At 33.5% G+C, this 139,443-nt stretch overlaps 15 protein-coding genes and 2 pseudogenes across 18 annotated transcripts; 9 read left to right on the top strand and 8 right to left on the bottom strand.

Moving 5' to 3' along the window:
* Positions 1-17,124: 17,124 nt before the first annotated feature.
* Positions 17,125-19,647, top strand: LOC110656251 (serine/threonine-protein kinase Aurora-3). The gene is made up of 6 exons (XM_021812893.2): positions 17,125-17,532; positions 17,677-17,919; positions 18,035-18,130; positions 18,866-19,080; positions 19,169-19,241; positions 19,332-19,647. Exons 1-6 carry the CDS (start codon positions 17,362-17,364, stop codon positions 19,428-19,430), a joined length of 897 nt encoding a protein of 298 aa, XP_021668585.1. The 5' UTR covers positions 17,125-17,361; the 3' UTR covers positions 19,431-19,647.
* Positions 19,648-20,197: 550 nt separating this feature from the next.
* On the bottom strand, positions 20,198-22,675 carry LOC131183456 (growth-regulating factor 9-like; annotated as a pseudogene).
* LOC131168823 (serine/threonine-protein kinase Aurora-3-like) lies at positions 22,587-24,953 on the top strand. The gene is made up of 6 exons (XM_058154131.1): positions 22,587-22,882; positions 23,027-23,269; positions 23,385-23,480; positions 24,183-24,397; positions 24,486-24,558; positions 24,649-24,953. Exons 1-6 carry the CDS (start codon positions 22,706-22,708, stop codon positions 24,745-24,747), a joined length of 903 nt encoding a protein of 300 aa, XP_058010114.1. The 5' UTR covers positions 22,587-22,705; the 3' UTR covers positions 24,748-24,953.
* Positions 24,954-25,776: 823 nt separating this feature from the next.
* On the bottom strand, positions 25,777-29,048 carry LOC110656170 (growth-regulating factor 9). The gene is given in 7 exon segments (XM_058154222.1): positions 25,777-26,192; positions 26,690-26,895; positions 26,897-27,378; positions 27,503-27,845; positions 28,122-28,228; positions 28,321-28,433; positions 28,952-29,048. Coding segments are annotated over 7 exon segments (1,764 nt in total).
* A 5,620-nt stretch (positions 29,049-34,668) lies between these two features.
* On the top strand, positions 34,669-35,792 carry LOC110656250 (protein LITTLE ZIPPER 4). 2 transcript variants are annotated; one of them, XM_021812892.2, is made up of 2 exons: positions 34,669-35,212; positions 35,313-35,792. In XM_021812892.2, the coding sequence occupies exons 1-2, from the start codon at positions 35,103-35,105 to the stop codon at positions 35,554-35,556; spliced, it is 354 nt and encodes a 117-aa protein (XP_021668584.2). In that variant the 5' UTR covers positions 34,669-35,102; the 3' UTR covers positions 35,557-35,792. The 2 variants fall into 2 exon arrangements, with proteins under 2 accessions (XP_021668584.2, XP_021668583.2); XM_021812891.2 differs by having other exon boundaries at positions 35,310-35,792.
* Positions 35,793-36,839: 1,047 nt separating this feature from the next.
* On the top strand, positions 36,840-44,436 carry LOC110656249 (kinesin-like protein KIN-UB). 2 transcript variants are annotated; one of them, XM_021812890.2, is made up of 19 exons: positions 36,840-37,223; positions 37,523-37,623; positions 37,777-37,899; positions 38,134-38,319; positions 38,500-38,721; positions 38,810-38,963; positions 39,398-39,547; positions 39,834-39,922; positions 40,054-40,257; positions 40,630-40,752; positions 41,006-41,137; positions 41,337-41,468; positions 41,704-41,842; positions 41,925-42,017; positions 42,211-42,336; positions 42,467-42,592; positions 43,072-43,215; positions 43,658-43,786; positions 43,869-44,436. In XM_021812890.2, exons 1-19 carry the CDS (start codon positions 37,052-37,054, stop codon positions 44,027-44,029), a joined length of 2,706 nt encoding a protein of 901 aa, XP_021668582.2. In that variant the 5' UTR covers positions 36,840-37,051; the 3' UTR covers positions 44,030-44,436. The 2 variants fall into 2 exon arrangements, with proteins under 2 accessions (XP_021668582.2, XP_058008333.1); XM_058152350.1 differs by lacking the exon at positions 36,840-37,223 and adding an exon at positions 37,240-37,258.
* A 19,509-nt stretch (positions 44,437-63,945) lies between these two features.
* LOC110656248 (AT-hook motif nuclear-localized protein 22-like) lies at positions 63,946-65,648 on the bottom strand. Its single transcript, XM_021812889.2, has one exon. The coding sequence runs from the start codon at positions 65,056-65,058 to the stop codon at positions 64,174-64,176; it is 885 nt and encodes a 294-aa protein (XP_021668581.2). The 5' UTR covers positions 65,059-65,648; the 3' UTR covers positions 63,946-64,173.
* Positions 65,649-76,599: 10,951 nt separating this feature from the next.
* On the bottom strand, positions 76,600-85,894 carry LOC110656247 (brefeldin A-inhibited guanine nucleotide-exchange protein 2). The gene is made up of 11 exons (XM_021812888.2): positions 84,490-85,894; positions 83,016-83,333; positions 82,549-82,894; positions 82,030-82,452; positions 81,643-81,932; positions 81,024-81,297; positions 79,719-80,224; positions 79,285-79,606; positions 78,761-79,142; positions 77,922-78,604; positions 76,600-77,556 (listed from the first exon to the last, which is right to left on the bottom strand). Exons 1-11 carry the CDS (start codon positions 85,665-85,667, stop codon positions 76,945-76,947), a joined length of 5,334 nt encoding a protein of 1,777 aa, XP_021668580.2. The 5' UTR covers positions 85,668-85,894; the 3' UTR covers positions 76,600-76,944.
* Positions 85,895-87,043: 1,149 nt separating this feature from the next.
* LOC110656246 (pentatricopeptide repeat-containing protein At1g01970) lies at positions 87,044-89,400 on the top strand. The gene is made up of 2 exons (XM_021812887.2): positions 87,044-87,679; positions 88,292-89,400. The coding sequence occupies exons 1-2, from the start codon at positions 87,215-87,217 to the stop codon at positions 89,087-89,089; spliced, it is 1,263 nt and encodes a 420-aa protein (XP_021668579.2). The 5' UTR covers positions 87,044-87,214; the 3' UTR covers positions 89,090-89,400.
* Positions 89,401-92,442: 3,042 nt separating this feature from the next.
* On the bottom strand, positions 92,443-95,353 carry LOC110656245 (LOB domain-containing protein 18). Its single transcript, XM_021812886.2, has 2 exons — positions 94,580-95,353; positions 92,443-93,019 (listed from the first exon to the last, which is right to left on the bottom strand). The coding sequence occupies exons 1-2, from the start codon at positions 94,931-94,933 to the stop codon at positions 92,627-92,629; spliced, it is 747 nt and encodes a 248-aa protein (XP_021668578.2). The 5' UTR covers positions 94,934-95,353; the 3' UTR covers positions 92,443-92,626.
* A 7,651-nt stretch (positions 95,354-103,004) lies between these two features.
* LOC110656244 (LOB domain-containing protein 19) lies at positions 103,005-106,127 on the top strand. Its single transcript, XM_021812885.2, has 2 exons — positions 103,005-103,607; positions 105,522-106,127. The coding sequence occupies exons 1-2, from the start codon at positions 103,320-103,322 to the stop codon at positions 105,852-105,854; spliced, it is 621 nt and encodes a 206-aa protein (XP_021668577.2). The 5' UTR covers positions 103,005-103,319; the 3' UTR covers positions 105,855-106,127.
* A 1,598-nt stretch (positions 106,128-107,725) lies between these two features.
* LOC110656243 (uncharacterized) lies at positions 107,726-110,084 on the bottom strand. The gene has a single exon (XM_021812883.2). It carries the CDS (start codon positions 109,894-109,896, stop codon positions 108,004-108,006), a length of 1,893 nt encoding a protein of 630 aa, XP_021668575.2. The 5' UTR covers positions 109,897-110,084; the 3' UTR covers positions 107,726-108,003.
* A 3,033-nt stretch (positions 110,085-113,117) lies between these two features.
* LOC110656242 (65-kDa microtubule-associated protein 3) lies at positions 113,118-117,815 on the top strand. Of its 2 annotated transcripts, none has more exons than XM_021812882.2 (12): positions 113,118-113,479; positions 113,564-113,761; positions 113,840-114,097; positions 114,300-114,509; positions 114,601-114,756; positions 114,877-115,036; positions 115,357-115,505; positions 115,597-115,684; positions 115,846-115,919; positions 116,063-116,137; positions 116,257-116,527; positions 116,756-117,815. In XM_021812882.2, exons 1-12 carry the CDS (start codon positions 113,408-113,410, stop codon positions 117,181-117,183), a joined length of 2,139 nt encoding a protein of 712 aa, XP_021668574.2. In that variant the 5' UTR covers positions 113,118-113,407; the 3' UTR covers positions 117,184-117,815. The 2 variants fall into 2 exon arrangements, with proteins under 2 accessions (XP_021668574.2, XP_058008331.1); XM_058152348.1 differs by having other exon boundaries at positions 113,278-113,479; positions 116,257-116,458.
* A 2,739-nt stretch (positions 117,816-120,554) lies between these two features.
* On the top strand, positions 120,555-126,182 carry LOC110656239 (AT-hook motif nuclear-localized protein 7). The gene is made up of 6 exons (XM_021812878.2): positions 120,555-120,808; positions 121,243-121,649; positions 123,498-123,565; positions 124,121-124,252; positions 125,029-125,190; positions 125,646-126,182. Exons 2-6 carry the CDS (start codon positions 121,301-121,303, stop codon positions 125,916-125,918), a joined length of 984 nt encoding a protein of 327 aa, XP_021668570.2. The 5' UTR covers positions 120,555-120,808; positions 121,243-121,300; the 3' UTR covers positions 125,919-126,182.
* Positions 126,183-128,409: 2,227 nt separating this feature from the next.
* LOC110656169 (protein cornichon homolog 4-like) lies at positions 128,410-129,224 on the bottom strand (annotated as a pseudogene).
* Positions 129,225-129,595: 371 nt separating this feature from the next.
* Positions 129,596-132,614, top strand: LOC110656240 (proteasome subunit beta type-1). Its single transcript, XM_021812879.2, has 7 exons — positions 129,596-129,769; positions 129,863-129,970; positions 130,438-130,519; positions 131,369-131,498; positions 131,576-131,718; positions 131,807-131,893; positions 132,157-132,614. Exons 1-7 carry the CDS (start codon positions 129,723-129,725, stop codon positions 132,229-132,231), a joined length of 672 nt encoding a protein of 223 aa, XP_021668571.1. The 5' UTR covers positions 129,596-129,722; the 3' UTR covers positions 132,232-132,614.
* Positions 132,615-132,812: 198 nt separating this feature from the next.
* On the bottom strand, positions 132,813-134,651 carry LOC110656199 (uncharacterized). The gene is made up of 7 exons (XM_021812814.2): positions 134,398-134,651; positions 134,251-134,307; positions 133,991-134,116; positions 133,747-133,813; positions 133,286-133,378; positions 133,088-133,201; positions 132,813-132,994 (listed from the first exon to the last, which is right to left on the bottom strand). The coding sequence occupies exons 1-7, from the start codon at positions 134,553-134,555 to the stop codon at positions 132,941-132,943; spliced, it is 669 nt and encodes a 222-aa protein (XP_021668506.2). The 5' UTR covers positions 134,556-134,651; the 3' UTR covers positions 132,813-132,940.
* Between the last annotated feature and the right edge of the window lie 4,792 nt (positions 134,652-139,443).

Raw genomic sequence — 139,443 nt, 5'->3', positions numbered from 1 at the left:
TTTATCATAATGAGTTTACTATTTAATAAATTATCTAATAAAAAATGGTATTTTTGTAATAATTATTTATCATTCTTTTACCTCTTTCCAAACATGAAGAATATACATTACATTTCATTACCTTTCCATTAATTCACCTCTTTTCAAACATCAAATTTTTTTTTATTGTAACCCTCTTCACCCTTGCCCTTCTTTACCCTCCCTTATCCTTCCATTAATTACCCTTCCCTCACCCCATCCAAATAGATCCTAAATTGTTTCTGATCTTGCTATTTAAGCTAATAAAATATGAGATATGCAATTAAGTCATGAGAAATAATTCTTTGTTAGCCATGGCTATTGAGTTCAGATCAATCACAAATCTGATTGACATTTTACATGACATTACTTGACAAAATACATGGGACGTCCCACCTAATAATAAAAGGTAAAAGTTGATACCTTACAATGTGATATTAGAGTTAAGGTTGTCATGCTGTCAAGTTAAATTGAGTTCAGATCAATCACAAATCTGATTGACATTTTACGACATTACTTGACAAAATACATGGGACGTCCCACCTAATGGCAAAAGTTGATGCCTTAACATGTGGTATTAGAGTTAAGGCTCTCATGCTGCTAAGTTAAAAGGGCCATACACCATATTAAGCAATATCATGTTCATACCTAATGAATGTGGGATTCCTGGTCCTCGGAGAGATCAATTAGTTTATCAATGAATGTAGCAAGGAATGTTGAGAAATTTAGTGAGACCATGACTCCTTTTCCCTTCATAGCTTCGCCATTGCATTTGCATCTTCAGAACTCACCAGATTGCTTAAGCTGAATACAATAGCTTGTGGAAATTAACCCATAGTTAAAATTAAAATCATTCTAAATGAGGAATGTATCAACTCTTTATTAAGGTGCCGATTAACATTATTGTTTGCTCAGACTGAAAGAGGAAATGGGGTTTGAGAAAATGCGTACCGTATGTAACTGACAGAGGATGAACATTCCAGCTAGCCACTTGCTTCATCTATGGCTATGGGAATTGATGTAGACAGAGAAAGCAAAATTTGATTTAATTTGCATGGATTTTTCAACTAACAGTCTATTCTTTACGCGCAAATAAACCTGACATTCAAAGAACATGTAGTTGAGCATCTCTTTCATAGCCACGGATAAGCCCTTCTTTCTTTCTACAACCTGCCCAGCATCTGCTACAAATCATAATAAATTGCCCGAATAACTAGGACCACATCCAAGCTAACTTTTCTCTCTGTATTCTTCGAATCAATCCAATCACCCTGAGGAATACAACAAAAATAATTCAACAAGAACCCTACTGTAACCGAAGCTTTAAAGTGACTGTAAATCTTCTTAGTCTTGCGATTATTATGAAATCAAGTGAAATCCCTCTTCATTTTATATAAAAAAAAATTATAAATAAATATTTAAATTGAGCATTTATCTAAACTAGATATTCGTGGATATATATTATTTTTTAAAATTATTAATAAATAAATAATAAAAATATAATTTTTAAATTTAAAAAATATTCATCATTGGCTGGGAGTTCCTAAACCTGAGTTAAGCATAATAATACTCATGTGGTGCCGAGATAACATAAGTCACCATGGCCAAATAAATCTCAAAACTTTACCCTTTTGTATTATTATACAGAACTAGATTTAGAGGATCATAGCAAAAGATCAATGAACTAGCATTTTCTAATACACAGGATCCACTAAGAGTAGCAAGCGTAGAGTATACTCATGCCTTAGTAGAGGATGATATGAATAAGATAGAATTCTTAACTTTCAGGAGAGGGAGAGAAACTTACAAAGCTATAAGATAAGATAAGGAAGCTGGAACGTTATTGCTTGGTAACTCTTACTACAAATAAAACCAAAGCTTCCTTTTTATAGGAGGAAAGCTGGAACTATTTCAACTACTTTTTATACAAATACATGTCTACCTAATAGTTAAGTGGAGACATCTAACAAGATAAGAACTAGTTAGATAGGCACATGACTCATACCTAACTCATACATAAAGACAAATGACTCATTTGACTAAGATTAATTATACAGAGGACTTACTTAACTAAAATTAATTATACAGATATATTTTTTTCCAGCTTCAGAGAGACAGTCTACTGATGGCATCTATCATGGATTACATGCTGTGATACTTGTGCCAGAATAGTCTACAGGCTACATTTTGGATTTTCTAGGTGTCTTTTGGTTTTTCCTGGAAGAGTTCTTCTTTAGAAGGAGTTCTGATTGGGACTCAAATTATTATTGTAATAAGTTGAGTCATCAGAATCAATGTCCTTGCCATAAAAATCTTTTTTCCATGAGCTACCAGGTTCACCAAAAAGCTTGGTGTCAATGTCCATATTTGTTGGATCTTGTGAATCTTGCCAAATCTTTGAACTATAGTCTGAGAATGCTTTAGGTTTTGCTTTTAGACCTATAGAGGTTGATTCCAAAATTTGAGCTTTAGGCCTACAATGGTTGAGTTCATGAAGATAGGTTGTAATTTTCTTCCTGAGGATAGTGGAGGTGTCTCTTGTGGTGATAGACTTGAAATAAGTTAGGTATTCATAGACTGAATTTTGAGTCCACAGTATCCCTTCAGGATTTCTAAAGAAAGGTCGATGCATGATGAATAGTGAACAAAATTTCTTACCATCGTCAGATGATCTACACCATAGACCATAGTGATTGATGATCTTTTTTAGGTCATTGCACCATTGAGGAATTGGCTTGAACCATTCAAGAAAGTTTCATATGATTTTTTTCTAATTGCTATTGTCATTTAGGAAATAGTACATGGGTATGGTAGAAACTTCAAAACCAACAGCATAGAGAATAATCATGCACCATAAGAACCATTCTTCTTTAAGCAGCAGGTCATCTGAGGGACTAAAATAGAATACTGTGAGGAATGGAGCATCTGGATGAAACTGAGTCTGATTGTCTTTATGTTGTCTGAGGACATTGGATAGGTTTTGAAAATGGAACAGATGGTTTTTTCCAAATTCAACAATTTGGGACAGGGTCATTGTTGGAGTGCATCAGGGTAGAAATATTTTTATTGCTGGAATGAGAAACTGTGATATCTGAGTTTTAGAGGAGCTGGAGGAGTCTGCCATGAAGATGAGAGGAGTTGTTTGAAAAAAAGTGAGTAAAGATATGTTTAGTGGTCTGGTGAGGAGGTCTAAAATGAGATTGAGATGCCCCTTTATATGTTGGATAGTGTAGTCATATTTATCAAACCAGCTTTTGAGCCTCAATAATTGTGGTTTTGAAATAGTCTTATTTTTTAAAATGAAGAACCTTTGAAAAAGATGAATTGTCCATTACTATCAGATAACGATGGCCGATAAGATGAAACTCAAAATTCTTGATTCCATTCTTAATGGCCAAGATCTCCTTGTAAATCGTGTGATAGTATTTTTCAGACTCTTTGAATTATCCACTTGCATGACCACAAATTTATTGCTTTCCATCAAGTTCTTCAAGTAAAATAGCACCCCAATATTCGTCACTGGTGTCAGTCTAGAGAATTCTTTTCCCTGTGCTTAGAATTTTTAGAGGAGGGAGGTTTTGAGCTATTTTCTTCAAAACTTTTACAGTTATGGTCTGTTCATTACCCCAAGTGGGGGCCTTCTTTTTTAGCATCTTGAAAAGCTGACTAGTGTATTTAGACACATGAGGGATAAATTCTCTGAGATAGTTGATAATTCTAATAAATTGCCGAATTTATTTGATAGTGAGATTTGTATCTAAGAATTTGAGCAATTCTTGGGCAATGTATGGTCCAGGTTTGTCACAACCCAACCTATCGGCCAGACCGGCACTAAGACCTGGGCCAGCCTAAATCCCCCGAGGCCCGTAGTAAGCCTAATTATTCCTTAACCCAATCCTAAGGCCCATTTTAAGCCCAATTTCAAGAATTCAATGGGACAGAGTCTGACCATAACATGGACTATACAACAGAGAGTTTTTTACTCGCCCGACCTGTAAGCACAATATATTATAATTTGGAGAGCTCAACTCACCCTCCACATACTCATAATGACATAAAATCAAATGGGAGCTCAGCTCTCTCATCCAGTCCAATACATGTATTTAAAATGCTTACAAATTCAATATAATATTATATTACGGTCCCAAATTGATTAAAATACTCCTAACATATGCGGAGTTCTAGAATTTAGCTAAATTATATAAAATACATTAAATATTACTAATTGACCTACGAATAAGAGGAGCAGGTTAGTCACAACAAAGAATCCTCCTGTAGCCTGAAAAAATAAGGTAAACAGGAGTGAGCGTTAGACTCAGAGAGTAAAATACTGATTTTAACCATAATTTCTATAGCTATCTAAAGCTAATGCATCCTGAAGATTGGAATGCAATACCATCAAAATTTTTATACAAATCACATCATAACAGTAAAAAGACAATTTGAAGCACTCACACACCCAATAATATTCAAATAGTAAATATATGGGAGCTGATCTCCTATACAGCTCTCTTAATCCAACCTCTACCAGCGAGTGTCTCTCAAGTCGGACTTTTGTTTGATAAACCAAATGCGGGGGCCAGCGAGATCATCTTGAGTCGTGCCTACCCCGACTTATCCATAAAGGATCGAGTCCCAATGAGTGTCTCTGAAGCCGCGTCTATCCGTCCTATCCATATCTAATACCACACACCACACACAAGCCAACGCACGCACACTGCTCCAAATTACCATATATTCATGGCACTTTATCAATTAAGAATTCAGTATAAAATATGCCTAGTATTTAAGTACATAGATACATATTTATAAGTGATGCATGGGCATGCCTGAATATATAATAATATTGAAATTATAATTAAAATTAATATTTTACTCACAGACTTAAACCGAGGTCACTGCGGTGGTTGGGCAGAGGAGGAAGGCTGTTCCGGCTCACCTGACAATTTCATTACAATTATTTAATATATTTGATGCAATACAAGTTTAGAAATGATCAAAGACACCCTAAGTCGTGCCGAAAATCCGACAGAGTCTCCCCTATACCTAAGACCTATCCAACCTGCAAAAGGGCTCAAAATACACTTCTATATCCACAAGTCACACATCCACAACTCAATCACATCACATGGCCCCACTTGGGCCCATCCAAACAGTCAACAACCACAATTTGAAAAATTATAATTTAGTCCCTATAATTAACCCTTTTGCAAAAACTGTCCAAATGAGCTTTAAAAATTCTAAAATTTTGTCCCGCGGTTCTTAGCAATATTATTAAGCTAATGCAAAAGGAATTATAATTTTTTAACCTGCCACAAATATTTTATAGATTTTTAATCGTAATCAAGCACTAGATAATTAAGAAAAAGTAAGGTTCGGGTTTACCTATGCCAATCCTGACCTTGGAGACGTGTCCGGAATGTTTGAAAATGGTGGGGTAGCCTATAATTTCAATCCCATTCTGAAACTTTTTCGATAGCCTGCTTGCCCGGTTTGAAATTGTAGACCCAAGCAACTGTTGAATTTCTGTGAATTAAAGGTACCTACGCGAAGCCCACAATACTAGGGGTTAGACTAAAATATTTATATTTACATATAAAATAATTATTTAAAAATTAGGGGTATTACAAGGCTGTTACATCCCATTTTCAAATTTCATTCCAAGGAATTCAATATCAGTTTGGGCCAGGTAGCTCTTTTTTTCAGATAGTATAATCCCATATTGTTGGACTAAAGAGTGAAATTGGGCCAAGAGTTGTTTATGGGCTAAACTATCTTTTGAAAATAGCAGAATATCATTAATGTAGATTAGGGCACTATGAAGAATAGGCTCAAAGATTCGAACCATAGGCTTTTGGAATAGTGAGGGAGCAACTTTGAGCCCAAAAGGCATTACGGTCTACTGATATTGAGCATTAGGAATGCAGAATACTGTTTTGTATCTTTCTGCTGGATCAATTCCTAACTGCCAAAATCCTACTTTAAGATTGAACTTTGAGAAGATATATGCTTCTTGTAAATGAGTGAACAGAGAACTGATCCTGAGAAGTGGAAATTTATCATCCATTAAGAAATGATTTAAGGGCTTATAATCAATGACCAGCCTTTTTTTCCTCGAATTATTTCCAATCTTTTTTCAACATAAAAAGCTTGACAGGCCCATCTTGAATTGGTAGGTTTAATAAGACCTTGCTGAAGCAGCTGTTGGCATTCTTATTGAGCTAACAAGAGGTCTGTTGGAGTCATTCCTAGATGAGTTGTTTTTATAGAGTTGGCATCTTCATTAAGCTTAAAGGGGAGCTTAATAAGAAATTTTTATTTTTCCATAGAGGTGCTGGATGAGAGAAGTCAGCATGAGATTCTGCACAAGATGCATGAGCAGCTCCTTGTATTTGATAAACTCTTCTGAAACTTCAGACAAGGAGAACAATTTTAGAACAGTGGTGAAGGTTTTAAAAGACCTTTTGTGTTTCAAACCAGAAGGAAGGATTTGAATATGTTGAGCTTGCTGATAGACATCAAATCCTATCAATAAATCTTTATCAGACAAAGTTGATCCAATTGCTTTTATCCATATGGTACAGTCTGGAAAGAAATGTATTTTAATGAGCCTTTTAGTAATGAGATTGGTGCAAAATACTTTCCCATATGTGATTTTGAAATATTCTGAATGAGGCATCCAGGCTTCATCAGGCAACACTACAAGATTCATCATACTTTTATGGGCACCAATATCAAGAAAACCAATGATAGAAATTGATCTTTCATATTTGAAAGGTAGGACATGAATATGCACCAATGGAATTGACATCAGGGGCTGTACTAGATGGCATGACTGAAGAGTATTAATACTGAGGTATTCGAAATCATCTTCTAATGAAGATTTTTCTTCATCTGAAAAGATCTCTTCCAGGGCGAAGACAGTTTTTTCATCGGCTTCTTCTTGTTCTGAAAACAGGGACTCAATGTCAACATTATCTAGGCCGAGATGCATACTCTGGTGAATTTATTGGATCAATTTTATTGCTTGTTTGGGCTTTTAAGGGTATTCTTTGGAGAAATGTCCCTTTTTTTCACAGATAGAGAATCTGTCTATTTTGAACTTTTTCCCCCTAGCTGATTTTTTCTTGAAAAATTGAACAGATCTTCCTTTATTCTTGTTCTTACCGTTATTGATTCTGTAATGCTTCAGATGCTTCTTCTTTTTGGATTTGTAGGTGCAATTCTTTTCTTTGCATATGATTGTGATATAAGATTTTTTGCATATTTTTCATAGAGACTTGTTATTGTCTAGCATGTCACTCAGAAAGTGCTGCTGATCACACATTTTTTCAAGAGTGGCTAGTATCATTTGATGAATTTCTCTTAGGGTTATCTGGGTCATGTCTTTGCGGTTGCCAAAATTGCTCGTTGTAATTTAGGTTGTAATTGTTTTGGCAAAGAAGCAATATAAGTATGTCTCGGGTTGACATTATTGTATCCGTTCAACAGGTAGTATCTCTGAGACATCCTTTGGTAATGAAACTCAATATCTTTCTTTTCTAAAGACCAGCATTTCATCTCGAAGTATTCTTGTTGCACCTGTCTGTTGTAAAGTGTGTAGTCTCCAATGAATTCCTCATAGAGAGCATTCATAACTCCTATGATCGATGCTTGATAAAACAAGAGACGCTTGTAATCTCCAAGACTCTAAAACCATTCTCTTAATGATCCAATGAATCTATAGGAGAATTCTTTCAAAACACTCGATAATATTGTATCCGGTTTAGACATTTGGAGACCAAGCCAAGTATGAAATTCTGTCATTCTATTTCTCCATTTGGCTGAAGGAATATCATCAAGAGTGAACCAAGGACTAGAAGTTGGCTTAGGGAAAACTTTGACTGGATTTTCTCCATCAAGAGTATCAGTTGGTTGCTCTACATGAGGTTCTATAATCCCATCATGAGAGCCTATTGAAGTTGGCATCAGTAAGTTTGTGATATCTGCCAAATCCTCTTCAGAATTAATTCCTGATGAGGAATCTGTCTCATTCGTTAAGGGACCAGCTGAAATTGCCATTTGTTGGAAAGGAGGATCACTAGCTACTTGCTGTTCTTTCTGGGTTTAACTTTACTTTCTCCATAGATTTTGAAGATGAAATACTTTTAGAGGGTTGAGCAGTAGATGAGGAAGGCTAAGCTTTTGGTTTAGGTTTTTCTTAAAAAGGATTATGGAATGGTGATTAAGGATAAGGGCTTGTCTAGTAGAATAGCTTATAGGTAGAGGGTGGATAAAATGAAGAAAAAGGATTATAATTAGAAGGGGAAAGAAACAGATTGTAATGATCATGGTTAAATGGTGTTTGTTTCCTTTTGCCCAAGTCAACTTCTATCTGAGTAATTTAAGCTTTTAACTTTTTAATTTTTGACTCCTTTTGCTCAAATTCATAGCCAAACCTTTTCTGCTGAAGTAAGGCTCTGAGGCCTTTATCAAGTTAATTGACCCTGGACTGAAGATCAACATAAAGCTTATTGACTTGGGCTGATAAATTATCAACCTTTGTTTCAGTCAATTGGGCTTGTTCGACTATTAGGTCTATTTTTGAGTCAATTTTTTCCAGGTAAGCATTTTGAGCCTTGGCATATAGAGTCTGCCAGTTGAGGATTTCTTTAGCATGAGTTAATAGCTTAGGTTATCCATCTGGGCTAACAACAAATGTTTGAATAAATGGCCTGGATGTACGCTATTGTGCTTGATCAATCCAGTGTCTGAGTGACAGAATATTCTTGTAAGAATATCATACAGGACTGTACAAGAGGAAGTATCGGAAGTAGTGGAGCGAGAATCCTTTTCTCTTTCTACCTTTCTTTTCTCAAGATTTCTAGGGCAAGTTCATAGATTGGTAAAAGATTTTTCCTTTGAACATCTTTATGAACACCAATCTAGGGTCCTGAATCTGGAGAGGAATTCCTTCTAGCTTTCAGGGTCTTGCAGGGAGAATCTTACTTCTTTTTCCCTTTCTTGCGACTACGATAACTGTTATCATCATCATCCCAGTGTTCTAGGTGACAGTCACATCCTTCATCGCACATTTTTGAACCTAGAGCATCCCAAATGAAATGTTCATGGATTTTATCTATATAGACTAGCCGTCCATCTGCCTGAAAGGAGTGAACAATAATCTTTTCTCTTTTTCCTTGTGTTGGAGAGATCATCATGGTTTGGAAGATTGCAGGAGCTTGTGAAGTGCTTCCTGGTTCCTTGAAAACTATCTTGACAGTGCCATCTGCTTGTCTGTGAAATGTGGGCTCTGTCACTTAGATAGATCGGGAATTATCATGCAACTTTTCATAGTTGGTAAACCATTCTCGTGGAATGATCTTTACCAAATGTTCTTTAGATAGTTATCGAGGAATCTAAATGATAGTGGGTGTGGTTTTTGTGTCTATAAGAATGAATAGAGCATCAGAAGATACTCTTGGCTGAGATAAATCTATGGCATAGTCTTGAAGCCTATAGATTATCTGGTGGTGTAAGGTAGCTACCATAGAGGAGATAGTCTGTTCTGCCTCAATAAGCTGGACTTGAACTTTCAGTGCCGTGGGAAGATTAAGGTCTTGAAGAGACATATTGTAGTTGGGGAAGAAAGTAAGAACCACACTTCTAGCGTGGAGAGTGGTTATACAGGTACCAATCACAAGATGTTTATAATTGAGGAACTGGTATCCAATAAGGATAATCTCGCTGTTACTGGGAGAACTCGTCTACTATGGAGGGTGAGCACAAAGCGAACAGCTCCATAATGGAGATGAGAATATCCCTGTCTTCCCCATGAAGGGATAAGGGCTGGAAAAATTTCAAGAGTCACATACTGTTCTGCAATTGTGGATTTAAGAGCACACTGATCCAGATATGAAGTCTAAACATACTCCTTGGTAGCCATTCTTCTGGAGGAAATGAGATTTCTAATGCCTCTAGTAAAAGATCCAGAGTGCCTGTAAATGTTATATGAACTTATCAGAGGAATAAGAGATTCTTCAACCTGTATGCCCATTAGGGATGTGTAAAATTTCAACCAGGTTGTCTATTTTAGTGGCTAAAGTTCATCTACAGGAAGGTGATAGGGATAGGAAAGAGATGAGGTTAAATGGATCAGAGGAAGAGGATGAAGAAGATGAAGCTAGCTCAATAATAATGTTTGATGATGATATTGGTGTTATGCAACTCATGGTTAACTTATTCTCCTTACCCATCTCAAATAAAACCTTATTCATATCAGAAAGAACTAAATTTAATAAAATTATATTTTTAATAGTAATTTCACATGGTATTCATTATGAATATATATTTATGACTATAATTTTTTATATGCTATGGTTACGTTCATTACTTCATTTTCATTTTACTTATCATTAATCTATTTATTTTTTAACATAACTCAGTTTTATATTGTAACCTTATTTCATAATTTAATTTTGTAACATTTATATATATGTCCTGTTAAAAATTAGGAAGAAATCGAAATATTATGTTAACAAGTGATTATTGATAATAAGATGACCACAAATTTGGTGAAATCAATAAATTTTATTTAACATGTGCATATTAATTATTAACAATTAATGATAAAATATAGTTAAAGCAGATATAAATAAGATGTATTAAAATTAAATATAGATATGTATTAATTTTATTTAATTTTTTATATTAAATATTAATAAATTAAAAAGTCACATATTTATTAATAGTATTAATAGGATTAATGAATTTTATTTAATATACGCATTAATTATTAGTAATGATAAAAAAATTTTTTATCTTTACTATTATAATTCCTCTTTCTATTTTTATTTGTCACAAGTTTTTCTTTTATTTAAAAATATTTGTCGCATTTAAAAAATTAAAAAGTATTAGCAATTTTTTTTTTAATTTTACCTTTTATCTCTACTAAATATAATAAATATTTACACAAGAAGTAATTAGTTGAAATAAAGAATATTTACTAAATTATTAGTATTTTTTTTATAAAAATGAGGTTATTCGATCATTATCACCGTACAAAACGTAAATGCGACAAATAAAAATAGAAAAAGGTAGATGTGTATTAATTTTATTTAAATTTTTATGCTAAGTATTAAGAAATTAATAAGTCATATTAATTAGTAATAATATGATTAATGAATTTTATTTAATGTACATATTAATAGTTATTATATTTAATTTAATATATACATATTAAAAATTAATTATAATTAGTGTAAAGTATATTTTATTTTTATCATTATAATTCATAAATATAGATGTATATTAATTTTATTTAAACTTTTTATGTTAAGTATTAAAAAATTAAAAAGTCATATGTTAATTAATGATAATAATAAAATTAATGAATTATATATATATATATATATATCCATTAAAATAGAATAAAAAACTTATTTTTCCTTAAAAAAGTCACATGTTAATACTAGTAATAACAAGAGTAATAAATTTTATTTAGTATATGCATATCAATATTAATTAATATAAAAAGATTCATATTTATATTTATTGTTATTATTATCATTTATAAAAATGTATTTTTTTCTAATTACGATTTATAAGTAGCCAATTAGATAAAAAAAAAGCCAAATGTTTATGTCAATTTGCATTTATATCCATAACTTTTAATTTTGTCGGAAATTGTCACACCTTTAAAATTTGTCACAATTATATCTAATGGAGTGAAATTGAATTTAAAAAGTTAATGATAAATTATAATATAGCACTGAAAAGTTTTATGTGATTAACAAATAAAAGTTTTAGATATAATTGTGTTTAATATAAACGTTTGACATTTTTAGTCTACTGATTAAGCTTTATATTTAAAAATAGATTTTATTTTTATATTTATTTTTAATGAGAACTTTATACTAAAAAATATTTTTATTAATTTCAATTTACATAATTATCTTTTTTATCACCGCAGACTAATCTATATTTCTAATTATAAAATGTAAAAATAAATTCAAATATTTTTACAAAATAAGTTTGAAAATAATATATAATTAAAAATAATATATCCTACATGAATTATAGCATCCTTTAAGTAAAATGTATATTTTATATATAATTTACTCTAATTAATATATGTATTTTATTTAATATATATTACATTTCATGATAAATTGGGCTTATATATATTTTTTTTCATTAATTTTTTACTAAATTTTTGAAAAACCCATTAATGATAATAAATTTTAATTGAAGAGAAATAAAAAAATCAATGCAAAAATATATATATATGATTCTACAATTTTATTCTTCTCTTCACAAAAAAAGAATGAAAAAAATGAAAAAAAAAAAAACAAATTCTATGAAAATTTGTGAAGAACTCTTATATTTTACTTTTTCATTTAAAAAAAATTTGTAATGTGAAAAACTTATATAAATTATATGATTTATATGTCTAAATATTATATCATATATTTTGATCACATGATAAATTTGGTCTACATATAAATTTTTCTTTTTCAATTATTACTCATTAATTCTTTGAAAAACTCACCAATGATTTCAAATTCTAATTCAAAAAAAAAAAAAAAAAACATACACACACGCGCGCGATGTAATAATATTCATGAAACTGAATTATCATGAATTGTAGCATCCATTTTATGAAATACTCATGTTAGCTAAAGTAAACTATATATAAAATACATATTTTATGTAATGGATCTTGCAATTCACATGGGATATATTCTTGTCAATTATATATTCTTTTCAAAATTACTTTTGTAAAAATGTATAAATTTATTTTTACATTTTATATTCAGATGTATAGATTTATTTAATTTGATTTAAAAGATAATTATGTTAATTGAAATTAATAAAAATATTTTTAGTATAAAGTTTTAATTTAAAATAAATATAAAACAAAATTTATTTTTAAATATAAATTTTAATCAATGGATTAAAAATACCAAACATTTATATTAGGTCACTATTATATGCAAAGCTTTTATTTGTTAATTAAATAAAATTTTAGGTACTATATTGTAATTTATCATTAATTTTTTCAAATTCAATTTCACTTCATTAGATAAAATGGTATAAAATGGTGATAAATTTTAAAGGTGCGGCTATTTCAGATAAAATTAAAAGTTATATATATAAATGTGAATTGATATAAATATTTAGCATTTTTTGTCTGATTGGCTTTTATAAATATAGATATATATATTAATTTTATTAAAATATTTATTTTAAGTATTAAGAAGTTAAAATATTAAATAATGGTAATAATAAGATAAGATTAAAATTGGCTACTGAAAAAAAAAATCTAATAAAGTGTCACTTCTCACTTTCTTTCAGATGAATTTATTTTAATGATCAATTTTATTATTTGCTTGTTTGATATTGTATTTAAAGGTTCAAAATTATTTTTCTAAATAAAAACATCATTTTAAATACCGTTACAAAAAGTAGTTTGAAAAAGTTATTTTATTAATTTAATATTTTTATGATTAAAAATTATCAAATTTAATTTTTAATTATTTTTTAATATTCTCTAACTAATATATTTAAAAAATAATTTTCTTAACAATAATACTAATAGATTCTATATTTATTATATAGATATAAACATAGATATGGATATCCAAATTTTGTTAGAAGCGAAATTAAAATGTCATTATTATTTTTATTTTACGGTCGGCGATGAATGGGCATCCAAATCCAGCCCAAGAAGAAGAAGAGCCCCCACTCTTACTCCCACTGCGATGCCAAGAACAAGAAGAAGAGACTTCAGTTGCGGCATCGATCTATTCTATTCATCTCTTGTTAAAATCTTTCAATTTGGAGATAAATTTCTCTGCCCTCAAAAGTTATCTCTGCAATGGCTACCTTCTCTCACTAATCTTAACAATGCTTTCCACTTCTGTTAAACACGAGTTCATTGAAGGGCATAATCCATATCCACCCGAAGAAGAAGACTCCGGACTTGTACTACTTGTATTCCAATTAAACTGAAAATAACATAATTTTCATCCAAAGCATACGATCTTGATACATCCACCAAGAACCCAACAGCTGATAACATGGACTCTTACACTTCATTCGGGGGAGAAGTTTTATGGCTATGGGAATTGATGTAGACAGAGAAAGCAAACTGTGATTTAATTTGCATGGATTTTTCAACTAACAGTCTATTCTTTACACGCAAATAAACCTGACATTCAAAGAAAATGTAGTTGAGCATATCTTACATAGCCACGGATAAGCCCTTCTTTCTTTCCACAACCTGCCCAGCATCTAGTACCAATCATAATAAATTGCCCGAATAACTAACCCTACATCCAAGACGCGCGCGCACACACACACACATCGCACAATCATATAATATTAAAATAATAATAATAATAATATAGATTTTAACCACACAATATAGAAAAAAAAAAGAAGAATAACACAGATTTTTAACGTAGTTCATCCGTAAGATTTACAATCACGGGCAATACATGAAAAAAAAATTTGGCTATAATAAAAAACAAGATACAATCACTCAGAATTCTCAAACCCTAACCCCATTATGTTTTCTGAATTTCTCACAACTCTCCCGCAAATGGCAAATTCGGGCCTGAAACCTACCACTAATCTCATTTTTTATTCCAATCATATCGCAGTGAGAAACTTTTGAAAGTCGGGTCACGATTTAAATATAAGACATTTAAAATTCAAGCCACATAAAAAGAAAATAACATCCAAGCTGACTTTCCTCTCAGTATTCTTCAAATCAATTCAATCACCCTGAGGAATACAACAAAAATGATTCAACAAGAACCCTACTGCAACCGAAGCTTTCAAGTGGCAGTGAATCTTCTTAGCCTTGCGATTATTATGAAATCCAGTGAGATCCCTCTTCATTTTTTATAAAAAAAATTATAAATAAATATTTAAATTGAGCATTTATCTAAACTAGGTATATATCTTATTTTTTAAAATTATTAATAAATAAATAATAAAAATATAATATTTAAATTTTAAAAATATTAAAATGTACAAAAATTATACATTTTAGAAACATACATATAAAAACTCTTATTTACCATATTATAATAATTTTAAATTTATATTAATTTTTTATTAAAATTTAATAAAATTATATTTTTAATAGTAATTTCACATGGTATTCATTGTGAGAATATATTTATGACTATAATTTTTTATATGCTATAGTTACGTTCATTAATTCATTTTCATTTTACTTATCATTAATCTATTTATTTTTTTATCATAACTCGGTTTTATATTGTAACCTTATTTCATAATTTAATTTTGTAACATTTATATATATATCCTATTAAAAATTAGGAAGAAATCGAAATGTTATGTTAACAAGTGATTATTGATAACAATATGGCCACAAATTTGGTGAAATCAACAAATTTTATTTAACATATGCATATTAATTATTAACAATTAATGATGAAATATAGTTAAAACAGATATAAATAAGATGTATTAAAATTAAATATAGATATGTATTAATTTTATTTAATTTTTTATATTAAATATTAATAAATTAAAATGTCACATATTAATTAATGGTATTAATAAGATTAATGAATTTTATTTAATATATACATTAATTATTAGTAATGATAAACAATTTTTTTATCTTTACGATTATAATTCCTCTTTCTATTTTTATTTGTCACAAGTTTTTTTTTTATTTAAAATTATTTGCCGCATTTAAAAAATTATGAAGTATTAATAATTTTTTTTTTCATTTTACCCTTTATCCCTATTAAATGTAATAAATATTTATATAAGAAGTAATTAGTTGAGATAAAGAGTATTTAGTAAATTATTAGTATGTTTTTTTTTATATATATAAATGAGGTTATCCAATCATTATTACCATACAAAATGCAAATGTGACAAATAAAAATAGACAAAGGTAGATATGTATTAATTTTATTTAAATTTTTATGCTAAGTATTAAGAAATTAATAAGTCACATTAATTAGTAATGATAATATGATTAATAAATTTTTTTTAATATATATATTAATAATTATTATATTTAATTCAATATATACATATTAAAAATTAATTATTATTTGTGTAAAATATATTTTATTCTTATCATTATAATTCATAAATATAGATGTATATTAATTTTATTTAAATTTTTTATGTTAAGTATTAAAAAAATTAAAAAGTCACATATTAATTAATTAATAATAATAATATTAATGAATTATATATATATATGTATATATATATATATATATATATATTTATCCATTAAAATAGAATTAAAAAACTTATTTTTCCTAAAATAGTCACATGTTAATAGTAGTAATAACAAGAGTAATAAATTTTATTTAGTATATACATATCAATATTAATTAGTATAAAAAGATTCATCTTTATTACTATTATTATTATTATTTATAAAAATGTATTTTTTTTTCTAATTATGATTTATAAATATAGATATATATTAATTTTATCAAAATTTTTATATTAAGTATTAAGAAATTAAAATATTAAATATTGGTAATAATAAAATAAGAGTGAAATTGGCTACTAAAAAAAATTATAATAAAGTGTCACTTATTACTCTTAGATGAATTTATTTTGATGATTAATTTTATTATATGCCTGTTTGGCATTGTATTTGAAAGTTCAAAATCACTTTTCTAAATTAAAGTATTATTTTAAATATTATTAAAAAAATAATTTTATTAATTTTATATTTTTATGATTAAAATTTATTAAATTTAATTTTAAATTATTTTTAAATATTTTTTAAATAATATATTTAAAAAAAAATAATTTTCTCAAAAGTAATTCTAACAATAATACTAAACAAATCTTATATTTATTATATAGATATAAACATATATATGAATACTAACAGGACATAATTTTAACTGTTGGGCTTATACCAAAGAAGCCCAATAAACCTACTCTTATGGCAAACCCGTAATTGGTAAACATGGAAGGCAACCTAAAGAGTCCAGGTCCAACACAAGAATGGCGCTGCCAATGCCCAAGGGTCACTGCCACTGGTATTTTCATGCCGGTGGGAACTGGTTACAGAGAGGATCAGCAAACTCTTAATGATTCTGGTTGGTGTAGGCTTTCTCCGAAGTGCTAGCGCATCAGTGCCCGTGGAAGCGCGTTTGGCTGTATATGGAATTGAGCCGCTTAAACGGTGCGTTTTAACTTTTAACGCGGGCGGGTGGGTCAAACTTAAAATTTCAAATTGCTCCTTATCAGAGCATTTTTCCTAAGCTTATCAGACCCAAATCCCCTCTTCAGATTCTCCTTTCCTTGCATTTGAGTTTCCACCTCTAAAAATATCAGGAAATGAATTCTGGATCACAAGAAGCTGAGAATCGAAAGAGAAAAACTAATTCTGGATCTCAAGAACAGGAAGCAAATAAACGGAAGAGGCAATGGTCCTTGCAAGACTTCGAGATTGGAAAACCATTAGGAAAAGGAAAATTTGGGAGAGTCTATCTCGCCAGAGAAGTAAAGGTATTTTCTTAATTCATTTCTGTTTGTTTACCAAGAAAATGATTAAAAACTGCCGATATACAAGCCATTGCTTCTCTCTGACCTCCATTTTGTGTTTTTCCTCATCGAATTTATTGATTTCTTATCTTTATTTGCTACTGTCAGAGCAAATACATTGTGGCATTGAAGGTAATATTCAAGGAACAGATAGAGAAGTACAGGATTCATCACCAATTAAAGAGAGAGATGGAGATTCAGACCAGTCTTCGCCACCCGAATATTCTGCGTCTCTACGGTTGGTTTCACGACGATGAGCGCATTTTCTTGATCCTCGAGTATGCTCACGGTGGTGAGCTTTATAGAGAGCTTCGGAAGAAAGGTTATCTCAGTGAGAAACAAGCTGCCACGGTGAAAATCCCTATCTCCAGTATAGACAGCTTTATGATGCTTTGATTCTAGTGCCTTTATTCCGTGTAAGCAAGGACTGACAATATGCCATTTTGTTTGTTTCTTATCAATTCAGTATATTGGAAGTCTCACAAACGCCTTGGCATACTGTCATAAGAAGGATGTGATTCACAGGGATATTAAGCCAGAAAATTTGCTGCTTGATCATGAGGTATGCCGTGGTAATGTTGCGATTTTAACTTCGAAGGGTATCGGTCTTTATCAACTTGGTTTTTTACCAGTATACACTTCTTGCCCTTTGTGCATAAATTAAGAAACTGAAGAGGAAAACGAACAAACTATTAGTCAAATTCATTGTACTTGCCTTTCTCTGGGATCAGCACTCTTAATTTTCTGATTAATCATCAACTAGAAGTTAGTGAGCTACTGAATTTAAGAGCGTGAATGTTGTTCTATTAAACATAATGACTATAAAAGGTGTAATGAGCACATATCCAACAAATTCGGTTACCGTACCTTAGCATTTGTGCTTAACATGGATTATCCTTTGCTTTAAGATCGTATGTTTTGACATCATGTTTATATCCTTTGCTTTAAGATCGTATGTTTTGACATCATGTTTATGTCTGTAGATAAGAGATGTTTTTCCAAGTTTTTGGAAGAGAAATTATGATTGAAGTTGGATAGACAAGTATTTATCTCTAGAATACTGAATTTGAAGAGGAAAAGGACCCAATGTTGGCTGGAAATATAATTTGGCTGGAAATAGGAGTTGGAGATGCATCCCATAATCTAGTCCTTAAATAGGGTTTCATTTGTAAATTTCACTATTAAACTAATTCTGCAATCTTCTTATTATGCTCGTCTGCAATTGAATTGATTTGCTGAACCTCCACTTGCATGATATCTTTTTCAATAAATTCAGGGTGTTTCATAATACCTGCAGGGTCGATTGAAAATTGCTGATTTTGGGTGGTCTGTGCAATCAAGGAGCAAGAGGCACACAATGTGCGGGACTCTTGATTATCTAGCACCAGAAATGGTGGAAAATAAAGCTCATGATTATGCAGTTGATAACTGGACTTTGGGCATACTTTGTTACGAGTTCATTTATGGTGCCCCTCCTTTTGAAGCTGAGAATCAAACGGATACATTCAGAAGGCAAGGAGTGTTGTTTGCTAAGCATTAGTGCAGATTAATTTATACTGTGAACTAGCTTGTAAGCATGGATTTGATTATGTGATTGCAGGATCATGAAAGTTGATCTGACTTTCCCTTCTGATCCTCCAGTTTCTGCAGAAGCCAAAAACCTCATTAGCCGAGTAAGTAACCATGTCATATTCTTGTGGGGTGACAAACAACCCTGGAATTTTTTAATGGCGTTCCTGAACATGAAATCTTACGCTTTGCAGCTTCTGGTAAAGGACTCTTCAAAGAGGCTCCCCCTTCAGAAGATCATGGATCATCCATGGATACTCAAGAATGCAGATCCTATGGGAATCTGCAAGTAGCATTATCTAACTTCGTATGTAATTAGATTTTGTATCTAATGTTATTTGGGGAAATTGAAGTAGCTTCTCAAGTTGATAAGCTCAAAGGTGGTCGATTCCCCCACGTGAAAACTTAACCTTCAGACTCATATCTAGCTAACTTTATTTCGTGTGCAACTGTGGATTAGGATGCAGATATTCAGAATTGTCCAAATATATGACCAATTATTTTTGTGCATTCATTTGAATTATCCAAATATCATCATCAGTGGTTAACAATTGACTTTGGACCTAACCGATCTCAGTTGATTAAATTTGCTAGTAAATGAAGACAACAAGCAATTGCAGAGTTTTAACTCATAATTCGTCCAAACTCTATTGCAATGTAAAGGCAGTTTCGACTTCCAAAAATCTGATAGCCTGTTAACGCTGGGTATATTTAGGAACAATAAGGTGCATGTACTATGAAGAAAGTATGCTAAGTATCCAGAATGATTTATCTGGATTAGAAGCTTGGCTAAGAGGAAATTGTTTTACAATGTGATAAAGATCATATTATATATATATATATATATATATATATATATATATATATATATATATATATATATATATATATATATATATATTTTTAATATATTTATACATATTTAATTATTTTTATATTAATATTTTTAATTTAAAAAATATTTTATTTATATTGATAAATTGGAAAATTCTTTACTTGAAATATTAAACCAAATCATTAAATAACTCTCACATAAAAATGTGAATAAAACAATCATTCATTGAGGAAGCGAATAGCAACGTGATTTCCATATATATTTTCTTGATTTCCAAATTTGTTCCTTGTTGATCACAAAAGCCAAAGTGTTAAAAAAATGCAAGTGTAGTCTTTGCTTAACTATTTCAGCAAACTTTCATCAACTATTTAGCCTCTTAATAGTTGCAAAAGTTAAATTCCCCACCAGCTAGACAAAGGTTCTTTAGTCACCGGTTAAATGTTTTCATATTAGATAAGAAACACAAGACTGAACATATATTAAGGTCGTACAGAAGTTGTAAGCTAAGAAGAAGAGTCTCCAACTTCGCAGGGAGCGATTATGGCGTTGCTGATGGTGGTGTCACTGCTACCGCTAATAGTAGTATCACTAGTATTATCATTAGTCACGAGTTGATTATTTGCAGAAATGGAGATAACATTAGTGGTTAAGTTTATACCATTCCCCTTCTCGGGCAAGACTGCAGTATGGTGCAGACAACCCGTAGTGGTGGAGGTATCAAGGGCGGCACTGAGAAGAGCGGGTGATTAGGGAGCTTCCACACGCTTCTTTGCACCCCTGTGCATGTGCGTCTTGCAATAATTCTCGCTAGGAACAATATCTCTGCTGCATCGCCGCTTCTTTCTATCTGTTCTTCTACACCTCCCTGGTTCAACATCTACATAACTTCGGTTCAAGCATGAGGTGCCACATCCTTGAACTGAAAACAAAGACAACAAAAAAGAAATCCAATTCTACACTAATCCAAGAATGAATTTGCAGAGGATTCCTGGAAGAAGTTGTGCAAAGTCTTCATGATTAAATTGTTCATAGAAATAATAGGGCATATAAATTAGGCATTAAGAGACCTGCTGGCGGCCTTACTAACTAGTCAAAGCATCCATAAAGTAATTGCAACTAGGGAATAATTACTAAAATGTAACCCACCCCACATCCAGGAGCACTTCCATTCCAATTGTACAGCACTCTGTTCTGGAATGGAACTAGCTAGAAATTGAAGGCATATGGGAGGTGTATTGAAATGAAAATAACAATAGCATCGTGGAGGTCTTAAGTCCTACCACCAGACAACCAAAATGTGGTTATTTGAAAAATCCTACAAAGTTATAAAACTTATTTTCATGATTCATTTAGACTATATGTCAATATAAAAATAACTTCCCAAAGCAATTTCCATCTTTGTTATACTCACACTACCTTGAAGAACACTCTTTGGTGAGAAGTTCAATCCTTGAGATGTGACACCTTTGGCATTTTTTATGTTTCTGTTGTTGCCTCCATCGATCAGATTCTTCAGACCAACATTGTTGCTACAATTGACATTCCTATCAGCAATACTGTTAGTCTTGTGACTGTTGCTACTTCCACCCTTGTTAGTTCCCACAGTTGCTGTGGTAATGGTCGTCCGTGGGAACACAGCTGTTGATCATGATTGCATTGGCATTTATACAGCCAGCAATGCCCCTAAGGTTCAAGCTCGTACTAATGCCTTTCTAGCAACTAACCACAATAACAGCTTTGGTTGTACAACCAATGATTTTGGCATCAACACTATTGCAGGCGTTGCCATAGTTTTTATGGCTTTTATGAGTGCCATTTGAGAGAACTGCAGTGGTTGAAGTGCAATCACTGGCGTTTGGATTCTGCGAAGTCTTGCTTGAATTTTTCAGTGGTGTTGCATTAGAAGCAGTGATCGTTTGGGAAGCTTCCACAGGCTTTCTTGAACACTGACGGCCACCGTGCTTATGCTGCTCACAATACTTCTGACCAGAAACCACATTTTTCTTACACCTCCATTTCTTCCCATCAGTTCTTCTACACCTCCCTGGTTCTGGGTCCATCTTATTTATATCAAATTCCTGAGGACTGAACCAAACCAAGAAAGACTATAAATAAATTTTCTTAAATCCTCTTTTCAAATTTATATGGACAAACAATTTCAATAAACATATACCTATCTGAAATTTGATAAGACGATGGATTATAAAACCAAGTAGAAGCGTAAAGAAGAGATACAGCTTGGATATAATCTACAGATTCCACCATTAACGAAGCCAAAAGATGAAGACACGCTCTTCCAAAAGGGAAGTACTTGTACAGGAAGTCCAGCTGCTGAGTACTTGTATATAATCACTTGTCGCTGAAGCTCACACAGCTGTGCCTCTGTTAGCAGAGCCTTCCCATGTCTGATCACGGGGCCACGATCATCATCGCAATACAAACCTTCATCGATGATGATGCTGCTCCTTCCCTTATCTGATGATCATCACCCTTCTTTACTTCCGTCACTAGCGTCCGTACTTTATCATCACTATTAAACGGTGCGTTTGGCTGTATATGGAATTGAGCCACTTAAACGGTGCGTTTTAACTTTTAACGCAGGCGGGTGGGTCAAACTTAAAATTTCAAATTGCTCCTTATCGGAGCATTTTTCCTAAGCTTATCAGACCCAAATCCCCTCTTCAGATTCTCCTTTCCTTGCATTTGAGTTTCCACCTCTAAAAATATCAGGAAATGAATTCTGGATCACAAGAACAAGAAGCTGAGAACCGAAAGAGAAAAACTAATTCTGGATCTCAAGAACAGGAAGCAGATAAACGGAAGAGGCAATGGTCCTTGCAAGACTTCGAGATTGGAAAACCACTAGGAAAAGGAAAATTTGGGAGAGTCTATCTCACCAGAGAATTAAAGGTATTTTCTTAATTCAATTCTGTTTGGTTACAAATAAAATGATTAAGAACTGCCGATATTCACGCCATTGCTTCTCTCTGACCTCCATTTTGTGTTTTTCCTCATCGAATTTGTTGATTTCTTATCTTTATTTGCTACTTTCAGAGCAAATACATAGTGGCATTGAAGGTAATATTCAAGGAACAGATAGAGAAATACAGGATTCATCACCAATTAAAGAGAGAGATGGAGATTCAGACCAGTCTTCGCCACCCGAATATCCTGCGTCTCTACGGTTGGTTTCACGACGATGAGCGCATTTTCTTGATCCTCGAGTATGCTCACGGTGGTGAGCTTTATATAGAGCTTAAGAAGAAAGGTTATCTCAGTGAGAAACAAGCTGCCACGGTGAAAACCCTTATCTCCAGTATAGACAGCTTTATGATGCTTTGATTCTAGTGCCTTTATCCCGTGTGAGCAAGGACTGACAATATGCCATTTTGTTTGTTTCTTATCAATTCAGTATATTGCAAGTCTCACAAACGCCTTGGCATACTGTCATAAGAAGGATGTGATTCACAGGGATATTAAGCCAGAAAATTTGCTGCTTGATCATGAGGTATGCCGTGGTAATGTTGCGACTCTAACTTTGAAGGGTACTGGTCTTTATCAACTTGGTTTTTTACCGGTATACACTTCTTACCCTTCGTGCATAAATTAAGAAACTGAAGAGGAAAACGAACAAATTATTAGCCAAATGCATTGTACTTGCCTTTCTCTGGGATCAGCACTCTTAATTTTCTGATTAATCATCAACTAGAAGTTAGTGAGCTACTGAGTTTAAGAGCGTGAATGTTGTTCTATTATACATAATGACTATAAAGGTGTAATGAGCACGTATCCAACAAATTCGGTTACTGTTCCTTACCATTTGTGCTTAACATGGATTATCCTTTGCTTTAAGATTGTATGTTTTGACATCATCATTATGTCTGTAGATAAGAGATGTTTTTCCAAGTTTTTGGAAGAGAAATTATGATTGAAGTTGGATAGACAAGTATTTACCTCTAGAATACTGAATTTGAAGAGGAAAAGGACCCAATTTTGGCTCTTGGCTGCAAATAAAATTTGGCTGGAAATAGGAGTTGGAGATGCATCCTATAATCTTGTCCTTAAATAGGGTTTCATTTGTAAAATTTCACTATTAAACTAATTTTGCAATCTTCTTATTATGCTTGTCTGCAATTGAATTGATTTGCTGAACCTCCACTTGCATGATATCTTTTTCAATAAATTCAGGGGTGTTTCATAATACCTGCAGGGCCGATTGAAAATTGCTGATTTTGGGTGGTCTGTGCAATCAAGGAGCAAGAGGCACACAATGTGCGGGACTCTTGATTATCTAGCACCAGAAATGGTGGAAAATAAAGCTCATGATTATGCAGTTGATAACTGGACTTTGGGCATACTTTGTTATGAGTTCCTTTATGGTGCCCCTCCTTTTGAAGCTGAGAGTCAAAGGGGTACATTCAGAAGGCAAGGAGTGTTGTTTGCTAAGCATTAGTGCAGATTAATTTATACTGTGAACCAGCTTGTAAGCATGGATTTGATTATGTGATTGCAGGATCATGAAAGTTGATCTGACTTTCCCTTCTGATCCTCCAGTTTCTGCAGAAGCCAAAAACCTCATTAGCCGAGTAAGTAACCATGTCATATTCTTGTGGGGTCACAAACAACCCTGGAATTTTTTAATGGCCTTCCTGAACATGAAATCTTACACTTTGCAGCTTCTGGTAAAGGACTCTTCAAAGAGGCTCCCCCTTCAGAAGATCATGGATCATCCATGGATAATCAAGAATGCAGATCCTATGGGAATCTCCAAGTAGCATTATCTAACTTCGTATGTAATTAGGTTTTGTATCTGATGTTATTTGGGGAAATAGAAGTAGCTTCTCAAGTTGATAAGCTCACAGGTGGTTGATTCCCCAGTTGAAAACTTAACCTTCAGGCTCGCATCCAGCTAACTTTATTTCGTGGGCAACTGTGGATTAGGATGCTGATATTCAGAATAGTCCAAATATATGACCAATTATTTTTGTGCATTCATTTGAATTATCCAAATATCGTCATCAGTGGTTAACAATTGACTTTGGACCTAACCGATCTCAGTTGATTAAATTTGTTAGTAAATGAAGACAACAAGCAATTGCAGAGTTTTAACTCATAATTCGTCCAAACTCTATTGCAATGTAAAGGCAGTTTCGACTTCCAAAAATCTGATAGCCTGTTAACGCTGGGTATATTTAGGAACAATAAGGTGCATGTACTATGAAGAAAGTATGCTAAGTATCCAGAATGATTTATCTGGATTAGAAGCTTGGCTAAGAGGAAATTGTTTTACAATGTGATAAAGATCATATTATAAATATATATATATATTAAGAATATAAATATAAATATACTTTTAATAGATTTTTATTTTTAATATATTTATACATATTTAATTATTTTATATTAATATTTTGAATTTAAAAAATATTTTATTTATATTGATAAATTGGAAAATTCTTTACTTGAAATATTAAACCAAATCATTAAATAACTCTCACATAAAAATGCGAATAAAACAATCATTCATTGAGGAATCGAATAGCAACGTGATTTCCATATATATTTTCTTGATTTCCAAATTTGTTCCTTGTTGATCACAAAAGCCAAAGTGTTAAAAAAATGCAAGTGTAGTCTTTGCTTAACTATTTCAGCAAACTTTCATCAACTATTTAGCCTCTTAATAGTTGCAAAAGTTAAATTCCCCACCAGCTAGACAAAGGTTCATTATTCACCGGTTAAATGTTTTCATATTTGATTAGAAACACAAGACTGAACATATACTAAGATCGTACAGAAGTTGTAAGCTAAGAAGAAGAGTCTCCATCTTCGCAGGGAGCGATTATGGCGTTGCTGATGGTGGTGTCACTGCTACTGCTAATAGTAGTATCACTAGTATTATCATTAGTCACGAGTTGATTATTTGCAGAAATGGAGATAACATTAGTGGTTAAGTTTATACCATTCCCCTTCTCGGGCAAGATTGCAGTAAGGTGCAGACAACCCGTAGTGGTGGAGGTATCAAGGCTGGTACTGAGAAGAGCGGGTGATTAGGGAGCTTCCACACGCTTCTTTGCACCTCTGTGCATGTGCGTCTTGCAATAATTCTCGCTACGAACAATATCTCTGCTGCATCGCCGCTTCTTTCTATCTGTTCTTCTACACCTCCCTGGTTCAACATCTACATAACTTCGGTTCAAGCATGAGGTGCCACATCCTTGAACTGAAAACAAAGACAACAAAAAAGAAATCCAATTCTACACTAATCCAAGAACGAATTTGCAGAGGATTCCTGGAAGAAGTTGTGCAAAGTCTACATGATTAAATTGTTCATAGAAATAATAGGGCATATAAATTAGGCATTAAGAGACCTGCTGGCGGCCTTACTAACTAGTCAAAGCATCCATAAAGCAATTGCAACTCGGGAATAATTACTAAAATGTAACCCAACCCACATCCAGGAGCACTTCCATTCCAATTGTACAGCACTCTGTTCTGGAATGGAACTAGCTAGAAATTTAAGGCATATGGGAGGTGTATTGAAATGAAAATAACAATGGCATTGTGGAGGTTTTAAGTCCTACCACCAGACAACCAAAATGTGGTTATTTGAAAAATCCTACAAAGTTATAAAACTTATTTTCATGATTCATTTAGACTATATGTCAATATAAAAATTACTTCCCAAAGCAATTTTCATCTTTATTATACTCACACTACCTTGAAGAACACTCTTTGGTGAGAAGTTCAATCCTTGAGATGTGACACCTTTGGCATTTTTTATGTTTTTGTTGTTGCCTCCATCGATCAGATTCCTCAGACCAATATTGTTGCTACAATTGACATTCCTATCAGCAATACTGTTAGTCTTGTGACTGTTGCTACTTCCACCCTTGTTAGTTCCCATAGTTGCTGTGGTAATGGTCGTCCGTGGGAACACCGCTGTTGATCATGATTGCATTGGCATTTATACAGCCAGCAATGCCCCTAAGGTTCAAGCTCGTACTAATGCCTTTCTAGCAACTAACCACAATAACAGCTTTGGTTGTACAACCAATGATTTTGGCATCAACACTACAGCAGGTGGTGCCATAGTTTTTATGGCTTTTACGAGTGCCATTTGAGAGAACTGCAGTGGTTGAAGTGCAATCACTGGTGTTTGGATTCTGCGAAGTCTTGCTTGAATTTTTCAGTGGTGTTGCATTAGAAGCAGTGATCGTTTGGGAAGCTTCCACAGGCTTTCTTGAACACTGACGGCCTCCGTGCTTATGCTGCTCACAATACTTCTGACCAGAAACCACATTTTTCTTACACCTCCATTTCTTCCCAACAGATCTTCTACACCTCCCTGGTTCTGGGTCCATCTTATTTATATCAAATTCCTGAGGACTGAACCAAACCAAGAAAGACTATAAATAAATTTTCTTACTTTTACAGCTATGAATCTAAATCCTCTTTTCAAATTTATATGGACAAACAATTTCAATAAACATATACCTATCTGAAATTTGATAAGACGATGGATTATAAAACCAAGTAGAAGCGTAAAGAAGACATACAGCTTGGATATAATCTACAGATTCCACCATTAACGAAGCCAAAAGATGAAGACACGCTCTTCCAAAAGGGAAGTACTTGTACAGGAAGTCCAGCTGCTGAGTACTTGTATATAATCAGTTGTCGCTGAAGCTCACACAGCTGTGCCTCTGTTAGCAGAGCCTTCCCATGTCTGATCACGGGGCCACGATCATCATCGCCAATCCCAATACAAACCTTCATCGATGATGATGCTGCTCCTTCCCTTACCTGATGATCATCACCCTTCTTTACTTCAGTCACCAGCGTCCGTACTTTATCATCACTATTACGGGGCCACCTCCGTCAAAAAAAAAAAAAAAGAAAAAAAAATACAAGGCAAATCATGCTCTGAAAAAACTGCCGGATAGATATATAATAGAAGCTTCAAGTCAGGTCATCAAGCCAGAAAAAGCTCAGGAAAAAAATTATTAACTGGAGGCAGAGCTCTAGAGAGGTTTAGCCTCCATGGCCTTGTCGATTGAAGATGAAAGAACTCAAGAAGAAGAAACAAGGGACGAATGTGTGATATTTATTCTTCAAAAAATGGAACACAAAAGCGAAGCAACGCCTATACTTGAACAAGGGGTCATGAAAGCAATGGCAGGGTTCTGACATTGTCAGCCTTTTCTGGCTTGCCCGCCCGCCGCAGGCCAACTTCAGAGAAAATGCGCGCATTTTTACCTGTATGGAAGATGAACGTCCCATTCGAAACTATAGAACGTTAACTCCACAATTTTGTTCGCCTGCTCCAATTGCCCAATTGCTCTGCTGACCTGAGCGCTGAAAATGGACTCCACGCTCCTCACCTCAGTGATGGATTTGGGGGGTAAACAGTGTGGAGAGGATGACACGACAAAGGCTTTTTCTTCTAGGTGGGCCTCGTTATCTGGCTTTAATAAGAGGGGCCATTTATGGACAGGTGGATCTGGGAACTGGCTGGGGACTTGGGATTGTCTTGAAGTGTTGACTTTCGAATGGATTGACTAAATGAAAAGGCCCAATTTATAATCCAAGGATCCATTTGATTCTAAATCTGAACCCAGTTCATGATTTCATCCCTTTTCCTGGTTTTGGGCCTTCCAATTAGAAAAGGAAAATTATTGAAATTATTGTTTCAATTATGGAATCATGATTTCAACCATGGAAGCTCACCTAGAGCGAGAGTGAGGAGTTTCGGATTTGAGTTCCCCTATCACCACACCACGCATTGGTTATTAAATTAGCATGATATGTTTAGGGAAGGTGATGGGCACCTTTTTTTTTAGTTCATATGTTATTGAGCCTTTGAACAAGAATAATAAAAGAACTACTAGTTTTGAACTTGAGACCACCTTCTCCACTCTTGTTGGCCCAAAACATTTGCAGTCTCGGCCCACTAAGTAGATCGACATTACAAGGATTAACGCAGCACCAATCTTCCCCTGGAAGCCTCCCTCCAACCGCAACAAGTCACACGCAAAATAAGTGGTTCTTCACACTGGGGATTCGAAATTCCCGCCATTTTCTTAGGCATTCTCTCTTTGTGTGTGAGAAGGAAAACTTTCTTTTATTCTTCTTCCGCAGAAACACTCTAAAAATACAGTAGTTGAATTATCCTATGAAACAAGATAAAAGTGTGTTGGGATTGGAATCCTGGTCTTCCTTGATCACACTCTCAATTCTACATTTGGTGGAGCAACCAATTTCTGCTTAAGAAGGTACATTTGGACTGTGAATCATTGATATAAATGTAATTATATAATGGACTAGTGAAACAAATGATGTTTGTTAGAATTTATTCATGTCATGATTTAGAACCCATGCATATTTAGCATTAAAGTTCCCTTTTAGTTCACCTAAAAGACTTTTGAAATGGACCCTCTTTTTCTTTTACTCCTTGCTCCACTTTGCCTTACATGTTCAAATCTTTCCATATTGTCAACAACCAATATGAACTGAGAAGCTCAAATATAAATCTGCTTTCCCACCTTGTTTTGGAATGTAAATTTTCTTACTGTTTTGAAATTTGTACAACTTTTTATTAGCATAAAACATTGCTAATTATGCTATCCAGTCCCAGCATTACAATTGGGTACCATATTGGTCAACAGGTTCTTATTAGTAGTCACCTCTAAGAGTCAAGAAGGGAACTCAAGGTGGGACAGATTTGAGTATGTTGTAATGTGATGGGAGTAATGGCAATTTAGTCGTTGCATTTAGCTGCAAAGCAGGGAGACAGCTGCGGGAATTTTATTCCAAAACTGAGGAAATATTAGTACCTTTTGCCAAGCAGCAAGAACAACTAAAGGCAATGCAAAAGACTTTGGAAGATGAGGAAAATTTTGAGAACACATCTGTAGATATTGACCCGAATGCACCTTTTATGAGAACATAAATTTCTCCTTGATCAGAGAAAAAGAAATGAAGGGGTATCCAAGCAACAGTGGTGCAAAGGCTGGCTCTGCTACTTCAGCTCGGAGATTTGGTAGAAATCCTGCTGTTTCAGGTGAAGCCTCAATGAGAAGCACGAGTGTGATATTAAAGAAGTCAAGGAGAAGGAGAAAATATTCAAGAGGAAGAATTCACAAGTGTGCCAACCGTCATGCTAATGGTGGCTTTGGTTCTGACATTGATGGGGTTGGCATAACAACCGTCTTGGAAGGAGATGCCATTGGAGCAGAGCCAGTTCTGGAAACAAAAAGCCCTGGAATTGGTGGTGATCGATATGAACAAGTGATGCTCATTAGCTGGGGACACTATGCAACTTGATGATGAAGCCCATGAAAGTGATGGGCGTGTTCAGACAACTTCTCGGGTTGGTTTACATCACTCCCAACCAGATAATCCCCTTTCCATGGAAGATACAGAACCGGAAGGCAGAATATCAGAACAGCTGACCTTTTACCTTCTGAGGTTGTTGAGAGCTGGGCTTGCAGCACTTGCCCCTTCTGTCCATGGTGAGAATGAATCTCCTAAAAGCAGAGACAATGATGAGAGATGCGGCGCAAGGATTCATGATTCTAATGCTCAGGTGGCTGAGAACACCAGCTTCTGAGTTTGTAGCTGGCAGACAGAAAAATGAACGTTGGACATGAAGATGAGTGGAATTGTTACTCCTGATTCCAAGGAGCAGTTTGGTTTCATGATAATGGTTGTGATGGAGGGAGGGAAAAACAGGGAGGGGGAGTAATTTTCTTTTCTTTTCTCCTCCCTGTACCATTTCTTTTTCCTTTTTAGTGTATATAAAACGGCCTTTCTTTTCTGGGAAACAGTTGCAGCAAAATTTGGAAGCCAGCAAAAGCATGTAAGCTGTAAGCATGCATATGTTAGGGAAGTGATAGATCCATATGCCTGCTGTAGTGGAAGATTATTTAGGCATTTAGGATATTATTCTTAATAATTAGAGACTTTTTGCCCTGAAAGAGTGCAGTAATTGAAGCTAGTTTTTCATTTGATTTTGCCTCGTTTCGAGCCTGCAATTTTCAGAGGCGTTGTGACTCTGTATAATTTGATGGGCGGGTGGGCTCCTAAAGGGACCTAACGCATGCTCAACCTCACATGTTTCTCCCTCCTGAAATTATGATTAAATAATTTAAAATTTTCTATAGCTGATAACAAATGTTTGAACCGACATCGTATCATTAGCTACGCTATTTTTTGACAACTCAAGCATTTTCGACTCATTCATTTCCTCTCTACCACAGTTTATTACACGTATTGTTGTCGTACAAGCCCACGAATCTCTCTTTTCTTAAAAACTGAACAACAATGCTCCAAATGGCTAACGATCCCTTTTTACTACCAGTAGGAAAAACTAAAAAAGACGTTCTTCCACGATGGTGTCGGTGTCTAACACTGTGGTTGAGCCACTCTGCTTTTACAAGTGACCTGTAGACACTTGTCTTTGATGTCATAGAAAAAAAACAAAATATGTATGCAAACTAGCATTATTATGCCCTCCAATCCCAATTTCAGTACCCACAGAACCGTTGAAGTACAAAACAAATCCAAAGTTGTGCAAGTATCTAAATTCCAAATTAAAAATTACATCAATTTTGAAAATAGAAAGACTTTCATTTCTTTGTTGACTATCTACTTTCGCAGTAGGGCTAGTACCTAAAGAGCATATGGGTGAAGGCTAGTAGTCCAACTCCTCATCAAATAACTCAAAACCATTTCCTCTTTGCATTCAAAGGGGGCATCATGAGATTAAGCCTCAACATTCATAATGTATGCGTTGTTCACATTTGGAAAAAAAAAAAAAATCATAATACAATCAGATAATGTATAAAATGATGGAATTCAAAAGGCCCAATAAAAATCACTTCGTTGATCAAAATATATTCATAATTTTCTCTATTTATGAATAAAAAATCTCCATTGCAAAATGGGCATTAGGCTGTGGGCTGGCAGGGAAGGCTTAAGTAGCCCAGTATCCAACTGGCAATTAAGGGACCATGTGAAGTGGGTCAGATGGGATTGGACCAAAACCCACTAGACCGTCATCATGGTGATAAATACTTATATCTATCTTGTGGGAGAGAGAGTGATGATGGCAGTGAAGAAGATGAGGCCAAAATGCGGTTCACTTTCCAAATAAATGAGCATGGCATTGGTACTCAATTACATGAAGAAAAGGGACAAAAGATGAACCTAACCACATTGACTCCTCTTTCTCCTTTTGAGTTTTTAATCCATCTTCGTCCCCCCTATCCATTTGTCCCTTCAATTTCTCCTTCTCTTCTTCCCTTCTCCTATCCTATCGCCCCACATTGTCCTCCTACACGTGATTTTCACGTGATATGCTTTTCTAGGATTAGGACATTTCCTGGTTTCACTTAAAAGCAAAAAAAAAAAAAAAAAAAAAAAAAAGAAAAAACTTTTCATCCAATTTAATTAAAAGTTAACTTTGTTAGAAATTAATCTATTATTACAAAACTTAACTTAATTCAATAAACGAAAGTATATTATTCACTTGATAAATTCAAATTCTTATTCCTTATCTCTCAATTCCCCAACTAATAGTAATAAGGAAAATTCGCACGTGGTAGAACTACTCAAGCAAGTATAGCATTAACAAGATTAATTAATATATATATATATAAGTATTCAGTTCAAACAGAACCGAATTAAATCATGAAAATTAAATTATATATTTTAGAAATTGAATCAAATTGAATCGTTTTATTTTGGTTTGATTCGATTTAATCCAATCGGTTTTGATTTTTTATTATTTTTTAATTTAGATTTAATTTTTAAGTTGTTTGGTCTAATTTTGATATTGGTTTGAATTTAATAATCATTAATCAATAAAATTAAACAATTTATATATATACATATAATTAAATATAATTAATAAATTTTTCATAAAAATAAATCAATTCAAAAATCAATAAAATTATTTAGTTCAATTCGATTTAATCGATTTTTTTCTTTTCAAAATTAAATCAAATCAGAATAACTAAAATTTTTATAATATAAAATTAAATTGAACTGAATTATTTTAAAAATCAAATTGAATTACTAAATTAAAACGATTCGGTTCAGTTAATTCAATTTGAACTTAATAATGCGCACCCTGTTTATATACATAGTCAGCAACATAATAACAAAACAATTCACTTTCTTTGTATTTTTCATGCTAATGCAAATGATTACGCATAATTAGCAGTAGAAAAATAGAACAATTTGTAACCAAAAAAAAAAAATTCAAATTGGAGAGATTTAGACGCAACAACTTTCTCGTCAATAAGAGATTAAAAAAAAAAAATGGAAAGATTGTGCTTACTTTTCAAACACGGGCTTTTTTCTTGTACACGACATGTGTAGGGGTTAATATATTAGATTTTTTTTTCTCCCTTAAAATTGACATCATAAATTTAAATTATAAATATATAAATTTTTCTATTTTATAAATAAATTTTATTATATATTTATAATAAATTAAATCACCCAATTAATAATTAAAGCTCTTAATTACTTAGTTAATATATAACTAAGTTGAATAAATCCCATATTAAGTTATAAGATTTGGATTTATTGAAGCATATATATTATCATGGTAGTTCTAGCTCTAGGCATTGACTTGCTAGGGCCACTAAATCTAAGCAACTATGATGAATGATCCATGAACTTAAACCTAATGTGTTGACTTCTTTTAGTGCCTTTCTTGTCAAATATGGTGAGCTTGCCAAATTTTGTTACAAAACTAATTATTACCCCATAGCTATAGGGAATATGCGTGTTTCCAAGCTAAGACAAACCACAACTTAATTTAAATAAGTAAATTTGAAGAAGAATATAATTATAAATAATTTAATTTATATGTAAATAAACTATTAAATTAAATATTTATATATTATATATTATATATATATTTTTAATTAATTTTATATATATTTCAATATAAATATTTAATTTAATAACTATTAAGTTCATTCTTAAATGTATTCGAATTTATATTAAATGCACTCTTATTATTTTTAAAAAAAATAATTCCTTTTATACGGTGAAATATTGCCAATAATTGGAAATTTTTTGGATATATCATAAAGGATTTATTTTGTTTTAATTTTAATGCAAATAATTTATTTTTTAAAATTTTAAATTTATTATAACATGCGAAATTTGATTCGTGATGTCAACTTATTATAATTTTTTACAACTAAACTTAATTTTTAAATCAAATTATATTGAAATCCCAAAAATTAATGAAATTGGATTTGAATTGTTTCTTGAATATTTTTTATTTAGTTTCCATTAAGGTTTAAATTTCTCATCTTAACCAAAACTTCAAAAACTAATCGATATTGTCTCCTAAAAGTTGATCAAGCATATATATATATATACACATGTATCTCAAAATTCTTACCCCTAATGGGAACCCCAGAGTGAATGCAGGAATGGTAGTTTGAAATCACACTGATCGATATCAAATATACATGATTATAGCACATGTGGGAGACGACTAACGTTTTCTTTGTCTTGGCAAATTAGGATCTTTAAGGTAACTAGCTTGTATAGAAGACACTGACGGCTTAGGAAACTGAAAGAGAAAGTTCTACAATTCAAAAAGTGACTTGACAAGTTGTAGGGTTATGGTCCTATTCTGTGTGCCAAATACCAATAAGCCCCCACCTCCAGCCAGCTGCTATTAGTCTTTTATTAGACTTTCTGAAACAGTAATCAAAAAGCCCAAAGAAAAAGAAGTGAGAAGCCATTTTCTTCCTTCATCTTCCTGCATTCTTTAATCTATCGCTGGCCATTGTAATAATGAGTCCTTTTGCCATCATTACCATGAAAAGCCCCTCTCTCTCCATCTTTTTAATTTTCTTTTCATATTTACAGATACAAACACATTTTCTCATCTATATATAACTCGCACCTTTTTTTTTTCTCTCATGGCTTCTATTCAAATCGCTTCAACTTTCCCTTCTTTCTTTATAGGTTCTTTTCTTGTTAATTACCACTAAAGATCAGCCCCCCTTCTCTCTCTCTCTCTCTCTCTCTCTCTCTCTCTTTCTTTCTCTCTCTCTCTCTCAGAGACAACAAGCGTTAAGTTCAGAGGGAAGCAAAAATGTATACGAACTCTTCAAAACTGAGCCCATGCAGTCACTTGTATATTGCTTTTAACAATCGTAAGTCATCAAGAGGAAGCAACCTCCCATATCGCCGGTTAATAAGCAGGTTAATTAGTTTCTGCAGCACTACACATCTCATCTCCCTATATCTCCCTCTCTCTTTAATTATCTCAAAGTTATTATTGTTTCATACTGTGATTTAGCAGGAGGAGAAGATCGTTAAAACAAGCAAAGGAGAAGAAGATGGCTTTCGTAAAGAAAAAGATGGAAATCAAGAACTTGAAACTGTACATGAAGAACAAAAGCATCATAGAAGAGAATGAGAAGCTAAGAAAGAAAGCTCTTCTTCTCCACCAAGAGAACCAAGCCTTACTATTTCAGCTCCAAAAAAGGTTCTCTGAATCCCATGACCATCTGCTGGCTGCTCTCAACAACAACCACGTACTATAATATATCCATTTTTACCTTATATATAGGTTAGTTATTCTATGTATGCAGAGAAGATGATGAGGAATAGAAAGAAAAGACAGACTATAGGTTCTTTGATCTTTATGAGGAAGGCTTATATTTATTGCTCTTTTAATCTTTTTCTACCCTATATAACTTTCTTTGTTTAACCTAGAATCTACAAGATTCACTTGCTTGTCTATAAGTTGAGAGGATATATTATTCTATTTCTTTTAATATTTTTTTTGGGTCTTTCATTTCTGCTTTCTTTTGAATATATATATATATATATATATATATATATATATATATATATATATATATATTTAATTCCGAACACAGCTTATCCCATTTAATTATTAATTGATAGTGTAAGTGAAAGTTAGTATAGTATGTCTTGTGTTTCAATGTGTGAGTGTGTCTTCAAAAGAAAAAATTAATCACAAGAGTAATTACTCCTTAATTCTTAATTCTTGCATGAAATCGTTAAGTAAAATCAAGAAAATTCTTGTCTCGATCAGTCTACATAGATCCAAAATATGTAATAGACTTACCTATACATCGAATCTAAGCAAGAAGAATACCAATTCATCTAATGGCTAGTTTTTATCCACATCAATCGTTGATGGCGGTCATTAATTTATTTTAGTGGACTGAATCTACATAGCAAGATGAACCCAGAGATATAAATGAAGCAGTTGGAGTGGGAGTTGAGGCCCAACAACAATATTGGTTTGTGATGGGTGAAAATGTCCGTTGTTCTGTGGGGACAATTCTAACGTACGAGAATTTTGGGCCTCACTCATCACCACAATATAGAGAGTCTCTGAGTGAAGATTTGGGCTTGTATGAGCTGGTCCATGTCGACATCAGGGTTTGTAGAAAAGCCTAAAACTACAGAAGCAAAGCTCCTTGGCAATGTTTGGCTTTGTCCAAAGTTTTTCTGAGACTGCAGCGAAAAATGCGGGAACACGTGGGGTCAACTGAACCATGAGCATTAAGCTGAATGTAGACCCACCTGGCTGAATGTACCCCATATTTAGATGGGATGGGCAAAACAGCAATGTTTCTTGTGCCTTCGATGAATTACTTTGCCTGGGCTCCCCAAAATTGGAAATCACTTTTTTCAGACAGCTTTCATATATCAGTCCATCATAAATTTGATTTATATATTTAATTAATATAATAAAAAAATTAATAAATTATAATTTTAAATAAATTTTAATATAATTTTAATAATATACAATTGGGTGAATAGTTTACTTGAGGAGTCAAAGATACAAAGTGAAAAAAAAAAAAAATTTTTTTTTAAAAAAAAAATCGTAAATTTCGAAGCCTGCCGCGACCGTCTCTGTCTCTTGCAATCATGACTTTTGTTTTGAGCTTGGAATCCATCGAACCGCAGACGCACTTCAAATCTGGGCAGCACTCTCCTCAATCATTCTCTCTGTAATATTAGTTTTTACCATTTCAGCAAGGAAGAAGAAGCGAGAAAGAAATGGCTTCGAGTACTTATAGAAATGGCACTCCAAAGGGAGCATCAAAACCAATTGCTTCAAATCTCAAATCATCCTCTTTTAAATCCAGAATCCATCCGTCACACTCATCGGGAGCCGTCCTTCGACGCAATTCCTTCAGTCCGAACGCCAACGCTGTGGGAGATGATGGAGGTTTACTTCCTTTCTAACATTTGTCGCATTAACATGTATAGTGTGCTGTTCTTGCATCGCGAATCAGTTCATGTTCAATTTGATACAGTGAACTATGCGATCTACAAGCTTCTTCATTACTTGTATTATTATTCGTGTTTATTTCGATAATGTGATTACTTTGGGCTTTCATTTATTTTAATTTTAGTTTAAAGTAGCCATTCTCTCATGTGAGAAAGGTCAGCATCAAGTGGTTCGTCAATACTTGCAAGTGATAGTGATTAATTCTATTTCTTATGCTGATTTATGGTTTGGGATAGTACCTGGAAGAGTACGAGTGGCAGTAAGATTGCGGCCGCGAAATGCGGAAGAATTGGTGGCAGATGCTGATTTTGCTGATTGTGTGGAATTGCAGCCAGAGGTGGCTTCGATCCCAATAATTTCCATTTTGTAGTCCGTACATGCTACTTATGATAGTTCTATTTTACATTTTCTTTTGAGCTCTGTGCTAGGGTATATAGCTTGGTTCTAGATGGGGTGCCCTTAATCATTTTATGTTTTTCCTTTGTCTCAGCTTAAGAGGTTGAAACTAAGAAAAAACAATTGGGACTCAGACACTTATGAGTTTGACGAGGTGCTTACTGAATTTGCATCGCAGAAGCGTGTTTATGAAGTTGTTGCTAAGCCTGTTGTAGAGGTTCGTTATTATTGGTATAGTTCTTATTAATAAGGGGCCAAGGGCATCCTTTTCTTCTAGCAATTTATATATTAGCTACATTGTAGTATCCTTTGTTGCTTTTTGCTAACTAATGTTAATGTTCATTCCACATATTATTGTTAGTACGCCTTATGAAGTCGCTTATGCCCCATGTTGTTCTTCTAAAGGATTATGTGCAACAATTTACTCTCTTTTTTTAAATAAATTTTTTAGAGTGTTCTGGATGGTTACAACGGCACTGTGATGGCATATGGTCAGACTGGTACTGGCAAAACTTTTACTGTGGGGCACCTTGGAGATGATGATACATCAGCTCGCGGGATCATGGTTCGTGCAATGGAGGACATTTTAGCTGATGTTTCTCTGGAGTCTGATTCTATCTCAGTCTCATATTTGCAGGTTGTTACCCTGTAGTATGGAAAAGATGATTGTGTTGCTATATGTACCCTTTTGTTTCCTCTACATACTTGTTTGGTTTAACCTGGCTAACACCCCTCCTCTTTCCCTTCCAAAACAGAAAGAGAAAGAAACTTATAATCTCCAGAATAGCCTAATGCTGTTCTTAACATATATGTGTAGCTTTATATGGAGAGCATCCAGGACCTTCTTGATCCAGCTAATGATAATATTGCCATTGTGGAGGATCCAAAAACTGGTGATGTTTCCCTACCTGGAGCAACTCTTGTAGAAATCAGGGACCGGCATAGTTTTGTGGAGCTGCTGAGATTAGGAGAAGCTCATAGAATTGCTGCTAATACAAAATTGAATACTGAATCTTCTCGTAGCCATGCAATTCTAATGGTGAGGAATTCACTCTCTTTTCTTAAATGCTTATTTGTCAACTTTCTGTGGTAGCCTGTTCGATGTATGTTTAAATCTGTTAGTGCAGGTTCACGTTAGAAGGTCGGTTGGAGGAGGAGAAGATACTTTCTCAAGTGAAATTGATAGTTCCTCTCACTTGGTCAAACCTGTGAAGCCACTTGTTCGGAAGAGCAAGCTGGTTCTCGTAGATCTGGCAGGTTCAGAACGTGTTCACAAGTCAGGTGAATATCATAATTTATGAAGTTTTAAAATTACCTTTAATGTTCGTAAGTCTTAAGTTATTGAAAACTGCCTTAACACATTAAACTTGTTTCTTCCATCTGCATGCCTGTGTGAGAGGTAAGAAAAGAAGATGAGGATAGTTATGTACGTGAGTCTTTGGTCCTTTTAAAACCTTGTGTTGTAGGTATCATCCTGAATTTGCCTGTTTCTTCAATGTTTCAATGTTGATTGGATATTTTCCTCTATTATGATCATAAGAAATGGGTGTCTTATGGGGTTGAAATATGCATTATTGTAGAATATCAATATTCCATTTTTTATACATTTCATTCTACAAGCTTCTGTTTATGATTGCATGATGTGGTTTTGTTGATCAATTTTCCTATTTACAAGTTATGTGAACTTCAATTCATTCCTTTAATTTTTTTGGCAGGAAGTGAGGGGCATATGCTAGAAGAAGCTAAGTCTATCAATCTCTCACTTAGTGCATTAGGGAAGTGCATAAATGCACTGGCAGAGAATAGTGCTCATGTGCCGGTTCGTGATTCAAAGCTTACTAGGTTGCTCAAAGATTCATTTGGAGGTGAGATGCCTTTCATGTTCATGCAAGTCAATATGTGCTTAGGCTTCAACATGATCTGACTGAATCAGTTTGTCAAATCAATTATCGAAATATGTGTTATTATATCATTAATCTATTAAAACTAATTTGCCAATGCAGAACACAATTTCTGCTAGTAATTTCTTATTCCAGGTCTTCATAATATTTTGTTTTATCACTTATGATTTGACCTTTTTCCCCTCTTCTGTCACTGGAGACAAGACCTATTTTGTAGAAGTATTATGCTTCTTATTTCATCATATTGCAGGCACAGCAAGAACTTCATTAATTATAACTATTGGCCCGTCACCTCGCCACCGAGGAGAGACTACAAGCACTATATTGTTTGGGCAAAGGGTGAGACCAGTTCTTTATAGTCTTTTAATGTTTGCCTTTGAGTGCTTATAATGAATGTATGTGGAAATTTTTGTTAGGCGTTACAGTTTGTGTCGAAGCCAGTTTGTATTTATGACTTCCATCTGTTTTAGGCTATGAAGGTCGAGAACATGTTGAAAATAAAGGAAGAGTTTGATTACAAAAGTTTATCTAGAAAGCTTGAAATACAAGTGGACAAGCTCATTGCAGAGAATGAAAGGCAGCAAAAAGCTTTTGATGACGAAGTTGAAAGAATAAATCAAGAAGCAGAAAATCATATTGCTGAGGTTGAAAGGAGCTTTGCAGAAGCCTTGGAGGTTAGTTATACTATTTCCATATTTCCTGTAACCAAGAGCAAAGTTTGTTTTGTGAAAATTCTAGTGACTTATCTGCATTCATGTTTTTATTCATTTGTAATCAAGATGTTAATAGCTGACTGTAATTCTTGTAGCTGGTTCTCTTTTGTTTATGTTGTCCTAAAATGATCTTATTTATTTGCTTTGGGGTTTATTTTAAATTCGGATCTTTAGAGAACATAAGAAATGAAAGGGATAGCTGTAAAAATGCATTAGCAAGGAGGCTATTTAGATCATTGGCCACTACCTTTCCTGAGATTCAATTGGAGCATCGGTGTTTCCACTAATTTTTTTTTTTTTCACACTTCCATGTTTTGGTATAACTATTTGCAGAAGGAAAGGCTGAAGTGCCAGATGGAATATGTGGAATCGGTGAAGAAGCTGGAGGAAAAGATGGTGACCAATCAGAAAAAGCATGATCATTATGACTTCATCAAGGATAAATGTAATGGAGAGGTACCGTTTTGTAGCTTATTTATTGTGTTATATATACCTGATGTGTGGGAAGCAATTTTTTTTTTTTTTTTGGTGGTTGATGACTATCAGGATTCAGATTTTTGCCAGAAAAGATGTTAATGTGGATCTCATAGCATCTCTCCATAATGTTTATGTGCTTATTGATGCATTTTTTTTTGGTGTTCTAATCATTGACAGGTTAAATTTTCCAATGTGACCACAACTTTTTCTCCATTTCCTTCCTATTTTCCAGGTGCCAGGTACTACTTCTGAGGAAGTTGATGAGATAAAAAAGTTGCTTCAAAATGAAACCCAGCTAAGAAAAACAGCTGAAGAGGAGGTCAACAAGCTTAAGAGTCAGTTAGAGAATTTTATGCTGTCTATGGTATGAATTTATGTAGATTATGGAGGGTCTTATATTATTATTATTGTTGTTATCATCTTGCTTCTGCCAATTTCTAAGTGTTGTATTCTTTTTTCTTATGACACTACCTCTCTCTGCCCATTTCTCAAACCTACAAAAATTAAAAGAAAAGTTCATGTTTTGGATTTGTGACATACAGTGGGTTCTTTTCATGCATCAGGCTGGTGGAGATACTGAGATTGTAAAGCTTCACAGAATTCTGGAGGATGAGGCTCATAATAAAAAGAAATTGGAAGAAGAAATTTTGATTCTACAAAGTCAGTTATTGCAATTGACTCTGGAAGCTGAACAGGTATTGGTTTAGGAAATGTTGAGCAGTTTTTGGCTTACAGTTGATTTTATGATAATTATTTATTTTTACTTCAAAACTGAGTGGTTTGAGCTTTTGAATGTGCATTTAGTTTTGAAGTTTTGGTATTTGTGATTGATTATGAGATTTAGAATATTTTCCTCTCCTGAGCCCCAGAACACAAGCAAAAATATCAAATTTTAAATATTAATTGTGTCCTTTGGTTGTTTGTTTGTAGACAAGACGACATCTTGTCAGAGGTGGATATGGAAATGGTTTTGCTGGTTCAGATTCTTTTGTATCTCAAATTAGGCACTCTCAGTTTAAAGACGCCGGGAATGGACAAAAGGCACCAATGGCCACACTTTTTGAACAAGGTAATAAAAATGTTTGCCCCAAATAATATCAAAATTTTAGTCCCCATGTTTCTTATAGGTTTTATGATCAACAAATTGACAGTTGGATTGCAAAAGATTTTGACATTGCTTGAGTCAGAAGATGCCAATACACGAATCCATGCGGTAAAAGTGGTGGCTAACCTTGCTGCTGAAGGTCAGTAATCCCCTTTCCCCATTAATAAAATTGTTTTGTGATTTCTGTTCCAATTTACTTTTATTTCGTCTCATGCATGCAAATTTTGGATCATATTATCATGCTTCTAACAATACACACGCGCACGCGTGTTTGGGCAATAGCTCAACTGTGATGAAATTTATTATTTATATGTGTTCTGTGAATGAAGCAGAAGCAAACCAGGAAAAGATTGTTGAAGCTGGTGGTCTTACTTCCTTACTGATGCTGCTTGGAAGATTTGAGGATGAAACTGTTCGCCGTGTTGCAGCAGGTGCAATTGCCAATCTTGCAATGAATGGTAATTATTATTGGTATTTTCTCGTCTTCAAGAGTGCAGCAGGCGTGTTCTATAGTTCATGGATTTGTCGCTTGAATTGTAATATTACTCCTTTTCTAACTATGTTGTGTTTTCTGTAATGTTTTTACAGAAGCTAATCAAGAGCTTATTATGACTCAAGGGGGGATCAGTTTATTATCTATGACAGCAGGTGATGCTGAGGATCCTCAAACTCTTCGCATGGTGGCTGGAGCTATTGCAAATCTGTGTGGAAATGGTACCCTGCAACCTTTTCTTCATCTTCTTTATTTTCCCTTATTTTATTATTTTTGATAATTTAATTCCTGTTAGTGTTCCTAACCATATAAGAAGGTTCACTTGGGGTGTGACATATTGGAACTGAAAAGAATTATGGAGACTTCATCAAATGGGAATATTAAAATGAAAATGAAAACTTTCAAGAATACTGTGTGATAAAAGTTGTATTTCTGAACCATTATCCAACTAGTGGTGCTTAATTAATATTTACAGTGCCATATGCTAATTTCTGAAGGGCATACATATGCATTAGAGTTGTTGTCAAGAGGGGGAAAAACATGTTTGCTGCATTTATTAATTTATCATTTTTTTGTGGTTGACGCCTCTACTGAAGACTATGTATTGAAGGTCTTAAACTGGATCCACACAACGTTTGCATTGATTTTCAAGTTGCTTTTTTTTTTTTTTGATATTGCATGGATCTTCTGTGCCTTGCAGATAAGCTACAAATGAAGCTGAGATCTGATGGTGGAATAAAGGCCTTGCTGGGAATGGTGAGATGCGGACATCCTGATGTTCTCTCTCAAGTGGCACGTGGGTTTGCAAACTTTGCAAAATGTGAGTCACGAACATCCATGCAAGGTTAGTCCTCTGTCTGATTCCTTCAATCAGTATGTTTTGATTCTTTGCTGAATCAACTTTAGTCCTGCTTGCCCACATAGTAGAAAAGCACTACAGTGGAAATTAATATGCCAATGATGCTGTGTGGCGGTATTCCATCTGAAAAATGGAAATTCATTTTATATGATTATGAGAATGGAGTAGACCTTTACTGTTATTTCCTTTCTGTTAGTTCTTTGCACGCTCTCTCTCTCTCTGTTGCTTTTTTTTCGGGTTTGAAAAAAATCATTGTATTTCTGAGAAATTGATCCTGGCCTTCAATATAGTCCACGGTCCATATCTTGCAGTTGGGTATAGTTGGCACGCAGCTAAAGGCTTAGTTGATTTCAGAGTGTTGAATTTAGTTTGCAGTTCCCCTTCGCAAATCATTGGAATAAATTGACTTCAAATTTACCCACTACAGGAATGAAAGGTGGCAGATCCCTCCTCATAGAAGATGGTGCACTTCCATGGATTGTACAGAATGCTAATAACGAAGCTGCACCAATCAGACGCCACAGTGAGCTTGCCCTGTGCCACTTGGCACAGCATGGTAAGTGCAGCATCCTCCTGTTCTGTTGAGAAAAATTCTTTTGGACGCGTCCCTTGAAACACCAGGTTTTCATAAATTTCAGAAGTAAATGCAAAGGACATGGTTAGCGGAGGTGCACTGTGGGAGCTAGTTCGCATCTCACGGGACTGTTCTCGAGATGACATAAGAAGTCTTGCTCGCCGAACATTGAATTCAAGCCCCACCTTCAGATCTGAAATGCGACGATTACGGATAGAGTGTTGACTATAGGATTAATTTCTGGCATCGAGATGCTAAGGAATCTTGCTTCACGATTCTGCAAAGCTTCATAAAAAAAACCATACTAACATCATGCTGAATGAAAAGCACATTGTTTAAGATGTAATCCTGTCAGCAATTTTTGTGCGAAGAGGCAAGGTGTGATTTTCTAATCTGTTATATCCGGTTTCTATGTCGAGCTATCAAATTAATATTCATTTCTGGACGACAAAAGAAAAGGCAGATGGTTTTGTAACTGGAGGAGCTAGGCGGAATTCTTTGCACGTCTTAGCTTAGATGGGAATCAGCTGAATTTCAGGCTTCAGTCAGCAGCTTTGTATATTGATCCGTAATAGTAACATCTTAATTTTATTCATCAAATTTAATAAAACCAACCCAGACATTGAATGGAAGTTCGCAGATCATTAGTCCGATGTGCTAATAGTAATGTTATTATTAGCAAAGAAGGAATTTCATTGGAGATGAAACTCGCATTTGTACAGATTTTGGGATCCAAAAACATTCAGAGCCAATTTTTTTAATCTCTGAAACTATAAACTCAAGTCCAATTTGGAGACCCATTACTCTAACCCAAAATGCTTTACTGTGTTATGCTTATTCGCGTCAACTCTCGGCCATTTTTACTCCCAAACCAACGGCTTCCAAGAATGTGAAGAGGCGTTACATCCCAAACTAATGCCAGCGTATAATTTCGATTTATTATAATAAATAAATTAAAATATAAGATCTATGATACCTAAATTTTATATATTTATATTTTAAATTTTATATATTTATATTTTAAATTTATAGTAGAAAAAAACTTTCATTTTACAAGTAATTAAGAATTTTAATTTTTTGTACTTTTTAAAAGAAAAAAATCTGGAGCTAACAATAATAATAAAAGTATATGATAGAAAGTAAACTTAATATTTCGTTTTTTTTTTTTTAGATGGAAGACATTGAGTCACTAATACATAAAAAAATAAAATCTTATTTTATAATTTCATTTTAATTTACGTCAGAAATATTGACGAATAGCTCAACACGAAATCATGGAAGTGATACTTGTTTGTACGAGAAATTATTCAATACAATCATTTTATATATATAATGAATAGATTTTAATCATCAATTATAATAAAATATATGTGAAATTCATTATAATTAATAATTATAATAAAATAATTATAATAAAATTGTTATGTACATATAAAGATAGCATGTTATGATTAGGACTGTGTACGATTTTTATATATCCTGAACTAAATCAAAGAACCTTATTGAACTGACAGAAATCGTACAGAACCGAAATTATTTTGATATTTTTTATTCGATTCTAATTTTTTACTAATAATCAAATCAAAACTGTACTGAAACTAAATTAGAATCTAATGGAAAATCAAATTTTTATATATATTTTTCTATAATTTTTAAGATGTATTAAATGCTGTTAATATAATTATATATATTTATATATGAATATATAATTGTAAATTAAATATAACTTAATATTATATTTATTTTTTTATATTTCTTTAATAATTTGTTATAAATATATTAAATTACTTTATAATTCTTAATCATAAATGTATTATATATATATATTAATGATTATATTTATATTTTATAGTTAAATATTACATAATTAATAAATAATTAAAATATATTTTATATGATATACTTATACTACTATATATACTTATTCATATATACTTACTTAAATTATATATGTACTTTATATATATTTTATAATTAAAATTAAGAATTATCTAATTTAAAAATAGTTAAAATATATATTATATGATATATTATATTTTAATAACTCAATTCAAAACTTAAATATTAATTAAGATGTGATTTTTTAAGAAAATAATTATATAAAATTATTTTAAGAACCGAGAACTGAATCATAATTATACTAAAATTTTGATTCGGTTCCAATTTTTAGATAAATCTAAAACTAAACCAAGACCACACATCTCTTATTGTAATAGCTCCACCCATCTAACTTGCAACATTAATATTCATTACAGTTTTTTTTTATTTCTTTTTTTTTTCTTTTTTAAAACATAATTACCAATTCTATATGGCAAAAATTAGTATGTGAAATTTTTGGTCAGATTCGCATCCCCCCCAAAGAAAAAGTTAACCTTTCTTCTGGCAAGGTGTGAGAGGTGGAAGAAATTAATTAGTATGTAAACCTCGTATGAATAATCAAAAAAATATGTTAAAATGGGAGTATTTCCATTGTGGAGCACTTATCATCTCATTTGGATTGAGATAATTCATTAACGAGATAGCTTGAATAATTGGCAATTTATACAGTATTTTTTTTTTAATATGAACATTAATTAGTTGCAAATATAAGAATGCACAAATCTTCACATCCACATCAAAACATGCATTTCTGTCCTCCCCATAAACGAAATTAAACCAACAACTGGTGCAAAATAAGACATAAATTGCAAAATTGAGATGGGCAAAAACGAATAATTTAAAAGCTGATGAATTACACAACGTGACATTAATTAATTCATGGGTTTTTCCATTGAAGTCATAAGAAAAGGTCCCCTATTAAAGGGACCTAAGAATTCAACAATGTAACACCCCCATTTGCATAGCCTGGTAGATTTCACTGTTCCGGTGACCGGTGTCGGTCCGGACAATTAATGGGATTAGGGCCACATTTAAGACAACTTGAGAAACCATAAACACAAATAATTAGTAATGATTAATTAGTTAACTATAAATAAGAAAAACAGAACATAAGAGGTTAAGCAGTAGAGTCACAATGATGAGTGACCTCCTGAACGCATCTGAAGTCATTTTAAACTCAAATTTCAACCGTAAAGTGACGCCGGTCCTTAGGACCCTTATGAACACAGATGGAAAAAGAAAATCGCGAAAAGAATCGTTAAGTCGGTCAAATAATTAGGTCGAAAAGTGGAAGAAATATGGAATTATTTGCAAACGGGATGAACCGTGAGGGCAATTTGGTCAATTGACCAGGAGTGACTCGACATAATCACAAATAAAATCAGAGAAAAGAAAATTTTGGAATCGGGAATTAAATTAAAAAATTAATAGAAAAATAAAAAAAGAAGAAGAAAAAGAAAAGTAGAAAAAGGTAGTGACATCATCAAGGTGACATCACCTATGAGGTCATAAATAATTTTTTTTATTTACTTAATAATTTGACCAAGTCAATGGAAGGATAAATATCCAAAATAAAGAGACAAAAATTATTTTGCTTCTTCTTCTTCTTGCTAGCCGAAATTCCTCTCTCCCTCCTCCATGGTTGTCCACCATTGATAAGTTATTCAAGCTTGAATAACTTGAATCCTTCCCATAAATTTAAACCTTGAACCCTAGAAAACTTCTAAATTACCATAAAAAGGAAGAATAGAGGAAAGAAAAAGGGAGAAATTGGAACAAAGATTGAAGATCAAAGACTTCACCTAAGGTAAGTATGCTAACTTTCAATTTTAATTCTTTAAATACATAATTAGTTGTGAAAGTGAGCTTAGAACTTGATTAATGTCACGACCCAACCTATGGGCCGGACCGGCACTAGGACCTGGGCCAGCCTAAAGCCCCCGAGGCCCGTAGTAAGCCTTAACTGTTCATTTACCCAATTCTAAGGCCCATTTGGGCCCAATATCAAGAAAACAAACGGACAGAGTCCGGCCATAAAATGGACTTACCAACAGGGAGTTTTCGACTCACCCGACCTGTAAACACAATATATAGTCAATTTGGGAGCTCAGCTCACCCTCCACATACTCATCAACATAATAATAAATGGGAGCTCAGTTCCCTCATCCAATCCATCAAACATGCATAGCATATTAAGTTTACAGGTCCCAAAATAATAATTTAGTTTACAGACCCAAATCAAATAACATTTCTAATACATGCGAAAATTCTAAGATTTAACAAGTTTATACAAACAGTAATAATTGACCTGCGAGGGAGAAAAGCAGGTTAACCAAAATAAAATCCTCCTGTAGCCTGAAAAAAATATTGAATAGGAGTGAGCGTTCGACTCAGAGAGTAAAATATCAATTTTAACCATAATCTCTATAACTATCTAAATCTAATGCACCCTGTAGAGTGAAATGCAACATCCACATCATTTTCACACCATAACATCAAAAAGGTAATTTGGAGCACTCACGCACCCTGTAACATCAATCATAATATATGGGAGCTGATCCCTATCTGACTCTCTTAAATCCAACTCAGTGCCGATGAAGAACTCATTTCGGACTTCCACTTAAATACCAAATCGGGGTCCCAGAAAAACTCAAGCCGTGTCTACCCGAAGGCGATGGTCCCAGCGAAGAACTCAAGCCGTGTCTACCCGTCCTATCCATAGTCCACACCACATCACACGCACGCCAACGCACGCACACTGCTCCAAATTACCACAACAACATACATGGCACTTTCACAGCTATGAATGCAACATAATTCGTGCCTAAGGTTTAACTACATAAATATATGCATATAAGTGATGCATGGGCATGCTTAAACATATAATAATAGTGAAATTACAATTAAAATTAATATTTTACTCACAGACTTGACGGTGGTCACTGAGGCGGCTGGGCGGAGGAAGAAGGCTGTCCCGGCTCACCTGACAATTATATTACAATTATTTAATACAATCTGACTCAATACAAACAAAGAAAAAGACCAATTACGTCCTAAGTCGTGCCGAAAATCCGGCAGAGTCTCCCCTATACCTAGGACCTACCCAACCTGCAAAAGGGTTCAAAACACACTTCTATACTCACAATCCATATATCCACAGTTCAATCATATCACACAGCACATACTGTGCAAATCAAATCAGTCATCCATCACAATACGCAAAATTTCAATTTAGTCCTTATTATTGATCATTTTTGCAAAAACTGCCCAAACAAGCTCTAAAAATTATAAAACTTTGCCCCACGGTCCTTAGCAATATTACTAAGCTATTTCAAAAAGAATCGTAATTTTCTAAGCTACCACGAATATTTTATGGATTTTTAATCCTATTTAAGCACTAGAAAATTACGAAAAAGCAAGGTTCGGGTTTACCTTTGCCGATTCCGACTTCGGGAACGCACTCGGGACATCTGACAATGGGGGGCTAGCCAAAACCTCGGTCCAATTCGGAGACTTTTCCAGAATGCGTCCGTTCGCCCGAAATTTGCGAACTTGGTCAATCGCCGAATTTCCGCGAATCGAGGATACCTACACGAAGCCCATAACACGGGGGTTAGTACATAAATTTTTCAGAATTTTCTAAGCTCATTAAATGCTTGGAAAAACACTGCGAAGTTCCGTGGGACCCACCGAAAAACGATGTCAGAAAAATTCGAAATTTATGTCGTTGCGAAGCTCTCGTCGAATGGAGCGTGCTGGTGGCCTCGGTTTTCTCGTGGGATTCACGGTTTTCGAGAAATCTAGCCTAAAAATTGAAATGGGCTAAAATCTTCCCGAGCAAAAATCGGACAAACCGCTCAATGGATTTCGGCGTTCTTGATGTCTATGGAAAGCTCTCGCCGAGTAGATAATTTTAGACATAAGACCCGGTCCAATTGGTGGCCGTATCGGCCGGATTTGGCCGGGGAAGTCGAAACGGCTTGCCGCAGGGCGTTCGCTGCGTTCCGTCCGTTTAGCGTGGCACTACCGGGAGGTCAAGGCGGCGCCGTCGGTCAGTGGGCGGTGGCTGGGGGTGGGGAGGAGAGAGAAAAGAGAGAGAAAAGGGAGAGGGACGACACGCGCGGGGAAGAAAAAGGGAAGAAGGAAAAGGCCGGTCCGATTCGATCGGTCCGATTCAGTCCGGTTCGATTCGGTCGGTTCGATTCAGAATATAAAATTTTGAATTTTTACTCTGCCTCGGGACCGAAAACGAGGTCCAAAAATTCCGAAAAAATTCCAGAAAACTCAGAAAAATACATAGACTCCAAATATATTTTTAGTTTTGCCACGTGGTCTTTAAATTAATTTTTAAAAATCATCAAAGTTTATATTTTCGAAAAATCGAACCCGATTTTTAAAATCCGAAAAATCCCAAAAAAATTTCTAAAATTTAAATAAAATTAAAATACCAAAAATGCTTATAAAATTTAAAATTTTGGGGTGTTACATTCTTCCCCCCTTACAGAAAATTCGTCCTCGAATTTTACACAAGGCAGAATAAAGCACATGATTATACATTGAACAGATAAGGGTACTTGCTACGCATGTTCCGTTCTGACTCCCAGGTGCACTCTTCCACTGACTGGCTCCTCCACAAAACCTTAACCATAGGGATCTGTTTGGATCTTAGCTGTCTTACTTGGTAGTCCACTATGGCTACAGGTTGCTCCTCAAATGTCAAGTTCTCTTTTAGCTCTATCACATCCGGCTGCAGTACATGAGAAGGATCGAGAATGTATTTCCTGAGCATGGAGATGTGAAACACGGGATGAACGTGAGAAAGGTTGGGTGGTAGCTCCAACCGGTAGGCAACTGCTCCAACTCTATCCGTAACCTCAAAAGGTCTAATATACCAAAATTTCTAAAATTTAAATAAAATTAAAATACCAAAAATGCTTATAAAATTTAAAATTTTGGGGTGTTACGATTAAATGAAACAAATATAGGGGAAGGACAAACTGAATTTTCGGCCAGCTTGAAGGGAGTATGAATTGCATGAATTTAATGAGTTTGAATGAGTTTAGAAACCTTCCCTAGTTGAATGATTAGCACTAAAACTATTAAGTATGATTAATTACAACAAAGTAGTGAAATTAGGGTTTGGAGGCCTAGGGTTAGAGGCAAATTTTGGAAAAATGCATAAATGATATCTTTGACCAATTGTGGACTGAAAAATGGTCAATAATGACCAAAGGAAATGTATGGGAATTATTAGAATGAGAGTCAAATTTGTAGGTCAAGCAGCATGACCAAACCTACTTTGAAGGACCAAAACGGGAATTTTACAAGCCCAATTGATATGCCACCAATTAGGGATGAAAATAGACATAAAATGGCACAATTTTCATTAAGGAACCATGCCCAAAAACTGACTAAAACTTGGTGAACCAATTGACCAAAGTGAAATGAGAGCAGGCTGCCACTGCACCAAACTGACCAAATGAACAATAACTGTTCATTTGAACATAATTCGAGCTAGACAGGTCAAATTGACCTGAAATTTTACCAGCAATTAGATAAGATATAGATCTAAAACTTTCATGAAGAACACCAACCCAAATTATGCCATTAACCCATTCAAATTATTGAGCAAAGTTGAGTTACTGTACCTACAAAACTGCAGGATTGCCATTTGAGCAGTAATGTTTGAATGGCTATAACTCTCTCTAGAAAACTCTGATTTAGGTGATTCTTAAACCGATGGAAACCTAAGACATAGTAGAAAATTTCATATGAAGAAAGTTAGACCAAATTATGAACTTAACTTGATCAAATTACTGAACAAAGTTGGATCAAAAACCTGCCAGAACCATAGTTGCAGTATGAGCGATTGCACGTGAGCAAGAATCGTATTTTGGCTATAACTTGAGCTACAAAACTCCGATTGGGGTGATCTAAAAATGAGAATACACTTAAGACAATAAGGAACATTTTCTATGAAGGAAGTTTTGCCAAATTCCAACAGTCGATTGACCAATAGAACTGTGCAATTTCGCAGCACCAAAACCGAAAATTGGCAATTTTGCCAAAATGACCTAAGCTTTGATAAAATGACCAAAACCAATAAGTTTAGTGACCAAAATGTGGTATGTGGGTGAAGTTGGAATTCCCATACCTATTACGCCTTAGAAAGTCAACTATTTGACTTGAATAGTATAGTGAATAGTAACTGAAACACAAAATTTAAAGAACGTCGAATTTAGCACGTTAGAGCTAGGTAATTGTGAAGCTAAATTTATTTTGGATTTATGTTAAGTTCTAGTACTGAAACATTATAAAATTGTGTGTTTCAGTTGAAAATAATATCGGGAAGGAACCCGAGGAACCGAGTCGAGGCTAAGGGACGACTCGCTTGAGGTTTGTGCACAATAAACCCTATTTAAGCATTTTATCCTTGAAAATTTGATTTAGTATGCATTATGAATTTATGAACTTTTGTGTTGCCACCTTGTGATCAAATTGTAACTTTGGAAATTGATTTGATTTTTGTATGCAATATTTGAATGAAATGTTTGAAATGGATTTTTGATTCACACTTAGCATGTGATTACTTATTATTCCTCCTCCATTTATGGGGTTGAGATCGTTTATTTTCCTCCCTCTCTGGCTTGCCAGTTGAGGTTGTAGATCGAATGAGTACTCATTAGCTAACTAGCCACCTCCCTCATTGATTTTCATTAATGGGGTTGAGATTGCTTTGTCGTGGTGTACAACGCGGCATTGATCGGAAATTTTGTGTCATGGCTTAAGTTGTGTATAACTTTGGCAATACTGTGTTTATGAAATTGTTTGACTAAACTGTGTTTAATAGATTATTTGACAAAATGATGTTATTATGAACTTTAATATTTGTGAAATGTAATTGAGAAACATTTAAATTGTGTTTGGCAATGAATGATTTATTTATTGCATTTTAAATCTTTATTGTGCACCACTGAGTATTTTTATACTCAGCGATGGCTTATTTTGCTGTCGCAGATAAGAGCAAGGAAAAAGTAGCAGAGTGAGCTGCTACTGAGTTGAAGATCACATCAAGCTTTTGTATGGGTATTATTTTATACCCTTGTAGATAATTTTGATGTAAATATGGAAATGTTGTATGTATCAATGTAGTTGAGCAGTTGTAAATAAATTGTAATAATATTTTTTGGATTTTCTTCTGTAAATTTAATATTGGTGCTTATGAATTTCTCATTTTATGCTTGTGAATGGAGATATTAAATATTTTGAAATGAGAAATCTTGTTTTGTATTCTGAAATTATTTTGAAGTGTGTTGAACTGAGTTGGTTGAGTTATTGAAGGTTGGGAGTTGTGAAATATTTTTGGAAGTGTTTTTTTTAGGTAATTGAAGAACTGTTTACTCCAGTTTTCAAACAGAACTCTGTCAAAATTTTTATAAAAATTGCGGCAAAATTTAAAATGGACAAAATTTTTACTAGTATTTAAACTTGAATAAATAATTTTTAATTCTCACTAAAATGCTCACCACTTCCAAAATGTAAGAAAATCGTTTTAAAATCCCTTGTAGGGTACTTAATGAGTTATCGATAGGTGAAGTTCGGTAGTTCATTAAGTATTCTACGGGATCATGTTATGCCTTACGGAGGGTTAAGGTGTGACATGTTTTAGTGGTATCAGAGCAGGGTTTTGCAATAAATTTTAACAATGCATGTGAATATTTCTTTGACAAGTACAACTGCTCAAGTGTCTTTAATTGATACATATGACATATTTACATCATGAATATGCACTAACGGAGGTCAACCTCTTTGTGTTTGATCTCAGGAAGTAGAAAATTTGAGAAAACGGAATGGAAGGAGGAGATCATTCCGAAGAACAATCTATTGAGGCTGAGGTTCAAAGTGAAGCCCCAGCACTCCAGAACGTGAGTGGGTCAGCCACTCTAGCTCCTGCACCAGCACCGCAGTTTCCTGCTCAATTTGTACAGCAGATGGCTGCGTTCTTCCAGCAAATGGCGGGTAATGTGTCACCCCAAGCTCAGATGCCAGTACCTGCAGCACAACCACAGCCCTCAGCTCGGCAATATGAAAAACTGATGAAATTTGGGGTCACTGAGTTTAAAGGCACTATGGATCCACTGGAGGCAGAACAGTGATTAAAAAGAATGGAACGGGTTTTTAGAAAGCTGCAGTGTACGGAAGAGCTGAAGTTCGAGTATTCAGTATCTCTTCTCCAAGGGGATGCATATGAATGGTGGAAGACCATCCCCCACAGCCTAGTTGAGCCACCTGTGCTGACATGGACATATTTTTTGAGGGAGTTCCGACAGAAATGGGTTTCCGATGCATATGTGGACATGAAGTTGTAAGAATTCCTGAGTTTGAAACAAGGGGACAGAACTATAGCAGAGTATGAGAGAGACTTCTCAAGGCTAAGCCACTATGCTGGAAGCTTAGTCTCCACCCCCAGAGACAGATGCAAGAGGTTTGAGTCTGGACTAAGGCAGAATTTGAGAATGCAAGTAGTGGGTTTCAGACATCAGAATTTTGCTGATTTGATCTCACAAGCCTTGGAATTAGAAAGGATAGAATCCGAAGGGGCAGTGAAGAAGGGTTCACAAGAGAAAGAGAAGGCTGAAAAGATTACTGGACAAGCATCTGAAAGTGGTTCTGGCAAGAGGAAACAGTTTGGGAGATCTAGCTCTCGTAGAGGCAGAGGCAAATTTTCTGGCCAAAGACCACCTCGGTCTGGTCAGCCGACCCAACAAGCTTCTCGAGGATCTCTATCAGTCCGGCAGTGTGAAACGTGTGGTAGAACTCATGGTGGGGTTTGTTTCAAGGCTACTGGTGCATGTTTTAACTGTGGAGGAAACGGACATTTCGCTAAGGATTGCACTAGTCCGCGCCGATCTGGATCTTTTGCCACATCTGAAGGATCAACCCAAGTCTCTGCACCTAAAGGGTCACCGTCAGTTGCTAGAGGTAGAGGCAGAGGTAGGGGTCCTGGTAACACCCCTGGAAGTCAGAGCACTGTTAACCACCCAGCATCCAGTGGCGCACCAGTTAGAGTGTATACCATGCGTCAGAGGGAAGAGGCTGAAACATCAGATGTTGTAGCTGGTATTTTCTCCATCCTTGACCAAGATGTGTATGTGTTATTTGATCCTGGCTCCACACATTCGTATGTTAGTGCTAGTGTGATGTGTCCTACTGCTATTCAGTGTGTACCAATGGACTATGATGTGCTAGTAACTAGTCCATTAGGCCAGGAGATCAGGGTAAATAGGCTATATAGGGACTGTCCTTTGGTGATCCAAGGACACACTTTTCTGTCTGACTTAATTGAAATGCCCTTCAGAGATTATGACATTATCCTGGGCATGGATTGGTTAGCCAGGCATCACGCCATGATTGACTGTAGACTGAAGACAGTCACTTTTGGCCTTCCTCAGTATGGTGATGTAGTAATACATGGGGAGAGACCGTTATTGCCTTCAAACATCATTTCAGCTGCACTGGCTAGAAAAATGATTAGAAAAGGGTGTGAGGCGTACTTGGCACATGTGATAGACACCCAAGTGGGGAGTCCAAAGACCGAGGACATTCCTATCAGATGTGACTTTCCGGATGTATTTCCTGATGAATTGCCAGGATTACCTCCAGAAAGAGAAGTGCAGTTTGAAATTGATGTTATGCCTGGTGTGGACCCAATCTCCATAACACCATACAGAATGGCACCAGCAGAACTAAACGAATTGAAAGTACAGTTGCAAGAGTTGCTTGACAAGGGTTTCATCCACCCTAGTGTGTCACCTTGGGGAGCGCCAGTGTTGTTTGTAAAGAAGAAAGATGGCACTCTCTGGTTATGCATTGACTATAGGCAGTTGAATAAGGTGACAATAAAGAACAGATACCCATTGCCCCGCATTGATGACTTGTTTGATCAGTTGGGGGTGCAGCTGTATTCTCCAAAATTGACCTAAGATCAGGTTATTATCAGCTGAAAGTACAAGAGCAGAGTATTTCTAAAACTACCTTCAGAACTCGCTATGGCCATTATGAGTTCTTGGTCATGCCATTCGGGTTAACTAATACTCCGGCTGCTTTTATCGATCTGATGAACACTATCTTCAGACCATACCTCGACCAATTTGTTGTGGTATTTATTGATGATATATTGGTTTATTCGAGGAATGCAGAAGAGCATGATAGACATCTGCGGATTGTACTACAAACTGTGAGGAGAAAGCATACGCAAAATTGTCGAAATGTGAATTTTGGTGAAGGAGATATCCTTTTGGGGCACATAGTATCGCAGAGGGTATTAAGGTAGATCCTAGCAAGATTGAAGTCGCCCCACTGGAAGCCACCCGAAATGTCACGAGATTCGCAGTCAAGTTAATGGATACTACCGTAGATTTGTGAAAGGATTCTCCATGTTGGCATCTCCATTGACCAAGCTACTTAGAAAGGATGTGAAATTTCAGGGGACGGACAAATGCCAGCAAAGTTTTGATGAATTGAAGAGACGTTTGACTGAGGCTCCAGTCCTGACTTTACCTACACCGGGTAAAGAATATACAGTTTACAGTGATGCTTCTCACAATGGGTTAGGTTGTGTGTTAATGCAAGATCGAAATGTCATTGCCTATGCATCACGCCAGCTGAAACCGCATGAGAGGAATTATCCGACAAATGACTTAGAGCTTGCAGCCATTGTGTTTGCTCTTAAGATCTGGAGACATTATTTGTATGGGGAGAAATGTTACATCTACACAGATCATAAGAGTTTGAAGTATGTGGGCACCTAGAAAGAGTTGAATTTGAGACAGAGGAGGTGGTTAGAGTTGATAAAAGACTATGATTGCCTGATAGACTATCAGCCAGGAAAAGCTAATGTTGTGGCTGATGCCCTAAGTCGCAAGACTATGGCAAGTCTACAAGTTACTCCTTTGTCTTTGGTACTTGAGTTAAGGTCACTGCATGCCAGCTTAGAGATTAATGATGAGGGGCAGACAGCAGTTGCATGGCATGTACAGCCAGTGTTAATTGATCAGATCAGAATGGCTGCTCAGAATGATGAAAGGTATCAGAAGCTGTTGGAAGAAGTCCGGCAGGGCAAGAAACCAGAGTTCTCAATTAGAGATGATGGTCTACTGTTACACCAGGGTAGAATGTGTGTTCCTAATGATGTTAATTTGAGGCAGATCATTTTGAAGGAAGCACATGAGTCTCCTTTTGCTATGCACCCTGGTGGTACAAAAATGTATAGAGGGCTAAAGAAGCATTACTGGTGGATGGGTTTAAAAAGAGACGTGGCAGAGTTTGTGTCAAAATGCCTAACTTGTCAGCAAGTAAAGGCAGAGCATCAAGTACCAACTGGGTTGTTACATCCACTACCAGTGCCAGAATGGAAATGGGAGAGAATAACGATGGATTTTGTAATGAGACTTCCGAGGACACAGAAGAGTCATGATGCAGTATAGGTCATTGTTGACAGACTGACTAAGTCTGCTCATTTTCTGCCAGTCCGAATGGACTACAGTTTGGACAGATTGGCCAGATTGTACATCGATGAGATTGTGAGACTGCATGGAGTGCTAGTATCTATCGTATCAGACGGAGATCCTAGGTTCACTTCTAGATTCTGGGGTAGTCTTCAGAGAGCCCTAGGAACTAGATTGAACTTCAGTACTACATTCCACCCACAGACAGATGGCCAGTCTGAGAGGGTAATTCAGATCTTGGAGGATATGTTACGAGCTTGTGTGATTGAGTTTGAGGGTAGTTGGGATACACACTTGCCTTTGATTGAGTTTGCTTATAACAACAGCTATCAATCAAGCATTGGGATGCCTCCATATGAAGCTTTGTATGGCAGAAAATGTAGAACCCCGTTGTATTGGGATGACGTGGGTGAAAGAAAAATGATTGGACCCGAGATTGTTCAACAGACTGAAGAGAAAATCAGGGTGATCAGAGATCGACTTAAAGCTGCATCAGATCGTCAAAAGTCCTATGTTGATTTGAAAAGAAGGGATATTGAGTATGCAGTGGGTGAGAAATTTTTCCTCAAAGTTTCTCCTTGGAAGAGGATTATGAGATTCGACAGAAAGGGGAAACTAAGTCCTCGTTTTATCAGGCCATATGAGGTATTGGAAAGAGTGGGTCCTTTGGCATATCGTTTGGCACTACCTCCAGAGTTGGAGAAGATACATAATGTCTTCCATATGTCGATGTTGAGGAGGTATCGATCAGACCCATCTCATGTACTACCAGTAGAAGAAATTGAAGTAAATCCAGACCTCTCATATGAAGAAGAACCCATAAAGATTCTGGCTTATGAGGTGAAGCAGCTACGGAACAAGCAGATACCATTGGTAAAAGTGCTGTGGAACCATCACTCGGGCCAGGAGGCTACTTGGGAACGAGAGGAGGATATGAGGAGACAACACCCACAGCTGTTCAGAGATTGATACCAGGTAAAATTTCGAGACGAAATTTATTTTAAGGGGGGGAGAATTGTAACACCCCCATTCGCATAGCCTGATAGATTTCACTGTTCCGGTGACCGGTGTCGGTCTGGACAATTAATGGGATTAGGGCCACACTTAAGACAACTTGAGAAGCCATAAACACAAATAATTAGTAATGATTAATTAGTTAACTATAAATAAGAAAAACAGAACATAAGAGGTTAAACGAGCCGAGAGTCACAGCGATGAGTGACCTCCTCGGGAACGACTGCGAAGTCGTTTTAAACTCAAATTTTGAACCGTAAAAAGTGACGCTGCGGTCCTTAGGACCCTAATGAACACAGTGGAAAAAAGAAAATCACAAAAAAGAACTGTTAAGTCAGTCAAATAATTAGGTCAGGGAGCTAGAAGAAATATGGAATTATTTGCAAACCAGGATGAACCGGCGAGGGGCAATTTGGTCAATTGACCCCGAGAGCTGACTCCTGACCTAACTGTCAAATAAAATCAGAGAAAAGAAAATTTTGGAATCGGGAATTAAATTAAAAAATTAATAGAAAAATAAAAAAAAGAAGAAGAAAAAGAAAAGTAGAAAAAGGTAGTGACATCATCAAGGTGACATCACCTATGAGGTCATAAATAATTTTTTTTATTTACTTAATAATTTTACTAAGTCAATGGAAGGATAAATATCCAAAATAAAGAGACAAAAATTATTTTGCTTCTTCTTCTTCTTGCTAGCCGAAATTCCTCTCTCTCCCTCCTCCATGGTTGTCCACCATTGATAAGTTATTCAAGCTTGAATAACTTGAATCCTTCCCATAAATTTAAACCTTGAACCCTAGAAAACTTCTAAATTACCATAGAAAGGAAGAATAGAGGAAAGAAAAAGGGAGAAATTGGAACAAAGATTGAAGATCAAAGACTTCACCTAAGGTGAGTATGCTAACTTTCAATTTTAATTCTTTAAATGCATAATTAGTTGTGAATGTGAGCTTAGAACTTGATTAAATGAAACAAATATGGGGGAAGGACAAACTGAATTTTCGGCCAGCTTGAAGGGAGTATGAATTGCATGAATTTAATGGGTTTGAATAAGTTTAGAAACCTTCCCTAGTTGAATGATTATCACTGAAACCATTAAGTGTGATTAATTGCAACAAAGTAGTGAAATTAGGGTTTGGAGGCTTAGGGTTAGAGGCAAATTTTGGAGAAATACATAAATGATATCTTTGACCAATTGTGGACTGAAAAATGGTCAATAATGACCAAAGGAAATGTGTGGGAATTATTAGAATGGGAGTCAAATTAGTAGGTCAAATGGTCATGCTGCTGGCAGCATGACCAAACCTACTTTGAAGGACTAAAACGGGAATTTTACAAGCCCAATTGATATGCCACCAATTAGGGATGAAAATAGACATAAAAGGGCACAATTTTCATTAAGGAACCATGCCCAAAAACTGACTAAAACTTGGTGAACCAATTGACCAAAGTGAAATGAGAGCAGGCTCCCACTGCACCAAACTGACCAAATGAACAGTAACTATTCATTTGGTCATAATTCGAGCTAGACAGGTCAAATTGACCTGAAATTTTACCAGCAATTAGATAAGATATAGATCTAAAACTTTCATGGAGAACACCAACCCAAATTATGCCATTAACCCATTCAAATTATTGAGCAAAGTTGAGTTACTGTACCTACAAAACTGCAGGATTGCCATTTGAGCAGTAATGTTTGAATGGCTATAACTCTCTCTAGAAAACTCTGATTTAGGTGATTCTTAAACCGATGGAAACCTAAGACATAGTAGAACATTTCATATGAAGAAAGTTGGACCAAATTATGAACTTAACTTGATCAAATTACTGAACAAATTTGGATTAAAAACCTGCCAGAACCATAGTTGCAGTATGAACAGTGCACGTAAACAGTAACTGTATTTTGGCTATAACTTGAGCTACAAAACTCCGATTGGGGTGATCTAAAAATGAGAATATACTTAAGACAATAAGGAACATTTTCTATTAAGGAAGTTTTGCCAAATTCCAACAGTAGATTGACCAATAGAACAGTGCAATTTCGCAGCACCAAAACCGAAAATTGGTAATTTTGCCAAAATGACCTAAGCTTTGATAAAATGACCAAAACCAACAAGTTTAGTGACCAAAATGTGGTATGTGGGTGAAGTTGGAATTCTCATACCTATTAAGCCTTAGAAAGTCAACTATTTGACTTGAATAGTGTAGTGAATAGTAACCCAAAACACAAAATTTAAAGAACGTCGAATTTAGCACGTTAGAGCTAGGTAATTGTGAAGCTAAATTTATTTTGGATTTATGTTAAGTTCTAGTACTGAAACATTGTAAAATTGTGTGTTTCAGTTGAAAAGAATATCGGGAAGAAACCCGAGGAACCGAATCGAGGCTAAGGGACGACTCGCTTGAGGTTTGTGCACAATAAATCCTATTTAAGCATTTTATCCTTGAAAAATTGATTTAGTACGCATTATGAATTTATGAACTTTTGTGTTACCACCTTGTGATCAAATTGTAACTTTGGAAATTGATTTGATTTTTGTATGCAATATTTGAATGAAATGTTTAAAATGGATTTTTGATTCACACTTAGCATGACAGTTACTTATTATTCCTCCTCCATTTATGGGGTTGAGATCGTTTATTTTCCTCCCTCTCTGGCTTGCCAGTTGAGGTTGTAGATCGAATGAGTACTCATTAGCTAGCTAGCCACCTCCCTCATTGATTTTCATTAATGGGGTTGAGATTGCTTTGTCGTGGTGTACAACGCGGCATTGATTGAAAATTTTGTGTCATGGCTTAAGTTGTGTATAACTTTGGTAACACTGTGTTTATGAAATTATTTGACTAAACTGTGTTTAATAGATTATTTGACAAAATGATGTTATTATGAACTTTAATATTTGTGAAATGTAATTGAGAAACATTTAAATTGTGTTTGGCAATGAATGATTTATTTATTGCATTTTAAATTTTTATTATGCACCACTGAGTATTTTTATACTCAGCGATGGCTTATTTTGCTGTCGCAGATAAGAGCAAGGAAAAAGCAGCAGAGTGAGCTGCTACTGAGTTGAAGATCACATCAAGCTTTTGTACGGGTATTATTTTATACCCTTGTAGATAATTTTGATGTAAATATGGAAATATTGTATGTATCAATGTAGTTGAGCAGTTGTAAATAATTTGTAATAATATTTTTTGGATTTTCTTCTGTAACTTTAATATTGGTGCTTATGAATTTCTCATTTTATGCTTGTGAATGGAGATATTAAATATTTTGAGATGAGAAATCTTGTTTTGTATTGTGAAATTATTTTGAAGTGTGTTGAACTGAGTTGGTTGAGTTATTAAAAGTTGGGAGTTGTGAAATATTTTTGGAAGTGTTTTTTTTAGGTAATTGAAGAAGCTTATCATAGCTTTTAAATGAACTCACAAAATTTTTATAAAAATTGCGGCAAAATTTAAAATGGACAAAATTTTTACTAGTATTTAAGCTTGAATAAATGATTTTTAATTCTCACTAAAATGCTCACCACTTCCAAAATGTAAGAAAATCGTTTTAAAATCCCTTGTAGGGTACTTAATGAGTTATCGGTAGGTGAAGTTCGGTAGTTCATTAAGTATTCTACGGGATCATGTTATGCCTTACGGAGGGGTAAAGTGTGACAAACAACCCCCATATGCAAAGGTTACAGATAAAAAGTGATGAATGAAGCATAGTTTTCCCCTATTTTTTTTTCAAAGTTTGATATAATGAAGAGAACAACTTCGAGGTGGGGATCAATTGCCAATGCCATGGCATAAAGACATCATTTTGGTAGCTCATTCTCATGAGATACCAACCTGAAAGGAAAGAAAAAGGCAAACATGATAGGAGTGGAGTTCTAATATTTTTTAGTTACATTTAATCATTAAAGAGTAGTTCAAAGATGTGTTAATAATGAAGAACTAGAATAGCATTTTCACAAAGTACAAAAGCTATGGTCCACCTAATTATCACCCTCCAACTTTTACAAGATCTAGGTAACATTAATATTATATTTTCTTCATTTAAACCTTGTACTCACTAAGTTGACAATAGGATATATACATACACAGTAAATAAAGAAAAGATAGCTTAATTTCAGATGCAACTGAAGCTCTGAGAAATTAAAAAAGAATAAGTTAATAGTTAGATTAACATTAGAATTTTATTCCTATAGAAAGACAAGAATTAAATGAACTTACAGATATCTTTTTTTTTTTCTGAAAGAAGTTATTACTATATATCTTATTGAAATTAATTTGAAAATGGAAGCAAAGGCGCACCAAAAAATATAACTTGACTGTTTGGTGAGAATGAAGATAATCATTGCAGAACAATGAAGCATAAGAAGAAACCTTTCCCCACATCATCAATAAAGTTAGGGTTAGTGCTAATGAATATCTCAAAGAAGCAAGAAATGAAAAATATACTAAGAAAGAAGACGACATGAAGAAGTAAATCAAATCAAATCTCAACAGTGATCACGAAGATCAAAGGGGACAAGAAAAAATATATATAAATAATTTAGTGCCCCCAACAAAATTTATTAGTAATAAAGTCACTCTGCTGCTACTACTACTGAGAAACCACTCTAGAAACTCTGAAGAAAGAAAAGAAACAGGTAAAACCAACCTATGAGAACCCAAAATAAAACTTCAATGAAGGGAGGATAAATTGATACTAGCTAGTAAAGTTTCAGTGAAAAGAAAAAAGACTAGGGTTTCAAGGTTTTGGATCAAGATAGTTTTTTTTTTTTTTAATTTAGATATATGAGAAAGGAAAAAAAAACTTACCTTGGCGGTAGATTCAGCGCCATCCTATGGTGTCTGTGACAGTTTTGGGGGGAGAGAAAGAGTGAGAAAGATAGGGAAACTTTAACGCTTGGGGTCTGTTTGTTCTGGTTGTTGGAGCCTTTTATATATATATATGGAAGCGTAAGTTTGCCTCGAAAAGGAGCTCCTACAGAGCAGCGCACGTGTAACCCAGTACCCAATGTTCATCTCAGCAGGGGCTTCCATAATGTTTAATAAAACCCTAACCAGTCAGAATTCGGAAATAAAAACAGACAAACAGAGAACCCTAAGCCCATAACTTCCCATTGCTCACTTTCTTCAAGTGATGATATGCCTTGTCACTTCCCCCTCACCAACCCTCAAAACACTCACCAACTTAAAAACAAACCATCCATTCTTCTTTCCATACTCGTCATAACCTTGATAATGCAACAATTTTACTATAATAACGCCAATTTGTGGAGCTTTGAAAGTAATTAAGGATGAATGTTGTGGAGGGAACACAATAGCTAGCTAACTGTACGCATCGGAAAACAGGATGAAGAAGTATTAAGTATGCATGCTATACATAAAATAGGTAGATTTCCCAACTTAAAAAATATGAAATCCTCGAAAACCTATGAATCCAAAACCTCGACGTTTGCTTCTTGATTTTATTCTCTACAAGAATAGAGAGGGGTTTGGATCGTGTAATAGAACCTGAAACTTGGTTTTTCTTTTCAAGGGAAAATCTAGGAAGAAAAAAATGTCAGCAAATCTTTTGTTTTCGTTTTTCATAAAAGAATGAACGATTAATTTATCTGGCAAGTTATCAGAAGTGAAACTCATGATAATTGAGTAGTGAAAGAATAGAAAAGGTCATCTCTGCTGCTACTGCTTCAACTTTAAGCTAAATCAAAGGAGCTGCTCTAATAAAAAAAAACCTAACCCACAAAAGAAAAAGAATATTCATAAATTTGTACATCCTTCTTCAATCAAAGGCAGATGAATACCACGATCATGAACATCTTAAACATACCCTAACTTTTCGAGGAGGAAGAGGAAGAAGCAGAAGAATGAAGATTGATGATTTAGAATTGAAGAAACAAAAGAAGAAAAAGGAGGTAAAAAAAAAAAAAAAAAAACACACACGCACAAGTTTCTATTCTTTTACTAATAAGGAGGGCGAGCAGTGCTCCAGTAGGCCTCAGCTGGCAGTTGCACTGAATTTAGTAGATTGGGTGGCAACCCTTGAAAAAGGGATGGATTTGGATCTTGCATTAGTTGCTGCTGCGGCTGTTGCTGTGGTTGCCCAACAATTCCAGGTGAGCCTAGGGGCCCACTTCCAGGCACAGGCCCCTGCCCCTCATCCTCCTCCAACGGCAGCCTCTCATATGCCGCATTACCAAAAGAGGCAGCCATAACCACTACCGGCCCAGATGCTAGAAGAGGACCCACCACGCTCCCTCCAACTACTTGTCCTTGACCACCGGCTAAATATATGGTCAACCCCGACGCTGCTGGTGGAGCTGGAGGTGGCAAGAACGACCCTGAAAGCGATAAAATCTCGAATCTTCCATGTAAAGTTACCACTGCTCCGGGTGAAGCTGGCTGCCTAAGAGTGACATTAGTTACCGTTCCAGTTCCACTCAAAATGCAAACCCCTCTTTGCCTCCGCCTAGCAAAAGTTGATACACTCTCCATAATATCGCAGCCGTTGGCGATTTCCATGACATGGGATCGAAGGGCATTGGCGCTATCCCTGGTGATTATGATCGGTGGTTTCGGCTTGTTCTTGGACCCGGCAGGTCTTCCTCGTGATCTTCTTCCGATCTCTCCATCTCCATCAGCAGGGATTAGTTCTTTGCCTTCAGCACTTTCGGTTGTGATCTCATCGTGCTCTCGCTTTTGGCCACCGTTTAAGTTCCCGTTACCACTTTGTTCGTCTTCAGAATTCTGCTGTTGGTGGTTTTGAAATTGATGGTGAGGATGTAAATGAAGATCTCTAGTGAGGAAAGGATGTGGAAGAGGACGACCATGTGCTGCAACTGGATCCATTTCTTTTTTTCTTGATATTTAACCTATATTAGCTCTAATATATAGAAGAACAACTAAATAGAGAGAGAGATTCTTAGTCTTCTTGTCTGTTTGCTTACTTGTTTCTTTCTTTGCTCTTTCTTTGGGGGTGTTCCGATAGATCAAATGCTACTGACCTTCAGCAGAGAAGGGAAAAAGAGGGACTTTTAAGCAACAACCACCAAAATTTGAGCTGAAGAGCTGAATCAAGCCCATGTTTCTTGTATCTAGCCTTGTTGTGAGTTAAGAGAGCTTGATCTTTGACAGGTTGTTTGAAGCAATCTCTTGGGATGAAGTTGTTGGTTAAAGGTTTGGGAGAAAATGAAGAAGAGAAAGGCAAAGATGAGAGAGAGAGAGAGAGAGAGATGGAGCTGCGGTAGCCTCTTCTTTTTTTAGCTTTTTGGGGGTAGTGCTGTTGGGTAAGGGTTAGGCCAAGGTATCGGGTCGATGAAGGGTTTAGTTTTGGTAAGATAGCTTGCGCATGGGCGGTGTATGGGGCCTACATTTCTCTCTCTTGTCTCTTACACTTTATGGGGCCCCAACACCCCATGTTCTTTCTCTCTCCTATCTCGCCTTAAAAAGCCTGCGGTACAAAATCACTTTGCCCTTGGTTTATTGCTCGCAGCTGAAAGACTGAAACGAAGAAAAACCCACATCTTTCTTTCCTCTTTCTACATATTTTTCTTCTTTCATTTCTCCTTTAGCCTGAACTCTGAAGCTTGTTTCGGCAAGCTCACACAAGGAATCGAAGTTAACAACATAAATCTACTACAAACATGCTACATAAATCTATTACAATCATGCCTGGCAACACACATAAATGTCCATTTTTGGAACCTTGGAGTTTTAGAATTAAACAGAAAGTAGACAATCAGTGATCTTTTGAGCATCTCTTTCAACTTTCTAGGGGTGTTACTGTTTCCTATCTACTTTCCTTATTAGGTCTGCCCACTCAAAAGCATAAAACTATATATATGTGCTGTTGTCGAAGAAGATAAACTGCTGATAGTCATCCTATAATTGATAGTTTTTGACTTAACTGAAAGAGTGCTCAGGAGGCAGTAAATTAAATGCATATGCCATATATATATATATATAACTTTCCATGAGACAAAAGCGTTATCGATATTCATTCATCTTAAAATGACAGGGAAGTTGAAGAAAAAGAAAGAAAAACCTGAAGGACTTAGACGTGTGTATCTCTCACTCTCAGCTGCATACAGCGGTTACAATGTTCTACATTCTTGTTACTTATCCTGAGATGGGGTGGTCACGCAAAATGGCATTGTGGTAATTCGGTGGAAGAAGAGGGTGAATTGTGGGAAATGGTGGTCATGTGGTGGGTCATGACCCGCCCGAACAAAATGGGTCAGGAAAGTCAGTGCGTGTCTTAAGGGCGACTCTCGATTTTAGGAATGCAAATGCATTGATGTTGATGTGTATGGTGTTGTGGGGTCCATTAAAGAAAAAATTATTTTCGCCGGTCATGACACGTGTTTCTTCCTCAGTTCCCTTGCCTCGCGGCCCTCCCCTCTTAGTCTTCTTCTTGTCATCGCCAAACTTGACAATTGTTCTCCATATTTTCAAGGTCTTATTTTCGTAGTTAAAATTCTTTTGCTATAATTACAATTTACAGTTGATTAAATATAATTTATATTTATTTAATATAATTTTTTATATAATTTATTATTAAATTTATAATTTTTCATATAAACGAGATATATTAAATAAGTATTAATAAATGCATGTTTACATTCATTATAAAATTTTATTAATTAATTATTAAATATTTCTAATATAAATTCAATTATATATAAAAATATATTTAATATAATAATTAAATCAATTATTAATATTAAAATTTATGTAAAATAATATTTAATTTAATAGCTCGCACTCTTGATTATTCAGATAATGGAACCCTAATATTTATCACAGGAAAACGACGGCCTTAACTCATTATTGACTGAAATTTCATCACTAATATTTATTACCACAATTCGTGTATTTCAGCTGTGCATAATTTCTCAAGACTTATTTATTTATTTTATAATTTATTTATTTATTTATTTATTTATTTTATATTCATAAATAATAAATCTCTTGTTTAATAATTTATTGAATTTTTCCCATAACTTTGGCATGTTTTATATTTTTCATTAAATTTTTATTTTACGTTTGATTTCGTATTTTATTGGATTAATCTTGCTTTAAGTAAGTTGAAGTCTATTATATTATAATAATAGTGCATGATGATCACCGTATATCAAGTGAATAATTATTTAGAATAAGATGTCTATTGTCCTGGTGTGTGTGTGCGATGAGAATTTATATCAAGCAAAAAATTCTTGGATGAAGTTTAAATCATAGCGTGTGTGTATATATATGATTCAAAATTTTAGTGGATTTGAAATATATTTTTTAATCATTTAAGTGGGAGAAATATTCTTTAATAAAATAGAGAAAATTGGTACTTGTTTATTGCAGTCTCATGGAGGGAGAAATGTTTCAGCCTAAAGAGTTGATGAGGGCATAATTCAAAAGAAATAGACTATTATCCATTATAGTTAAAGACATTTTTTGTGATGTGATAGTTAAAATAATAAATATATTAAATTATACTTAGAGGATATTAAGAGAATTAACTAATATATTTACTATAAATAATTTGTAAAGTTTTGTTAGATGTAATTGAATGGATAAGTAGATAGTTTTTAATTGAAAATGGATAAATTATTATTGAAAATATAAGAAAATATAATATCATTGGATGTAATCTTATATAAAAGAGTGAATCACATAACATTAGTATTTTATATATTTAATTCATTTTTTTATAGTTTATATATTTATGCTATTTTGTTACTTGTTTTTTTTATTTTCAAGATGAGAGTTATTTATATTATTTAAAAAGTGATTATTAATTAAAAAATATATTTTAATTTTAACAAAATAGTTACATAAAAGTTTTTTTTTTCCAAGTAACTACATAAAAGTTGATTCATATATAATTAATGTCTCTAATGAGGAATTATGCGATAGCAGCCATGAGAATTAAGCAACGAAGTAATGAGAAATACAAGCAAGTGTTTGATTGATTTTGGTTGCAGACAAGAAGAGAGAGAGAGAGAGAGAGAGAGAGAGAGAGAGAGAGAGAGAGGAGAGATTGAACTTGAAGGATAAATTTGGATGTATAGAAAAATTCCCAGAAATTGGAGATAGACACAGAGAGATGGATCACAGCCGTTGGCTGTAATTGGAAGATAAGGAGAAGTGGTCAAGAATGAGACTCCCCAGCAGAATTTATAATAGGACGTCAGGCACCGTTGGATTTTGTCCCCAGCTCGAAAGTTGAAAGCATCCAACTAATGCACACGTGCATCGCCACGTGCACGGAATATACCTGACCTGTCCACTCCCGGTGGAGTACATCTTTTCTGTCATTTCCTTCTCTTGCTTTCAATTCAAGTACAGTTTTTGCTCCCTCTTCTCTTTCCAATGGAACCACCTTCAATCCAAAGTCGTCTTCTTTTTTTTCTTAAAAAAAACAAGTAAAAATATGAATTAAGAGAAAAATAGATTAGTTTTATGCAAATCACTCAATTTTCATAACAATAATTATGAATTTAGCATATAATTAGTGCATCAAAATTGACATTGATTGGCAAATGAAGGTTGATTCGGTTGGTAAGTTAAAAATTTGAGCCTCACTAACAGTCCATTTTAGTGAATAATTTGTAAATTTTACCGTAATATATTAAAGAAATTGACAATATGTTCTGTACTTGGATTGAACAGTTTCTGCCTAAATTTTTTATTGAAAAAAAATATAATAATTTTATTTGGCTCAACAATAACATGTCCCAATTAACCCTAAAAGTTTCTAAATCCAAAACCTTAAAAATCTAAATTTTAAATCCTAAAAATCTAAATTTTAAAAATTTAAACCCTACACTCTAAAATTCTAAATTCTAAAACTCTAAAATTCTAAAATCTAAATTCTAAATTTTAAACCTTAAACTCTAAAAACCTAAACTCTAAAAATCTAAATTAATATAAAATTTTAGGGTTTAGAATTTAAGTTTATAGAATTTAGAATTTAAAATTTAGGGTTTAAAGTTTAAGATTTAAGGCTTATAATTTAGAATTTGAGGATTAAGGGTTTAGACTTTTAGAATTGGTGCATCTAATATAAGTTCGTACTCATATGAAAACGAGTTTAATAACTGTTAGATTAAATATTTGTATCGAGATATGTATAAAATTAATTAAAATGTATATATAAAATACAAGAATCTATATACAAAAATTTAATCTAACAGTTGATAAACTCATTTTTATATGAATTCGAGCTTTTTATAGCCGTTTTCTTTTAAAATTTAGGTATTGAGAGTTTGAAATTTAGATTTTTAGGATTTAAAATTTAGAGACAGTAAGTAGTTTTATTAAAAAAAATTGACAGTGATTGAAAAAACAAAATTATTGAGGAAAGAAAAGGAAGAAAAAAAAAAGGCAAGGTTGGGACATAATGGTTTAACTGTGTGGCTGAAAAGTGTAAATCAAGGCATGATCCCATAAAAACATGGTCAATTTACGATGTTTAGCATAATTATATATTCATGTAATGAATAGTGAAAGGCATTTAAATGGAATCTTTTGTGAATGTTGGACTTATTGTCAATGGACTATAATTCCAAAAGAATATCATATTAATGGAAGAAAATTGATTTTATTTGGGGATCCATCTTCTTCTTCCAAAAAGACGAATTTATATTTTTTCTTCCTTTTTTTTACATTTAAATAATTTTCACACCATTCCATATTTTTTATTTCATTTTAACTAAAATTTTAATTTTAATTTAAATTGTCACTATAAGAAATAATTTAAATCTTATATTTAACAAAGTTGATATGAATAATAAAAAATTTTATATTTCTAAGTAAAATTGAATATTCGATCTTTATAAATTTTTACTATGAATATTTCATCTTTACGAATAGAAAAAATCTCTATTGCGAGCATTTTATCCCTTTAATGACCTTCCAACACAAGCAAAATTATATTCAATTTAATGAGCCAAAGGACACCCATTATTTGAAAAAAAAATTAGCTCCTATACATGGATAAATAATTTCATATATATATATATATATATAATTAATAGACCTCCCCATTGATTAAACTGAATATTTGACTAAGGCTCCTTTAGAATTTGAACAGAACCAATTTGATTGAGGGTTGGAACCATCCTGGCCAGGTCTAGCTACTAGCATTAGAGGCAGGCTCTGGGAAAGGAAAAGAAAAGGAAGAAATTTTGACTGCATCGTCAAAGGTGCTGAATGTTGGAGAATGACAAAGCAAGGAGTGTGGGCTTAAATGAGAGAAAGACAAGTAAATATTTAGATGTGTGGGTGGCGCTGACACTGACATTGCGATACTATATGCGAATATTTGCGAGAACTGAGAAGAAAAACAAAACAGGAATCGAATACCATTGCCACCCACCCAAAAATGTTTTCAATGACAAACACTCACTCCCTATATTTTTGAGACAGATGTATATATATATATATATACGAGTTTCTTTCTACTTCTAGAGAACACTCTGCAGCATAAGCAGTGATTGTGAATAGTAGTGAGGGTGTCCCATCCCATCCCATCCCATCAGTATCAGCCCACGCCCTGAATCCCATGAGTCCATTTGATGCACTGTGTCGGCTCTCCTCTCTGCATTCAATGTACGTCCCCTTTGCCATTTACCTCTCACCTAACCACTCATTTAGATCACATTTCCTTCCTCTGTTTTTTTTAATAATATTATAAATAACAAAAAATAATCATAATTTAATCATCTTGGATTAATGTTAGGTTTAATAACAAATATATATTTTATTCATTTAAAGAAAATAGAAAAGGGTTGGTGATTAGAATCGAAGAAGACGAGTGATTGCTGCCGGGACAAGCGGTCCGCCATCTCCTAGTCGTCACGTTAGTTTCGTCCCTCTCAATTCTCATGGGATTTGTAAGCCAGCCTCTCCCTTGGCCACAAGCAACAAAGAAAACTTGCTATGTACATATTAAAAAATGTTTTAGTTATCATACAACCAACCTAACTAAGCAACAAAAACAAAAGCAATTAAAAATAAAACTTGAAAAATGTTCAAATGGGTAATGCATAACACAACAAACCATCGTTTTCTTAATCAGTCAACGCCTGCCCCCTCCACCACTACCCTCTACCATTATAGCTAGCTCCTAGGTTCTGAAATCCAGGTCCTCTCTTTCATTAAACACTCACCCCTTCTTGTGTAATTTTCTGTCATTTTCTCTATTTAATTTGACTGTCTAAATATGTTTCTTTTAATATTGTTAATTAATTAATGAACATATACCCTAATTAATGTAATAATTGAAATTGGTTAGATTCGAGGGCCAAGCTAGATTCCAGGTTCTACAAAGCCTAGCTTAATTAACCAAAACAATGTTGAGTTCACGGGGATGGTTGAAAAAAAAAAATCATTAAAATTAGTTCATTAAACATATATTCAAAAAATTCACAACATGTTGAATTTGGTGAAGATATAGCAAATTGGGTCTTCAAGAAAGACGGTCTTCCCTTCAGAAAGAAGAAAAATGGGAATGAAAGGAGGAAGAAACTGTTGCTAGCAAGCTAGCTGCATGCTTTGGTGCTAATGCAACAACAAATATATATTATATAGAGTAAATGCTTATCTAAATCAACTCTTTTTTTAATTAAAGAAATGAAACCCCGTTATCGTGTCCAAGTTAAACAAATAATTAAGTAAAAGCTAATGCATATAGTGAGTATATGGACCACATCAAAACACAGCATCACTTCCATGTGAAGGGCACCTTGCAATCCTTTGGAATCTTGCATAATGTTGCATGCATGATCTCTCACTCTCTTTGAGAAGCAAATAGCTTGCTAGCTTTTCTCTAACAAAGTGGGCTGAGATTATTGGACCCATTTGCCTATATCCTCCATGGAATGAGCACCCAATTAGAAGCGTTGAGTGTTTAATTGGTTAATTAATTAATTAATCACCCAATCCTAGAACATATTACTATTATTTAGACACTAAACAGCCGACCAAACTATCAGGTTCCCATGTGATTGATAGGGATGGGTATGGAATCATTTTTGTCATCCCTTTACCTGCTTGTGTGACCTGATCACCCTCTTTCAAAATTAAACCACTAATGCAATTGGTAATGGGTGCCTTAATGTCAACGGTTTCTTTTTCACTTTGATTTTTAATATATAATTAAAATGCAGGCCACTTATATTTTTCTACTTAATTAATAAAATGACTTATTCTCTAACACTTCTTATTTAATGCATTGCATTTATTGCTGGAGCTACCATTACCAATAATTAGGGATTAATTAAGCTTTTTTTAAATAATTAAGGATATTTTAATTTCATTAATGAGATTCAAATTTTAATACCCATTGCTAAAATTTTGACGTAAATCATTGCATAGACTCAATTTATCATAAATACAAGATATAAACATGTAAAATTCATACATTTGATAAGTGAAACCCATCATATATTTTATATCTTAAATCCATGATAGATTAGGTTTAGAAAAAAAAATTTCATAGCATCATCACTTTATAAAAATTAATTAATTGATTGGATTTATTTGAAGTTTTTATAGAACTAGATTTCTGTTGGAAACCATAGAATTTTTTTCTTTTTTTTTTTTTTTTTTTTCTCCCTTGGATCCTGATTTAACCAAAAACCTGGTAATGAAAACACTACGTACCCACTTAAATCAAGCAAATAAATAAGGGAGCTATGAACAATTAGCTGAGATTTTATTAACAAATTATAATTTGATCATCTACAAAATTTTCAAAAAAATAAAATTTCCATTCAATTAAAATTAAATGAAAAAGGGATTAGTTAAGATTTTGATTCTTATAAAATTAGTTCCTACATATTTGGGAGTGCCTGATAATTAATATATATAGAGATTGGAAACTTCCGAAACAATTTTATAAATTGGGCTGTAAACATTACAATTAGATCAAAGTTGGAGGAAGTAATAAAATTGATAATTCAACAATGGAAAGGCATCATATGAATGATGGAAGTTAAAATCTTGTAATATTCTAATGGGAAGGAGCAAAGAAAACAAAATGATTGCAATGGACATGTCCATTGCTTAAATTGAGGAAAAGTGTGTGGCAATTTAAAAATCTTTAAATAACACATTAAAAAAAAAAGAAAGCAAATTAAATTGGGATGTAAAAAATAATCAAACCCAAAAAGAAAAGGGTTTTATAAAAATGCCCAGAATTGTTTAAGCTTTTTCAATGTTTAAATTGTTTACTTTGTATATACAATTGTTCTTTGAGTTTAATTTCTTGATAGTCTTACGTGAATGAAAGAAAATTATAGCTAGGGTTTATTTAAAATCATTACTATTAGAATTTTCCTTCTAATTATATGTTGGAGTAACTACTACATCACAAAAAACAGAACTATATTATTAGCCAGGATAACAAAAATTCAATAACTGTGAGTTATTGAATTTGAATCTCAATTGCAGTTTATTATACTTAAAAAAGTAATGTAATGATAACAAAATTTTTTAATTTTTTTTATGATAAATATATTATGATTTGAGCTATTACGCTGTAAAAGTCAGAGTTACATCTCTATTAATAGTTTAAATTTTTAATACGGTGATAAACGCTATCGAAATTGTAAGTTTGAATTTTTAATAAATGCTTAGAGATTATTGACCCTAAATAAGATAGCGAGTAAGTATCTTATCTAAATTTCTTAGAAATATGGTGTTTGAGCTGTTAGAATTGGAAGGTAAATTTTATTTAAAAATGATCAGGCCTTATGTGTTGTGGACTTTCACAATGATCCAAATGTGCACGTTAAGATTTTATTTAGAGTCGAGTTGATTGGTTTAAATAAGTGTTTTTTATAATTATTGTAAGTTTTTTGTAAATAAAATGTATTTAATTTTTTATAATTAAAAAATATGAAACATATATAAAATATTTTTTTATAATAACTTTAATAATAATATGAAATAAATCTTAATAATTTCATAATATTTCCATTGCAATTATGAAGCTTAATTGACCGACACTCGCTAATATTTAATACTCCATTTAGGAGGTGATAAAGTGAAAGTGAAGATTTTTAAGATAATTAATTTAAAGTAAAATTTTTCATACTTTTAAAATTTCATAATTATTATTATTTGAAAGAAACTTTTTTTTTTTAAACAAATCTAGAGATTTAAAAAAATCTTAATTAATGAGTTAAAAAATAAATATTTTTAGAAGTTTTAAAATCTTACAGTAAGGAAACACAAACTCTCTCAAACATAAATATATAATTTTAAAACTTAATAAAATCTTCCAATATTCTATAAAACCATCTTCTCAATATATTATCTGTTTGGCATCGATTTTTTGAGGATCTAAACTGCTTTTTTTAATAAAAGTATTATTTTAATGTTATTAAAAAAAATAGTTTAAAAAGAATTATTTTATTATTTTAGTGTTCTTATGATTAAAATTTATTTAATTTAATATTAAATTATTTTTAAAATAACTAAAATTTGTTTAATTTAATTTTAAATTATTTTTAAATACTCTTTAAATAATATATTTAAAAAAGTAATTTTTTTATAATAATTTTAATAATAATACTAAACAAGATGTACAAATAGTTGAGGTCCATCTGCATTCAGCCAGCGTATGTGCATGCACATCAAAGGGATAAGTTTTTTTAATATTCATACTTATTTATTTCATAAAAAAAGGGAAAAAAAATAGCAAATTATAGGAATGCAACTGAACCAAATGCACTGAAACAATTTCTCGGAAATATAATTACAAACCCAAGTTTGCAGAGAAGACAAGAAAGCGGCTCCGTTCCATCATTCACATTTAAACATAAAATGTACCAGACTTGAATTTGGATTAGGCTTAGGGCCTGTTTGGATTAACTGTTGAATACAACCTGTAGTGATAGCGATCATTCTTTGTTAAATGATAATTGATAGCTGATGATAGCTGTTTTATATTAAGTGTTTGGTAAAATTATATTTAGCTGTTGCTGTTAATATGTGAAATGACTAATAAGGGTATATATCATATAATTTATTTTATTATTTAAATAAATATAAAATTATAAATTTATTACATTATATTATTTATTTTATTATTAAATAAAATATATAATTATTAAATTAATATATTATATTATTTAAATAAATATATAATTATTAATCTTTTATATTATATCATTTATTTTATTATTAAAATAAGAAATTAATTATTTTTTAAGATAGTTAAATAATTTTAAAAATATAAATAAAATAATAAAATAATGATTATTGTTAATAGAAAATTTTATAATTAATTTTAAGTTTTTGGATATAAATAAATATTTTATATTTTATGTTATTAATAAAAAATATTTTAACAAAATTAAAATACGTTAATTAAAATATTAAAATTACAAATAAAAAAATAAAAATATTAATAATATTAATTTTTAAGTTAAATAAAAAAGGATAATATGGTCAAAATAAAAAATAAAATCAGATCAGCTATCGGTGATGAAACATTTCTAAAAATAGAATGATACTAACCGCGGTGATGAGTATCATATCAGTTGTCCATCAGCTATCAGCTCTATTTTTTTAAACTTACCAAATACCATAATTTACCTGTTTGAGTGTCTATCAGCTATCAACGATAAACTAAACACCACCTCAATATGTTGAAACGATTTACCAATTAATCTGGTCAGCCAAACTTCCCGTCATCATTGATCGAAAATCTTCAAAGTCCACGAACCCATCACCATCACGATTTATGGGCTTGGGGCTTGTGCTATTTTAGGTATTCAGCTTTTCTTCTATTTTGTGCCCATTGTAATCGGCTATGGTCTACGTACTCTTTTTTCTATTCAATGAATCATCTTTTGCCTTTTTTTTTAAAAAAAAAAAATCAACCTCCATTGAGAATGGCAACGGGCGAGGATCGCTCTCGCCTCATAGAACTTCAGAAGCAGGGTGGGAAGAGGAACGAGACGAGACATATCAAGTTTTCCTGCGGAGAGGTTTTTTTTTATATATATTTTAATTTATTCATATATAATATAAATTTATTTATTAAAAATATAAATTTTAGATATTATTTTAATAACATATTTATATTTTTTTAAATTATAATATTTAAATATATAAACAAATTATTTTTTAATAAAAACTAATATATTATTGCACAAAACATATTACAACACATTCTCACCATGCAGAACTCCAGATCAGGATAGAATAAGAAAAATTTCGAGAGGCAAATCAGACTCGAAAACTTTTACCATCTCTAACCTCCATTCATTCATTCATCAACTACAATGATGATCACCACAATGATGAACATCGAGTTTAAAAAAAAAGCCAATGTAAAAATTCTGAAAATATGGTAAGTCCAAGGCTAAACGAAGGCCTTAATAATCAGAAAAGAAGGATCATCTATCAGTTCACGTTGAATAAGCACATTTTTTTTTACAGGAAATTATTGTTCTCAAACTTACCTACGGGGAAGAAGAAAGAAAATTTTGACTAGCATACAACAAAATTTCTTATGATATCTATTAACTCTGAACAAAGGAGCTTCCGAATAAACTACATGGAGTTCAGAAGCGCTCGACAATTCAAAACCATCACTAACTCTTTTCACACTACGGACTTCCATCTCCAATAACAATATAACGAAAATGAAGAAGATGAAAAAGATAAGATACCAAGAATAGAATCAAGTATGACAGCACAAAATGTAGCCTGATCTCACCAAGCTCAACATGACCGAAGCAAAATAGGACCCACTGATGAGCTAAGCATATCACTTAGAGCTACTTGGACCTCATTCGACCCATGTTCACAACTTATCAAGCCTGAAAGAAGGGGGAAGAAATGACTCAAGTTCTTTTCAAATGAAGCATCTCCCAAACTACAAATAGCCTGAAGAGTTGCAACTATAAGAGGTGCCCGTGAAGCCAATTCCCGCCGTTTCCCAGAGCCTACAGGAATCAGCCACTGGGGTTGTGCACTGGGAGCCAATTGAGATGTCTGTCCAGAGCGGGAAGTTTCAATATAAAACTGTAACACCTCCCGGCAAAGGTTGACAAGATAAGATTCCACCTCACACTCATCAAAACTTGGAGGCCTATGTTGTATGAGATTTTGTAAGAATGTGAGGCAAATTTGATAAGACTCATTTTCCAGGCGTAAAACTGGAGGGGCTTGCATTTGGGTCATGGAACCAAACTCTTGCAGCCTTGAACATAACACGCTATTAGTATTGATTTTGTGAGCATGGGAAGCCACATCATGTAAAGCATCAAAGAGGACCAAGGTATTTTTTGCCGAAAGGTGAGGCCGATAAATGTTGTATATTTCCATCACAGCCTGCCAAATTACAATGAGAAAATGTTCACACTTGAACAAACAACTCATTCCCATAAATAGTTCAGTTGATTAAAAAGAATAGTAGACAGCTTTCTGAATTTGCTTCAAGAAAAACTTAATAAAAAGCCTAATTCATTGGCCATTTCAGTTATATCACTCATGAACAATTTTATAAACTATTAAACCAAACAAGAAACAGACTTTTCTGGTTAAAATCAAAGGCCAACTGATAATCCAGAATCTAAATGATGAAAGCCTTGTAGAAACATAACATAGCAAAACACAGTATATGATAATCAATAGACATGCCTGTGTGATGTGTGCAGCATCCAAAGACTTGATGAATGTACAAAAACAGAACATACCTGAATCAATAAAAGTTGCACAGAAGCTCTACATTTTGCATCAGATATAGAAGCATAAAGACGACGGGTCCTCTGTCTCTCTGGATCTTCATCCGGAATGCCAGATCCAATAGACTCTCCATTATTTTGTCCATTTAATGCTTTGAGGCTTCTCACCATGGAATCTTCACTAACAAGGTAAGAGAAATCAGGAAGCGTTGCATTGGCCGCCTCTTTTAGTGACAAAACCACTTCCAGCCACTTTTCCTCTGAAAATAGATAACCAGCATTGCTCATCAAACGGACAAAAGCTGCAATACCAATACCAGCAAGGCTTTGGTGTGGACGCTTAATAAAGCTAACCAGAAGCATCAGCACCTTCCTCAGAAGTGGATTGACAGTATTGTAGAATCTGACAAAAAGATCTACAACCAGTTGGAGGGCCAACGTACATGTCTCATAAAGCCATGCATCCTGATCAAGTTCATCTGCATTATCATCAATCTCCTGCCCTGGAGAGTCACCCCCAGTAGGATCAATAGCATGCCTTACATAGTCAAATATTGGAAACAATACTGAATCAAATACTCGTTCCCATAGAGGTAGGGAAAAAAGATGGCCATGATTGCGTAAAGTATCAAAAAGCACTTGTAAGGCACTCTTCCTGATTTCAGGTCTAGGATCAAAGCTAAGTTCTGATAAACCTGCAAAAGCGAATTGTAGCAATTAAAATTGTTGAAATAAGCGCTTCCTAAATTCAAGAAGAAAATTGGCATGCAAGAGTGCATTAAACTCCACAACTAAAGAAAATAACAAATGCCTTGGGACATGGCAACCTATAACTTACACAATTCTCTTACCAGCCAACAAAGGGAACCAGAAATACAGATGATCTTCCTTATCTGTGATCTCCCCGTTTTCATGTTTTCCATCTTTTCCAGCTTGTGGTGAAGATGGAGAAAATTTTCCTGGGGCTTCCTTATCCTTATTCCTTGCAGAGGATCCCAGATCTCCTTCTGCAAGTTTTGTAGCACAGATCCGAAGAAAAGCTATAGCATTGAGGCTAATGTCTTTGTTGAATCGACTATTTGTGAATGCAATTAGGCAATTTACACAATCTGTAAAGGTGGTTGTTTCAGTCTCAGTGATGTATGGGAAGTAGTCTCGAATAATCTTTTCCATTATTTCAAAGGCCAAGAGTACAATGTTTTTGTGGTCGTCATAAGCCGCTGTTGTGAAAACCTGAATGAATATTTACAAAAATCACAGGTAAATGACTTGCAAAATAAAATTTACAGTCAATATTAAGATCTAAAACTAAATAATTTTGGATATATGATATTATGATTACAAATGAAAGTTAGAAATTAGCAGGTTTCAATACCATGAACATGCTCTTCCATCCTGATTTTACATTGTTGACACGAGATAAAACCATTTGCGAGACACATCTGATTATTAATTCTCTGATCTCAACGGCACTACTCTTACGCATGACAATTACAAATGGCTTCATAAATTCATTCTGAAAATTGTAGTTAGCCAACTCCTCTCGCTCCAAGAATTTCATTGATAATTGGCGCAAAGAATCCATTGCAAAAATTGCAATGGAAAGATTTTCAGAACAGCCAATGTTTACAAAGAAATCAGAAAGCACATGCCAGATGCTTGACCATACAAGCCGGATGCGATTCATATTATAATGCCTGCCAAAAGAAATTCAATCAAATTCACTACATAATTGAAGCAGTAGCAGCAGATAAATGGCGGTAAATCATGAGTAGAGGGGAAAAGGATCAAGAAGTAGGATATTCGTACGCAATCTCAACAATCTTTGTAAGGCTAAAGACTCGTGGGTCAGATGCGGACCGCAATTCCTCCATAGAAACCTTGCAGAGAGCCTTGACAAAGTCAATTATTGCCTCACTGTTTAGTTTTTGACTACGAGTGAATATGCGGTTCATTTCAGAGCTTCCCACTTGTTCCAACATGTTTAAATTAGAGACTAAATTGTTCATCTGTTCAGATGTGACTGTCCCAGAAGCACTGCCACCGATACCAGCACTATCATACGAACCTCTCATCACAGCAGCAGCCGCATACTGCATCCTACCAGGCCCCTTTTTTTTCAGAACAGGGAGGATTGTAGATTTGGTTTGTTTTGTCTTGTCTGATTCATTCTGAGGAAAAGCGAAAAATGTAGCATCTGGGGGAGCACCCTCACCCAATAGATGTAAATGCTCAAAGCGTGAGACACATGTTAAAATATGCTCCCAAGCTTCTTGCAAATGATTCCCATCCTCATCAGCAATTGTGACTATTGCCTATAAACAACGAAAATCAAAATCCAACATTAGAACCCCAAGTAAATGGCAGGTGGAGTAAATTTCAAGAAAACATTACTAAGATAATTGGAAATTAAATTTCCAAAGGTTAAAGGCTCATAGCATATGCATTGTATCTACTCTTACACACTTCATTTGAAACAGATTGCACAGCACAGCGTTCTGGACAAGCATTTGTCTGTGACACATGGATGCACCAGAAGACTTGCATAGACACAACTCCAACTATGCTCCTCTATCTATGAAGAATACCAAATACCTTTTCTCCTCACTATTAAATCATTCAATTTGAATATGAGCATTATGATCTGCATACCGAGAGCAGAAGCACTATTTACCCATCATGAAATGCAAATACATAAACAACAATCAAGCAATCTTAAAATGTCATGAATTAGAATGGCATATATTTAGATGACTGAAATTGAGGTTTCCAGTCTACCATTTAAATTTAGATAATAAACCCATGTAAACCTACTTTGGGTCGTTAGCTGCACAAAAGTCAACCATATGAGAGATGGAGTTCAAGGAAATAGCAAGCATGATCTTATGTGTAAAACTGCGTAGCTAATGTTATTGTTGAACTCAAATAATTGAAGCAATTGCAATGCAACACTTTTGGATGATATTGAAATATCAAAGATAATTGATAAGGATAACATTGTAATCCCACATGACATAACGCCATCTGTAAAGTAGCAGAATATAGAGTAAGAGAAAATACAATCCAAAATAATACAATCTTTATGGCATCTATAAGTACAAAGTGAATACCAACCTTGATAGCATCAACATTTTTCTGCTTGATATCAGCAGGAGAGTGGAGAGAAGTAAACTTTGCTAATGAACTAACAAATGCGTCTCTATGAGTCTTCATGGACATTACAGCAGTAACATGGATGGCATAACGGAAACCTTCAAGACACAAAGCTATCACCACTTCATCATCACTTTGGTCAATAGGCACACTGAAGGCAGCCAACATAGGAGCCCAGCATACCTCGATCATGAACCGAAGTATGACTACATCTGTTGCTGCATAATAAACTGACCTACAAATTACCAGGTTGGAATAGATAAATAAGAACTACAATATAGGTCCTTTCAAATCATAAGAATGACAATTCAAAAGAGTATGATCTAAAGTACAATTCCAACAAATTATTTTTCTTGACGCTCTAATCAGAATTCAACCATGTAGCCTAACCAGTCAACAGGAGCATCAAAATTCTCTGGCTTAAAAATAAAAAAGGCACTGTATACATATTGGGAGACCAGTAGAAACTATTCCAGATTATTACTGCTAGAATAGGACCAGTTTCAGGTACTGCTAAACAAAAAGATTCAGATGGAAACACAATAGAGTTTTCAAGCACAAGAAGGCCAGTTCTTCTTACTCAGATTTGCGAGCTTTTTCCTTAAATTGTTCTTGCATATGCCTGATAAGATCATCACTGGTTTCCATCTTATCTTCACCCCGCTTACGGATCACAATATTAAGGATGCTGTCCAAGCCTAAAATTCTGTTTGAGCTCATATACTGCTTTTGTTGGAGAGCCAAATCATCTTCTTTCATTTTGATCTCATTTCTTGATATGCGTTCAAACAATGACCTTAAGTATTCCTCAGGTAGATCTTTTCCATCGTCAATGCCACGATTGTTTCTTATAAAATCATCAGCCGACATCTGCATTTTTTTAAGGAGACGATGACAACATATTACATATCAACTATGCTACATGAAATAAGAAGGAAAATTTGAAAAGAAAAAAAAATGAACACACCTTGTTCTTCACCATGGGATTGTGAGCATCAGTATTGAGCATGATCACAGAGTAAGCAAGGACATAGGCCGTGTCAGCACTAGTAAAGACCTTCAGATTACATTTGCAGTAACGCTCAGCAAACTTTTCCATGATGCGATCAATCTTCTGAGCCTCACCAGGTAACCTGAAGCCTTGTAGGAAGACTCTGATAGCTTCATCAAACTCCATGCCATGAAAGTCAAAGGAATCCACATAGGCATGCATCACTTTGAGAGATAAATCCTCCCTCTCTCCTAAATAATCACCAATAAGGGTCTTGTTCAAACCAGATGCATTTTTAAGAAAAGCGGCTATCTCTTCAGGTGAATTTCCCACTTTATTTGCGTTGATAAGAAACTCAATACCTTTCTTAGGTTTCCGATTAAAAAGAGATATACCTTCCTGCCAGAAATCTTAAATCAGATTCCATGGGCTGTAGAGTATATAAATGCAAATAAATAGATCAGCTTGTGTACCAAGCATTCCACAATTACTTACCTGAAGTTCTAGCTTGTAAGCCCGGCGTTGCTCGATAGTTGAAACATCAGAAGCTTCAGTGGAGGCTTCAGAATGAGAATCTGATCCTTCAACTGGGTCATCTCCATTTCCATTTGCCACAGGAAGATTACCAGGTTCAGTAGTGTTCTCAGCTGCATCAAATTTCTTGGTAGAATGCAAATCTGGAATCTGTAATTGTTTGTTCATCCAGTCTCCCATCGATTTCAAAATGGCAACTAAGCACTTCATAGCTTCAAGTTTCATGGTCACTTCCTGTGGTGGCAAAAGTGTAGTGGTTGTACCAGGGGGGACACCTTGAGCAGTTTTAAGAAGTCCATTGACCATTCTGAAAGAATAAAGATAACAAAATAAAAATTTGACAACCAAATTAAAGAGTATTATTAATGAAAATGCCCTTGATAATTTCTATTGCCAATCTAAGCTTTACATAAATGAACAGAATGTACCTCTCAAATATATTTGATGAATTAACATCACAATCATAGTTAATGAAGATGTCCACCAGTATTTGTGAATCAACACATAGCTTATCCAAAAACCGAAGCACTGTCATCTTCTGTTGAAAATTAGGTTGAGCAACATTTTCCAAGACCCTAAGAACAATCATAGGAAAAAATACTCCAATCTCTGCTTTCAATCCAGCTCTAAACCTTGACACCAGACTAATGAAAATGGAGCAAGAAAGCTGGAAAACAATCATAAGACTTGAAGCACTGTTCTTCAACAGTGAGAGACATAAGTATTGCTTAATGGCACCTAAAAACCTGTTTCAAAGCAAATACATTCAACATATTAGGAGTTTATATTTAAAAAAAAAAAATTATATCAATAACATCACTCCCAAAAACAACTTGTAAGCGCATCAGTATTTTTTCACAAAGTGCACAGATTTGCGTAAAAACATAGCTCAAGCTCAAGCAGTCAACCCTCGCTGCAGTCAACATCAGGCTTCAGCCCACAAGCCCACACCAAACAAACAATAATTTCTCTTTTCATACATTCCACAAACATGCCTTCAACATCCAAATCTGGGCAGTTGAGCTACATTCAGCCAACTTTCTACTAAAATAACATTTACCAAGCCAAGAAGACAAAGTGAATGAATCAGTGATAAGAGTCTCCAGTTCTGCGTCATGGCTATCATAAAATAATTTATTCCAAATTTAATCTCAAAAGCCAAGACCCCCAATTATTCCATGATTCTTATTCAACATTTGCCTCCTAGGTATTCTACCATCTTTACCAGAACTAGCTACAACTAAAATGGCAACAGTCACAAGACAAGTTAACGTGTCCATGCTTCCCCGTAGGGCTCTGGCACACTAATCTTAAAAAGGAGAAATTATTAAAAAGAACAGTTCACCTACTGCCAAAGACAAATTGATTCAGCAAAAAAGCATTAGCTGCTACACATTACTGCCGCCAGAATATTATATGCAATGGTTAAACTTCCCAAGTTATCTTTTTCATAAATCTGTTAAAATTTCCCATCATGAAAAGCAAATCTATAAACGACTCCCAGAATGCTTAATATCAATGATCAAAAATCAAAATAACAGTATTTAAAATAAAATAAAATAAAATAAAATAACTCTAACACGTCAGCTTTAGCTGAGATCTAAAACCCTAAAAACTTTGGCAATGGTAAATACCATCTATCTAATATGACTTTACCCGTACATCTTTTGTTGGATGAATAAATTCACTATGTATTTTCCTGTCCCAAAAATAGTGCACATACTTAATAAATATTCCGAAAGCTTAAACAGTAAAACTTCCAACATCATTATCAAAATAAAGGAATTTAATTCATACAAATTAATTTAAGTTGAATTATAGAAAAAATTCTTTTGAACGGCACAAGAACCAAATATTCATGTGTCCATTAACATAAACGGCAAATTTGCAAATCAAGGATACCTGTCACTAGTTCTAAAGACAGCACCAGCATTTTCCAAAAGGATCTTCAACAACTCCAAGGCCACTATCTTCCCTCTCATCAACTGGGGATCAGCCAAGGCCTCTTTAGGAGGTGTTTTCATTGACAACTTGCAAAGAGCTCTAAAGACCAAAAATGCATCTCTCCGCAGTTTATTCCCAATCTGAACCTCTAAGTCCTCGTCTCTTTCCATTTCTCCATCAGCCAATTCCCCTTTCCTCCCCTCCAAAGCCGTCTTATACATGCTAATCTCCCAATACTTGGCATCCAACATGTCCTTATCCGTCGAATCCAACAAATCGGCAGGGTTAGTGGTCTCAACCGTGGTAGTCTCAAATGCCCCGTCGTGTGCTCCCAGAGAAACCTTACCCGGAGTTCCTGGATTCAAAACCCCATCAATGTCTTGCATAATTTTGGTTATGAAACCCTGCACAAACATCGTCATTGACCCATCTGCATCGGATTTCTCAACCGGTTCCATTAATTCAGCAACAACAATCGGTTGAATCGGCACTGTTGATGAATCTGCCTCCATTCTCCGAAAAACAATCACCAACATTTGGATCAACGATGCTTTTGCCGTTGTCTGGTTTACTACATTTTTGCTCCCTAAATAGATATCGTAACAAGTCCTCACTATCAGCAACAAGCAATCACCATGTATCCTCAACGAAATTGATGTAACAGCCGATAGAAGCGTCTTAAGCACCGAGAGCTCAATGGCCTCGTCACCAATATCGTAACATTTACAAACGGCTTCAATTAATTTCGACAAGAGTTGCGCCTCGGTGCCTCCGCTGGTGTCTGCCTCGCCGCGTAAGTAACCGTGGGCGATTAATTTCTGGATGCAATCAACGGCTGGATCAACGATCTTGAGGAAGCCGGTGCTACATGCGTTAATCAGAGGACTGAGGATGGATTCAGACTCCGCAAGGGAGTACTCAACGGGGCCGCCGTCGTGAAGCGGACCAGGAATCGATGCGTCAGATTCAGAATCGTCGTCTGGTGGCTGCTTCTGCGGAGAAGTGATTCTCTCGAGAACGGATTTGCATTCATGAGCAAGTTTAGAGTGTTTCCGCCACGAAGCGTTCTTGATGATCTTCTCTAGGGCTGGGGCTACGACTTGGCTTAAGCGGGAATCGGCTTCCGAAGAAGCCATTCCCGAGTCAGGACGAGCTCGTGACTGACTCGGGAGCTAGGTCAGATCTGAAAATGGACAGGAAATGCTAGGGCCCGTTTGGTTTCTTGGGATAGGATCGCATAAAAGATTTCAGAGAGGAAGAGTGAAATGAAAGAGAGAAAAAGTAAGAGGATGGAGAGCACGCTGTAGAACAGAGAGAAGAGGAGAAAGAGGAGGAGGGTTTGAGAGATTTAGATCGTTCCGATCTTGTCATGAAAGTCCAAGTTTGAAACTAGGTGACAGAAATGCCCTTAATTGCTGGCGGCGGTTAAAGTTCATAAATGGTAATTAAGAGATTTGCGTTGGGGTATATTGGAAAGTTGAAGTCTTCTTCTATATACTTTTTGTGGCTTTGTGCAGTAGAAACAGCGCTCATAGATGGGTCCTCCTGTGAAGATGGCCGGGGTACGTGGACAGTCGACTTGGGCGCCTTGCTGGCTTTATTTCTAGTTTTTTTAAGCCACCTCTATTTTGATACGGGTTAAATTAGCCAAATGGCATCTCTAAGATAGAAATATTATAACAAAATACTTCAATTTTAATTTATAATACTTAAAACAAATAACTATGCATCAAGGGGATTAATTAATTAAATTTAATATTTTATAAAAAAAATTAATTAATGAAAAATTATGTTTGGTTTCTTGGATTTTAACTTAACAATTTCAAATAACTATGCATGATCAAGCTTGTCTTCACCCTTTGATGACGGCCTTGATTGAAAAACAATTACTTTTTTTATACCATTCTCATAGATTTTACGATCCTTGCCCGTGACTTTCCAGTACCCAGCTTTAGTCGTCCTCTTTACCCTGCGGCCATTTAAGTACTTGTTGCGATGCGAGGGCTGAAGAAATGCCACTCTAGCTGATTTGGCGTATTAGATTTCACCTCTGGATGCTCCAAATCTGCATTGCAATTACTTAAAATATTGTGCAAGGAAAAACAAATAAATGAAGGAAAAAGATACATATTACTGCATATGCTTACAGGGCAACTCCCAAGCTTCATACTCCAATACATTAACCGCCGGATTTGTTGGACTTGATGATCATTACAAAGCATCTTGGGCATCAGATAATTAAACACCAATTCTTCATCAGTTGGATGGAATCTGTAGCCAATTCGACACTCCATCATTTCACTGTCTATTGTATAAAACTGTACAATTAGTAAAAGATAAAGCGTGCATGTATATCAAAAAGCGTCGATGGGCTCGAGTTTGAGAAAACATCCAAACAGCAGACAAGCCTATGGTTGAACTGGGCCCAGAAATCCAATTTTCAGCTGTTCCAGTTTGAGTAAAAACGTTATCGTTTTTCAAGAAGGAGGTCCACTAGGAATCGAACCGGGTCTTTCGGGTGAGAGCCTAATGGACGACGATATGAATCAGTCTTACTCCCTTACCGCCCCAACCATCTCCGCAAGGAACAAAGAACAATAGCGTATGTGTCTCCATTGTGCGGTCTTTATCTCCATATCTGCAATTAGCTTTGTTTTGTGCATTTTTTAGCTCAGCCCTGGTAATGGCACTTTGTGTGGATAACCTTCTCCCATTGCGCTTCCCAACTTGCCCACTAAATACTGAATCCACCAAACCCAATTACGCTCAATTCCTTAGGAGCTTGTTATTTCAAAAATCTGTAAACTTTTATAGATGTGAATCCCATATGCAACCTTTATTAGCTGCTCTCAGCGTGGAAGATATGGGAAAAATCGAAGTCAAAGAAGGGAAACCAAGGTTTAAGTGGGTTGAGATTGGCGCTAATGTCACAGAAGCACAAAAACAAGCTATATCCGAACTCCCACCAAAGATGACCAATCGGTGTAAGGCCCTCATGAGGCAGATAATTTGTTATTCTTACCAAGTGCAGAATGCCAATTTATCAGATTTGTTGGGTGCTTGGGTGAGGATTATGAAGCCTAGACGAACTGAGTGGCTTGCTGTTCTTAAACAATTGAACAAGATGGGACATCCTCTTTATATTCAGGTACTGTTTTTCCTATTTCAATCAAAAAGCTCCTGTTGATCTTTTGGGCGTTTCTACTTTCGACTGTTGGACCTTTTATGTGGTTTCAAATTCTGATCTTAGACAGCTTAATCTTGCTTCTTAATTGCCGATGTGTATTCTGCTTGTAGTGATTTGAATAACTAAGGTATTCATTTATTGAATTGAATTCGATCATATGGGAGAATTTGGTATAGAAGACAGTAACCTGCTTATTTATCACGGAGAAAATCTGCACTTTTCAATTTTTTTAATGTAGTTAAGTAAGACGTTTGAAAGAATATTTCATTCTATTGTTATATCAGAAAAGAAAAATGGAGATAACCCTTTTGTTCTTTGAAATTTCACATAAAGGTCAAAGTTTTTTGTGATTTGAAAAGGATGAGATGAATTTTGTTGACAACATTGTAATTTCTCTGGCTTACCATGCAAATTCTTGGAAGATATCTTTTGATGAGGTGTTTGGAAAAAAGAGAGCATGAAAAGATTCTCATGCTCGATGTAGTTTGAGAGATGTTTAAAGAACATTTTTTCTTTGTGGAGGTGGTTTCGGACAATCTTATCTGAATTCAGAGTTTCTTGCTTTTTTGTTAGGTGGCTGAACTAGCCCTGCTTGAAGAATCTTTTGAGGCCAATGTTCGTGATTACACAAAAGTAATTCATTTTTATGGGAAGCAAAACCAGGTTCAAGATGCTGAAAATGCTCTGCTTACCATGAGGAGAAGAGGCTTCGAAATTGATCAAGTAACCTTAACTACCATGATTTACATGTACAGCAAGGCTGGTAATCTTAAGCTGGCTGAGGAAACTTTTGAAGAGCTCAAGCTGCTTGGGAACCCATTGGATAGAAGAGCATATGATTCAATGATCATGGCCTACATCAGAGCAGGAATGCCTGGAAAAGGGGAGGTTTTACTTGGAGAAATGGATGGCCAAGAAATTTGTGCAGGAAGAGAAGTTTACAAGGCATTGTTAAGAGCATATTCCATGGTTGGTGATGCTGATGGAGCTCAGAGGGTGTTTGATGCAATTCAGTTTGCAGGTATTCCTCCAGATGTTAAAATATGTGGACTCCTTATAAATGCTTATCAAATGGGAGGGCAAAGTCAACAGGTGCTCATCGCATTTGAAAATATGAGGAGCGCTGGTATTGAGCCTAATGATAAATGTATAGCCCTGGTATTGGCTGCATATGAGAAGGAGAACAACCTCAAAGAAGCATTGGACTTTCTAATAGGTTTGGAGAGGGAGAGAATCATGGTTGGCAAAGAATCTTCAGAAATACTAGCTGGGTGGTTTAGAAGGTTAGGAGTGGTGAAAGAAGTGGAACTTGTCTTGAGAGAATATGTTGCAAAGGAAGTCAGATGTGAAAGTGAAATTCTTGCACACTAAATTATCTCCAGATCCATGTTGCACCCTTGAAAAATATCAGTTTTCCTATACATATATGTGCTTCTGATGATAACCAACAATCAGGAATCGTAGAGGCAGGGGAATTATCTTTCCCATGTTATGGCGGTAGCTTTGTTTTTTGACAACTTCTAATGTTTGCAGTTATGTATGATGATTTTCTTGATTCTGGAAAAGATCATTCTTGCTAACCATTGTCTATCTGTTGTAGCTTCTTGTACGTTGTAACATAAGACATTAAGCTCACATTTTTGCTTAGTGATATGCTGAGTGATAACTTGAACTCCAGGAAATATTTCTTCTACAATGACACAGCCCTCAATTTCATTAAATCATCTTTCTGCCTTTTGTGTTTTTGTTGTAACAATTAGATATCTCTGGGAGAATAGCAATTTGAATTGTGTCAAAATCAAAATAGCCGTAGTCGAGCAACCATCTGTGAACTTATATAACTAATTGGCAATTGGAGGAATCATGGTTAAAATAAAATGGACTGGTTTATAACTCTCGTTCTCTTACCAGTATGCACACTCTGCCTTTCTTAACTTCGTATGAATACTCCATCCAGCTTGCGGTTCTTTAATAGCACCACAGGCTTTCATGTAATGAGAACACCTCCTCCTTTTCTCCTTTTCCTCTTCTTTTTATTTAGGAAAATTTACAATTTGATTCCTAAGTTTTATCCTATATTACACTTTAATACCTAAATTTTCAAAAATTAATCATTTAATCTTTGAGTTTTGTACTATATTATATTTTAATCTCTAAATTTTTAGAAATAAATTATTTAATTCTTTTAATTTTAATATATAAAATAATTTAGTAGTGTAATTTTAATATTTTCAATAATTTCATAAAATAAATTAAATTATTGTAAATATTAAAATTATATGACTAAATTATAGGGACTAAATGATTTATTTTTCTAAACATAGGGACAAAGATATAACATAGAGCAAAAATTATGGATCAAATTGTAAATTTTCCATTAAATTATAGAAATTGATCGATGATATATATATATATATATATATATATATATATATATATATATGGCCAGCCCAGCAAGAATATATTGAATGCGTATCCCACTAGTGGATCTTTTCAGTATGCGGCCCACTTTTTCAATTGGGCCGGATTCAAATTCTAAAAATTATTGGATGCTCCGTGCGGGGCTGTTGACGTATTGTTGGAGATTGATTAAAAATATAGTTTTAAAATTGTCATTTAATTGCTCGAGAGTTTTTATGAATAAAAAAAAATTTATTAAAATATAAATTTAAATTAATTTTGTATATCTTCTAATTAATATATTTAATATGTATTTTTTTTAACAATCAATCTATAAGAGTAGTGTTAAATAGACCTTTAAATGGATTGTGAATATTGTGAGTTACATGAACACCATACATAGGAATAATCTTCCGTTTATATTTCAAACCATTAAAGTGATTTTTTTTTAATATAGTTTCTCTGAGCATTAAACCTAAAAATCCAGTATCAAATGTTTTTCTAAGCCTGGGAAAATAATAATTTAATAACAGAAATTAATTAATTAAATTAAAAAATTCTTTAAAAAATCTAATTTAATTGGTAAAAGGAATTAACATATGGGTAGAAGTTTGAAAATTTATATCAGTGTGGATAGATTTTAGATTTAAAGTTGCACAGCCTTATATATATATATATATATATATATATATATATATATATATATAATGGGGTTTTGACTATTGATGAATTTGTTAAGTGATATTGATTGATGCCGAGAGTATCATGATATGAATGACACGTGAATAGTATATGAAAAGGTATGGGTATGAGAATGGGAATACAAGTGAGTATTTAGATTTGGTTTGTGCTGTCTGAATGGTAAAGACCTTTATCTGATCGGATTAAATTGGTAAGAAATGATCTGTAATTTCTCCTGCAAGATAAAAAGTCATTAGAGAGCCAAAGGAAAGTTATTACCTTGGGCTAATAAAGCTTTATATATTGACTGTTAGATCAATAGTGAAGTGAAAAATGTTGCTGCAGGATTAGATAATAGTATTTAATTTTAATAGCATGAGATACAGAATTTGTCTATTGTGTCAGGTGCCTGCTATCATTACTGCAATTGTTGTACTGCTAACAATAATGACTTTAGATATACTTCATAATACTTTATTGGGTAGCTCATTAATGGGCTAATCTGGTTATACTACTCTTCAATTTTTTGTTTGGTCCTTCTTCAAGAGCTATCTTAACGTATCAGACTTAACAACGTTCAGACGATCTTTTTAAATTGTCCAATAATAAGTAAGATAACCTCTCTATCCGTTCGAGTAAAGATCATTGTCTTTGTACATTATATGGGTGCGATATACCACATATATGAAAGTGGCAATTACCATAGGCTCACGTATCATCAATATATTGAGTGTATATTTTTATGTATCACTAAGTATTAGTGTATAATGTTTTCTTTAGCCATTTAAAAAAATGGATTTAATAGATTGCTTCATATATTTTATATTTCAAAAGGTAAAAATTGAAAAGGCCAATGATCACAAAAGAAAAAGGTTTTCCATCTCCTAAAAAATAATAAGTTTCTTACATAAGAATTGTCTTTATACTTAATCAGTATAGCTTAATTAATTCTAATAAAATATATAACTATTCTATTATATATTTTAATATCATATTTTTATTAAATTATATATAATTTGTATAACACGTTCATATAATTTAAATCAAATTTTCATATATATATAAAGTAATTAAGTACTTATATTTAAAAATAAGTTATAGTTTAATTTATTTTAGGAAAATAATTTAATTTTAAAAAATATAAATAAGTTGTTTTAACTTAAAAGTATATATGTAGTTTTAATTCAAATAATGTAATTTTAATATCTTAGCTAAAACAATGCAGTATTATAATAAAGACTCAAACTGAGAAACGAGAATTAGAAATTGCAAGAATGAAAATTAAAGAATTAAAATCTTTAATTTCAATTTCAATTCAAATCTATGGAAAATAAAATAGTCCAAAGTCCATTTTGTTAGCGTTAGTTGTATAAATCTAAATTTGGACTATAAAGGCTTTCATTCCTTTTTTTTTTTTTTAATTTTAGTTGTGTATAACATCCTGAGGTCTTAAATTTAAACTTCAATAAGAGCCGATTTAAAAAAAAAAAAAAAGTGAAACTCAAATATTTATATCTTTAATTCACGATAAATTAAAATCAGGTGTGTTTTTCCTTAGAATAAAAATAATGTATGATATGATAGAGCAAGAGCAACATGAAACTTGAACAAAATATATGCATGAATTGCTGCAGCCACCAAGCTTCAATAAAGCAATATTGAATTTCACTTGAACTTTGAGAAAATGAATAAACCAAGGATTGGAGTAAAAATTGTAACCAATCATCAAACTGTGATTGTCCAGTGAAATTGTGTGAAAAATTAAGCACTTTTGGCTACCATCCGATGAGTACAAATTTTGTGGCAAGAACCAGTTAACAATTTAGGTCAGTCTCGTTTAGAGATTGATGGTGATGATAGGGAACCAGTACATGACATGGAACCTTGCGGTGGCGATCCATTTCTATGGAGGAGCTCACGTGCCAATGATTGAAGATCTCCACCACCACTAGTTGCTGATGATGAGCCTGTGCTGCCTCCAAATTGACGTGGATCCATTTGTCGCTGCTGCATGGCCCATGAAGGTTGTGTCATCGGATCAAAAAGTGACGACAAGTCGTATGTGGCGGGCACGGAAGAGGCTGATGGGAGGTCAGCTATTGAAAGAGGAGGCGAAGTCACTAGTGTTGCTGGTGGAGGCGGAGGAGCTGGTGGTGACGGAAGTTCTAATGTTGCTAGATGGGTCTGCAAGTATGAGAGCTCTGCTTGTAGATTCACCACCTGAAACAAATTCCCAAATTTTTTTTTAATTTTTTAAATTATTTTTATGCAAAAGAAGGAGAAAAACAATGTAAGGAAATTAAAGATAATGATAACATAAAGGATAAAGATTACTGGGGCAAGTTGAAGGCTTGTTATTGTCTTGTTTTGTACTTAACAGTAAAAGAATGCTTGAACTAGGTGCACTAGAACGTGGAGTTGCGAGCAAATAAAGATTTCTTTTGACAAAGGAATGAAAGAAAGCATAGCAATTGAACATGAAGATTTCTTCATCTGCATTATTGCCATTGAAATGCGAGAAGCAGAGACTGGTTATTCAACTTTGGATCACATACTCCACAATTATTTATTTCAAACAATCATATAATAAGTTATTAGTATATAATATATATGCAGTTTTTTCCCTTTGTCTAAGGAATAACATATATATTTTATAAACTTATGAAATATAATAAATATAAAACTTGATTATTTTATTTTCGTCCTCTTTTATTTTGCAAGCTAAATCAAGCTTTAATCAATAATTGTTATAATGTATAAAAAATAAATTATTTATTATAAAATCATTGCATATGTATCAATTTCACAGAAATTTTCTGTGCAAATGGGGTATAATCGGATAAAAAAGGTTATATATTGAACTAATTAAACATTTTTTTTTAGTAGGAGAATTGAGGAACTGGAGACTCAAACTTAATTTTTAGCCAATGGATTAAGTTAGATTAGACTAATTAAACATGTTACAATTGGCAAAAGAAGGCTTACGAAAAAAGGAAAAGCCAGCACCCAATTCTAAGGTTAATAGGCTGGCAGATCCCGGTAAACAGAAGGGTGTGTTCTGTCAAGCTAGAAAATAGAAAGGGAACTTAGAAAAACCAAAAATGAAACCCCATGTGTTTCATCATTTTATGGAAGCATACAGTATATTTTAATACTTGAATTACTTTCACATCCATTATGATATGACAATACTGCCCTTACAAATCCATATACTTGTGATTAAATACCCTTAATTGCTACCCCTGACCTATCAAAAACTCTTTCTTACAGGAACAAGGAAAACCGACCATATCCTTAATAACTGAAATATCCCACCATTTGCAGAAACTGCAGGCTAAGGCTATTCCATTCTAATAATATCATATGTTAATGATTAAGAAAAAGTTCTAGATTTCAGCAAGGCACAAAAATTATGCCGAAATAATCACAGCACAGAAAACAAAAACACTACATTGATGTCTCAGTGAAAAGAGAGTGGAGGAGGCTCTACCCCATCTTAGACCTCTCCTCATCAAATATATCAAAGGCCAAAGCTGCCCTTCTTGCCAAAGTTTAACTAAATCAACTTTTGATTCTTTTAAGAAACGCAGCCAAATACTTAGCTATTAACTTGTTGATCAATTTGATGATCAAAAGAACAGCGTAGTGCAAGATTCACAGAGCGAAACAGATAATTGTCCAAACCAGTTTGAAGTTTTTGTTTAGAAACAAACAATTAAGTGCAAAAGATGGCAATCATTTGTACTGGAAAAACAAAGGGTAATTAATTAGCTTAATTACCTGTTGCTGTAGAGCAAAGATGTGAGAGACGCAGCCATAGACTGGATCTCTTAGACGAGCCTGAGCCTCGTAGCAAACTGTAACCACCGCATCCAGTCGCTTGTGGACAGGAATATGTAGAAGAAGTTTTGACACATTACTTGCACCAAAAACCTTATGCACCGCCGCAAAATGGGCTGCACCTTGCTCTGAATCGAAGTAAGGCGCAAATATACACCCCGGCACACATTTCCTCCTCAAAAATTTGCACGCGCCACATGGCCCGCTCCCGCCACTGCTGCTACTGCTCCCACCACCACCGCCGCAGCTACTGCCACTGCCGCCGCTACTGCTAGGATTTACTGTTGCACTCATTTCTTTTCGTTCTATTTTTGAAAAAGAGAAAAGAAAACAAATAATATGGTATCACATAATTAGGGTTTGTTTGCACGGGTTACTTGAAGGAGGAGGAGGAGGAGGAGGAGGAGGAGGAGAAGAAAGGGTCCGGGTGGTCTAGGGTTTGGTTGGTGGGTGTTGCTTTCTGGTATTTGGGGTTTTTAATAGAGGACTTAAAACGCTAGATGAAGTCTTTAAAGCCACGCGACAGAGCAAACCCCTCCCCCATTTAGCTGCTTGCGTGAAGCAAACATGCGATAAGCCTAGTTATATTCTCAACTGCCCTTTGTTTTTTTCTCATTTATCTTTCCTTGTTCTCGTGATTTTTTATAACAAAACTCATGCTCTCTCCCTCTTTCTTTCTTTCTTTTTTTTTTTTTTCCTCTTAGCTAAAAGTTTCTTTCTCTGTAGTTATGTAATTGCGTGATGTATATCTTTGTTCACAGCTTTGCTTTTTATGCCATATATATGAATCTGGCTTGCAAATTAAAGAAATGGATTTTTACAAGTCGAAACGTGTCAATGGGTCTTGTCTTATATATATACATATATGCCACTGCGTGGTTTAAGCTGCGTAGATGGCAAAAGACAACTCCCCCATGGCCCCATCCCTTTTCTCTCTCTTTTTCTCTCTCAAATGTTGACAATGACTCAGCTTTTTCCATTCCCTTTCCCTTTGTATATAATACTCTAGAATAAACCCACTGGGTTTTGAGAATGACGTGAATGCCCACAGGTTTAATTATAGTTTTTGTCTTCTATTAGCATATTTAGTAACCCTTAACAAATGTATGGCTTTTCCAAACTAGGAAGTCAATTATTAATGCTTGAGGTAGAGGGATATTACATATAATGCCTGGTTTAGGGTTACAGAGACAAAGAAAGAGAGATGTTAATCAATGACATGAAAAGGTTAGGAAACTGGATCTATCTGATCTTATCATTCCTGTCAATTGGTGAACTGGCTAAAGTATTAGGTTATTCTCAAAATAGAAAGGCTGCATCACCCCAACTGCTCATAACTCAACTTATTAGTAAAAAACCTTGCAAGTAATCAATCGCTTTGGAGTTATTACAAGTAAGTGTACACAGAAAGCTCATTTGGGTGAATTGTTGAAGAGCAATTTGATCATGACAACAATGAAAATGATATTTCTGGTAATGATTAATTGCTGCGTGATATTCACCCATGGGTGGGTTTATGATCACTTATTATATATATATAAGTCTCATAATCTATATTAACAAAATCTTGAGTTTCCTTTGCCATCCTTTTCCTTTGTCTTTAATAACTTGAATGAGGTTTTCATCTTTCAGTTTCACTTTCACCCATATGTGGAATCTCTTTGAAATATGGATAAAGATATCTACACAACTATAGAACTCTCTTAGGGGATGATATACAAACATGGAATACAAGAGGAAAAAAATTGGAGAGATCAGTTAAGTGGATAATTAAGTTAAACACAAGCAAGCATGCTTTAATCGATTCACTGTAATTTTTCTTTTCCGATAATAAAATCATTGCCACAAATTAATGCCAATAGAATATTAAACGCATGCAAGCAAAAAATAATCTAGCTTTCACACAACCTAAAAAAAATCTGAAATTTTTTTATTTAATTTAATTCATTATGAATTAAAATATAAAATATATGATAAAATTTATATAATTTTTATATTTAATTTTTATAATTTATATATTTATTCATTATGAATTCATGTATTTCATGAAAAAAAGAATTTTGATATAATTTATTGAAGTTAATAATTAAAAAATTAAAAATAAAAATTAAGAGAGGAAGGGAATCATCGAGGATTAAATATAATAAATAAGAAAGAAAAGGAATTAAGGCAAAAATCAAAACAGCAAAACGAAGAGACCATTTGGTCATTCCATGGATGGCTAAAGGCGAATGAGAAGGTCAAGATCAAGTTCGGCGTTCAAAGCAGCAGCACGAGCCACTCCAATTTGAGAGCGCCACGTGTAAAACGGTGACTACGAACGTAACGGCCGGGTAAAAGATGACATCATACTAAAAGCGGGACCCATACGCCGTTCACTTAAAAAGAAAGTAACGTCTCTGTTCCCTGACTGTCTCCATCTCTAAAACAATAATAGCTGTCTTAATAAATTAATTAAAAAACATTTTGGGTAGAGTTTCTTTCTTTTGTTTAAAAAATTTAAAATTAGAAATTTGTAAAATCAATAACAGTTACTAACGGCGAGTCAACCGCGCCGTCCGATCCTTGTCCAGTCCGTGTGTTGTGAAGAGGAGGCAATGACAGAAGCCTTCAGTTCGAACAGTTGACCGACACGTGTCCCGATTTGAGGCGAACATAGGACTTGAGTGACCGGGTGCATACGTTGTAACAGTTGTTGTTGTTTCCCTTCATTGAGGGTTTTTATTTTCTGTCATGATGAAAGAATTTGATGCGTGCAACCTTAACCAAATATTAGTCTCCACCATTACATATATATATATATATATATATATATATATATATATATATCAGATATCTAAAGTTAATTTAGTGTAATTTAATTTTAAATTAAAATAAATTTAATAAATAATAATAATAAAATTTAACTATTTAATTAAAATTAAAGTTTATTATACTAAATAAAATTTGATAAAAGTCAATCTTGATTTCTTAAATTTTAAATTTAGCGATCCTTAATTATATATTCTCTTTTTATTTTTACAAAATAATAATTCTCATGGTATATTTAAAAATGCATAAATAATAATTAAATTTTAATTTAGTAATATTAATGTGATGGACATGACTATAAAATTTTTAATTCAAATTTTAATAATTATAAAAGAAAATTGGAGAAATAGTTTATTAAAGTTAATTATAAGATTTGTTAAAGGGTTATTCGACACCATAGAAGTCTAGTGTATGAAACACATAAAAAGGGCCGGCTATAATTGAGTCTCTAAGATTTAATAAACTTTATAACTTAATTTTTATATTTTTAAAATCAAATAATTTAATTACTAAAATTTAATAAAACTTATAATTTAGTACATACTGTTAAAATTTCTATTAAATTATCATTAATTTTAATAAAAATATTAAAATACCATAATTTTTAATTTTAATATTTTCATATTTAATTTCTAAAGTTTTATTTTCTTAATAATTTAATATCTCATATTTAGTTTCATTAATAATTTAATTCATAGATTTTTCAATTATGGATCCCATTAAATTAAAAAATTTATAAATTTAAATTATTAAAATCTGAATTAATTACTTTAAGGTCCTTAAAAATTTTGATTAATTATAAAATCATCCATATATTTTACAAATTAATCCTTAAGTATTACAATTATTTATAAATAAATAAATATATATATATAATATTTTTATAAATTATATTTTATTGTTATATATATAAAAAAAATATGAATATAGATGCAAATTGTTATTAAAATAAAACTTAAAGGGTTAAATTGTTTTTATATTAAAAATAAAGTTAAAAATATTTTAATTTTTTATTAAATTTAACAAAAAATTAACCATAATTCTAATGATAACGACTAATTTATAGGTTTATTAAAAATTATTTGGTTTTAAAAATATAAGGATTAATTTGTAAATTTAATCAAATCTTAAGGATTAAATTGTTTTCAGATTGAAAATAAAGTTAAAGACATTTTGTTCATTTACACTACAATTAACAGTAATTTAACAAAATTTATAATGGCAGAGACTAAATTATATATTTTATCAAATCTCTTAAATTAAATTATTTAATTTTAAAAATATAAAAATTATAAATTTTGTCAAACCTTATAAATGATTATGTATATTATAAACATACGTATAAAGTATTCTCTCTTATTTTCCTTCTTAATTACCACCCATTTATTTTAGTTAATTAATATTGTAAATTTTTTTTTTTCTACGCGAGTAGTCAAACTCTAAGATTATGAGTTCTCTTTCGCTGTCCATAGCATCAATTCTGAGCGCGTAGAGCTAGAAAAACAATACAAAACGGTGCAATATAATATTCAGTAGAAGCTAGCGAATAATATATAACAAAGAATTCTAATTCTTTTAATTATTTTTAAGACTGTTAAATTTAGAATTTGAGTTTTAATGTTGGAAATTTGAGCAACAATATGTTCCTACAAAATTTGAGAAAAGCCCACTTATCAGGAAACATGTCTAGAAAAAAGCACACAATATTTAAGTTTTTAAGGCTCTAGCTAATTACTGTGTCTCTTAAATCTTAATTAATCATGATTTGATGGCCTGCTAATCAATTAGGTTTGCCTAAACCTTTAGAAACTATAGTAATCAAGTTGTTACACTCGTGCGGTCAACACCTAGGAATCATAAAATTAGAAGAAAATTAGTATAAGCAATTAGTGTTGGAAGAAAATTAGAAAGATATAATGGAGATTAATTAGTATAAATTAACAAAGGAGTCAAAGAAAAATTTTGGACCACATTACAATAATTAATTATCAAATCTAAGGGCTACGTACGTAGCTTTTTATCACTTTACAAGTCCCCTTAGTCAAATCGTGTTGAAATTTATAATACTGTATCATACTCGAAATTTTTAATTTCATATATATATATATATATATGAATTAATAAATAAATTTTACTATATATATTTTATTTTATGTGTTTAGTTTATAATAGATCGAATATATATAAAAAAAATTATATATTTAGACGAAGTGAATGAACATTGTTTTTGAAGTATTTTATAATTTATCTTAAAATAAAATAGAAGGAAACAATAAAAAAAGGGGTGGACAGCCTTATTGGAGGTTGGTATGACCAAAATGTAAATCATGACAGATAAACCAAGAATTTCCAGCTTGAAGAGCAGCTTTAAAGAAACATGTATGACTGTAGGAGGCCCATTTTCACCCCATAAGATTGAAGCAATGTCTCCCCTTTCAAGCAAAGGTGAATTTCTTGGTAATGATTACTCAAATCTCATACTTTCGAAGAAAAACCTTCAATTGCAAATAGAAAATAACGCAAATTAATTAGCAAAGTACAAAGCATGTGCAGGGCAATTATCGTGTCACAAAATTAAGAATAATCACATTGGGCCATGATGAAGAAGATAAGATACATCTTCTGTTAAAGAACCCTTCAAGCAAATCGGCAATTCCTCATTTTGTCTCTCATTTTGCGAGCAAGGCTTGAATGATTTAGTCCTAGTTTAGCTTGAAGCCCACCATCATTGAGACCCTATAGAAAAAGGTGTATGCTTTTGCGGCCTTTAGGGTGGCATTGAAGTAGCCCATTGCTGACAAACATTCTGATGTTTTAGCTCTTTTCTTCAATTGGATGGTAGTAAATTAACCTGTCCACCGGGTTGATCCACTCTAATTTCAGGTCGAAATTACTGATTCTAATTCTTAAAAATTGAGTCAATTCAATCTGAGATCCTCTCGTCTTGTATATATTACAAATGCAAATTGCTCCCCAAGTTGTACGTTCTTGGAAGAACACGTTGATCTCCCATTTCTTTCCCTCTGGACATATGCCCGAATTGACAGTGTTCTCTTATTTACATAACGATGATCCATTACAGTACAAAGGACGATGTTTGATGATGACGATGATGAGAAATATTAGAGTTCAACAGAGAGAAATTATTTTATTATAACCATTATGTGAATAATGAATCAATTTTAATTTTTATTATAACAAAATAATTCATATAAATTTCTTATAATTAATAATTATAATAATTTTTTTATTTTTAATTTAAAAAAATTATAATAAAATTTTTATATAAAAATTATTATATTCTAAAGGGTGGTGAATTACAATATCAGAATTCAGAGGCACGTTTTTTGGTGATACTCAGTGTGAGGCTTAATTGATCGAATAGCCTGCCATTACTCTCATCATAAATCTTTGTCCGTACTCGTCTCTCTGTAATAAATTTCATGTCATTCAAATTTTTTGTTCCAATAATTTCACATGAGAAAAGTTCTTTCATAAAGCCCTTCCCCAATTTCTCTTTCTCTGCTTTAACATTTCCACCCTTTTTCATGTCTTTCTTCGTTAAGCAATTCTTCAAAATGATTGGTAGAAAAGGTGGTAAGGAATGGAGTTTTTGCGCAAAATTTACTTTTAATATCTCTGATTTTTCAAAAGACATTGAAGAGATTTTGAAAGTAAAATAGATTATTCCTTATAAATTCTGCGATTTGGGACAAAGACATGGAAGCATTGCAAAAATGGGATACTTTCTAGGGTAGATATCAAACGAGTAGGAATATGAAAATTGGATGGCCGAGAAAAGCTGGCCATGAGTATTAGGAGGACGGCTTGAATGGAAGTAATGAGCTAGATATTTTGTGGTCTAGTGAGGAGGTCATGAATGAAATTAAGATATTCTTTTATATGTTGGACAATATATTTATATTTTGAGAAATAATTCTTTAATTTTAAGAGTTGTGATTTTAGAAGACTTTTATTTTTGAAGTCAATGACTCTGGAAAAAGATAAATTATCCATTATAATAAGAAAGCAATGATTTATCAGATGGAATTCAAACATTTTTATTATATTTTTAATAGTCAAAATTTCTTTATAGATTAGATAGTACGATAATATTTTTCTAACTCATTGAACTCTTCAGTATTCATCCATAGCATTTATTTGCAATATCCCTTTTCTTGCATTAGGAATATTTAAAGGATGAGGATTATGTGCCACTTCCTTTATCTTTTTTACAGCTGCTATTTGCTCGGAAGTCCAGGCTGAGGCTTATTTCCTAAACATCTTTAAAAAGAGACTAATACATTTGGATATATTGGGAATAAAGTCACTGAATAGAGTCACTACTAATAAACTATTGAATTTACTTTATTGTCAAATCTTGGTCTGAGAATTTGAGAAGTTCTTAGAAAATATAAGAACCAAGCTCATATTTTCCATCTTGAAAATTCATCACAAGAAATTCAATATTTTTTTTTGTCCCAATTGGCTTTTCTTTTCAAACAGTATTTTGCCTTTTGATTCAAATTTAATTTTAATTTTCATTAAATTAATAATTATTTGAAAAAAAATCTTAAATTTAGATTTAATTTTCTATTAATGTCAATTTTAAATTAAATTGAATCAATTAGTAATTTAAATCAAATTGTAATTGAGTCTATTATTATCTATATAGACAATTGTAACAAAACGTGAATTTATCTTTAATATTTGCATATTTACATCAGAAAGGTATAAATATTATTGTGTTATTATATAAGATTTTCTATAACATAAGTATATAAGTTATTCCCTATATTAGAATAATTATTTATATATCAATAAATGGTTAAATTAATGACATGGAGTGATATTCAAATAGATTTTATTTACAGAATAAGAAAATTTGAATACTAAACTCGTAATTATTGAGATGATTTTATTTAAATAATATTTTAATTTAAATGTGAATTAATTCCGTTGTCAATTAGGATGTAGATATATTATGATTAATAAAAAAGAAAATATTTTCATCCTTAGAAACTATTAATAATATAATAAATTACCCATTGCATCAAAAGGTGATGGAAGGGGCCAAAGAAAAATTATTTGGCGGTGAAGTAGAAAAGTGAAAAAGCATGCAAGGCCTCTTATAGAATTGGGTCTGCCTTTTAAGTTTTTACAAGAGAGCAAGCAAGTGATTATGTTCAAGTTTTAACTCAATCCACCGCTCTACTTTCCTCTATGCTCTCCTCCACTCTGACACTCAAAACGAAAAAATAAGGTAAAAAGAAAAAGAAGTATATCTGTGCAAAACTGGCAGAGAACCCTGCCAATCTTCTTCCTCTCTCTACGTCTATGTCTCAATGGAGGGAAAGAAAGGGAGAGAAAAGATGAAATGGAAAAGACAAGTGAAAAGGCTGATTGGAAAAGAAAGGATGTTTGTCCCACGTGCAATTCGCACGTGGCCGCAACTGCGGCGGTTGGAAGTTGATACTGTCACTCACCGCATGAATGTTTGCTTCACGCAATCTTTCTCTCACTGCTCTCACTCTCTCTCTCTCTCTCTCTCTCTCTCTCTGCCGTGGCTTTAAAGCTTGAACCAAGTACACACCCCACCCTACTCACGCCCCTCCTCTGCTTCTTCTTCAAATAATTAAGGACCAAGCCTGTCCCTTCTTATTGCCCACCACTAAAAGCTTCGATTTTTCCTTATATTTATCAAACTAACTAATCGGCAAACCTATCCTTCTTTCTCTAATTAAATACCCATTTCTTCCTTCATTTCGTTTCTCTCTTCTCCCTTGCTAGTTGCTAGACCCCACCAGAATTTAAGAACACACAGAAGTGGATAATCTCTGTAGGAAGACATTGAAAGAGAGAGAGAGAGATGAGTGGTGCCAATAATGGAGGTGGGCCTTGCGGTGCCTGCAAGTTCCTTCGGCGAAAGTGTCTCAAAGGGTGCATTTTTGCACCTTATTTTGACTCGGACCAGGGCACGGCTCACTTTGCAGCAGTGCACAAGGTGTTTGGTGCTAGCAATGCCTCCAAGCTCCTCCTCCGCATACCTGCACACAAGCGGTTTGACGCAGTTGTTACTCTTTGTTATGAGGCCTTGGCAAGGGTTAGAGACCCTGTTTATGGCTGTGTTGGCCACCTCTTTACTCTTCAACAGCAGGTAAATAACTAATTAAGCTACCTCTTTCATGGTAATGCATGCCTTAAAGCTTCTCTTATAACGATCATGCTAATGCGCATCTCATATTTAAAGGGATTTATTGTCAAACTAACCTTATGCCTGTTTAAGATTGGTCGCATACCTTACCTTATGCTTGTTTTTTAATTATATTAGACTTTAATTTCTGAAGATTTCTTTTGTTTGACAAAGAAATCACAACCTTGTTGGTAATATGGGCGTGAAAATCTTGGTCGTTTGTGTATTATAATGATATGGGTAGATCTATCACATCATCTATATACCTATTGTGATGTGGCCAAAATTTTCTTGATGTACAGAGTTGTTGGAAACAAGATTAATTCAATGTTTCCTATTGAAAAGATTGCACTAAATAATAAATGTTGGTAGCCAGCCACTAGCCCGGCCAAGTATATACCACTTGAAGCAAATCCAACAATGCCTAACTTATTGTGAGGCAATTGGTATACAATTTTCCAACATAAATTGTTGCTGTTAAAGTTCATTTCTTGGCAGCAGTCATATATTGATATATACAAATTTGAGCCTAGCTAGATAATAGACGAAAAGTGTAGCAAGTTAGTGGTAAAAGTCTGGAGTTAGGTCAAGGTTTTCACTTTTCACATTTGCATTACTGTTTGTTTTGCAAGTTTGCCAGTTTTCTAGGCCCACGAGCACACGTTAAGGACAAGTTTTCCACTAGGGTTATCTTTTTCTCAGTCCTGGTTTTTCACTTCTCCGATATGGTAATAAATTACTGAAGTGAAAGAAGCTGGTACTATATTATATATCATTCACTTGCAGGGTAACAATCTATTCGTCTTCTGGGGTGTAGCAATCACAGGTTTTCCACATAATTGCTTGAAACTCCAGCTAGCTAACTTGTAATTTTAATGGTGTGTGGAAGGAAACCAGAGAGAGAGAGAGAGAGAGAGATTTGCAGCTGCTGGTTTGGTTGCCGCAGCTAGCAAGCAAATTTTAGCAGCTCGAGAAATATTGAAATATTTAAAGTTTTGACTTTGGTGGTCGACCTTTCTTGTAATCTGGAGGAGGAGACAAGGTAACCACCTTGGTGTATTTTATTACAGAGATTGAGAGATGATGAGCTTACAATTAGAAAAGAAGAAGGTTTCCTTGTGTCAATGTTTGTGGGACCTACCCACGTGTTGGTTCTCCTCCGAGTCTCCTGTGTTAAAAAATCTACTGCGCCCTTAAAAGTCTTAATAATCACATGGGATATGATTTACTTGTAATTATGATAACTAATTTATTAGAAGCTTATAGTAGTATATTATAATGGCACACACAGTTCTTCACGCAGTTTTTCATTTAATGGAGTTCAAATTTTGTGGCTTGTTGAGTGTTTGTGCAGATAATCATCACCAATTGCTAGGTGTTTGCTTTAATTAGGTAAAATACCATTAATTACCTTCTTAGTTTTTGACTTAGTTTGGATGCTTTCACATAGAGGACAAAACTTCATTTTCACAATTTGATTGGCCTACCACTTCACATAACTATAAGTCTTGTTTGGTTGAGGTAGTTTTAATTCAAAATTTTCAAGTTTTTAGAAAGTAATAAAATTTATAATTTATTATTGTTCTTGACTTTTCAGAAAATTAAAAATCTTTAAGTCCTTCACTCTTCAATAAAGCAACTTATTTACTTTTTAACTTAACCAATGCCATAGTTTTTATTTGCATCACATGTTTTAAGATGATAGACTATTTTTCTATTTACATAGGACAAATTTTTAGTTTATATATGTTGCAACATGCTTCTTCCGGGGAGCATCAATAATTATTTCATAGAAAATAAAAATTTATACAGATTAATTATGACAATTACTAATTAAAAATTGTGTTAATTAAGAATAAGCTTCTCTTGTGATTGTAGGTAGTGAATTTACAGGCGGAGTTGGCTTACATTCAGGCCCGTCTTTCAACATTGCAGAGGCTGCCTTTGGCGCAAGCACAGGCTCCACCAGCTCAAAGTCCCTGCCAAACAAGTATAGGATCAACTTCAGTGGTAGCATCTAATTCAAATGTATCAATGCATTTTGATAAACTACAACAGGTATCAACGGAATTCACAAGCCTCTCTAACCCATTGGATGATTTAGATCATCAACTTGTCAATGATGATGATCTTCAGGCCTTGGCTCGTGACTTTGTGTCTAGATACTTGCCAGGAGTCAGATTCAAGCCTCCAAGTCCAAGTTCTCAATAGATACTTTTTTTTACCCATTGTTGAACTGGGTTTGGCTCCTCTTATGTGTACTGCTAGCATGCATCTTGTATTTGATTTCAGGTGTTATGAAATCGTACTCTGTTTTAAGCATGGGCTTAGGCCTTAAGAGAATAGTTCCACTTCATTATATAGGAGCAATGCCTCCAAGGCTTCAACTTCCCTTTGGAGGCCCCTCAGCCCATGTTCCACTGTAAAACTATTATGCTTCTTAGCATGCATGCCCAAATTCTTGTAAGGAAAAACTTTTTTTTTTTTTTGGCCAAAGAAATTCTTGGAAGGCGATGGCCGGTGGAGTGGTGTAATCCACGTGCTACTTGGGCTTGTACTGATGATCCAATCCGACCCATGGTTGATTCTGTCCTTCCAAAATTCAAACAAGCGCATTCCAACAGTTGTTTTCTTTCTCAATTTTCTTAGAATCATGTTTTCATATTATAAGATTTTAAATTCTTAAAATGATATAGGTCTTCATACTTATGAAACTGAAATCTTTTTTATGTTTACGATCTCTAGTGTTTTAAGTGAAACATGTACAGCCAGAACAAATTGGGATCATCTACCTCAATCCACACGTCGTTCAAACACATTCAGTTGCTTCCCTGCTCACACACTATACCATTTCAAGCTTCAACAATAGCTTCCGAAACAATGTAGATGCCATGATTCTTTGGTTAAACATATGGAAGATTGAAAGAAGAAAAAACTACATTTAAAACAAGGATGAGGAATAAGAACATGATAGAAACGGGAAGGAAAAAAGAAAAAAGAAAAAAAAAAGATGAGGGAAAGGGGGGAGAGGGCTGTTGTGCAGCCAGCAAGAAGGAAACAATAGATTTCAGCATTAGAAGTAGAACAGCATCATTTATCCTGAAGATATCAAACCTCACCAAAGCATGATTTAGGTAACAGGTAACCATACTGTCTGAAGAAAAGCACAATCTTTTTCAGAAATGAACTATATAATCTTCAGGCATACCTTTTTATCACCTTCAATGGAATGCTGCTACTTACCTCCATACTGCTTCCAAATTGGATTTCTTTTGCCAGGTAAAATGGCCTTTGCAGACTGAAGAAATAACTCGAGCAATTATGGGAGTTATTTACTCAACAATAAAACATGCAACTAACAATTAGCGGGGACAAGAAAAAAGGGGTAATTACATTTAAATAAGCTTATTCAAAAAATATTAAAAAAAGAACACTCCCAATTACCACCCATTAAAGTACTTAAAGTACTACTTCTTTCAGTATCCCTAAACAAATCATAATTTTGAAAATAATGTAGGATGCAGCAAAAGCTTTAAATATGCATGGAAAAAGATGGGCGTAGTAGAAAAAGAATTAAACTATCCAAAACTAGTTGATCTCAAGGCGTCAAGAGAAACATGCCATCCACTTAATTGGCCAACACTATTAAGAATGTATTACCAGACAGCTAACATATGCACAAAAAATCCACAGGAATGGAAGGTCTACACTTAAAATATAAGAGGCTACACTATATTTAATGCCAGATGATAGAGCATATAAGTTCCAATTACACATACGCAGCAAATTACTACAACAAAAGACCTGCCACCTACTTACAGAACTTTGATCCAAATGCATCACAATTGAACCTTGAATGCTAGTACAATAAAAACACCAACAAATGGCTATTAACTGCTTGAATGTGGGAAAGAAAAGTGATCATGTAAATCAAACAAATGAACAGTTATCAAGACACTAGCACATAAGCCTGAACAAAAGATTTAAAAAAAAAAGAAAAAAAAAAAACAAGAAAAGTCCCGACGGATCATCTTGCAATGTTAGGACTGGAAAGTAGAAAGCAAGATTTAATATATAATACATGCAAGAATAACTGAATGACACGCATCATAAAAGGAACCACCTGAAAGTTATAAACGTCCAGAAAATGGTTACCACTAGTCATAAGTAAGGTATGTGCAGAAAGCCCAATTGGGCATACTTTACAGAACAACACACAACAAAGATAGCTAAAAGCATGTCAGAAGCTCCAATCTTCAGTATACATAAATGTACAGCCCACTTCCACCAGACAACATATGGATGGGCAAGATATAAACTCAATGACTATGTTAGAGTGGGTTAACCAGCTCTCAGGGCTCTAAACAATCTCCCCATGCCTGAATCCACTGTCCCCACAATCTGCACTGGAGTCTAACCCACAAGGAGAATCATACCATTTAGGATTCTCCTGATAGAAACTATCAACCTGTATAAGACCTACATCTGTCACTATAGCCTCATCATGTCTCATGGGCTTGGTTAGTTTAGTATCTTCACAGTCAAGTATGCTCTTCTCATCAAAATCGCTGCACTTCAACCACTTTTCAGGCTTACAAGGCTCACTCATCAGATCCTTGTCACTCCTACACTCTGTCCTCATCTGGTCCCAAGGAACCACATCCCCAAGCGTCCGTCCAAAACTATCTTCATCATCATCAATCAATTCTGTTTCCTTGCCATTCCCATATATCCTTTCGTGATGATTATCACTCCAGTGCGGCAAATCGTTATCACCAACTAGCACATCATCTGCATGAGGCTTGTGTGAAAGCAACCCAATTGTCTTTGAGCTGTCTTCCCCCATACTCCTAACTTTATTAACAACATCAAACAACTCCTGCGACACCAAAGCCAAAAATTCACTAGGAATTTTCCTTAATCTCCCCTCCAACAACCCAATTTCATTTCTTAACTCCTGCACCTGCTGCAAAACCGAAAGCTGCAAGTCCCCTTCATCCTTCCCCATCAACCCAAACCCCTCACTGTCAACATCATCACGCACACCATAGTCCATTTCTTGATCCATCATAAAGCTACCTTTACTCCCAACAACCCGATGCATAATCCTTGCATTCCCATCCAAGGGCCCTGGCTCATGGCCCGAATGCACTGCATATAGTTTGAAGACTGCCATCCCCTCTTCTTGATACACAAATGTCTTATCCTTCTCATTGTACTTGGTGATTGGCACTATTGCCCGAATCCTAAACCCACACCCACATCTCTTCGAAGCATAAGGCTCCCTCTTCAAAATCCTGGACTTCTTGGTTACGGGCTCACCAGCCCTATGACAAGCATAATCCTTAACCTCAGCCATAAAAGGCTTATACCTAATATACTTTTGCCTAATACAAAGCACAACCTTATGTTTGGCAGCCAATTGCTGTAGCCTATGCGGCACCTCCTTAGCAGGAACGTCAAAAGACTCGGTGTATTCAAAACGACGGCGTTTGTTCCTGGAACCAGAACCCTCAGAGGCCGAGCACACAGGGCAAGCAGCTACACAAACCCTAATGTAACTCTCGGGAATTCCATAAAACTTAGCCCCTACAGTCCATACTTGTTTAATTCTCTCTATGGTTTCTCTAAGCCCTAGGTGCTTTAAATCTGCATCCCCATGAAAGCTCATAACAATATCTTGCCATTGGTTAATATGAGAAACAAATTGTTGAGAGTTGTTCTTGAAGCAAAGAAATTCGTTACCAGAAGCTGGGTCAACGTGAGCCGTGAGCTTCTCCTGGATGCGCTTCCACCCGGTCACATAGGCGGTGTCCTCGTTGCGGTCCTTCCAAACAGCGCGCCACGATTTCAAGACAGAGCGCGGCGTAGCAGCGCGGATCTCGTCGGGAGTGGCGAGGCGGTGCTCGAGAATGCAGCTAATCATGAGAGAGTGAGACTCCACATTGAATGTGTAGAATTGGGAAGATATATGAGGCTCCGTGTTAATGTAAGCCGGAGCATGACTGCTATGAGAGGCATTGCTCTTGGGATTGGAGTGAGTCGGGTGAATCAACAAGTCATCGTTGTCGGAGGAGGACTGACTCGGCGATTCCGGAGAAGAGGAGCGGAAGAGGACAATTTCGGAGAGTGAGAGGTCGTCTTGAATGGACGGCCGGGATTGAGTTTGGTGGGTGGGGATGATCTGGGGAGGTGGGCCCAGATCATGGTGATGATTGTGGAAGAGATCGTGTTCGGTTTTGTGGGGATTCATGAGACAAATTGAAGAAGCAGAAGCAACAGCAGCAGCAGAAAGAAGAAGATGAGTGAAGTGAAGAGGGAAAGAGAAGAGGAAGGAGGTTTCCAAGTAACTTTCCTCGACTTTCTTAGTTTTTCCTCAGTTGCTATCTGACATTTTGGAATTCGTAAGGGTTTCTCTTTTTCTCTTTCTTCGCTAAATTTGGAAGAAAATTATAAAATAATTTTAAATAGTATATTCTTTATATTTATAAAAATTTATTTATTTTAAATAATATATATATATATTATAAAAAGCTTTTAATAGTTTTTCTATTATAGGACAGAAATTAAATAATTAAATTAACTGTTTTAGTATTTAAAATAATAACTATTATGTTTTTCTATTTAAAAAAATTATATAAATATATAAATGAGAGAAATATTGAAGCTAATCAAAATACCTTAATAATTTAATATTATTATAATGAATGGTTAAATTTAATTAGTTACTATAGTACTTTATTAATATTTTTTAATAATTCTAAATTTAATATAATTATAATTCTAAATTATAATAAATATGTATATAATTATAATTCAAAAAATCACGAGACTTTAAATTTTATTTATAATAACACATGTACATAGTTAAGTATAAAAATATATTAAATTTTAATTTACTATGTGTCGTATTTTTTTAAATAACGATTATTTAATAAAATAATATTTTATTAAAATTATTTTTAACAAATTCCAATTAAAATTACAATATAAAATTATAATTATAGATATAATTCTAATTTAATTATAATTTAAATTTTAAAAAATTAAAATTTGGTATAACACATTGATGATAAAAAAAAAATTAAATAAATTGTGTATATATTACAAAATTAAATTGATATAAACTTATTGTAATATTAGAATTCTTATTTCAATTTGATAATTTCTCTAAATTAAGATTACACTATTATAATTAATATTTTTATTTATTTATTACATATTAGTAATTAAATTTAATTATAACAGTAATTTTTCATAAAAATATAATCTAATTAAAGATATAAAAAATTTTAATTTAATAAATATTTTTATTTATAAAATTAATTAAATTATTATTATTTTTATTATTTTAATTTAAAGAATCAAATTTAACATTTAATATTTATATGTAAATTATAAAGAGAATAATTGAAAATGTATAGAGATAAAATTATTATTATTATTATTATTATTATTATGAATTAGAGTTTTCAGCTAAAAATTATTTTAAATTTTTATTATAAAATTTTATAAATTTAATATTTTAAAATGCTATAATTTAAAAAAAAATATTTTGAATATAGATGGCAATCTTTTACAAATGCCAACAACATAAAGTGATTTTGAGAATGAAAAGTTATTGGGTATACCTGTACTAATATTTTTTATTTACATATATATGGGATTCACTTAGAGTGTGTATTTTTCAGTTATAATCGAATAACTAAATTAGATTGTAAAATTTGATTATTTTAATAAAAATAAATTTAGTTTGATTATTAGTTTAGCTATTTTTGATTTGATGATCGAAATAATTAAATTTCTATTAATTAATATATTAATTACAATTTTATTAATAATATATACTATATAATTTTTATTTTTATGATTTTATAATATTATTTAACTTACAATATTATCTTATTAATATTAAATCATATTTTTTATTTTTTATAAATAAAAGATTATAAATATATTTTTATTAATATTTTATTAAATAATTAATAATATAAAATATATCACTTATTTTTTTATTAATTTCATTATAATTGATAACCAACCGAAAATTTTTTATTTTGATTGATTTTAATTTTTTCTTAATTTTTTTAATTTGATTAATATTATTAAAACCGATTAACAATTTGATTTAATTTAGTTAACTGTATACTCACTCTTAAATCCACCTTAAACCAATAAATTAACTAATTTTTATTTCTTAAGATCACTATTTTTTTAATATTTCTGGGTGAGTAAGAGAATTTTAATTTATAGCATATTTAAAAAAAGTTTAATTTTAAAATTTATGTTTACCTTCTATAATTACTTTATTTTTAATTTATTTAATTTCTATAATTATTATCAACAAAGTAAAATTTATTTTATAAAAATATAGTTATAGTGGAAAATCCCTATTATGGTTAGACCTTCTAAAATTTATAAAAATATTTTTTTTATTAAATTAGTTTATGTCTATAATTTCAACAGCTGTATGATGATTCAGTGACAGTTTTTTTTTTTTTTTTTACAGGAAATGTTAAAAAAAAAAGAACTAAATAATTCATCAACAATTTTTTGGGATAACTAAATTCTTGAATTTGATACAACAATACCCCAAAATAAACACTATCCATTTACATAAACATTCCTATTTATCTAAATTTCCAATTTCGCTATAATTAGACTTTTTTTAATATAAAAATTTATTGTAATTTCACTTTTCATTAAAGTAAGAGTTTATTTAATACTTATATAAAGAGTTAAAGTCAATTAATATTTTCTCTTATTTTACACGTCTATATTAGCAAAAAATAAAAAATAAAAAATAAAATGAGTCACATAAAATAGAAAATAAAAATTAAAGGAGAAAAATGTATTTCGCTTTTTATCATTTGAGTTTTGCTGATTTTGCACTTTCATGGTATTGCTCTGTTTTTTTTATGGTGATTCTCAGGTTTTCTTCTAATGATCTAAAAGGGTCATCTTCTTCACCCAACCCAACCCATTGGAAAGAATTTGATAGAGCTTGGGAGGGAAACGAAAATTAAAAATAAAAAAAAATTATGGAAAAGAAAATTCTCCTTTTCCAAAACATAAAAAAGAGGAAAGTGTTATTTTTGTTTTCCCTCCTTTCTAATATTCAAACATTGCTTTCCAAAACGCACACATCATCATGTTCTGGTTGAAATCCAAAATTAAACTAGTCTAATTTAAAACTGGATTAAAATCAACATAATAAAAATTAATTTTAAATTAAAATCAATCAATTTAATTTTGAAATATAAATTAAAAAAATTAATTATTAAATTTAATTAAAATGAAATGAAATTTAAATTAAAATTTAAAGATTATGTAATTTGATTTCAATCTCCCTGAACCATTGATACGAAATTACTAATGAGTGGGAAAATTAAAAAAGAATTGGCACGGGCACGGCACCGCACACACAATCTTCAATTGCGCACCAAAACGCAACACGCTCCTTTCCACGGCACACCAACGGAACCCCATTCCACAATGATGACGCGTCAATATCACGTTTGATAGACTGCTCTTTTTCCCGACGTAACGGTTCGTCCCGCTCCTTCCATTTCCCTCCCTCAATTCATCAAAGTCAAGCGTTACTTTGTGCCTTAACCTTTTCTCTTGCTCTAGAGCTTTACTTCGAGTATCAAAACTCAATTCCATATACACACTGTACATACTATTTCAAAACTCACTCCATCACCCAACACCCATCATTCCCACCTCCGGTGGCCGCATTTCCTAGTACTTTCCCCGTCGCGATGTATAACAATCAGAACGATCGCATCGCCAGCGTTGAAACAACTTGCGGATTCTTGCTAGTGGAATTGCAGGTTTTTCCCTCTTCTATCAAATTGGTTTTCTTTTGTTTGGAAGACAATGTGAATTTTGTTTTTGTTTGTTTTCGTGGATATCAGAACATGTGGGACGAAGTGGGAGAGAATGACGTTCGAAGGGATAAAGTGTTGTTCGAAATTGAAGAAGAGTGCCTGGAGGTGTATAGGAGAAAAGTTAATGAGGCTGACAAATGTAGATCTGAATTGCAACGTGAAATTGCTTTCGTTGAAGCGGAAATTGAGGGTATCTGCTCTGCATTGAGTGAGCAACCAGTAAAAGTAAGAGAAATTATGGTTGGAGAGTTCATATTTTTTTGGAAAAAACCCACCATTAAGTTGTTATTTTTATGTCCTCAGTATGAGCAGAAGGCGAGTGCAAAGTTAAAAGAAAAGCTTCACATCATTTTTCCAGTGTTGGAGGAATTGCGGAAGAGAAAAGCACAGAGGAAAAAGCAATTCCTTGAAGTTCTAGATGAACTAAAGAACATTTCAAAAGAGATTTTCGGTTCTACTACAGAAGATAATCTGTACGAGAAGGTTTTGGACGAGGACGACTTGTCCCTCAGAAGACTAAAAGAGTTGCAGAATCACTTACGCGAGCTTCAGAATGAGATGGTTTGCCTAGCTTCCTATTATGTGTCTATCTCAAATGAATTTTAGTATCAATTTTTTGCAATTCGACACTGCAAATGTTCAAGTATTATATGCCGTGGATTATTTTCTTCATTTACCGTTTTGGAATTGTGGTTCCCAAACTAGGGTAATCATGCTACAAATCTTTTTGTTCTCTGGCTGATTTAAATTATATCACCTGCAGAGCAATCGTTTGAAGCAAGTACTGTGTCTTTTGGACACTCTGAGCTCCCTCTGTGGGGTTCTTGGTGTGGATTTCAAACACAAAATACATGAGATCCATCCAACTTTGGATGATTCTGAAGGATTGAAAGACATGACCAACGATACAATTGAGAGGTTGACTTCTGCAATGCGAGGTTTCCGAGATTTGAAGATACAGAGAATGCAGAGGGTTGACACTTGAGCAAAATTTCTTCAGCATTGTTGCAATTTTTTATTTTCTTCTTTCTGCTTGGCACATCTAATCTTTTAAACTCAATCAGCTTCAAGGTCTTGGAACTGCCCTTCTGGAGCTTTGGGATTTGATGGACACTCCAATTGAGGAGCAACAAATGTTTCAGAACGTTACCAGTTTTATTGCTGCTTCAGAACCCCAAGCTACGGAGCCTAATATGCTTTCCACGGACTTCATTAACCATGTGAGTTGGTTAACCATTGGAGTACCAAAATAATGAGTTTTCCTATTCAATTAAGTTTCAATTGCCAATTTCAGGATAACAATAACATATGTTCCAAATACTCGCTCTTTTCTTCCACAGGTTGAGGATGAAGTCTCAAGGCTCAAGCAGCTCAAATCAAGTAAAGTTAAAGAGATTATTCTAAAGAAGAGGCTGGAACTAGAAGAGTTATGCAGGAACGCACACATGGTAACAGAATCACTTACTGCAGCAGAATATTCGATTGAGGCTGTAACATCTGGTAAGAGTTTGAGGAAATGTACAATCTAGAACTACAAGTATCCTGAGAATATTATCCATGGCGACCTCTGAATTTTTTGAAAAACCAGTGTCGATCAATGATGTTCCTGAAGGCCTAAAAGTGCTTTGATGCCAAAAAAAAAAATGATACATTTGATATCATTTGGTACATTTGGTGCATGCAAATTCTGGTTCCTGATGCGTAATGTTTTACTTCTGACACAATTTCAGTTAAATTGACAAGTCTCTGGGAAAAAAAAAAAATTATGTATCATTGGTAACCATACAAATGCCCGATTGTTATGTACTATGTTTTTACAGGAGTGGATCCTGTGCATCTACTAGAAGAGATTGAATTTGAAATTGTAAAGGTTAAAGAAGAAGCTTATAGGAGGAAGGAAATACTCAACAAGGTGGAGAAATGGTTTGCTGCATGTGAAGAAGAGTGCTGGCTTGAGGAGTATAACAGGGTTGAGCAACTTTTTTTGCTCTCACATATAAATTTCCATTCTACTTTCCTCAGTCCTCAATACAGTCTCATTATTTATTGTGATTTTCTAGGATGAAAATCGTTATAATGCTGGAAGAGGTGCGCATCTTACCTTGAAACATGCAGAGAAAGCTCGTACAGTTGTTAACAAAATCCCTGGTAACGATGTTGCCTTGTTCTATCTCAAAATTGTTCCACTCATGGAAAATGGATTTTTCTGTAAACCTCTCATACTTGAGAATAAAATGTTCTCCATATTATTGATAAAGATATTGATTTTGATGAGTTGGCATCTATTGTTTTGGTTGGTGGTGGAGCAGCAATGGTGGAGGCATTGACTTCAAAAACCAAAGTTTGGGAGAAAGAACAAGGAATTCAGTTCTTATATGATGGTGTAAGCACTTTCTTTCTAATCCAATAAATCTAGTTCTTATCCAAGTTGCACTGGATTGGATTTGATATTTCCATAATTCTTGATTTGGGCTTCATTTTTATTTTTTAATTAAATTATTTATCTCATAATTTTTTGTTGTACAGGAACGACTTCTGTCTGGACTGGAACAGTACAGCAACCTAAGGAAAGTGAAGGAACAAGAAAAGATAAGACAAAGAGTATGAACTTTCCTTCAGTTAGTTGTTAGCTATCTTTACAAAACATTCCCTTCTTTCTTTCCTCTCTCTCATATTTGATAGGATTTAACTTTATATAAATTTTTTTCTATATATTTTAGGACCAGAAGAGGCTTCAGGTGCAGCTGATGGCAGAGCAGGAAGCACTTCTTGGGGCAAAATCCGGTCCATCAAAGAGTGGAAGGAAGGCTTCTAGAACTTCAGTTGGATTTGCAAGTAACAGGAAACTCTCCCTTGGTGGAGCAATGCTTCAGAACACTAAAGCGGAAAAATCATCTCCACACATGCATCTAAATAAGAAGGGTGATTATTTCAGCCAAAATAGCTACTTGGGTTCCCAGCAAATTTGTGATTTTGCAACTCATACCTCTGGTATGTTTTTTCCTGAGTCAGGGCTCTGGTTTTCCGTGTACATAAGAGCAGAAAAAAAAAAGTTTGGTTGATTTGGCCACCTTAGATTTATAATCTATGTCGTATTGTTAAATTATATATTTTTGTAGTGGCTAGCAATTTTAGATGTTTTGATTGTTTGGGTAGCTGTAAGACTACGGAAAAATATGATGCTTTAGAATCAGGCAACTTTTTGTCAAACATTTGTAGGTAGAAGAAACTCAGAGATTGGTGGTCATTTCGTAAAGAAGCAGTCTTCTGCAAAGGCGTGTCCAAATGAATTGCGCTTGATCAGAAAGCCTCTCTCGCCAATTCCTGTAACGATGTCTTCTCAGGCCAACATAGCAAATTTCCCAGCAGATAAGGCAGGATTGCAAGATACTTTTACTAAGAAACCATTGGGGACACCTACCAAATCGATCTCTGGTGGAGATGAAGAGAACGGAACCCCAAAGACACTTCCAATTCTGGTGCCAACAACTCCAACAACGACTTCGGCTTCTATGCTGATGGCCTTAACACCGACTACACCTTATGTTTCTTCTGCAGCTATAATAGCAAAAAAGGTTGTGAAGCAAAATGAATACTCTTTTGAGGAGCTAAGAGCTGGATTTATCTGTCCAGAATCACAACTATAATCATTGTTGCAAGTTTGACATGTCAGTAACTTGAAAAGAATTTCAAACTGCTGTTTTGAATTTTGTCCGCGATCTGTTATGAGGTCAAATTCAATCCACTTGCTAGTTTTCTACACTCAGCACACGAACAAGGAACGTGTTGTGGGGTTCATTTCACCATTTCACAAAGGGGTGGGTCCAGTTCTTTTGGAAATGAAATGATTGAATACTAGATTAGAAGTTGGCACTTGTGTTTCGGAGAAAAAGAATGATGCTTCATATTAAATTGTGATTGCCTTCTATCAACTTTTTGTATTATATAAAATATACTAATGGCTGCCTTGTGCACATTCGAGTTCATTGGAGGTGAGGGGACTACATGGGGACGAGAGATTTTTAGTTAATGTTTCTTGCAATCAAAATGTCGGGCCCATTGAAATACTTGATGTGGGACCGGTTGGCATGTGCATCCTCGGACAATTGTAACGACTCATCTACCAACCCAGAATTTTTCTGACTGCTTTGCATGGGAAGGGAAGAACCTTTTGGTCAACACCCCCTCTGCCTGCCAATGGCGCTTTTGCAGGCATGGTAGATCACCTGTGACTGTAATCTTCTTTTTCTTCTTTTAAAAACCTTCCCATGGTACATCATCACATGACTTCTTTATATTAAATTCATTTTAAATTATACTAATTATTCATTATTTTAAATAAGTAAAGCTCTAGCAACAATCAAAATTTAACACATAAAATTTATATAAATTCTTTAAAAATATTTAATCTGACTTAATTTAATTGCTAAAGATATATCACTTTTACATTCAAGTTTAAATCCTTATATATGTATATATGTTGAAAATTATTATACAAGTTAATTTGTAATATAAAAACTCAATACACGGTCGTTTTTATTGACATCAAACTAGTGATAATTAAAAACTAAACAATTAAACATGAAAGCGAATAAAGAGATAAGATAAGATCAAAGCATGATATAAAATTGTAAGTGTACAGTAGTAAAATATTTTAATGAAAGGTTGATATGCCCGCTTGCCACTTTTTCTCAACCTGACGGCAGGTTCAAATCTACGGAAGGAAGAGATCTAAACCGAATCATGGTGATTAGATTTCAACGATTTTGATTTTGATGATTTCAATATTGATTTGATTAAAAATTTTTTCTTTAAAATGAAATTTGAATTAGATTGAACCTCTAATTAAATTGCTAATTTCAATTTAGTTCAATTTAAAATATAATGAGAAGAAGAAGGAGATCAATCTTTTTTGAGATGGTTTTGATTCAATTTGAACCAATAAATTATTAATTGATTCAAAATTTAACCATGCTGATTGTAAACACAATTCAAACCGTAGTTGGGTTCGATCCAATTAATATTTAATATAAAAAAAAATTATTTTCTCAAAGGAGAAAAATTATCACACGCGTGGTACTGCTATTGGTGCAAAAAGAATATCAATATGTTCCCATATCTCACACGGAACAAAATATTTTTATTGTTTTTTTGAAAGGCAATATTTTTTTTTAAACTGTTAAAATTTGTAATTTTGTTATTCGAAACTGGCTGAATAAGCAACATTTAATAAAGAAGAAAAAAGGGCCGACACTTACGCGTGCCATTAATAATTAGAGTATTTCACCCACACCTACACCCAGTCAAGAGCCGTTTCAAAATTAGAATCAAACCGATTTAAACAAGACTGAAACTTATTAAATCAATCTTTGACTCAAACAGTAAATGGATGGGAACGAAATTCAACTAGGATTAAATTAGACGGTTTTAAGTTGAATTTTTTTTATTTAAAAAATTAAAAAATATTAAATCATTTTGAATCAAATTAAACTTCAATCTTAAGAGTTCACAATTTCAACTTCAGTTCACCTAAAAATCAGTGGTTCTCAATCGATTTAAATTGGAATCAGCTCAATAATCAGTCTAAATACGCTTAAGTATATTTATTTAGTCAATTTTTAATTATTATTTTAATTAAAATCATGATGAATTTCATATTAAAATATATATCCATATATAAATATTTTATTAATTGAGTGTTTGTGAAATTTCCTAATGAATAACCGCAAATGCCAATCAAAACGAACCATAGAAATTCTAACCCTCACCTGCAGGTGACGCAATCACCATTTACTAACTCCAGCCCACATGCAAGCGCGCTATACTTCTGTAGTCCCCTTAAACTTTATACATTATAACCCGTAAATTTTTTTTTTTTTATGTGATAATAATAAAATTAATTATAATTTTTTATAGATTAATTATAAAAAATTTTAATAGTATAAAATAATAAAATATATAATAATTTATTAAATTATTAAAAAAATTTTACTTTAAAAAATATTATTTTATATTACCAATATTAATATATTATTTATAAATTAATTATTAAAAATTTTAAAAAAATTATTTTATAAATATTTAAATTTAAAAAAATTTTATGTTATATTTTTAAATTTATAAATAATTTTATTACAGCCCCTAAAATTATAACCGGAAATTGAACAAACACTAGGACACACAACAGTGGCACTTTTTGGTAATTTACGTCCATTTTAAGGACAAATGTTAGTATTTTCGACGAAATGGACAAAAGCAGATCAGCGGCAAGAAAAAGGCGGCCCTCCAACCCCTCTTTTGCAGCTCTTTTTTAAATATAACAAATTATTTTTAAGAAAAAGCTAATTACTTTTTCACCTTATTTCTCACACTCTTTCAAATTTTCCCCATAAAATTACTATTCTAATATTCTTTTAATTTGAATTTCAAAATTGTTTAAAAAAATTTGAATTTCAAAATTTTAAAGTAAAAAATTTTTATTTAATTTTTTATTTTAAAAAAATTAATTATTTTATTATTTTATTTTTAAAAAATTAATTATTTTATTTTTAAAAAATTAATTATTTTATTATTTTATTTTATAAAATATATTAATTTATCTTTATATTTTAATTTTAATTTTATTTAATTACTTCAATCGTTTTAAATATTAATTTTAATTTATTCCATTCATATGATTTAAAAAATGCAACTACTTAATTTTTTTTAATTACTTAGTTTTTATGAAATAATTTCTTTTATTTAAATATATTAATTAATAAAAAATTAATTAATATATTTTTAAAATAAAAAATGACTCATTAATTTCTTAAAATTTAAGAAATTAAATAATAATTTCTCAAAATTCAATTTTCACATAAATTCAGTTTTCCCCACGGATGTGAAAATTCTCTTAAATCAATCCTATTTATTGGGGTTTGCAAATAATAATAATAATAATAATAATTATTATTATTATTATTATTATTATTATTATTATTAAAATTCTTCATTTCCGTTTTTATCTTTGCATTTTTATTATTTGTTTTTCCGCTACCTCAAAGTGGTTTCTGTTCAGACAGGAAAAAATCGGCCAGTGGTTTTCCCGACACCTGGAAAGCTAAACGGTGATTCGGTTTTCTCGAGAAATTATTTTCTCAGGAAACAAACTGTTGCAAGAGAACTGTGATTTTTTTTTTTCTGAGCTCTTAGTTTTGAATGAGTGAAAATTAAGAGAAACTTCCATATACTGTTTGAGCTCAGCAAATGTGAAAAGGCCTGTTGCTGTTACAGGTCATGATCTTTCCTTTTTTTCCTTTAGCATTTACTCTTTTATCCGTTGTTGAGTTTGAGTTCGTTTCTAGTTTGTGAAAGTATTCTGTGAAGTTGGAGTTTTTTTTTTTTTTTTGTGTATATTGATAATTTTTCAGGGATTTTAAGTTTGAGCTTGAGGTTTTGATCATTGAAGATTGAAGTAAATGCTGAGCCTCGACTGTATATTCAACTATTTTTGTTGGATTTGTTCCTTTTTTATAAAAAATAAGAGTTTGATCTTGTAAATATTTGATAAAGCTTTTTTTCATCAAATTGTTTTGGTATATAAGCGCTGGTGTTCAAGGCTTGAAGTAAATTTCCATTGATATTCATTATGGATTTTAAGTCTTTTATATTTCTGATTTAGTTTGAATCATGAATGTCACTGATAATGATGCATTTCTATGTTACAGATGCTGGAATGAGGATCTAGATTTGGCAAAAATTTGTTGTTAGGTTTAGTGATTTTGAATGCTTGTGGATTTGTGCATGGAAACAAGAGAAGGATTAACTTCAGGGGTTACAGTGATAGGAGCTGAAGCTCCATCAACTTATCATGTGGCGCCAAGGACTGAAAATACTAGCCAGATGGGATTGGCCGGAGCTGTGTCACCGCTTAGTGTGGGATTGACTGGAACAACGGAGAAGAAGAAGAGGGGTAGGCCTAGGAAATATGGGCCGGATGGGACAGTAGCTAGGGCATTGTCGCCAATGCCAATTTCTTCTTCAGCTCCACCTGGTGGAGACTTCTCTGGCGGAAAGCTGGGTAAAGTATGGTTTGAAAAAAAGAAGTACAAGAAAGTGGGAACGGAGAATTCAGGTATGTTTTTCCCTTTTGAAGCCATTTTATTGATTCAAATTTAAGCATGTTTTGTTTAGGATTGTCCTATGTTACATATTAGTATGATGCAGTACTCAGCAGTGATGATTTTCATTTGTTTTTAATGAATGCTCGTTGATTTGTTCTGTTTTTGACAATGGAATGGGTCCATGCAGCTTTGCAATTGAGATTTTGGATTTAGTGTCTTAATTGGTTGGAAAAATTATAAGTTGCCTTGAAAGGTTCCTTCACTTCTTTATAATGGTTACTGGAACTTTATGTGGGACCTGGTGAGATGCTCTTGTTTAAATTTGAAAGAATGACTATAAATCTGGTTCTGAAAATAAAAAAGGTGGGCTTTTGTGGGAATGGTGTAAGAGTTAGAATTGTGTGGCTAATTTTTTGGTCTATGCCTTTTGTTCATGATACAGCAATACGCAGCAGTGACAGAAACAGTATGAAACTTATTGTGGAGAATTTAGTGATTGATGATGTCTTATGGCTATACTGACTTTAGTAGAAAATAGAAAACAAAAAGAGCTTTCTATTCCCGTCTTCCGTAGGACATTGCAATTTATTTGGATAGATTTTTGCTTTCAGAATATGATTGTTTTTATATCAAAAGTTTTGCTATGAAATCCAGTTTGTTGCATGTCAAATTTTACTCCTCACACAGTTGAGACTCGGAGATTGTTAATGCTTGTTTCCTAGTATGCCAACTTTGGCCAATATCTAAAGCAGCTCTCTGGATTTAAATAAATTTGACTTGCATGAATATATACTGTATGAGATAACATCTATTCCTTATGACATACTATCTATTCATTCCAAGATTTTTTTTTTCCTGTCGTAAATTATTTGTCAGGTTTCTAGTAAATTGTTGAGCTTTGAAACTCAATTTTACAGCTAGTAAATTCAAACTTTATATTGCTGTGCCTTTCATTCCAAATTAGATGTGGTTTAGCTTTAAATTTCAAAATCTTGTTGAAGTTTGGGTAGGCAAACCTAATTACAATTTAAGGAAGTTAGAATTGAAGCATCTATCAGATCATCACTGGTAAAACTTAAACTCTAATTTCTGTGGCTGTGGAATTAAAATGTCCAAATCTGTAGAAATTTAAAATGCTCAAAAGTATTGTTTCTGTTAAAAATAATGAAAGGTCTTGTATTTAGGCTTGTTTTTACAATGAGTCTTGTTTCTACTATGCAATTTTTTTTTAGGAAAGGGATTAATTTGCACTGAACATTAGTTGAATATTGAAAAAGACTTATCTATTTGGTTTCACATGGCTGCATGATAGGCAAGTCAATTGAAAATGTATTTCTAGATGAATGCCTATATCTGAATAAACAAGGGAAGTCTCTATTTTATCCATATAAATGTGTGTGAATGTGTTTTTCATTGGATGAGTTTGTTAGAAAAAAAGAATGTTATCATGTATGAACCACATACAGATTAAATTTATGAAAAAGTATTATGCTCACAGTTTTATTAAAAAGTATTATGCTCACAGTATACAAAATTTAAGATTTCATAATTTTGTTACAATTGCCTTTTTCTAATACATGAGGCTTACTTGACACATGAAGGTCTTCCACTTTCTTTTTGAAGCTATTTCTCTATAATTTCTTTGACTACTTTAATTGTTGTTCCTTTTCTGTAGTATAAGATTAAAAAGTGAAGTTTATCCTGTTTGTAGATGCATTAAACTAACAAATAAGGAAAAGAATGAAATCTGATCCTACGCTTTCAGACATATAGGTCTAAAAGATGTCCATATTAGAAGAATATTATTTGCTTTAAATGCCAACTTTTAAAATTAATGTTCCTTTGCTGCTATTTTGTAGGTGATTGGGCTTCTACTTCAGTTGGTACAAATTTTACTCCCCATGTCATCACTGTCAATGCTGGAGAGGTATACTTGATTAATGGGGAAAAATTGTAAAGTTTCGTACTCTGATTATGTTGATACCATTTCTGTTTTCATAAAAGAATTGTATTTTTAAATCTGGATGAAGCTTATGATAAATACATCTAAATTTATGCTGATTTTAATACAACTAACTAAAGGTATGGCATAAAACAAAAGGTTCTTATTCAGTGAATATAGTTTTTGTAGTGACTTGAGGATACTGTATATCACATTCACAAGAAATATCCCCAAAAAGGTTGAAATGAGATGCTTTGACTTTATAATAACTGTAATGGCCCTTATGCATTCCATATTTTTGAGTTTGAGAAGTAAAGCTAGTTCCTCTTCTACCATTTCAATGAGTATACTTTGTCTTTGTCTCCAGCATATAAAATGAGTTTTTCTTGCCAAGAATTTGTTTTTCTTGCTAATTTTATAAAATTAATGATGGGTATATAGCACTAATTTAAAAGTGTTAACTTTGTAAGTGGACCATTTGCAACTTTAATCTCTACGTTGAGCTTTATTTAACTTTGCTAGTGATTTTCTTTGGTTAAGGATGTTACTATGAAGGTTATATCATTTTCGCAACAAGGACCTCGAGCTATTTGCATTCTGTCTGCTAATGGGGTAATTTCAAATGTTACTCTTCGTCAACCAGATTCTTCTGGGGGTACTTTGACATATGAGGTATGCCATTTACAATAAAATTTTTAGATTTCTGTAGTTTTTAATTTTTAATTGCATGCAATGTCTATTATAAGAATGCTGATGCCTCCTCTATTATTGTTGTAATTTTTTTGCACCACAACAGTTGACCTCTAAGTATTAACACATGACATGAATTTGATACCACACGAAACCAAGCTCTCATTTCGTAAACCAGTGTTCTTGGCATGATAACTAAAATTCTATATTTTATCTATCAAATCTGGTTTGTAAGTCGTTATGTCATAGGATTTATCTGATACTCAGAATAAACTAATAACCTTCTACTAACATGAACTGAAACTGCAGTTAGCATCTATATAATATTTGTGCTGCTCCAACATCTATGATCTATGTAATACCTGAATTTAAGTGGGTTGAGAAAAGTGGGTGTCCAATGTTGGGTTTGTATATGTTCTGCTTATTGCAACATTAGTGGATATCAGCAAGTGCCAGATAACAATTTGTGGACATAGTTCAGTCAGCTGCTAGCTCTCTCCGCATATGTTCACTTCCTTATTCCTTGTCTTAATTGTGCTGTTATGGTTGTTAAAGTAAAGAAAGAAAACAAAAAAAAAAAAAAAAAAGGAAGAGAGATGAAGAAGAAATTTTTGGTTGAGCTTTGATATTAAGAGTAGAATATAGAGGCAATGATGCCTGAACTTTCACGTTGACTATATTGTGAATACTTTTATGTCTACCTAAACTCTTTCATTCCATAAAGTTTTATTACTGCATATCTTATCTTTATTTTGTAGGGCCGATTTGAAATACTTTCTTTGTCTGGATCATTTATGCCTACTGAGAGTCAGGGAACAAGAAGCAGATCAGGGGGGATGAGTGTCTCCTTGGTGAGCCCTGATGGTCGTGTTGTAGGAGGAGGTGTTGCTGGACTTCTAGTAGCTGCTAGTCCTGTGCAGGTAAGCTCCTTTTCTTTAATATAGCAGTAGGAAACTTAGTATTCAGCCTGTTTGTGATTATCATTAGAACTGGATCAAAGGATGTAACACAACAGTGTTGTTAATATCCCACATTAGTTTGGGATAGGGGTATAAGGTCCTGGACACTCCTTCCCTCATGAGTTAGCTTTTGGGGGTGAGTTAGGCGACCCATTTTCTTAAGAAGTGTCGAATGTGAATCACCAAAATAATTAAGCGCCATAATTTTTCTTTACTGGATTTTTCATTAGAGATTAGAAGTGACATGTCTTAAGTTAATCAGGATGTGGAATTTAACGTTTGCAATCCTTGGCTAAGCTCATTGATTGTGTGGTTGTGATGTTCTTGCTAGAATAGTAACTTAATCCCTGCTCCAAGTCTCCAAGAGTGGAAATGAAACAATGCTTGGAGTGCTTACCTAATCCTTTTGTTTCCAGGTTGTGGTAGGTAGTTTCCTGCCTGGTAATCAACAAGACCCGAAACCAAAGAAGCTAAAGATTGATTCAGTACCAGCTGCCACTACACCTGCGCCAGCCATAGTTGCTTCTCCTGTACCTGCTGCATCTAATCCAGAAAGAGAGGAGAATATGGGTGGAAACAGGCAACAAAATCCCTCTTCCTTCAGGAGACAAGACTGGACTGCCATGCAATCAATGCAAGACATGAGAACATCAGTTACTGATATCAACATATCTTTGCCAGAAGGTTGATTTCATTTGCCTTTGTGTGAGCATCTCAAGGTGTTTGACTGACTACATAGAATGACCATGGTATTCCACTCGGAGTTTTATGTTTCTCATATTTTCTAAATTGTCTGTAAGCTTATTGAATCATTGCTTTAGCATGAAGTAGAGGCTGGACTGGGAGATTTGATTGTTAGGCTAATTAAAGTAGGCCTCTTTTAGTTTGTGATGGGTAGAGTATTTGGATGTGAACAATGCTGGTTTGCCTTTTATATCTATTTCTTAGTGACACTTCTCTCAGATTAAAACCAAATTTTATTGATTTTTCGACTGATTTTTTTTATAAAAAAAAAAAAAGAAAAGGAAAAGACAATTCACTTTGGATTTTGGAATTTGTATGGCCTCTGCGTAAAGAACATGGATCCTAAATTATTCCCTATGAAAATTTGTTATTTGTTTCATCAACCATATTTTATCAAGGCAAAACCAGAAGGCTACTACGTGTCTGGGATTTTTGCTTCACGAAGAAAAGCGGACACTGCATATGCCTCAACTTGAACGGCATTTAACAGGCCGGTGACTGGTCACTGGGAGGCCAGCTTCTTCCTTCTTTTTTTGTTTAAAATTTTTTTAAATTAAACAAAATTTGAGAAAATTGCAAGGATATTATTATTATTATTATTATTATTATTATTATTAACTAAGTATCTCAAGCCTAGCTTTTGATCAATAATTAAAGGAATAAAATGTCATTGATTTCATTTGTTAGATATAAGTTCAAGTTATCATTCTCTTATAAAAAAAAAAAAAAAAACTAATTATCTCTAAAATAAAATTAAATTAAAAAATAAATTAATAAATTTATTACACTTAAGCAAATTACTTTCCTTGTGGAGAAGTTTACTTTTCAAAAAGTTGATTTGATAATACAAATATACAAATCTTTTTTCTAAACTTTCAAGGTTCCTTAGTTTACTTATCCCAATCAAACAAGCTTCAAAGGAACAAATATACCCCACCCAAAAGCAAAATAGCCATTGTTGTGAAGTTCTGTACGAGTCAGACGCCATAAGAACTCATCAGTGTCAACTACAGTGGCTTGAGAGCTTATGACTCTGCCCGGAGATGATTGTTCTTGGTGAGGAATTGTATCTATTAGTTCTATGGCTTTCCCCTTTTCAGTTGCTTGTGAGTATTGTATAGTTGGTGTTGGGCTTTGGGTGCTGGAGGGTTTAGTTGGGAGATTTCTGGGTTGGTGCTGGGGGATTAGCATGCACAAATTGTTGGGAAATCATGGACAGTGCCAAGCTTTCATGAAATTATTAAATTCCATAAAAGCATTCGCTAACTAGAGCAGCTTACAAATAGTTATGGATGGTGGATTGAATGCTTTTGGTGCTAAAATTGGGAGGGGATCTGTGGTAAATTAAGGTGGGTCTGTTACGAGTGGCGAATAATTTGTTACAGGTGAAGGTGGTGATGGCAAGAGGAAGATGTTCATTGCCCTTTCAAAATATATAGAACTTTCTAATTTTAACTAAAAAAAAATTCATAATTAAGGTTAAATACTCCAAATAAATTATTGATGGATGTGAGATCATTTTAATTACGTCTGAATGACCTCTGCTAGAGTTTAGGGTTTTATAAGATGCTTTTCTCCACCGCAAGCAAATTATTGTTTAGTAGAGAGTTTAATCCCATACAGCAAGGAGAAAGAGGGCACCCAACACACCAAGGGCAAATCCTTCACCCAACAAACCCTAAATTATTAAATTAAATAAATATTAAGTGAAATTAAAGTTCCCATATTTAATCATGAAATAATAACTTTTTAGCAAGGAAGATCAAATTAAATAAATCATTTATAAGACTTACAGCGTCTAGCATAACAAATGTGCAAATCCAAAAACATATTCAGCAGAACTTAAAGGAGAACAGATTGAATCACCTCTTCTTGTTCTCTAGCAGAACTCCTAGATAGAAGCTTTTCAAATCATCCTGAATCCTGATATCTATTTGTATCGCCAAACTACCTGATTATACTCGGGTGATCTCTCTCTTGTAAGTATTTCAGAGAAGGAAAAAAGAATGAAAGTCCAACACCATTGAATATGGCCTGCTAGTGTTGCAAAATTTGAAGATGGTGCTAGCTCCTGTATTTCTCTAAGGGAAGAGCAAAGTAAATAAACACTGCCACCTGAAGATTGGTGAGTAACAGCTCATAAAAGTAGAATCTATGTCAGTGCTTCACACATGGAACACTATTATCTCAATCTCTTGAAACAAAGCAGTATCATTAGATAACAGGCTGCTAAGCATATCTGATGGATCATCACATGATAAAAAAAAAAAAAAGAACCTGAATTACCATTACCGATGCCTTAACAGTAAATGACATTGCAATGGCAACAACCCTGCCTAAAACCACCACTCATTGCCATTGCCAATGTCCATATCACTCATATCACCCTAAATGATCTCCATCAATGAATTGTGATTCAACAATATCCAATTCTGATTATTCCAATTCTTCCTCAATTGTCCAAACAAACCTAAAACACAATTACTCAAATGAAATCAACACCCTAAATACTTAAAAAAAATCAGCAAAATACTGAGGTTTGAAGTGCAACTTTATCACATCACCAGAATAAACAAAGAAACAAAAGAATTACAAGAAAGCCAAGCTTAGAAAGCCAAGCTTAAAAAGCCTCTGCTGCTTTTCCCTATTCAACTCGTTATATATCTCAGTAACATCAACTAAGTGCCGTCTCTGCAATTGCCTAAGCATAGGTTTATAAATCATATTGGTAGAATCGATAACTTGGAACTATGACACCTAAAAAAGGATATTAAAATAGAACCCATTTATGGTCCTAACTTGCACGTTTAACCTACTTATTTCTATATGATGATTTTTTCTTGTAAATGATTGAATGGGTTAGTGATGGAAAAAGAAAACTTACAATCTGATATTGTTATAGAGGTAGGGAAGGGACAAGAGAAAGAAAAACCATTGTCCCTTGAATAGAAAGGTGAGGCATAGAAGTCCTTGAGCAAAATACTCAGGGAAAATAACCAAGTTCATCCGATACGCTAAATCGTATGGGTTCGTATAATCAAACTCCAGATCCATCAAGAACATGAGCTGAAACCAAATCAAATCTATTTATGCATCAAATTTATGAAATTAATTTAAATCAAATAAAAATAAATTAAACAGCAGAGAAAAGGGCGGAAAAAGGAGGACAAAAAAAAGACCTGGAATGCGATGATGCCAATTACAGATATAAGGAGAAAGAAATTCAGCAGCCATGCATAGAGGCTCCCCATTTGCTTCGTTTCCTCTCCTTCTCTCTCTCTCTCTCTCTCTCTCTCTCTCTCTCTCTCTCTATATATGAATTTCAATCCCTCTAGTTTTCGCTCAGCCATGCATGCATAGAACTGTTATTTACTCAACGACGCGTCGTTAACTGTGTTAAAAATGAACGGCGTCGTTCGACAAACCGTCCAATTAGATCAGGCTGAACTCTGATGGGCCCATGCACTATTTATTGAGCCCAACTATTTTCAATGGGCTTTTCTTAAGAGTTGAGTTAAAATTTTTAAAAAGGGCAAGAATTGACCCGGCCCGACTCCATGCACAAGATGACGCAAACGGCGCCGCATGATTGCAGACGTTTTTTGGGTTTTCTTGATGCCGAAGACAGATCAGATCCGGTGAAATAAAAGACTAGAAAGGCAAACCTTGGCAGCTCAAAGCTTTATTCTGCAATTTATTTGCCCTATCTTTCATCTTCTATTTGAATCTACATTTTTGCTTCATACGCTATGACTAAGCAACAAGCTAACTGGTCTCCATATGATAACAATGGAGGGTAAGTTTTCTTCTTTAAAATCTCCCTCTTCATCTTCGTCGCTGGCTCTTTATGTGATTTGTCATTGTTGATTTGATTTTTGATTGTTTGCAGATCTTGTGTTGCGATTGCCGGCGCAGATTATTGCGTCATCGCCGCCGACACTCGAATGTCCACTGGCTACAGTATTCTCACCCGGGAGTACTCCAAAATCTGTAAACTGTGCGTGTTTTTCAATTCTCGATTTTCGTTTTCTGTGTGTAGATTGAACGGCTAAGTGTGGCTACTTGTTATTGTCGTTGGGTTGTAATGGTATCTTGTGAGAATTGTGGGAGCTAATGTGGTTTTCGGGTATTTTAGGTTTTGAACGGAGTTCTTAGGGCTTCTGTTGGTTTCTACTAATTCTGAAAATGCTATACTCATTGAAACGGATTGATGAATGTCGTGCGCCAATTGGCTGTAAATTGGGTGCACAGCAGGCTATTTTTAGGTTTTTTTCACCCTTTTCAAATATTTGTACGCTTGCTAAGGTAAAGTATATGGCAGATGAATAACATGGAAATGAATTGGTTTAAATTTGGCATATATCTTGAGCATTGCAGTTGACGTCATTTGATTGTGAAATACAAGTTATACTTGAAGGCATAATCAAATTTAACTCAGTATTTTGGTGATCTTCTTGTTCTCAGAGCTGACAAAAGTGTAATGGCGTCTTCTGGTTTTCAAGCTGATGTCAAAGCCCTACAAAAGCATTTGGCAGCCAGGCACTTGGTGAGACTTCGAAAACCATAAATTGATTACTGATTTTGTCAAGTGGTATTTCTTCATTGCAAGTGATTCACAACAACAACTAAACCGTAATCCCAAACTGGAGTTCATTGGAAGTGATCATGTTGTTTTAATTGAATGTGAATCTAAGATTTTATTCGCATCATTTCTTTTGACTACATTATTTCCTGGATCAAACATGTTTGAGAATAAAATTAAAGGCATCACATAACACACACTCAAGTGAGAGGGTTTGACATCTAGTTGGAAGATTCTCTTGTGACAAACAAGGGACTCTTACCATTGACGGTTGTGGCAAGTCTGCAGCCATGTGGAGTCATTTGTATTTGATAGCCAATGGGGCCTGATATCAGAATAGTTGAGCCTACTTTTGTATTCAATGGAGGTGGACAGACTACGTATTGAACTTATCTTTATACATTTTTCATGTCTTCATCCATGTACTTTACTTGTAATTGCATTCATTTTAACTGCTTAAGTTTCAGTTTCATCGGGCTTGAACATATATTAAATTTTAAAATGACAATGGGGGAATAACTGATGTAAAATTATGTTGATTTCTTTAGATACTTGAATTTTCTATTATGAGTCATGGTCTTTTGCAGCAAACAATAGAATTTTTTTTTAGTGTATTTGTGTGCCTGTACTTTTGTGCATATGATGTACACCAAATGTAGGTGGATTGAATGGGTTGTATGTATTTTAAGAAGGATGGCTGTATGTCGTCAAATTTGTGATTATATGGTTTTGATAACGGCCTTTAACTGTGTTTGATGATTTGACACTTGTTCTTCTGCTAATGCCATCATTTATTTTTCTTTTTAAATTCAGATCTATCAACACCAACACAACAAGCAAATGAGCTGTCCTGCCATGGCTCAACTACTCTCGAACACTCTCTACTATAAACGCTTCTTTCCGTACTATGCTTTTAATGTTCTAGGTGGTCTTGATAGTGAAGGTAATAATAGAAGCTAGTGGTGTTGTTTTAAGCTCTTTCTTGGTTTTAACAATGCTTTTCTTATTCCCAAACTGTAGGAAAGGGCTGTGTCTACACTTATGATGCTGTTGGTTCCTATGAGAGGGTTGGATATAGTGCTCAAGGTTCTGGTTCCACTCTTATCATGCCTTTTCTGGATAACCAACTGAAGTCTCCCAGCCCTCTGTTATTGCCTGCCCAGGTATGCGCTTGGCCTATCTTATGTGTAGATGAATATTTTTCAGATATATCTTTAATATTTCGATTTTGAAATTCTATGAACTATGCAGGATGCTGTAACTCCACTTTCAGAATTGGAAGCTGTTGACTTAGTGAAAACTGTTTTTGCATCTGCAACTGAGAGGGATATCTACACTGTAAGTTTTTGTTTCTGGTACCATTACCATTATTTAATTTTATTTTATGTTTTCTTTTAATTATTAATTTGTTTAAGGAAGGCAAGATGAGGGAAAGTGCTTTAATTTTTCACACGTGCATGTGTACACATGCAGAAGATGCACATTCACCATGCAGACACAGAAATAAATGGGCAAATAGATATTCTCTATGCACTTGCTATTTAATGGTGTTTGTAGTTCATGTATGCCATTATCCTTTACCTTTCATGTTTGTTCAACAGGGAGACAAGCTTGAAATTGTCATCCTAAATGCTGATGGTATCCGTCATGAGTATATGGAACTCAGAAAAGATTAATCTGTCCAAAATCTTGTTGGTCCTATCACAAGTTACTGGAGGAATTGCATGGATTACCCCTTGGTTGACACTTACCGAGGTTGATGTTTTAGCTATTTAAGCATTTTCATCCTATTGATCAGTATAACTTTTAAATTAGTCAACTTGAACAAATGCAATTTTCTAGTATAGATGTTCAGTTATGATGCAATTCATGTTTTGGGACATATGCAATTGGCATTTAAATTGGCTTGTCCGAAAAGTTTGCTGTGGATAGAAATTTAATGCACGAAGTCCATTGTGCTCCTTTATATGTAGAAAGTTGGCTATTTGGAAATGGTCTCGAGAACCTGCTTCACATTTTTCGCTTAGCGCATAAATTTAAGTGCGTATATTTCCATTTATATTGATTTATTATTTATTATTTTTGTTAGTTAGTACATCAAACTATAGAAAAACATTTGTAAAATATAACTTATCCTGTTTTATGCTCACTCTTTAAGGAAGAATGAACCAATTTTTTTTTTTCTCAAACCACAAGGTGTTGAAATTTTATATATATATATATATATATATATATATATATATATATATATATATAATGGTTTGAATTTATTCCTTGTTTTAAATTCTTAATGATTTACAAGATGAGAGTTCAGAGAGTTCCAAGTATCAGATCAGCTAGCGAGCAGTGGCCCTCGAGAAGGCTTTTTCATTTTTTGGTTCCTCGTCAGAAGCTTTCAGCAGAAGCCCATCCTGTTTTCTCCAACTCCAGTCGCAATGTCTGTAATTATCCCAGGGTCGTTGAGTAAACAAATTTATACACAGGCGAGAGTAATTGAAAGAGTGAAAGCCAAAGTTGTAGGCAAATCTGTACCTTGATTCTCTTTCTATTGTAATCAAAATCGAAGTTTCCCAACCTCGACGCAGATCGATACTCCACAATGGAGTTGTTGCCCGGTGGAAACCAAAATTCAACATCATCAACTAACTGTTTCAAATTATAGCAGAATTCAGGATTACCACCATTTATTCAGTCACAGAATCGAATGATCTCAGAAGAGTTTAGACGTACCCCCAAAATGGGACTTTGATATTCCACATGCAAATAGTCTTCGTTCTTTTCTATAATCCGCGGTGTAAATTTATCGGGTTTTGTTGTCTTTATCTGCGAAAAAGGCAACCGATTTTAGGTTTCGAAAAGGCACCAGCTTCAGCTTATTTCACTGCATATTAAAAGGCCCAACTAGACCCAAAAAAAATAATAATATATAGATAACATGGTTAAAATAATAAATTTTATTTTATTTTTTATTGTATCTTTTATTTATATTACTTCAACAAAAATTAAATAATTTATATTATTAAATTATTCTTGAAACCAATAAATCTTATTTTAATAAGTTATTATTTAAAAAATATATATATATATATATATAAAAGAGAAAATAATCCTATCACTGTGGGATGGTTTCATCTATTATGCCATCCTTCTTTCGAAACAGTTTAGATGGGGTCTGAAAATAAAATTTTTACCACTTGAAGAAGCTCCTTCATTGCCACTTCTCTACTCACAGGCTTCTTTCTACTGCCATTGTAATTCCTATAAAAAAATATATATATATCAACATATCAATCACGTTTTCATTGACTGGACATGGTCGGCACCTAACACAAGCAAGAATAGTTGGTGGAAGTATAATTTATTCAACTCTGCCAAATTAAATTTCCATCTCCTTTTTCTTTTTTCAACGCTATTAACACAGGCTTTGAACCTTACCAAGGAGGGGCATAATGAGTAAGATCGCTGATATTCTCCGAAGTTGATATACAATTCTTGGTAGCTGGACACAAAGCAAGTGCTTGTTGGTTCTTCTGCACCCCTAAATATTCAGGCTTTTTTCCGCTGTAACCAATCACCAAGTCATCAATTTTATATAAATAACACTATCCTTCCACGAGATCCAAAACGGCAAATTATTTGTTTCGCTGTTTCTTGTGAATCGGTAAATGCAGGAATTTTAAGCGGTAATGAAATACCTGAGATTGAAAATGGCCCCATCTACTGCTAATTCGCTGCTCCTAAGTATAATTTCCCTTCAAATTCGTAACAATTTTGATAGAAAATTTCAGCAAGAGGATATTATACTGGCACATTTGAATTTACACAAAACAGATAGGGGGTACCTTCGAGCAATTTGGTCACTGGGTTTGTTGCTGTTATCTTCATCGTTTTGCTGATGAGAACGGAGGATTCGAGGACGGGCTGAACCGATATGGTGTTTGCTGCGAGTGTTATAATAATAGCCACAATAGGCGCTTGTTTGTGCTGCCATTGAAGCCATTTTTCAAAAGTTCAGAGCTCTGTTTTCTCGTGTCTCGACCTTTCCTGACTTTGAAACTCTGCGGGCTTTATATATATATATATATATATATATATATATATATATATATATATATCAGAGCGGCAGCCCAACTGGGAACTGGCAGCGGCTATGCTGTGTTGACGGTCTAATGAACGATCTCCTTTTTTGTTTTTTTTTTCAAATATATAAATTAACACTCGATATATATAAAAAAAATTCTTATAGCACCTCAAATTTTTAAAATGGAAACTTTTTTTGAAAAATTATAATTAATATAATTCTATGATCAATTTATCAAAGAACGTGTTAAAATGATGATTAATTGTTCAATAATTACCTTACACGTTTTGCGTCACAGTATAAAGAAAATTTTTTTATCTTTTTATTTTTAGTTTATAAATAAATCTTTTTATTTTTATTTAATTAATATATTATTATTAAAAAATAATAGACACTTCAAAAAAACTTTTCTACTCTTGCCTTCTTCTTCCTCCAAGTACCCCTCCCATCCACAACTCCTCTTCTCTCTTTGTAACTCTCACTTTTTACTCTAATCCAAATTGATTCGATTATCTCCCTCTCTCTATTGACGTCTTCTTAGGTTCCTTTTAATGGATGATCACTTCTTCAATTGTGGTCAACGCTTCAAAATTTCTAGGGTTTTTGAGTCTTGTATTGTGTTACATGAATGTTTAATTCTTGTTGAATGAATTGAATTTTGTAGTTTTCTTTGAATTGGTTCTTTGCGCTTAAGCTGATAATTTTTCAATATTCTTTTTTAATTTTTTCTAGCGGAGTGGTTTTTGGTATTAATCTATTTGGTTGATGTGGAAACTAAGAAAATCAGAAGCAACTATCATTTTTCCACAAAAAAAAAAAAAAGATTTTTTTTTATTTTTATTTTGCTGGTCCATCATATGAACTGATGATTATCCCCTATAATTTTCTAAGTGGCCAAATGTGAGTTTAGTTATTGTATTAATGGCTAATTAAAAGTTTTGCCCTTCTGTGGCTCTTATGAGACAGAATTGAAATCATGCCATGTCAAAGGCAGGATTACACAAGAATTGGAGGGCGGAGAAAAGTTCAAGCATGGGATTATACTGGTAGGGAAAAGAGGAGGCCTATCTACTCCATTGCCCACTTAGAGGCTTGAGTTCTTTTCTCTGGATGGAAATTGATAAGAGTAGCAACCCTGTTCAAGAATTCCTCAATGCCATGACCATCGTCTCTGCTAGAAAGCTATGTGCCAACCTTTGGGAGATTCAGTCGTAGCTTCAACTTTCACTTTCCAAAATGAGCAAGAATATTGGCTTTAGATGAGCTCGTCGTGGCACCACAAGACAAACAAGGCTTTCAAGCTTCACACTCATTTTGGTCCACCCTCCTAATAATTTACTTGATCAGTTTACCATCTTACCTTCCCTTGTAGCAAATTTACTTCGTCAAAGAGGTTTAGTGAGTGGGAGCTTTGAGGGTTGATGGGGTTTAGGATTTCTTGAATTTTTTTCAAGATTTTTTTTGTAATTACGTCTTTGTCAGTACCAACTTTAATTGTTTTTGTAGGTGCGTGAGTGGGATTTTACTTGCTTGATGCTTGTGGTTTTGCTTCCTTGCCTTTGCTCTTGTTGGTTAGCGTTGATCTTCGCCTATCTCTTCCGTTCTTCTTGTTTATTATTAAGTTTTTTTTTTTTTTTTTTATATATGTAGCCTTTTTTTTTTTTGTTAAGATGTCTTAAGTTTTGGACTTAATTATTGGCAACAGTATACTCTGTATTATTATTCAAATAATATTTGGATTCGTTTAATTTTATATATTTTAATTAATAATTTTTATAAAAATATTTTTAATTAATAATTTATATTTTAAAATTTTAATATTATAATTGTATAATTTCTATTTATTTAAAATATAATATATTTAAAAATATATAAATATTATTATAAAAATATATATTTTATATTAATTATTTATATAAATAGGATTACTAATAAATACCGAACAACAAAATCTAAATTTAACTTAAATCTGTTACATCTGAATTCATTTCAAACTCGATTATATATTATCAAAATATATCTTATTATAATTAATCATAAATATTCAAGTTATTATCATCCCTAATATATCATTTTTTTAAATTATTATATTCCTTCCTTGAAATTTAATTATTGTAATAATTATTTTTTAAAAATTCTCTTGAAATAATATATTGTTCTTCAACTTAAATTTATATTTTTGAAACTTTTAATTTTATATATAAATTTTTTCCTAAAACCGCAAGTTTCTTCATTTTCTATAATATAATTTTACATGTGACTTTTATCTCACACTTAAATTTATGTTTGAGAACTTTATTAAAGAAGAAAGAAAATAAGAGAGAAAAATAAAAGTGATATAAAAGTTATTTTTCTCTTTTTGTTTGGATATTAGGAATGAAATAAAAGGGAAAAGTAGTTTTAAATAGTAAAATATTTATTTTATTTTTTTAATTTAAAATTAAAATAAATAATTATAAGGATAAAATAATAATTTGATGTGTTTTTTATTTATATTCTCTTTAAAATGGAAAAAATTATATAATTTTATGTAGAATAATCTACATAAAATAATAAATTAATTAGAATTATATAAATAAATATGAGTATGTCTCATAATATTTAATTTTTTTTTCATGTGTTCACATCAATTTTTTTTTTTAAATAATAACTACCTATTATAATTATATATTATTTTTTAATTAATTTATCATTTTATGTATTAATTCTATATGAAATAGTAAGACCACCCCACAATCTCTTCCGCGAGAAAATAAATAGTAATATCTATTTGTTATTATCTTTTTTTTTTTTTCTCATACTTAAATAAGAAAAAGAAAAAGTACTATTATTTTCTTTCATAATTTTTCCTCCATCCTTATTTTCTTTTCATCCAAACATGGTATAAATTTATCGAATTACCAAAAAAATCATCAATTTATACATAGAGAGGCAGCTAAAGTGAGTGACATTCCTGTGTTTTGTTTTGTTTTTTTTTTTTTTTTTTTTAACTTGCCATGCAAGCACTTCAACTATCACTCAGCGGCCAACTTGTCACATACTTCAATTGTTGATTTTTTTTTTTTCAATTAAGATAAAATGTATTATTGTAAATGATGTTTTTAAAATGTACATTTATTTTTTAAAATATTAAATTTAATACACATATTATTATTATTATTATTATACTAAAATAAACAACTTTTTTACTGTTTATAAGAAACAGTACAATTAACTTTTCTGCAGTTTATAAAGAATAATAAAATATAATTTTATTCTTTCTTATTTATTATTATTATTATATATTAAATAAAAGTAAAGTGAAAAATCCTATCTACCGGTCTATCCCTCATTTACTTTCTTTTTTTTTTTTTTTTTTTGTTAATTGTGAAGAGATAAAAAGTTAATAGTGTTATTATTTCTATAATTTCTTATTATAATTGTCAGATGATAATCAATATTCATACATCAAATAATTCTCTTTCAAATAAACCTCTAGGCACAACGCCACGTACCAAGTATGGCTTGTCAAACACCTCATCCTGCTACTGAAACTGTTCTTCAGTCCCCTTCACCTTCTGAGATTGTCAACCTCACTTCTTCTCTCTCTTTCTCTTCACCACTACAAAGAACACTGTCTTCCCGAATTAATAATCTCATAGAGATAACTACCTTGCCTGAAGATGCTCAGGTTGGAGAATCTCTCTTACCACTTCTCAGCCCTTACAACATTTATAGACGATCTGGATCTTTAACCAGATCTATTAGATCTCTCATTTCTTCCAGAAGATCTTTATCAAAAGAATACGTTCAGGCTTCCATAATGGACCAATGCTCTCTTCGGAGCTCATCAGCTGAAAAGTATGTAACCCTAGAAATTCCACCCCAGTTGATTCCTAGACGGAGACAGGAGGGATTTTCTCATATACACTTCGAAGCTGTTAGACTCATCCTTAGTCTACATGGAAGGCGTGGGCTTCCAGTAACAACAAGAGTGTCTCTCCTTGACACAAGGTTCCTGCAATATGAACATGCAGTGATAAGGACATGTCTTACCACCTTGCATGCTAGGAGTGTGGTATTGACGTTCTTCCCTAATTACAATCTCTCCCTAAGAGATCCCCATCTTAGCATCGCCCTGAAGGTTCAAGTTCAACTCACTGGTGCAGCACAAGTCACATCCTCCATGATGGCTACGTTACACCACCAGATCATCTATAGACTGCAAGATCATGCAGTAGATCTGTCCCAACCATCTGTATCAAATGACGCCCTGCTCGTATTAGCAGATACTGAGACTACTCCGACGATAGTCCAAATACCTAGACAGCTGCCTAGAAATGAGCTTGAGCAACTCATCCCAAAGGATTGGTTAACCAATTATGAAAGGCTTCATTCAACTTCTAAACTAATCCAGATCACAGAATCTTCTTTCAGGAGAAATCCTGATGGAACAGTACAGACTTCCTTCCAGCCACCTCGGCATTCTACAGGATCTTTGCCTGTATTCCAAACCATGATGGTCCAGCCATTAGAAAATGAGCAAGAAGATTTTCCCATCGGAGCAGTAACACCTGACAATCATTACATCTATCCTCAGAAGATAGATGGTCACTGTCCCTGGGATCTCCCAGGATCTGGAATGTGTGATGAAGACTGTGACTGTTGTGATAACTACTGGGAAAATGAATATGACCATCCTTTGTCTGATAAAAACTGGATGAAGCTTACCAAAAGAACGAGGAAAGCCTATTACAAGCCTCAGCAAGTTCTTAGCAGAGACTATCCAGATAATAGCCCAAGGATTGGTATCCATGAGGAAACCAAG

The sequence above is a fragment of the Hevea brasiliensis genome, chromosome 9 (genome assembly GCF_030052815.1).
Source record: "Hevea brasiliensis isolate MT/VB/25A 57/8 chromosome 9, ASM3005281v1, whole genome shotgun sequence".
In the NCBI taxonomy this organism is placed as follows: domain Eukaryota; kingdom Viridiplantae; phylum Streptophyta; class Magnoliopsida; order Malpighiales; family Euphorbiaceae; genus Hevea; species Hevea brasiliensis.
Note: the sequence above shows the minus strand (reverse complement) of the source record. Positions and strands in the feature narration are given on the sequence as shown.

Coding starts and splice junctions, on each gene's coding strand:
- LOC110656251 (XM_021812893.2), top strand. CDS start 17,362: ATGAATTCTGGATCACAAGAAGCTGAGAATCGAAAGAGAAAAACTAAT. Junction 17,920..18,034: donor GTGAGAAACAAGCTGCCACG/GTGAAAATCCCT, acceptor TTATCAATTCAG/TATATTGGAAGTCTCACAAA. Junction 18,131..18,865: donor ATTTGCTGCTTGATCATGAG/GTATGCCGTGGT, acceptor TAATACCTGCAG/GGTCGATTGAAAATTGCTGA.
- LOC131168823 (XM_058154131.1), top strand. CDS start 22,706: ATGAATTCTGGATCACAAGAACAAGAAGCTGAGAACCGAAAGAGAAAA. Junction 23,270..23,384: donor GTGAGAAACAAGCTGCCACG/GTGAAAACCCTT, acceptor TTATCAATTCAG/TATATTGCAAGTCTCACAAA. Junction 24,559..24,648: donor CCAAAAACCTCATTAGCCGA/GTAAGTAACCAT, acceptor TACACTTTGCAG/CTTCTGGTAAAGGACTCTTC.
- LOC110656250 (XM_021812891.2), top strand. CDS start 35,103: ATGTATACGAACTCTTCAAAACTGAGCCCATGCAGTCACTTGTATATT. Junction 35,213..35,309: donor TATCGCCGGTTAATAAGCAG/GTTAATTAGTTT, acceptor ACTGTGATTTAG/CAGGAGGAGAAGATCGTTAA.
- LOC110656249 (XM_021812890.2), top strand. CDS start 37,052: ATGGCTTCGAGTACTTATAGAAATGGCACTCCAAAGGGAGCATCAAAA. Junction 38,964..39,397: donor AGAACGTGTTCACAAGTCAG/GTGAATATCATA, acceptor TTTTTTTGGCAG/GAAGTGAGGGGCATATGCTA. Junction 40,753..41,005: donor AGGATAAATGTAATGGAGAG/GTACCGTTTTGT, acceptor CCTATTTTCCAG/GTGCCAGGTACTACTTCTGA.
- LOC110656248 (XM_021812889.2), bottom strand. CDS start 65,058: ATGGATCCAGTTGCAGCACATGGTCGTCCTCTTCCACATCCTTTCCTC.
- LOC110656247 (XM_021812888.2), bottom strand. CDS start 85,667: ATGGCTTCTTCGGAAGCCGATTCCCGCTTAAGCCAAGTCGTAGCCCCA. Junction 81,933..82,029: donor ATCCCATGGTGAAGAACAAG/GTGTGTTCATTT, acceptor AAAAAAATGCAG/ATGTCGGCTGATGATTTTAT. Junction 81,298..81,642: donor GAAAAAGCTCGCAAATCTGA/GTAAGAAGAACT, acceptor GGTAATTTGTAG/GTCAGTTTATTATGCAGCAA.
- LOC110656246 (XM_021812887.2), top strand. CDS start 87,215: ATGGCACTTTGTGTGGATAACCTTCTCCCATTGCGCTTCCCAACTTGC. Junction 87,680..88,291: donor GACATCCTCTTTATATTCAG/GTACTGTTTTTC, acceptor CTTTTTTGTTAG/GTGGCTGAACTAGCCCTGCT.
- LOC110656245 (XM_021812886.2), bottom strand. CDS start 94,933: ATGAGTGCAACAGTAAATCCTAGCAGTAGCGGCGGCAGTGGCAGTAGC. Junction 93,020..94,579: donor TCTTTGCTCTACAGCAACAG/GTAATTAAGCTA, acceptor AATTTGTTTCAG/GTGGTGAATCTACAAGCAGA.
- LOC110656244 (XM_021812885.2), top strand. CDS start 103,320: ATGAGTGGTGCCAATAATGGAGGTGGGCCTTGCGGTGCCTGCAAGTTC. Junction 103,608..105,521: donor TCTTTACTCTTCAACAGCAG/GTAAATAACTAA, acceptor TTGTGATTGTAG/GTAGTGAATTTACAGGCGGA.
- LOC110656243 (XM_021812883.2), bottom strand. CDS start 109,896: ATGAATCCCCACAAAACCGAACACGATCTCTTCCACAATCATCACCAT.
- LOC110656242 (XM_021812882.2), top strand. CDS start 113,408: ATGTATAACAATCAGAACGATCGCATCGCCAGCGTTGAAACAACTTGC. Junction 113,762..113,839: donor TGAGTGAGCAACCAGTAAAA/GTAAGAGAAATT, acceptor TTATGTCCTCAG/TATGAGCAGAAGGCGAGTGC. Junction 115,920..116,062: donor TTCAGTTCTTATATGATGGT/GTAAGCACTTTC, acceptor TTTGTTGTACAG/GAACGACTTCTGTCTGGACT.
- LOC110656239 (XM_021812878.2), top strand. CDS start 121,301: ATGCTTGTGGATTTGTGCATGGAAACAAGAGAAGGATTAACTTCAGGG. Junction 121,650..123,497: donor AGTGGGAACGGAGAATTCAG/GTATGTTTTTCC, acceptor GCTATTTTGTAG/GTGATTGGGCTTCTACTTCA. Junction 124,253..125,028: donor GGGGTACTTTGACATATGAG/GTATGCCATTTA, acceptor TTTATTTTGTAG/GGCCGATTTGAAATACTTTC.
- LOC110656240 (XM_021812879.2), top strand. CDS start 129,723: ATGACTAAGCAACAAGCTAACTGGTCTCCATATGATAACAATGGAGG. Junction 129,971..130,437: donor TACTCCAAAATCTGTAAACT/GTGCGTGTTTTT, acceptor TCTTGTTCTCAG/AGCTGACAAAAGTGTAATGG. Junction 131,499..131,575: donor AGGTGGTCTTGATAGTGAAG/GTAATAATAGAA, acceptor CCCAAACTGTAG/GAAAGGGCTGTGTCTACACT.
- LOC110656199 (XM_021812814.2), bottom strand. CDS start 134,555: ATGGCTTCAATGGCAGCACAAACAAGCGCCTATTGTGGCTATTATTAT. Junction 134,117..134,250: donor GGGGCCATTTTCAATCTCAG/GTATTTCATTAC, acceptor GATTGGTTACAG/CGGAAAAAAGCCTGAATATT. Junction 132,995..133,087: donor ACAATAGAAAGAGAATCAAG/GTACAGATTTGC, acceptor GGATAATTACAG/ACATTGCGACTGGAGTTGGA.